The sequence below is a fragment of the Pelophylax lessonae genome (genome assembly GCF_965119305.1).
Source record: "Pelophylax lessonae genome assembly, chromosome: 6".
NCBI lineage: Eukaryota > Metazoa > Chordata > Amphibia > Anura > Ranidae > Pelophylax > Pelophylax lessonae.
In genome coordinates this window covers 65,527,293-65,671,471 of record NC_138773.1, presented here as the reverse complement: position 1 = coordinate 65,671,471, position 144,179 = coordinate 65,527,293, and the positions used below count along the sequence as shown (strand labels likewise).

The 144,179-nt window shown below is 44.6% G+C and overlaps 1 protein-coding gene across 2 annotated transcripts; it reads right to left on the bottom strand.

Moving 5' to 3' along the window:
- Positions 1–37,384: 37,384 nt before the first annotated feature.
- On the bottom strand, positions 37,385–112,978 carry LCMT1 (leucine carboxyl methyltransferase 1). 2 transcript variants are annotated; one of them, XM_082260975.1, is made up of 11 exons: positions 112,904–112,978; positions 108,817–108,908; positions 84,530–84,651; positions 83,440–83,516; positions 80,057–80,118; positions 73,676–73,778; positions 70,630–70,750; positions 63,626–63,727; positions 55,222–55,313; positions 40,094–40,191; positions 37,385–37,467 (listed from the first exon to the last, which is right to left on the bottom strand). In XM_082260975.1, the coding sequence occupies exons 1-11, from the start codon at positions 112,972–112,974 to the stop codon at positions 37,445–37,447; spliced, it is 963 nt and encodes a 320-aa protein (XP_082117101.1). In that variant the 5' UTR covers positions 112,975–112,978; the 3' UTR covers positions 37,385–37,444. The 2 variants fall into 2 exon arrangements, with proteins under 2 accessions (XP_082117101.1, XP_082117100.1); XM_082260974.1 differs by lacking the exons at positions 108,817–108,908; positions 112,904–112,978 and adding exons at positions 89,856–89,947; positions 92,940–93,066.
- Positions 112,979–144,179: the final 31,201 nt, after the last annotated feature.

Genomic DNA, 144,179 nt, shown 5'->3' with positions numbered 1-144,179 from the left:
TCGTAGTCTTCTATCTATGGTAATACTGAGTTGTATTAATGCATCCAGGGTTTTTGGCAGATCCGCTCGGGCGAGCTCGTCCTTAACGGCTTCTGATAGGCCAAGCCTAAATTGGGTTTTCAGAGATGCATCATTCCATTCTGAATCAAGGGTCCATCTCTTGAACTCTGCGACAAAGTCTTCCACAGGCCTCCTTCCTTGTTTCAAGGATCTTAACTGAAGATCAGCAGTACTCTGCCTATTGGGGTCATCATATAGGCTAGTGAGCTCTGCCAGGAACAAGGCATAGGAGTTGAGAAGCTGGTCGTTTTTCTCAAAAAGAGATTCTGCCCAGGCTCGAGGATCGCTTGATAGGTAAGAAATAATAGTACAAACCTTAATGTGATCAGTAAGGTAGGTACGAGGTTTTAGCAAAAAAAGTAACTCACATGTGTTTTTAAATTCGCGAAATTTTTTGCGATCGCCTGTAAATACCAAAGGGGGATTTATCTTGGGTTCAGGGGACTGAGCAGAGGTAAGTTGTGTCAGTCTAATTACCTGCTGCGACAGAGCCTGATTGTCTTCTTTTAATTCAGCAAGTGCGTGTATTAACGCAGATACTTGCTGTTATAATTGTGTCACCTGAGTGGCTATTTCTGCTGAATCCATTTTTTAGGTTCGTTCAATCTGTAACGCTCCTGCGTTTCTTATATGGTGTGGATTTTCAGCTGCAGAAATAGTTCCACGTCAGTTGTCATGTAAGAGATATGCTGAGATACCATTCCCAACCTCAATGACTCATCATGTGTGGAAGGTCTAATTTCAGCCAGTAAATACACACAATTAGCAAGCTGGTTCCTAGAGTGACTTTATATATGTGGTAACACAATGATGAAGGTTTGAGGGATAGGTTGAGTGGAGGTGGTAGGTGATAGACACTTGAAGGTGAGACAGTAGCAGATGGATGCAGGAAGGTTTAGCAATGTTGTATGATAGAAGATGATAGAATAGCAGGTGGACATACAAAAGAGATCAACCCAGTGCAGAAAAGTAGCAGTAGTCTCAAGAGCTAGCAATCTAGTTTATGCAGATGTGATAAACAGTCTCTACTATGCAGAGCTAGATAGTGTAAGCTTAGTATAAGTTTATAGAGAATTCCCCTGTGGGGTACTTAGCACTATTAGCGATACAGCCGAAGGGTGGTTCAGGAGAGGCGGATGATCCAGTAGCGGGATACAGGGATCAGCGCAGCGAGGTTCCGTCAGCGAAGTAAGCTTGCAAGCATGGAAGCTTCAAGCAAGGTTAGCATCCAGATAAGGGTGTTTGAACGAACACATGTGAGTGAGAGCCGACGCCTTAAATAGCCATCTAGTCCGGCGCTGAGTGATGACAGCTCCAGTCTTAAAGGTGTATGCGCACCTTTCCAAAAGTAAATGGTAGGGAGCATACACTTGTGGAAAGTGTAATTTAGGGTACCAAAGGTACCGGAATATTACACTTCTCTGCATGGGGATTTGGCGTGGTTGGCGGTACCGGCCCTGGCGGACCGCATGGCCGTTCGGAAGGCCTGCTATTGCTGGAGATTTGACTAGGAAGGCAGTCTACATGTCCGTGGCTTCTGACTGGTAGGTACTTATTATTATCACAGTAAGATTCCCATACTGCCACTGATTACAATCTTTTTAACATGTATACAATTAGATTGTTAGCTCCCAAACCAAGCCTCCTGGCTTTTTGCACATAAAATCACACTCAAAGTAGGGGGATCTGTGCCATGTTATAGGATAGAGGGGGACTCTACCTTACCATACAGAGAGGGGCCCGCGTTCACCACAAGACCCGTCAGGGGAAAAGGGGGAACATACTACTCACCATACCGGAACCAGGCGGGCACCAACTCCTGACAGTACCCCTCTCCACCGGGGCGGGAGGGCTGTCGACCAATACGGACGCCGTGACTCATGGTCCTTGGCGTTTCAGCAAGACGTTTAACTCGCGGGGTCAGTCCCCCAGTGGGACTATGTCGCGGCCGACCCAGCGCAGAGCTATGGCCTGCACGCGCTCGTAGGCTGAACTGGGGTGACCACCGGATCTCAACATCCAGCCCGTCGCCCAGTTCAGCTTTCTTGTTTGAAGATCTCACAGGAACACTGGAGAAAAAAGCTGTCTAAAAAATCTTTTTAAGAAAAAAATCTTGCCAGGACCGAAGATCCCAGCAAGGTATTTAGGTCCTTACTCCTGACTAGACAGAAAAAAACTGATTTGCTGTGGCGGAGAGAGAGAGGATATACCCTCGGGGACTGCCCCTGGGGTGTGGCCAGAGCATTTTTATTTCCTGTCTAGTCCTGCTCCTGTGGAGGCAACATAACCCGAAGGTGCTGTATCACCGAGGACTACGTCTGTCAATGAGCGATAGAGAAATCAAAGATTTTTTTTTTTTTTTTAATACAAATACTGCTGACCTAAAAGAAAAAAAAAAGACACTCCACCAAAATTACTGGAATCCCTTCTACCTCGATTCTGCTGAGCAGTCTCAACAGAAGTTGTATTGGAGGAAAGGCGTAAATCAGACGATATTGACCCCAGGAGGCCACCAGGACGTCTGCGGCGTCGGCTAGATGATCCAGAGACCATGACACGAACCTTTGCACCTTCCTGTTGAGATGAGAGGCCAACAGGTCCACATTGGGGGACCCCCACCAAAGGCACAGTTAATGAAACACCTCTAGGTAAAGAGACCATTCTCCTGGATCTAACGTCTACCGACTGAGACAGTCCGCTTGCCAATTCTCTACCCCCCGGAATGTGAAGAGCAGAGAGGGCTGGAACATATAGTTCTGCCCACCTCAAGATACCGGCCACATCCCGGGCCGCCAGAGCACTCCTTTTGTCCCCTTGATGATTGACATATGCCACAGCCGTAGCATTGCCTGATTGTATCCTCACAGGGTGTCCCTGCAGGCGATCCGTCCATCGAGACAGACAAAGCCTGATTGCCTGAATCTCCAGGATTTTGATTGGCAGACTGGACTCCTCTCGAGTCAAAACACCATGGACCAAGTACACTTCCAAGACACCTACCCACCCGGACAGACTGGCATCTGTGGTGATTACAGTCCCATACAGAGGAAGAAAGGATTTTCCCAGACGAAGCCCCGGGGTGAAGAGCCATCATAACAGAGACTCCTTCGAACCCCCGACTCAACAGGATCAAATTGCCCAGTGAAAGCAGATCCTTGTTCCATTTGGACAGACTCTCCCTTTGCAGAAGTCTGGTATGGAACTGAGCAAAGGTGATTGCTCCAAGGTGGAAACCATCAGGCCCAGCACTTGCATGTAAGTCCTGAGCGACGGTTGGACAACAGGAGCCGAACCGCATCCTGTAGCTTCAGAAGTTTCGCCTGAGGAAGAAATACCCAGGCCGACGCGGAGTCCAGAGTCAGACCCAAGTAGTCCAGGTTGGTGGATGGAGTCAACGCCGATTTCTGAAAATTTAGTGTCCATCCGAATTCCTGTAGAGTTTGCACAGTAGTTTCCAAGTCGGCTTCTAGAGCAGAGGAAGACTCTGCACGCAGAAGCAGATCGTCCAGGTAACCCAGTATCCAGGTACCCAGCGATCCCCTGCTGCCATAGCAAGGCCAAAACCTTTGTGAACACCCAAGCAGCTGAGGCGAGACCAAAAGGCAACGCCACAAATTGATAGTGCTCCTCGCCCACGACAAAACGAAGAAAACGCTGATGCCCGACACAGCATCCCTGAGATCGATAGAGGCCAGAAGATTCCCTTGATGAAGGAAAGCTACTACCGTGTGGATGGACTCCATCTGAAATTTCTGAACCCGCACAAAGTGGTTCAGAGCCTTGAGATCCAAGATTAGACCGATTTGAATAAAAACTTTGGAAACCTTCTGACTCTGGAACCGGCAAAATGACTCCTTCTGCTAATAGGGCCTGCACTGCCCCATAAAGGCCCTGTAGCCGATCGTGAGACAGGCGCAAGTTGGAAGAAAAGAACCTTGCCTGAAGCAAGGACTTGTGGACCCAGCTGTCCTGAATGAGCAAGGTCTACAGATCCGGAAAAAAGCAAAGACGTCCCCCCACCCCAGATGCGGGTGAGGGTGCCCCTTCAGCCTGGGGAAGGCTTGTCTGCGGAACCAGAAGTGCCCACTTTTGACTTACCTTTCCAGGGTCTCTTGGAGCCTCCTGCAAAGTTATGGGTGGATCTCGAACCCTTTTCCTGCATTCCAGACGAATGAAAGGGCCGCTTGAAAGCCGAGAATAAAGGACCACGTTTACAACGAGGTTCCTTGCCCTTAGCAACCTGCGGAAGTACCCAAATACACCCGTGCCCCCCAAAAGGTGCTAAGAGGGAGAGACAGGGGCAGGTGAGGGCAACCTACGCAGGGGGAACCCCACTGTGGAGATGGTGGAAAAAACATGAGGGAGAAGGAGGACACAGAAAGGGGCCTACCATCCCCAGGGAGGGCCGCGACCACCCCAACAATTTCGAAAGAAAGGAGGGGGGACACTACTCACCACACCACAGAACCAAGCGACTCTTTTTGTGACTGCTGTTGTGACCAGGGCTTATTCGACCTCGTGAGGTGTTTCACTTGCCGGCCAACCCCCATCCAGTCTATGTCGCGGCCAACCTAGTGCGGAGCTAATAGTTGGGTCGCGTTCGCAAACCAGACTGGGAAGACCATAAGAATCTAAGATATCCAGTGGGTCGCCCAGCCTGGCTGTTGATTGTAGTTCACACAGGAACAGGTTGATTGTAGTTCACACAGGAACAAAAATAATAAAGAAAAAGCAAAACATTCCATATAAAAAGGAAAGAATGCCAGGACGCAGATCCCTGCAGAGAGCCAGGTCCTTACTCCTGACTAGGCAGAAAAAACTGAAGTCCTATAGCAGATGGTATACCCTCTGGGACTGCCTCAGGGGCCTAATCAAAAAGGTTTCCGCCTAGTCCTACTCCTAAAGAGAGAGCAGCATAAGCCCAATGGTCTAGAAGACATGGAGCTGTGTCCATCAGTGAACGAAAGAAAAATATCAATTGTCACACACGGAATTCTATAGACATAGTCAGATAGCACATTTTATAGTCACTCTGAAATCTCCAAGCCCAACTCCTGAAAAACAAACCCACACCACAATCCCCTCTCCACCAATTGATTTGGACCAGTGCCCAAAGCAAAGTGCATAAAAACATGGATGAGCGAGTTTGGGGTGGAGGAACTTGACTGACCTCAACCCGATAGAAGATATAAATTAGAGCAGAGACTGTGAGCCAGGCCCTCTTGTCCAACATAATTGTATGAACTTACAAATTTGCTTCTGGAAGAATGGTCAAACATTCCCATAGACACACTCCTAAACCTTGTGGACAGCCTTTCCACAAGAGTTGAAGCTGTTATAGCTGCAAAGGGTAGGCCAACTCAATATTGAACCCTACTGACTAAGACTGGGATGCCATTAACATTCATGTGCATGTAAAGGCAGGTGTCCCAATATTTTTGGTAATATAGCGTATTCCATATTTGTTTTTGGGTTTACTGCTTTAAAATATGCACATTTTTTGGATGCCTTATAGACACTGGTCCAAATTCTGGGATGATAATTACAACCCTGTTACCACCATGTTATACACACCAGAATGAAACACAGCCAGAGGGAAAAAGTAAGTGGAATCACTGATAAACAGATTAGAGGTCAGAAATGGCAAATTCCGTAATTCATGTTTATCCCTTATTCCAGTATCTGAGGCAGCTTTACCAGATATCTGAGTAGAAAGAGCCAGCTAAATTGGTAAATAGTGCTCAAATCACTAAAAACCAATAGTGACAAGGGTACTTATCAATCTAGGGCAAAGGGTAATGATGATAATTTAAGGTCATTGGAGATTAAATGTTTTTACCCAGGCCTTCCTGGCATTTATAGGCGTATGTCTGAAAGGAGCTCTTTGTACTGGAACAGACTGGTAGTTGGTGAATTGACCTACATATTTAGCGTGTGACAAGTCATAATTTATGGATAACCTTCAGGCAACAATTCCAGACTTCCGTCCAACAAGCAACCAGCGCAAGGAGGGTTTAACAAACATGACCAACAGCTTCCGTACAGGAAAGCTTCAGATGAAGTGAGCTGATTGTTTATCTGCATGATACAACTTTGCCAAGTTTCCAGAGACGTCATCCTCTAGCGTGGTTTCTGTAAGCGCTATGTTCATTGATAAATGTCCAACTGGGCTTCTAATAGGAAATCACACAACCTAAGCAACAATTTAAAGTGACTCCCTTGATTTCTTGGAACTCTCCCAAAATACCCAGTGTTTCCACTAATGGTAATGGCATGACCTGCTCCCGTTAGGCTTAGTGGCCATTTGGCAGGCCTGAATACTGTCACATGAGGAGGAGGGCAATAACAGAGGAGTGCAGTGACCCTATAAGTGGGTCGAGGGTGGGCTTTAAAGAGGCTCCGTCACCTTGCCCTGAATCATCCACTGTTCTCTCATATTTTTCAGCCAAGCAATCACTACATAGGAAATATCACAACCAACCAAGGAGTATAACCTGTCCCAGGCAGCAGAAATTCACTCTGCCTTTTCCCAAATATAAAAATGATAAATAAACTAATGCAGAGATTAAGACCCTTTATTGGTACCCAAGAGGGACTGACGGTGGGTACTTGGGTGCATAGATGGCACCACCAGAGTTCACTGATGGCTGAACTAGAGATGTAAAATTTCCAGAAATGTTTAAGCCATGACAAAAAACACAATTTCTGAATAAATTAAAACTTTCAGAAAAAAAAAATTCACTGTGGAGTAGATTTACAAATTAAAAGTCATTTTGTTACACTTGGAAGGTGAAATACAGTGTATATGAAAATATTAAGTTTGAAATAAAATTACAGCTTATTCATTAAACAAACTAAACTTGCTTTTAAAATTGTATTTTTTATTACTATTGGAATAACAATGACTGTACACTGTATGTTAATAACATTTCACCTATACATAAAAACAGGTACCCCCCCCCCCCTTTCCCTCCTAATAATGAAAAAGCTTCCTGCCAATATGCATCTATAATTATGGACAATGCTGATCCAGAAGCATATATTGCTCTATGAAGAGCTAGATGAATGTTCTCCTGATTTTCAGGTGTCATTTTATCTATAAATAAAGGGATTGTGTATTTTTGGGAGGCCGTGGTTTGTAGTAACACTTCCTTACTTGAAGATTCTGCTGGAGAAGAAACACTGTGATGATCCAGAAGCAGCAGGGTGTTTCTGGGATGAGAACTCTGGGGGGGAAACTACGCAGACTTTCATTCTGGTCCTCATCATTTCAATACATACATTTTTTTTAAATGTCTTTAGGGTGCCTCTGGCATGCCAGAATGTGTTTTGTCATCCTTGTAGCATTTGGAAAATAATATTTTTTCTTACAATATTTGCAAATTTCAGCTTTTCTCTCAGCAGAAATCACTTTCAAAATGTTTCCAAACTCTAGATGTTGGTCTAACAATTTTACTGAGAGGAAGAAAACAAACATGAATTGACCAACCAGACTATAGGGAAACATTATGCTGTGATGGTGGAAAATATTATTAGGAATAATTTAAAGGTTATGAATATAAATAAACTTATCAGACAAATGTACCCTCTTACCTGTCAAGGCCTGAGAGAACAGAACCTATCATCTACTTTATTCCAACAATCATCCAACTGTAAGAGGTAAAAGATGGAGGCCACAAGCAAACTAAAGTGGAGCCTTTCCCCTGCAGTACCTCCAGTGGCAGATATGCATAATTCTCTTGTTTGAGGACTGCATTGAGAAGTAAAGTGTTACTTGATTTGTATTCCAGGATTTGCTTGTATTCAGCTGACAGAACTTGCAATAATTTAAGAATTTATATAAAGTCTCAGAAATCCTTTATTAGGGTCTTCATGTTATATAGTTTGAATACCATGTAATATATACTGTATATTATTTTTCATTGTAAAAAAACATTCCACACTTCTGTTTTGTTTTTTACAATTTTTCCGGAAATAAAAATGGCTTTAAAAACAACAGAAAAAAAAACGTTTTTTTCCCCAATTTTTTCATTTTTTTTCCAGGTCTTCCCATCTTTAGGCTAAACTGACCCTTCAATTCCCATAATTGTGCACACACAATTGACAGTGGGAGGATAAGCATTGTGGACTAATTAAGTTCTATCACACTGCAGAATGCCCTCATTATAGCATGTTTCAGGTACAGGGAGATGGAGAACGATGTGTTTAGGCATCTTATAGGAGAGGAGACCAGCAGGGTGATGCTCTTTCATAATACAACAAACAGGCTAGTAAAAAAACTTAATATACAATACATGCATTTCAAGTCAGTCTAAAAGTATTCAAATATTCCCAATTTTCTACTGAAGAAAGAAAATAAATTGTAAAAAAGGATCTACCCTGCATTAAAATACAGGGGCTGCCATTAGTGACCTACATTAAAAAATGATGTGTTTTTACAGCAATTTTGCTTTTTTTACTTCAGTCCTTTGTACTCACCAACATGTAACAAACATGTATCCAGTGCAGCGCATCCTTGTTCTGGGTCAGACCCAGGAATGTCTGAAGCCATGATATTGGCATGCAAGCCACTGAACTAGCATTTTCTGGAAAGACCAGCAATGTTACATATCCTTGATGTTTCTCTCAGCACAGCACAAAATCCCATTAGAATTGTAAACAAAGCAGTACCTAAATGGAAGATTCAGTATTACATAGTGACCAATCAGATGCCACCAATTATCACAACAGAGTGTAAAAACAATGCCTGTTGATTGGTTGGTATGGCTTTTTTTTTTATATTGGGTTTGTTAAAAATACTTGATAGATTAAAGTAGGCAACATTGGTTTGTCTTGGCTGCTGTTCTAGCATTAAGAAAAACCTGAAATTATTTGCTTCTCCAGGCTTCTTGTCATACGTACCTTGATTGGAGGCCAAGCTGGCGAAAGGGCTTTGCTTGCTCTGGTCTGAGCACCCCTAAATATGGTAACAGAGGAACAAGGCTCAAAGTAGCATGGGTGCTGGCAGCTGGGTAGCAGGTGGAGCCCCCCACCTGCAGGGTGGTACCCAGAAGAAGAACCTTGGGAACATGGTGTGAGGACTTGAGCAGGAGTACACTCAGAGACAGATGCAGGCAACTGCCAGGATCAGAGACGTAGTCAGGGTCAACCAGGGTCATACATGGTTGGGAAAGCATAGTTAAGTGGCAGGCCAAGGTCAGTACCAGGAAAGCAGGCAGAACATGGTCAGAGAAAAGCTGAGGTTGGTATCCAGAATTCACAGAGCAAGGTCAGGGACAAACTGTGTCAGCAACAGGAGATCAGTCAGCAAGAGCAGGAACATAAATCACAGGGGAGCTCAGGAACATCCAACAATAACCAGACATCAGAACTGCCTATACATAGGCAGTTTGGTACCATGACCAGGTTTGGGCATATGCAAGGGCTTGCGCCAATGCGCAGACGTGCATGTGGCTGCACACAGAAGTGAGTGCACGCCAGCTACTGCCAAAAGTCCTCCATCTGCACTATGGCGCATGTGCACTTCCAATTGGCTTCCTCCAAAACTCTTCCTGCTTGCCAGTAGGGCTGGTAAATATCACTTTTATTTACTTTGCTAGAGGGGTGGGGCTGTGTCAATATCTTAAACTAGTAAATATTAATCTGACTTTTAGATTTGTGTTTAGTTGTTCCATACGTTTATAATATATTTTAAATGAAAAAATCCATAGATTAGCCACTAGCGGCGGCTCTGTATTTTGCTAGAGCCTGTTGGACCATGTCCTAAATGCTTCTGCAGGGAGATCTCCCAGGCACAATTCTCAACTAAGCTCCTACTGTTACATTCTCAATAATATATCCAACAGAGAGAGTAAGAACCCTTCTTAAAGGCTACAGCATGTATGCATACCCAGTAACTCATAGCAGAGATCCTATCAATAGAATCCCTGAGATATATAGGAAATGGTCAGGTAGTTTAACTCTCCAGTCTCTACTGAAATTTCAGTTTTGGATTTACTTTTTAACCTTAATATAACCTGTAAATCTAAACTCATAACCCCAGTCCAATCCTTAGATAAAACTCTTAACCTGAACATAAACACTAACCTTCAATCTTATAAAAAATGTATACTGCATATCAGTGCTACTTAACCCTTTAACCCCACAGGGAACTTTGAAATAACTTTCAGGCCTAGAGGAACCCCTGCTAAAATGAATTAATGGGTGGTCAGTGGGAAGAATGCCCCGTACATTGGTGGCCACTTAGAGGAATGGCTGCCTTACAGTGGAGGTCACAATGCCACCCTTACAGCTAAAAAAGATCAGTAGTGTCATGCCATTGGATTTGCCAAGTGCACTGGCTCCAGAACGATGCAGGCACCACTAAATGAGAGGTCAATCAGCCACAGCTTTGGGAACCCGTAGGGTTGCATGGAAACCTGGTTGAGAATTTCTGCTGTATACCATAAATTATATATTATTTTTATTACTACGGCAATAAATTCCTTGAGTAATACAAACATTAAAGTGGTTGTTAAGCCACTTGCAGGACTTTGTATAATCATGTTTGTCTCCTAAGCTTGTGTGTTTCTGTCTCTGTGTTTTATAAAAAAAATGCTGTATATACCTGATTTCACTGGGCTACTCGGCGATCACGTGACTGGCTGGCTCTCTCTTCTCCCCATCTGACAGCTGCAGGGGGGCGGGGCCCGAGATTCCTCTGCTAATGTCACTCGGTAGGAGAGGAGGAGAGAGAGAGAGAGAGAGAGAGCGGCTGGTCACGTGATCGCCAAGCAGCATACTTAAATCAGGTATATACAGAATTTTTTTAATAAAACACAGAGACTGAAGCACAAAGGCTTGGGAGACAAACAGGATTATATAGCACAATAACAGTTACTTGAGCAGCAGGAGGGGTGGGCGGGCCGTGACACGGAGCTGACAGGCAGGGAGGGAAGTGGGGAGGAGGACACAGAAGAGCAGATAGCAGGGCTGCGGATGACACAGGCACATACACTGACCACGGTGTCAGGGTGCAGCAGCCATGGTACACCATGGTCAGTGTACAGAGCGGAGGGTAGAGACTGGCAGGATCAGCCAGGTTTTTTAGGTGATAGAATATACAAGAAGGATTCCCCTGGATATGGGACTGTAAATGCCACTGACCACTGTATTTTGTATAAAAATATCTTTATTCAAATTCAAAATTTGTAGACAGACAAAAAAACAAAAACATAAATCAATAACATTTACAGGGCATTAAAATATGCATGCATTTGACAGACCAAATACCGAACCAAATAGGGACGCTCAGGTGTACAAGGCGATCATGGAACCGGAAACGACCCTACGCGTTTCGGGCAAAAGAGCCCTTCCTCAGGGGTCACCCAAAGCTCCAGATAAAACACCTAGTATATCTAGAAAAGGAAGAAATGTTTTTAGTAAGATATAGAGTGATTTGTCCATATACACAAGAGTAGGCAATCATATATTATGTCTCATATTTTAATCTCATAGTATATACTTCATGCTAATGGACCTACCCTTAGCGTCTAACCCTATGGATTGGATTGGTCTGTCGGCTAAAAAATGGTATTGCTACCATCAGGAGGAATGTCCAGGTTCCCACAGGCCCGTTCAAGGGCTACGAAGTCCGTGAGAGCGTGAAAGGAATTGTAGCATCTGCCCAGAGGGACCAGCAGGGCACCACGATGACCGGTAAGAAAAGTGGCTCAATATGGACCACTTTTCTTAGTAGTCCATATTGAGCCACTTTTCTTACCGGTCATCGTGGTGCCCTGCTGGTCCCTCTGGGCAGATGCTACGAATTCCTTTCACGCTCTCACGGACTTCGTAGCCCTTGAACGGGCCTGTGGGAACCTGGGCATTCCTCCTGATGGTAGCAATACCATTTTTTAGCCGACAGACCAATCCAATCCATAGGGTTAGACGCTAAGGGTAGGTCCATTAGCATGAAGTATATACTATGAGATTAAAATATGAGACATAATATATGATTGCCTACTCTTGTGTATATGGACAAATCACTCTATATCTTACTAAAAACATTTCTTCCTTTTCTAGATATACTAGGTGTTTTATCTGGAGCTTTGGGTGACCCCTGAGGAAGGGCTCTTTTGCCCGAAACGCGTAGGGTCGTTTCCGGTTCCATGATCGCCTTGTACACCTGAGCGCCCCTATTTGGTTCGGTATTTGATCTGTCAAATGCATGCATATTTTAATGCCCTGTAAATGTTATTGATTTATGTTTTTGTTTTTTTGTCTGTCTACAAATTTTCAATTTGAATAAAGATATTTTTATACAAAATACAGTGGTCAGTGGCATTTACAGTCCCATATCCAGGGGAATCCTTCTTGTATATACTATAATAGGGATGATGGCCACTGACACTGGGCACTGAGTGAGATAATACCGTTTGTCTCTTTAGGTGATAGAAGGTGTCCAAATTACGCAGCACCAGCACTGTGCTGTATAACATACTTTAAGGGAACAGGATAATTTTTTTTTTTTTTAGGGTAATAAACGTTAACACATAAAACATGTCATGTTAGAACACTTTGGAGCCAGATTAATAACACCAAAACACCTGTGCCAAGATCTTCACCAAAATTGTAGGATCTACAAAGCAAGAACATATCAAATATGAAGACTGCATCTATATTCAAAAGTCGTTACAATGTCTTTAATTAAATTCTGTTTTATAACATGTCAAAACTAGACTTATAACGTGTATGTTATCAAACAAATTAAACTGTAAGGAAACTTCACACGGAGAATACATTAGATATTGGTATGTAGTATGTACAGCCCTAAACTGGTCTACAACTACATTAACTGCTGTTGTGTGAAAGAACATTGTGAACAGCAAAATATTTCCGAGGCTAAGCTCCCAGGAGTGAATAGGAATGATAGGCTTGAACTGTCTGCCCATTCATGTCCTTAAAAATACTTGGGGAGATGCTCAGTTACAATTAGTGATAATATAAAAAGATTTATCCTGCAGGATGTTGTACAGTTCCTTTTTAGTTATGAAGAAGTTAAAGGCCTACCTGTACAAAGGTTCTGCTCTTGTATGATAGAATTCTCTATAACGCCATAAAAGACACACACCGCGTTCACTTGATCATATATGGAGCTCCAGTATTGTACTGTGCTTTCTAAGTACACTCTAAGTGTGTAAAGATGCAGCCCAAGTATTGTGAGATCACAAGCTCATTTGAAGATAATCCTCTACACTGTAATTAACTAGACAGTTCAGCTCAGTGTCAAATGAGATACTTAAGTTGTTCGAATGATGTGCAATGCGCTCAAGGTATCTAAACATTGCTCAGCATATTATTTGAACCATGAAGGAGAAACGTGACCTATTCAATCGGCAGTGCAAAGTGCAGCCATAATCAGGAAAATACAGAACTTATGGTAGCCAGTCATTCTACGTTACCAACGTCAGATCTATGAAAGAAGATTTCTAATTGGTTGTTTTGAGTTACTACATCTTTTTGATTTACAGGATATGCAGATACAGAAGTTAACCAGGCAACTGTGGAAATTAAAAGCCTCTTGGCCATTGCAACATAACTTCAGAGCGTATACGCCAGTGACGTCACTGGCTGCATGTAAGGTAAATATCTCCTAAACGGTACATGTTTAGGAGATATTTACAGTACCTATAGGTAAGCCTTATCATAGGCTTACCTATAGGTACAACTTGCAGAGGAGGGTTTACTTCCTCTTTAAGTACCTGTATTTCATTGTTCTATTGTCTGTCTGCCTTAAGATCAACTTATTATGGGATGTATATGTGTATGTGGATTGGCTGCTACGGGGGAGGGGGGGATTGTCCCAAAGTGTATATCTCTTTGTGCCTGTTTCAATAAACATTCATTCTAGTTGACTCCCAGAACTATGTGTCGTCCAGTTACTGGGGGGATTTTGCCATGGATATTTTAGTACTTCCTCAGCTTCAAGGATTATACAGCGGAGTTACATAGGCTAGGTATTGGAGCTCTGTTACATGGTCTATCACATAAAATCCCAATAAAATGCATTTATGTTTTTGGTTGTAACATGACAAAATGTGGAAAATTTCAAGGGGTATATTTACTTTTTCAAGGCACTGTAAGCTTTGGCTTAAAGGAGAAGTTCACCTTTTTTTTTTTTTAAATACATGCACATTTAAATGTGCATTTATTATTTTTTTGTAGTAGGAGCCTGGAAAGCATTGAACAGGAGCGATAAGCAGATCGCGGATGCCCTGCACACTGTCAGTGTATCGGCTTAAGCCGATACTCCCTGACAGAAACACTTAATTGAAAATGACAAGCCGACAGCCACTATGGATGTCGGGGCTTATAGTTCATACAGACACAGGGAGCTGTGTGTCTAAATAAGGCAGCCGTGTGGCTGGAGCCCCGCATGGCCTCTCTTTTTCAAAAAGTGACAGCTAGTAGGGGGAACTTCTTCCGGTACTGCTGCAACGGGGAGGGGAGGGGAGGCAGCGGGCGGCAGCTGCAACAATGGGAAAATGTTATATGTTCCACCCTAAATTCGGGAGGAACATGTAACATGTTCCCAAAGGTGAACTTCTATTTTAAAAACCTGGAAGCTGATTTAAATAACCTTCACTGTGTTGGAAACCCCAAAAAAATGCAGAAAGCACAATATTGTTTTTTTTTTTTTTTTTCCAACACACCACACTGCATCACAATAACACAAAGCTGTGAAATGGCCCCAATATACAAATGCTAAGGTGGAGAATCAGAGTTGATGGAGTAGTGGTGGTAGAGTGTGTGTGGGTGGAGGGCGGGTGTGATAGTCAAAGAGAGAGTTGTACTGTAGATGACAGAGAAGGAAATAGGAACTAATGATGGGGGAGAGGGGGATGATGATAAAAGGGGAGGTGGGTTATAGATAGTAGGGAGTAGAATAGGAACTGATGATGGAGAAGTTAGGAAGAATGGTAAATGTTGGGGGGTTGTAGATGGTAAGGTGGGGAATGGGAGATGATGGTGGATGGTTGAGAGTATTGGTGAAAGTTGGGTGGTTTCGGATAGTAGAAAGGTAAATGGGAGCTGATGGTGAAGGGGTGTGGGGGTGGCTGGGAAAAGGGGTTTGTAGATGGTTGGGTGGAGAATGATAGCTAATAGTAGAATAGAAGGGTGATAGTTAAAGACAAAGGCTGTACATGGTAGGGAATAGGAGAATTAATGAGTGATGTTACATAGTTACATATAGTTACATAGTTAGTGAGGCTGAAAAAAGACACAAGTCCATCCAGTTCAACCTATGATGTGTGTGTGTGTTTGCTTTTAACCGTACATTGTATACCCCTGTATGTTGTGGTCTTTAAGGTGTCCATCCAATAGTTTTTTGAAACTATCAATGCTCCCCGCTGATACGACTGCTTGTGGAAGAGAATTTCACATCCTTACCGCTCTTACAGTGAAGAACCCCTTACGCACTTTAAGGTTAAACCGCCTTTCCTCAAGTTTTAGTGAGTGGCCACGTGTCTTATTGTATCTCCTTTCTCTGAATAGTTTGTTCCTTATGCTAGGGTCGCCAGTACAGTATTTGTACATTGATATCATATCCCCCCTCAATCGTCTCTTCTCCAGAGAGAATAGGTTCAGTGCTTGTAGACTTTCCTCATAGCTGATGTCCTCCATTCCCCTAATTATTTTTGTTGCCCTTCTCTGGACTTTCTCCAGTTCCAGCACATCCTTCCTGAGGACCGGTGCCCAGAACTGGACAGCATACTCCAGATGTGGCCGGACCAGAGTCTTGTAGAGTGGAAGAATAATCTCTTTATTTCTGGAGTGAATCCCCTTTTTTATACAACCCAGTATTCTGTTGGCTTTGCTTGCGGCGGCTTGGCATTGCATGCCACTGCCAAGCCTGTTGTCTACCAGTACCCCCAGGTCCCTTTCCATCCTAGACTCACCCAGAGGTTCCCCCCCTAGTGAGTAGCTTGCTTTCTGGTTTCTGGCCCCCAAGTGCATTACTTTACATTTTTCTACATTAAATCTCATCTGCCATGTAGTTGCCCACCCCGTTATTTTGTTCAGGTCTGCTTGCAAGATTTCCACATCCTGCATAGAAGATATTGGCATGCCTAATTTAGTATCATCTGCAAATACTGAGATTGTACTAGATATCCCCTCCTCTAGATCATTTATGAATAAATTAAACAGGATTGGTCCCAGGACAGAACCCTGGGGGACCCCACTTTCCACACCCACCCAATCCGAGTACTCCCCATTAATCACCACCCTCTGTACTCTCCCCTGGAGCCAGTTCTCTATCCAGGTACTCACCTTATGGTCCATACCTATCTTTCTTAGTTTGTACAGTAAGCGTTTGTGGGGAACGGTGTCAAAGGCCTTTGCAAAGTCCACATACACCACATCCACAGGCTTACCTTTATCTAAGTGGCAGCTCACTTCATCGTAGAAGGTTAATAGATTGGTTTGGCATGAACGATTTTTCATGAATCCATGCTGATTACTACTTATAATACCGTTTTCATTACTAAAGTCTTGTATGTGGTCCCTTATCATCCCCTCCAAAATTTTGCAGACTACTGATGTTAGGCTGACCGGCCTATAGTTACCCGGGATATATCTCGGCCCCTTTTTAAATATTGGTACCACGTTGGCTTTTTTCCAATCAGCTGGCACCATACCCGTCTGTAAACTATCCTTAAAGATCAAGAATAATGGTCTGGCAATCACCTGGCTGAGCTCATTAAGAACCCTTGGGTGCAAGCCATCCGCTCCCGGGGATTTATTTATGTTAAGTTTCTCTAGTTTAGCTCTAAGTCTATCCTCTGTTAGCCATGGCGGCACTTCCTGAGGTGTATTATTTAGTTCGGCCTTACAAGCGGGGTTCGTGTAGCCCCCCGATTCCTTTGTGAAGACTGAAGAAAAGAAATTATTTAACACTTCCGCCTTTTCTCTGTCCTCTGTGGCCATTTTTCCTTTATCATCTTTTATGGGGCCAATGTGCTCTGGCCTCGCTTTCCTACTGTTTATATACTTAAAGAACTTCTTGGGGTTCTTTTTACTCTCCTCCGCTATATGTCTCTCGTGTTCTATTTTAGCCGCCCTGATTTCGTCTTTACATTTCTTATTACACTCTTTGTAGTGCTTAAATGCTGCCAATGACCCCTCAGTCTTGTATTTTTTGAAGGCCTTTTCTTTAGCTCTAATATACATTTTTATGTTGGAGTTTAGCCACCCAGGGTTTAGTTTTGCTCTTTTAAATTTATTTCCCTGTGGAATGCACTGGCCCACCCCCTTGTTAAGTATGCTCTTGAAGCACTCCCATTTTTCCTCCATGTTCTTTGTTCCCAGGGTTCTATCCCATTTGATATTTTCTAGCAGCGAGCGCAGTTTAGGGAAATTGGCTCTTTTGAAATTCAGTGTCCTTATATTACCCTTGTGTTTCCTATTACTGTAATTAATACTGAAACCAATTGACCTATGGTCACTGTTCCCTAAGTTGTCCCGTATTTCTATATCCGTGAGCAGGTCTGTATTGTTGGTAATCAGTAGGTCAAGTACCGCATTGTTTCTTGTCGGTGCATTCACCATCTGACCCATGAAATTGTCCTGCAAAACATTTAGGAACTGCCGAGCCTTGGCTGAATGCGCGGTTCCTTCTGCTCAGTCTATATCAGGATAATTAAAGTCCCCCATTATAATGACATTTCCCATCCTTGCTGCCAATCCTATCTGTAACATGAGGTCCGCCTCACCCTCCTCCCTCTGGTTGGGGGGCCTATAGCATACGCCCAATATTACCTTCCCCACCGTGCCTTTCCTTTGAAGCTCTACCCATAGGGATTCTGCCTCGTCCATAGCTCCATTATTAATATCATCCCTCATATTTACCTGTATACTGTTCTTAATATACAAACATACCCCTCCCCCTTTTTTACCCTCTCTATCTCTGCGATAAAGGGAATACCCCTGAATGGTCGCCATCCAGTCATGAGAGCTGTCAAACCAAGTCTCAGTTATCCCCACAAAATCTAAGTCCTCCTCAAACATCAGCAGCTCCAGCTCTCCCATCTTGTTGGCCAGGCTTCTGGCATTGGTATACAAGCCTCGTAATTTTGATGTTTTTAGGCTGCTCTCTTGATTTTTCCCCGTACCCACCCTGGGTATAGGAGCTCCGAACACCCTACCGCTAATGCCCACATTTCTGCCCTCTGAATCTTGCTTTCCACTGGCTAATTCTACATCTGTACCCTCCCCCCCATTCCCTAGTTTAAAAGCCCCTCTAACTTTTTGGCCATCCTCGCACCCAGTACGGCTGCACCCACCCCATTTAGGTGCAATCCGTCCCTACCAAAGAGCCGGTGACCGACTGAGAAGTCGGCCCAGTTCTCCAGGAACCCGAAACCCTCCTTACTACACCAGCTCCTCAGCCACTCGTTAACTTCCCTAATCTCCCGCTGCCTCTCTGGTGTGGCTCGAGGTACAGGTAGTATTTCGGAAAAATACTACCTTGGAGGTCCTAGTCCTCAACTTAGCGCCTAAGTCCCTGAAATCGTTTAGGACTCTCCGTCTTCCTCTGCCTATGTCATTGGTACCCACGTGTACCATGACAGCTGGGTCTTCCCCAGCCCCACCCAATAATCTGTTCACCCGATCCGCGATGTGCCGAACTCGAGCGCCCGGCAAACAACACACTGTTCGGCGCACACGGTCTTTGTCACAGATTACACTATCTGTCCTTCTAATAATTGAGTCCCCTACCACCAGCACCTGTCTTTCCTTTCCCTTTCTCCCGGCCTCACTGGAGGAGTTTTTCCCCTGGCAGCTAGGGGCGTCGCTCTGCTCCAGCAATGCTGGTCCCTGACTGGTTTCCCCAACATCACACAACGGGGCGTATCTATTGGGGTGCTCCAGCCCAGGATCAGCCTCCTTGCCTTGTCCCCTTCTACCCCTCCTAACTGTCACCCCTCTACTCTGCTCTGATGCCTGCACCTCCAATACTCCGCCCACCTCTGTGCAGGCCCCTGTCTGCACCTGACTGGTACGATCCTGGCTCTCCTCCGGTATGGACATTCGTCTCAGTGTTGCCAGCTGCTTCCCTAGATTCAGGACCTGAGCTTCCAGGGAAGCAACGTGCTTACATTTTGCGCATTTGTATTCACCCTCAATCACATGTCCGAGGAACGCATACATATCACAAGATGTACACCGAGTCGCATCTCCACACCCGCCGGGCATTGTACCTACTATCTAATCTAATGGGGATTCAGCGATTTAAGTCTATCCTATGTGGCTATTTCCTGGCTTCCTAACGCTACCTTCTCACCCTCTGGTATTCCGCTCCACTCACTTGACACCGGTCAGTCACACAACACTCACAATCTCACAGTCCGGTCAGACGCACAACGCTGAGTTGCACAGCCCGGTCAGACGTACAACACTAAGTCGCACAGCCCGGTCAGACGCACAACACTCAGTCGCACAGCCCGGTCAGACGCACAACACTGAATCGCACAGCCCGGTCAGACGCACAACACTGAGTCGCACAGCCCGGTCAGACGCACAACACTGAGTCGCACAGCCCGGTCAAACGCACAACACTGAGTCGCACAGCCCGGTCAAACGCACAACACTGAGTCGCACAGCCCGGTCAGACGTACAACACTGAGTCGCACAGCCCAGTCAGACGCACAACACTGAGTCGCACAGCCCGGTCAGACGCACAACACTGAGTCTCACAGCCCGGTCAGACGCACAACACTGAGTCTCACAGCCCGGTCAGAGGGTTATAGATAATAGGCTGAGAAATAAGAGATGATAGTACTGAAGTGGACATGGTGGGAAGTGCTGGGGCAAGGTCATTTAAAGCCAAAGTGCACCTTGCTTAAGCTGTGAATTGCTTAAACAGTATAGGTTGTAGGTCCTGACCTCTTTGTGCCCCCCTCTTTCTGAAGCACCAAAGGCGGCCATCTCTTTTGCTTACCCCTAGGCCCAACCTTGGTATGGATGTCAGTAGGGTTGATGATGGAAGGTTGTACGTTGGAAGGGAGGGGAATAGAGGAAGTGTGTGGAGAGTGATGGTGAAATGGGGGTTTTCTATAGTAGGGTGAAGTGGTGGGCATACGTGAAAGAGGAAGGTCGTACATGGTAGGGAGGGGCATGGAAGCTGATGGTGGAGTAAGGGTAACCGTAAAAGGAGAAACTTGTACTTGGTAGGGAAGGGAATTGTAGCTGATAATTGGGAGTCACAAGAGCTGATTGGGGAATGAGATATTGCATTGGGATATAATCCTAGGACAGTGGAGACGTGTGTTGTAACCAGGGGCTGAAGGTTTATGAAAAGTAGACAAATCAGGTTTTTTTTTTGTCACAGGAGATGTAGAGGGCGGGGGGGGGGGGGGGGGGGGAATAAGCAGGACAGGGACTGAATATCAGAGGACAGTGGCCTTGCATTTTGGAAAGCAGATGAGAGGCAACTGGGGGAATCAGGCGAGTACAGTGGCACATGAGAGAAAGGAGAAGAAGCAGCTTTTGTGATGGAAAGGAGGTAGGTAGCAGACTATCAACTGGAAAGGACTGTAGATGGAGAACAAGACAAGAGTGCAAGGTGTGTCAAAGGATGGGGAAAAGGAAGGGGGAGAAAGAAGCTAGTGAGAGCAGATAACAGACAAACTGGGGAGGAGGAGGCAGTAGGATCAGATTTTGGATTTGAGGTCAAAGAATGCAAGCAGGTGACATAGACAAAAGGCACAGCCTGGGTGCACAGTCCTATCTAGTCCAGAACAGAACAGTTCATACTACTTTTCCATGTGTGTAATGTGGAGGTGCAGCTTTCCATACCACCAAGCACACATTGAAATGCAGGGGACAGTGCACAGCTCACACATTTTAAGTTATAATTGCAGCATTTAACTTAAAGGAATTTGTTGTGACTTGGACACTTTACCTCTTTGCTGCTCCAAATTTTTGTAACTGGAACAAATACAGAGATCTGTTGAGTGGGTACTTCAGAAAGTTCTACATTTCATAACAATCACTTTACATGGTTGTCTTAATAACTGCTGGGATAGAACATCAGCCACACATAGAGTGCCTTCAATGAGAAGGCCAACCTATTGCCTTGCAATGTTTGAAAAGCTATAAATCAATGTGAAGCAGGAAGCATAGACTGCATAGGTAATTGGCAAAAATGGCTCTTGACATGTATTCATGTAATTGCAAACTATAAATGGAAAGAAGGTTTTTTTTTTTTTTAAATATCAACCATGATGAGATTATTTACAACAAAGGATCTCTTTCACATTGAAGAGACAATCCATTCCTTTCAAATATACATTAAAACCAATGGCTGTGCACTCATTATGGTATCAAATCGCTCAGCTCATGCTTTAGTAAATGACATGTCAATCAGAGGGAGAGAAGCTTCACCGGGAGTAAAAACTGGTGGAGCTCTGTAGCAATACTACGCACGTTCTGGTGACAAAATGGCAGTCAGCAGGTCAAGCTTTTGCATTACATCAGCAGTCGGTAGGAGAAATACACAAATTGACTTCAATCTCACATGTGGGCTGAGTGCCTTCATGGAGAAGTAAAGGTGCCCATTTAGAAGCTAACTCATTCAAGCCGCTTCAAACGCTGCCCCTTTTCTGCTTGGGTAAGTGCTGCCAAAATGCCGCAAGGCAATTATGCGCCACTGGTCTGCAATTTGTCATTAATGTATTGTGTTTGGAAAGAGGGGCACTTTAGATGGTTGTGGGATGTATGATGCCAGCTTCTTCCTTCCAAGGTCACCGCTAAAATAAAGAGGACCTGCAGGGGGAGGACGTGCTGTGAGAACAATAAACACAGTTTAAGTGTGCGGCCAGAATTTGTCTTACAGGAGAAAAGGAGCATTACAACATCTAATATTGACTCAGGATTATATTTCACTCCCAAGAGCTTCTATGTGATTAGCAGATGCAGTCATGTTCTTCACAGGCAGATGTTCTATACAAGGAGCAAATATGAAAATGAAGTGTAAAATGTACATCTGAGAGCTATAGTCTAATCAAATAAGGCAATTTTGAACTTATATTGACTCAGTGAAAATGGAAATCGGCTCTATATTTGTTTCTGGCATTCAATCTTGCATACCCTGATGCCACACTAGCTAAATCCCTTGTCACAGTATCCTCACCATTTGAATGGGCCTTTTCGGAAACTGGGGGCCAGTGACCTTACGGCTTCAAGTGCTCTTGATAGTGATAGGGCATAATGTGGCCCTATCCTCTCATTTAGACATGTTGCAGTGCTGGGACAAGGTCACCTAGAGCCCAGGGCAAACATGTCAAACTGCGCCCTCCCCCAAGATGTATGAGCATTATGTGTCAGCAAACTCTCCCCACCCCCCCACAAAAAACAAAACAATCGAGCACTGTTCTGCATGCTTATCCTCTAAGTATAAATTCCTCCACCTCCCAATACAAATCTGCTTCCATTGCTGAAATCGCCCCCCCCCCCCCCCCAAAAAAAAAAACCCTCCTAGCACAAATCCTCTACCTTTCAAATCCCACAAATTTCCTCTACAAGTACACATCCTTCCCCCCCCCCCCACTCCAAATCCCCCTCCCAGCACAAATCCCCCTATCCCCCTCCTAGCACAAATCCTCCACCCCAAATTTCCCACTCTAAAGACATGCTGGTAGGTAATTGGCTCCTGTCTAAATTGGTTCTAGTATGTGTATGAATGAATGTGAGTTAAGGACCTTAGATTGCAAGCCCCTTGAGGGCAGGGACTAATGTAAATGTACAATGTACAGTATCTTACAAAAGTGAGTACACCCCTCACATTTTTGTAAATATTTTATTGTATATTTTCATGTGACAACGCTGAAGAAATAACACTTTGCTACGTAGTGAATGTACAGCTTGTATAACAGTGTACATTTGCTGTCCCCTCAAAATAACTCAACACACCACAGCCATTATAAACAGGCAAAAAATTTGGGGGAGCATACCCATGTATTTCCAAAGCTGCTGCAGCTATGAACCAAAAGACATGTATATTAAAAAAGAATAGCGCGCAAATGCAAAAGAAATTACTACCAAATCTGAAGAGAGTCCATAAATAAAAATGGGGGTTTGGTCCCACCATATGGCCATATCGTGCTCAAGCCCACTACTGCGTCAAAGTACCCCATTATCAGTGGGTCCTACACTATCCATGAAAAAGAGATGAATCCAGCCATTCTTACCCTTGGAGATAACACTCCTTGCTGGGGAAGATGTGCAAATGCACTACAGGGGACTCCTCCTATAGCCACTTGATGGTGGACACTGATTGAGTACAGGTGTGTGTGGGGGGTGGGGAGGGCTGCTCAACCTCGATAGTCTGGTCAGACCAAATACATAATAAACAGGAAAAAAAAAAAAATTGGGGGAGCATACCCATGTATTTCCAAAGCTGCTGCAGCTATGAACCAAAAGACATGTATATTAAAAAAGAATAGCGCGCAAATGCAAAAGAAATTACTACCAAATCTGAAGTGAGTCCATAAATAAAAATGGGGGTTTGGTCCCACCATATGGCCATATCGTGCTCAAGCCCACTACTGCGTCAAAGTACCCCATTATCAGTGGGTCCTACACTATCCATGAAAAAGAGATGAATCCAGCCATTCTTACCCTTGGAGATAACACTCCTTGCTGGGGAAGATGTGCAAATGCACTACAGGGGACTCCTCCTATATCCACTTGATGGTGGACACTGATTGAGTACAGGTGTGTGTGGGGGGTGGGGAGGGCTGCTCAACCTCGATAGTCTGGTCAGACCGAATACATAATAAACAGGCAAAAAATTTGGGGGAGCATACCCATGTATTTCCAAAGCTGCTGCAGCTATGAACCAAAAGACATGTATATTAAAAAAGAATAGCGCGCAAATGCAAAAGAAATTACTACCAAATCTGAAGAGAGTCCATAAATAAAAATGGGGGTTTGGTCCCACCATATGGCCATATCGTGCTCAAGCCCACTACTGCGTCAAAGTACCCCATTATCAGTGGGTCCTACACTATCCATGAAAAAGAGATGAATCCAGCCATTCTAACCCTTGGAGATAATACTCCTTGCTGGGAAGGATGTGCAAATGCACTACAGGGGACTCCTCCTTTTATATCTAAAGGGTTAGAATGGCTGGATTCATCTCTTTTTCATGGATAGTGTAGGACCCACTGATAATGGGGTACTTTGACGCAGTAGTGGGCTTGAGCACGATATGGCCATATGGTGGGACCAAACCCCCATTTTTATTTATGGACTCTCTTCAGATTTGGTAGTAATTTCTTTTGCATTTGCGCGCTATTCTTTTTTAATATACATGTCTTTTGGTTCATAGCTGCAGCAGCTTTGGAAATACATGGGTATGCTCCCCCAAATTTTTTGCCTGTTTATTATGTATTCGGTCTGACCAGACTATCGAGGTTGAGCAGCCCTCCCCACCCCCCACACACACCTGTACTCAATCAGTGTCCACCATCAAGTGGATATAGGAGGAGTCCCCTGTAGTGCATTTGCACATCTTCCCCAGCAAGGAGTGTTATCTCCAAGGGTAAGAATGGCTGGATTCATCTCTTTTTCATGGATAGTGTAGGACCCACTGATAATGGGGTACTTTGACGCAGTAGTGGGCTTGAGCACGATATGGCCATATGGTGGGACCAAACCCCCATTTTTATTTATGGACTCTCTTCAGATTTGGTAGTAATTTCTTTTGCATTTGCGCGCTATTCTTTTTTAATATACACCACAGCCATTAATGTCTAAACCGCCGGCAACAAAAGTGAGTACACCCCTAGGTGAAAACGTCCAAATTGGGCCCAAAGTGTCAAAGTTTTGTATGGCCACCATAATTTTCCAGCACTGCCTTAACCCTCTTGGGCATGGAGTTCACCAGAGCTTCACAGGTTGCCACTGGAGTCCTCTTTCACTCCTCCATGACGACATCACAGAGCTGGTGGATGTAAGAGACCTTGCGCTCCTCCACCTTCCATTTCAGGATGCCCCACAGATGCTCAATAGGGTTTAGATCTGGAGACATGATTGGCCAGTCCATCACCTTTACCTTCAGCTTCTTTAGCAAGGCAGTGTTCGTCTTGGAGGTGTTTAGGGTTATTATGTTGGAATACTGCCCTTTGTCCCAGTCTCCGAAGGGAGGGGATCATGCTCTGCTTCAGTATGTCAAGCATTCTTAGTTCCCTCAATGAACTGTAGCTCCCTAGTGGCGGTAGCACTCATGTAGCCCCAAGCCATGACACTCCCACCACTATGCTTGACTGTAGGCAAGACACACTTGTCTTTGTACTCCTCACCTGGTTGCCACCACACACGCTTGACACCATCTGAACCAAATACGTTTATCTTGGTCTCATCGGACCACAGGATATGGTTCCAGTAACCCATGTCCTTAGTCTGCTTGTCTTCAGCCAACTGTATGCGGGCTTTTTTGTGCATCATCTTTAGAAGAAAAACAGAAATAGAGGCGCCTCTTAGAACTTATATGGGTATGTGTAACACAGCTTTTCAGATGAAGTATCACCCAAGAGACATTCTGAGGTAAAGGGGCTGTATGTGCCCATGCTAGAGCTGCGATAAGGGAAACAGCCAGGACCGAGGGGTGGACCGCATGCTGGAATGCAGCATTCACCTCTGACTGCAACATATTTCAGGGCTTGAAAAAGGAGCATGCATTGTAGTATCCTCCCTACTGCGCTTGCTCTGAAATGCGTCACGGACTAGTGACAGCAGAGGTGAATTCTGCGTTCCACCCCTCGGTCCTGGCTGTTTCCTCATCACACACATCACCGGCCGGATTCAGCGTTACCAGTGGCAGACATGGCTCCATCATAGGCACATACAGCCCCTTTACCTCAGAACATCTCTTGGGTGATACTTCACCTGAAAAGCTTGTGTTACACATACCCATGTGAGTAGGATTCTTTTATTCTACATTAAATAATCTTACAGTCTACACTCAGAGGCGCCTCTCTTTCTGATTTTCTTTTACATGTTTTGGGAAGCTGCTTCTACTCCCCCCTCTGAAGGCTAGCCCTGAAATAGTGAACTTGTTCTTTTTTGGCTAAAGCCATATGGACATTTTTACATATGGACTGCCATAATATCAGACTTTGGCCCTATTTATGGACCTTTATGTATCAGTGCCAAAACAATTTATATTTTTTAATCATTATCTTTAGAAGAGGCTTCCTTCTGGGATGACAGCCATGCAGACCAATTTGATGCAGTGTACAGCTTATGGTCTGAGCACTGACAGGCTGACCCCCCGCCCCCCACCCCCCCCCCATCCCTTCAACTTCTGCAGCAATGCCGGAGGCACTCATACGTCTATTTCCCAAAGACAACCTCTGGATATGACGCTGAACACGTGCACTCAACTTCTTTGGTCAACCATGACAAGGTCTGTTCTGAGTGGAACCTGTCCTGTTAAACCACTGTATGATCTTGGCCACCATGTTGCAGCTCAGTTTCAGGGTCTTGGCAATCATCTTATAGCCTAGGCCACATACACTGACCCCCACTACACTGACCCCTACACTAATAGCTATACTGACCCCCCATACACTGACACCTACAGTGGGTACGGAAAGTATTCAGACCCCCCTTAAATTTTTCACTCTTTGTTATATTGCAGCCATTTGCTAAAATCATTTAGGTTCATTCTTCTTCCTCATGAATGTACACATAGCACCCCATACTGACAGAAAAACACAGAATTGTTGACATTGTTGCAGATTTATTAAAAAAGAAAAACTGAAATATCACATGGTCCTAAGTATTCAGACCCTTTGCTGTGACACTCATATATTTAACTCAGGTGCTTTCCATTTCTTCTGATCATCCTTGAGATGGTTCTACACCTTCATTTGAGTCCAGCTGTTTTGATTATACTGATTGGACTTGATTAGGAAAGCCACACACCTGTCTATATAAGACCTTCCAGATCACAATGCATGTCAGAGCAAATGAGAATCATGAGGTCAAAGGAACTGCCTGAAGAGCTCAGAGACAGAATTGTGGCAAGGCACAGATCTGGCCAAGGTTACAAAAAGATTTCTGCTGCACTTAAGGTTCCTAAGAGCACAGTGGCCTCCATAATCCTCAAATGGAAGACGTTTGGGACGACCAGAACCCTTCCTAGAGCTGGCCGTCCGACCAAACTGAGCTATCGGGGGAGAAGAGCCTTGGTGAGAGAGGTAAAGAAGAACCCAAAGATCACTGTGGCTGAGCTCCAGAGATGCAGTCAGGAGATGGGAGAAAGTTGTAGAAAGTCAACCATCACTGCAGCCCTCCACCAGTCGGGGCTTTATGGCAGAGTGGCCCGACGGAAGCCTCTCCTCAGTGTAAGACACATGAAAGCCCGCATGGAGTTTGCTAAAAACACCTGAAGGGCTCCAAGATGGTGAGAAATAAGATTCTCTGGTCTGATGAGACCAAAATAGAACTTTTTGGCCTTAATTCTAAGCGGTATGTGTGGAGAAAAACAGGCACTGCTCATCACCTGTCTAATACAGTCCCAACAGTGAAGCATGGTGGTGGCAGCATCATGCTGTGGGGGTGTTTTTCAGCTGCAGGGACAGGACGACTGGTTGCAATCGAGGGAAAGATGAATGCGGCCAAGTACAGGGATATCCTGGACAAAAACCTTCTCCGGAGTGCTCTGGACCTCAGACTGGGCCGAAGGTTTACCTTCCAACAAGACAATGACCCTAAGCACACAGCTAAAATAACGAAGGAGTGGCTTCACAACAACTCCGTGACTGTTCTTGAATGGCCCAGCCAGAGCCCTGACTTAAACCCAATTGAGCATCTCTGGAGAGACCTAAAAATGGCTGTCCACCAACGTTTACCATCCAACCTAACAGAACTGGAGAGGATCTGCAAGGAAAATTGCCGAGGATCCCCAAATCCAGGTGTGAAAGACTTGTTGCATCTTTCCCAAAAAGACTCCTGGCTGTATTAGATCAAAAGGGGGCTTCTACTAAATACTGAGCAAAGGGTCTGAATACTTAGGACCATGTGATATTTCAGTTTTTCTTTTTTAATAAATCTGCAACAATGTCAACAATTCTGTGTTTTTCTGTCAGTATGGGGTGCTATGTGTACATTCATGAGGAAGAAGAATGAACTTAAATGATTTTAGCAAATGGCTGCAATATAACAAAGAGTGAAAAATTTAAGGGGGTCTGAATACTTTCCGTACCCACTGTATGCCTGTATTTCTCAGCATTGAGGACACTATTTATCCTGACCAAATCTCCAACTCCATTTGCAGAAATGCAGCTCCAAACTTTCAAGTAACCTCCAACCATGCTTCATTGTTGTCTGCAGACACTCAATATTGAACAGCTCTCCAGCCCTTCACCAACAGACTGCCTTCTTCTACAGCCAAATTCTTAATATTTTAACTAATCAGTCCAGAATACAGGCTGCCCTTTTTCTGCATCCCAATTCCTGTTTTTCAGCACAGAGCCACGTAGCCTTGTTTCCACTCCGCTTCAACTTTTAGGCCACAACTCTTACATGAAGACCAGTTCTGCCCAGACTTCTCCAGACAGTAGATGTGTCTCACTGGTTTCTGCCAGCTCTGTGCTGATGGCACTGCTGGACATCATCTGGTGTGGAAGGAAAGCAAGCATGACGTGCCTTTCATCTGTTGCATTACGTTTCCTTGGCCAACCACTGCGTCTACAGTCCTCAATGTTGCCTGTTTCTTTGTGCTTCTTCAAAAGAGCTTGAACGCCACATCTTAAAATCTTTTCCTGGGAGAGACATTGCTGATGCAGTATAACTACCTTGCGTCTTGTTGCTGTGCCCAGTCTTGCCATGGTGTATAACCTGAGACATGAAACTGTCTTCTACAACCTCACCTGACTAGCAGAGTCTGGCTGTTCCTCACCCAGGTTTAAGCCTCCTACACAGCTTTTTCTGTTTCAATTATTGACTGCGTTTCGACCTACATATGAAATTGGTGAGCATTAGCACCTGCTAGGTGTAATTGGTCATACACTTTACTCTAATTCTACAAAATCTCTGACTTTGCGCAAGTGTACAAAATGTGCAAGTGTAAGACTTGATGCTGGTTTGAAGCCAAAGAGTAGTCACACCAAATATTGATTTGATTTAGATTTTTCTTCTGTTCGCCCACTTTGCATTTTGAAAATTGATAAAAATAAACAAACAATTAAAATAACGGAATTTTTGTAAAATCTTACCGTAAAATTCCTTTCTCTGAGTCCTCCGACAGTCGCCGCCCCTTCATAATCTTCACCAATGGGTAATTGACCTTTGCTCCGTAGGAGTAGCTAGGCAACAAGATTTGTTAATATCAAAGCTTTTAGCATATCACACCCCTAGGGGGTGGTCCCCTCAGTCAATACCTCCCTGCTTCCAGCATTCTCAACTCAGTTTGGTAGCATAGCAGTAGAGTACATAAACAAAGCCCAAAAGAGGGGCGGGGGCGGGGACTGTCGGAGGACTCAGAGAAAGGAATTTTACGGTAAGATTTTACAAAAATTCAGTTTTCTCTTACGTCCTCCGACAGTCGCCGCCCCTTCATAATCTTCACCAATGGGACGTCCCAGAGCAGTGTAGACATGAGGGGTGGGAAAAAAACGCAGCCGCGCATAAAGCAACGCAGTACCAACATCAGAGAAAGGAACCTTACCAAAGTAAGAGAACCAACCTGGCAACAGGAAAAACGTGCTCAACAGAAGCAACAACCCAGGAAGAACAAGTAACCCAGGGGTTAAAACACCCCAACAGCCAAGGGCCCAAAACAAGGGACCCTAAGGCACTGCCGCACTAAGAACTTTACGGCCAAAGGAAGCATCTGCCGATGCCTGAACATCCACTTTGTAAAATTTGGAGAAGGTGTGAACGGTAGACCAAGTCGCCGCCTTACACACCTGGGCCACAGAAGCCTGATGACGATAGGCCCAAGACATATTCAGAGATCTGGTAGAGTGCGCCTTCACAGGGAAAGGAGGAACCTTCCCCCTCAAAGCATAGGCTTGCACAATTGTCTGTCTGATCCATTTGGCGATGGTAGCAGCTGACGCCGCCATGCCCTTCCGAGGTCCGTCTGGAAGGACGAATAGGGAATCCGACTTGCGAAAAGACTTAGTCGATGACAGGTAAACCCTGATCGCCCGAACAACATCCAAGGCATGCAAAGCCACCTCCTTCGGATGCTTAGGCTTCGCGCAAAGCGAAGGCAAGACAATGTCCTCATTCAGGTGAAATTCCGAGATCCTCTTCGGAAGAAAGGAAGGGTTAGGTCGCAAGACCACCTTATCCAAGTGAATCACCAAGTAGGGAGAACTGCAGGACAAAGCCGCTAGCTCCGACACCCTACGAGCCGAAGTTATAGCCACCAAAAAGGCAACCTTTTTGGACAACAGAGACAACGAGATCTCCCTGATCTTTTCAAAAGGAGCATGTTGCAACACGGACAGAACAAGGTTCAAGTCCCATGGAGGCAAAGGCTCCCTCCTAGGTGGGGCCAAGCGTCGCACCCCCTGAACAAAAGTGCGAATCAACGAATTAGACGCCACTGGGCGCTGAAAAAGAACGGCCAGCGCAGAAATCTGACCCTTAAATCGTGGCCAGCGCCAAACGCTGGTCCACTCCAGTTTGGAGGAAAGCCAGCAGTCTCGACACCGAGTATGAGCGCGGAGAAAACCCCCTGGACTCACACCAAGCAAAGTACGCTTTCCAAGTACGGTAGTATATCTTACCGGAAGAAGCATTTTCTAGTCTTAATCAAAGTAGGGACGACCTCAGGGGAGAGACCCCTATCCCTCAGGACCTGGCTCTCAACAGCCATGCCGTCAAAGCCAGCGACTGTAAAGCAGGATGGAATATCGGTCCCTGCGACAGAAGGTCTTCCCGAAGCGGCAGACACCACGGAGCGTCGACTGCCAGATTTACGAGGTCTGCGTACCAAGACCGGCGAGGCCAGTCCGGTGCCACCAGAATCACCGTATGCGGTTCCGAGGTTAACCTGCGGAGGAACCTGGACAACAGTTGAATCGGAGGGAAGGCATACATCAGGCGATACTGATGCCAGGGCGCCACCAACGCGTCCGGGGCGTCCGCCCGCGGATCGCGCGTCCTTGCCACGAACCTTTCCACCTTGTCGTTCAGACGAGACGCGAACAGGTCCACATCCGGAAGACCCCACCTCGCGCACAACTCCTGGAAGACATCCGGGTGAAGGGACCACTCTCCCTGGTCCAGGGTCTGGCGACTCAGATAGTCCGCCTGCCAGTTCTCCACCCCCGGAATGTGCACAGCCGTTATCGCTGGAACGTGCGTCTCGGCCCACGACAGAATGCCGTTTACTTCCCGAGCCGCACGGGCACTCCTGGTGCCCCCTTGATGGTTGATGTAGGCCACCGCTGTGGCATTGTCCGTCTGAACCCGAACCGGACGGCCCTGAAGCCGTTCCGACCAATGCAGAAGGCAAAGTTTTATCGCTCGCAATTCCAGAATGTTGATCGGAAGGGAGGATTCCTCCTCCGACCAAGTTCCCTGGGCGGACAGAACGCCCAGAACACCACCCCAGCCCGACAGGCTGGCATCCGTGGTGATCACCGTCAACGACAAAGGACGAAAGGACTTGCCCCCCGATACCGCCGGGGACTGGAGCCACCACAAAAGACCCCTTCGGGTGTGGCGGCTCAAGGAAATACGCAGATCCAGAGATTGCGGACGCCCGTCCCACTTGGCCAGGATCTCCGCCTGAAGACCCCGCGTGTGAAACTGGGCGAAGGAAATCGACTCGAAAGCCGAGACCATCAATCCCAGACACCTCATACATGTCCGGAGGGACGAGCACTGAGTGTCCCTGAGGGACCTGACCTCGTCCTGAAGCGTCCGGAGCTTGTCTTCCGGCAGGAAGACCTTCGCTTGAGCAAAGTCCAGGATCATCCCCAGGTAGGGAAGACGAACCGACGGACACAACGTTGATTTTGGAAAATTTATCGTCCAACCGAACTCCTGCAGAGTCTGCATCGTGGTGGACAGGTCGTTCACCAGGCCCTGACTGGTCGCAGACCGAAGCAAGATATCGTCCAGATACCCCAAGACAGAGATGCCCTGGGCTCTCAATAAAGCCAGGACCGGCGCAAGCACCTTGGTGAAAACCCGCGGAGCCGAAGCAAGACCGAAGGGTAACGCCACGAATTGGTAATGATCCTCCACAATGGCGAATCGAAGGTACCTCTGGTGACCCTCGAAAATGGGGATGTGAAGGTATGCATCCTTCAAGTCGATGGAGGCCATGAGTTCCCCCGGAACCAGGGCAGCCACCACCGAGTGCAGGGATTCCATGCGGAACTTGCGAACCCGCACAAAGCGGTTCAGAGCTTTCAAGTCCAGAATCGGACGTATCTTGCCCTCCTTTCTGGGCACAGTGAACAGATTGGAGTAGAACCCCCGAAATCTGTCCCGATGAGGCACCGCAAACACCACTCCCTGGGCCCGCAGGTCCCGCACCGCCAGGTGCAGATCCTGCAAACGCTCCGGAGACAGCTGAAGATTTGAGGGGAAAAATCTGCTCGCCGGCCGAGAGAGAAACTCGATCTTGTATCCAGATCGAACGATTTCCTGAACCCACCTGTCCCGAATGCGGGCCAGCCAGGGTTGAAGAAAACCGAGCAAACGTCCCCCCACCCCAGAACCGGGTGAGGGCGCCCCTTCAGGCCGAATTGGTATGTTTGCGGATCGATCAGCCATTAACATCTGCACCTGAGAAGCCAAGTTCGCTACAACAGCAGCCAGATCAGCCCCCTCGGGGGATGCAGCAGCCCCTTGGCCCCCCACCAGGGTGGGAGGAAACTTGCAATCCTGAGAATCCATGCCCCAGTATCAACTGAAATAAAGGACTGCCCCTTTAAGACCGCGGCGAGCGCAGCCCACCGCACACTACTGGATGTACCGACCCCCGCAGGGATAAGGAGCACTGAGTAAGGAAATACAGGATAAGGAAGGCAAAAACCTGGAGAGACCACACAGCTGCTGCCACCGATCGCTGTTCCAGCGAAAAAGGAAGTGATGCAATGACTGACCGCCCTATATAGCCTATGAAGGCTTCACAAACATGGCCGCTCGGCTGAGGGAATTTAGGCAATAAGAAAATGGCGCCGACATGTGCTTGTATGAGCGATCGCCGCCAAAATGGCGGCGTTTGGCGCCAAAACACCGCGCTGTACCACACAGGGCCGGTCACCACAGTTTGCCGAAAAAAATGGCGGGCCGCATCAGCGGTCGCCGCACAGCATGTCTGAGCCCAGTCTGCCCCATACATAGCAGAGCGGGAAAGCCCCCCCCCGCAGCCCACAGAAGGGCAGCTATCACAGGAATCTGACAGGGAGCTCAGCACTTACACAGACATGCGGGTCACACAGTCACAGACTGACACCCAAACAGACAGGTCCCCACATAGAAAAACACTTACCATTCCGGATGGCGCGGGGAGCCTTCTCTAGCGACCAAACCGCTGTACTGAGGACAGGGAGTGTCCCAGCCAGGACGCAGTGGAACTGCGGTGCGAAACCGCAAATGGCGTCCGGTGAGGTAGCCACCTCACAGGCAGCATCCCTGCAGCGAACAGGGATGGGTCGTTCAATATGCCAGGGAAACCTGAGCTGAACGCTCGATGGCAGGCTGGGGAAACCCCTGGCTCTCAGCCCTGGGATCCAGGGTGGCCAGTCCGAGACCCAGCTCCGCATGATCATCTTCATCCGAAGAAAACTAAACTAATGCTGAGAAAAAAACAGCTAAGTAAAAGAAAGAGAAAAATACTTGAAATAAAATCAAAAAGAGGATAGAAGGCTGAGACTGAAAGCCCCAGCACAGGAACAGCCAGCTACTCCTAAGCTAGGAAATTGAAAACTGAGTTGAGAATGCTGGAAGCAGGGAGGTATTGACTGAGGGGACCACCCCCTAGGGGTGTGATATGCTAAAAGCTTTGATATTAACAAATCTTGTTGCCTAGCTACTCCTACGGAGCAAAGGTCAATTACCCATTGGTGAAGATTATGAAGGGGCGGCGACTGTCGGAGGACGTAAGAGAAATATATTTTTGAAAGCATTCTCAATTTACAGCATTTCTTGACACTTGCCTATAACTTTTGCACAGTACTGTATATACACATACACACACACACACACACACACACATACGCGCGCAAACACTCATTCCACCACACACAACTCTACAAAAGAGAATGTGCTTGCAAAATAGCCATTTACAGTAATATATAAATATTATATTAAAATTTACAAGTGATAATTTCCATAGACCAGATTAATGTCATATACCAAAAGTGACAAATTCTCCTAAAACAAGCAATCATTAACAGTGATAATAATAATTAACTTTAATAAGACAGATCACTAAGAATGGAGTTACACAGCCAATAAAAATAATGCAACAGATTCCATCTTTTCTCGTGAAACTTATAATTTGTGGATATCGGTGATACTTGCAATCATTTCTGAATTTTGTACCTACAAGTTACGGCATGAATAGACTTTCTGACATATTGGGAAATCTCTCCTGGCAGAGGCAATCAATCCTTAGCAGAAAGAGCTTGAGTCCAGGACTTATCCTTGTGGTTGTGCGATTTGCACTAAGACCAGCGGACCCCTCATGACTAATCAGTCTTTGTGATCTGGCCATCTGTGGACACACCAAGGGTGTGCATGCCAAGAACAAAAATGATTAATATAGCCATCACTACTAATGGACTGATAAGCTGTACTGGTTTTCTTTTTTTTTCTTTAGGCTTTTCCTCCTAATTTCCATTCCTGGTGACAGTAACACTTGTCTTGTCCTAGAGTGACAATGCTCACTCACTGTACTGCATCTGTGGAGGTGCAATATTGTCAGCCAAGAACAGGAAGTGTTAGGACTATAGAGCATCTACCCTATACCAAGGGGGGGGGGGGGGGGATGTTATGCGGTCTACAGACTTTAACTGGGCAGGGCAGATAACACTGCTTGGGATTTAAGAGCAGCACAAGAAGAGAGGAGTTCACTGGATTTCTGGAAGAATAATGGGTATGAGCTAGATGTACACATATGTGGCAGCAGCACAGTGGGGGGATATCCGCATACTATCACATATAGGTGTATAGTTGGTGCTGCTGAGTAAGCATACAAAGAAAAAAATGGGGAAAGCGCCTTTAAGTGTAATAGGTTAAAACTCCTTTATCAAAAAATATAAAAGGGGCCACTCACATTTGGGTAACCATAAAAAGCTCATTAATTCAGTGGCCATCTGCTGAACATCGCTGGAAGATCAGCGATGCCCTTAGTATAAACAGCAATGCTGAGAAGGGACACCGGCCACTCTCTTTGGGGTCGTGGGCTGCCACAAAGTCCGTGGCGCACAGAGCCACGTGAGCGTCATGACATCACCAGAAGGGGGATGTGCAACGCATTTCGGAGCATCGCCCTTCTGTTGACGTCATCACGCTCATGTCAGCGCTGCGTTCCAAGGACTTTCTAGCAGCACGTGACTCGGAAGAGAGTGGCCTGCGTCCCTCCCAATATTGTGGTTTATGCTAAGCCCATCTAGGATCTTCCAGTGATATACAGCGGATGGCTACCAGATTGATGAGCTTTTTATTGTTACCCAAATGTGAGTGGCCCATTTGTAGTTTTTAATAAAGGAAGTTTAACCTATTACACTTTGATGCCCTTTCCCTTTTTTTGTCTTTGCATGTCATTCTACAGAGTTAACTTTCTCTTTGGATAAGCTTGCCCTAAATGAATGGACTTTGTATTTGGACTTTTAAATGAACTATTTTTCATCTTTTATTTTTCGTGATTGATACATATACAAGAAGTCTACAGCCTTGTGTTTATTCTCCTTATACAGTACTCTCCTTTTTTTCCCCACTGAGTAAGCATGCTCATCAATTGTCCCAGCACTGTGACCAAGCTGTCACGGTTTACAATTAGGAACTAGTAGGACAATCTTCTAATTAAGTGACCAATGAAATCCAATCACAGCGATTACAGCAATTACATGATCGAGAACCTGCCTCTTGGCTTCTGGTGTTAAGAAACCTTCAAAGGGCCAAATGGAAACTGGCAGTAAGTGCTTAAGAGACCATTGCTAGGGTTTAAATACACTTTAAAGTGGTATTAAACCCAAAACGTAATAAATTTCAGGTTACCAATCATTACATGTGGTGGCTGCATTAGGTCTCTTTTTAGGATTTTTTTCCCTCGATTTTCACCTGGTGATCTTGCCAGTAACACCTCCTGTATTAAGAGTGCCCCCACTCTGGATCAATGAGTACAGCAACACCTTTGGACAGCAGCATTGTCAGTCTGTGGAGAAGGAAGTAATAAGCCAGCCATAGATGGTTAGAATCTAACCCTCTTCAGCGGGGATCAGCCAAAATCCAAACCATGTATGGGCAGACTGAACGTGCCCAAGCGTTTAACTTGGGTACAACCAGCCTGTTGGATTTTACATGCGATTATTGCTAGCGGTTATTATAGCCGCTAGCAGTAATCACTTTGTTCTCCTGGTGGGGATGGCTGACCACGACAACCACCCGCCGGGAGAAAACAATTGCTCCGTGGAAGGGATTCTTCCATCATCTCTGACTGTGTCGATAGGGGAATCGAGCATGGTTGCAGGAAAGAAAATCACTCCATCTATGGCCAGTTTTAGATGCACTAGTAGATTTAGATACACTAACGAATTGAAGCCAAATTCCAGATCGCACTGCAGTTACAGCTTTTGGTTTAATCCTGCTTTAAATCCACTGGCGTTCCTGAGAGGACATCCACAAACAGGTGCCATCAACAGGACAAGAGTATAGGTCTGAATTCATGGTTTCTTCTACTGAAAATGATAATGGTCACCCTTATATGTCACCTATGGGCTTCACAATACTTACAACTACATTTAAATAACGGAATTTAAATTTTGCTGTCACATCAGCTGTAATCTCCAGACAAAAAAATAAAAAGATTAGGAAGGAAGTAGTGCCAAACCTTGTACTGAATAATATTTGCTCATCATAATAAAAAGAAACAAACAAGCACGCTGTCAATGAAGTTTGAACTTTGGAGGCTGAGGGCATGCAAATTGATAAAGAACACCATTCCATGCTTATAGCCAGACTTCCACAGACATTTGGAAACCCTTACGGTTTACAAAGCCCTTAGCATCAGGAATAATGTTTTCGGTTAGGTCTAGTTAGGGGTATTGAAAGCCAAAATGTCTTGAGTTTGCCAAATTTGCCAATTTGAAGTCAGTGTGATAGGAATACCATGCCCGGGTCACTTTTCTGTATGTCAAAACATGATTTCTGACAGACCTGGAAAAACAAGAAAGAGGGATGACAGTTATCAGGAACAGGCATGAGAACCTTTTATATAAGTGGTCGTCCTTTTAATTTGGCAAGACAAAAACAAATCCCAGGTCCTAACATAGGAGCAAGGATAAATATGCAAGTTAAAGTGATTGTAGAGATTGCAAATAAAAAAACAAACTTGTTATATGTATTTGCTCTGTGCAATGGTTTTGCACAGAGCAGCCCCAATCCTCCTCTTTTTAGGTCCTGCTACAGAGGTTCTGGCTCCTCCCCCCGAGTGCCCTTAGTAGCAAGCCACTTGCTATGGAGGCACTCGAGCAGGCTTACTCCCAAGCAGCGCTCCTGTGAATTGATATTGTCCCTTCACACACAGAGCACAGCTCAGTCCTGCCCCCCCCCTCTCCCCTCATTGGCTCACTGGCTTTAATAGACAGCAGCAGGAATTAAGGGCTCCTTCTGCTGTTTGAGCCAATGAGGAAAGAGAAACCCAGGAGAGTTGCTGCTCTCATGCACATACCTGGATCAAGATGGGGTTCAGGTAAGTATAAGGGGGAAACTTCACCCAGAAGGTTTTTTACCTTCATGTGTAGAATGCATGAAAATAAAAAACCTTCTGCCTTTAGAACCACTTTTTAAAAGGTTTTCTGTACATAGAAATGGTTTCTCCTTAAACTGAATCAGAGCTCAAAAAGTGAAGATTGGATATGTAGTAGATGATACCTAAAAATTTTAATTGCACCTAAACAGTTCCCTTCCCAATCTTCCTGAACAATAATAGTGCACCTACTGATATGTGAGTGTGCCTAAGCACTCCAGTGCCTAAAGCCCCACAGTTGTAAATCTACAGTATGAGATTTAAAACTGTAGTGAGTCCGCTTTTTGAATTATACCTACAGGTAGGCCTATAATAAGGCTTACCTGTAGGTACAATAAATATCTTCTAAACATGCACCGTTTAGGAGATATTTACTTTAGTAGCAGCTAGTGATGGGACGGTGTCATCCATTCAGAGCCCTGTGCTGCAGCTGTGACTCCCATGCGCATGTGCGGGAGTGACGTCATCGTGGTTGGGCCATTCAAACAGCCAAACCTGGGAACCTGGAAGGAAGACTGGGTGAACATGGAAGCCCCCGTAGCAGTGACAGCGAGCTGCTGGAGGGCTTTGTTTTAAGGTAAGTCTGTCATAATGTGCTTGTATGAGGAGCATACTAGCACATTTTGCTGCAGGGCCCCAATTTCTTTTTTTTAAAGGCTTAGTTTTTTAGTTTTACCAAAAACCATAGAATATGAGGTCAAATCTAAACACGTTCAATTTGTATCCAATCAGGCAGACCCTTGCACTACATAGCTGAAGATAAATCTAAAGAAAATTGTACAAGAACATTGAATAATGTATGGGCAGCTCAAGTTCACCTTTTGGGAAAAAATAATAAAATGCACATGCAGTATTTATCCAGAAAAAAAAAATGCATTTATTATTTTTCCCCACGGGAGTCTTGAAAGCATTGCACCCTTGATCAGTAGATCACAGGTGCAATGCCAGGCTCCTGCAGACTCTCAGTATACCTCCTATACGGGCAGACAATAACTGACGAGTTGGAAGATCAATGATCTAGGAGAGCGCTCCCCAGCACCCTCGTAGTTCATTGAGATCTACAAGCCGCCTGCTGCAATGGGAGACGGCAGTTGTATTTCATGCATTCAAAGAACTCTGTATGAATGATGCGGCTGTGACCGCTAGAGCATGTTACACATTACATCCTAAATATGGGTGTAACATGCTCCCAAAGGTGACCTTATACTGCTGCCTCTGACTGCTAGTCTCGCTAGATGCTTGCTGTTCTCATTGCTGGGCGCTCTGACATAAGAAAGCAAAATGCTGTCTTTGTCTGTGTGTTGGCAACCATCTTGATAAAGGCAGGGATGAGACTCTCAGCACCCTGTAAGGCTCTTTCTGGATCTGTCATGCACATATATGTGCACTGAGCAGCTCAGTAGCCCTTTTGTCAAGAGGATTACATGCCCTCCCTTCCTTTGTTTTTCAATAAATGGAAGTGTTTTTAATGACTACTCTACGATAGTTTTGGGCTAGATTCTTTGTTTCTCCATCTTGAATCACCTACTAGCTTTTCAGCTATCTCAGATCTTTGCACCTAGGTTCCCAGCTCCGCCCACTGCTTTGACTACTGCTCTTGTAACTTGAATCTCTATAGCTTTATAAGTTGGTTGTATTTTTAGGGAAAAGCGGTACAAAAAAACTTCTTTAAAAGCGGTTCTTCAGTGACATGTGGAAAAACTATCTGAATGGTCCCGCAGCTTTCTGGGACCTGTGATGTGTACCAGAAGGCTGCATGGGAGGGGGGGGTGAACTTCTGCTCAAATCTGACCAGAAGTGGGAGTGGGTACCTGTCAAAATTAAGTATTCCCTCCCCCCCCCCCCCCTCAAAAAAAAAAAAAATTGTGCCAAACACAGAAGAGGAGGAGGAAGAGGAAGAGCGGAACTTCGCCTTTCGTCTCCATCTCTGAAGTAAGAAGACTCAATTGAGAGCGATCTTAAAACAAATGAAAAGTGGTCCACGATGTAGGCAGCAGTTCTTTTTTAAAATATGAGACGACAAAATGTCCTTACCCAAGTGTAATGAGTCTTTTGTACCCCAGCTAATACAGTAATGGAGTAGCAGCTGTTCCAGTAATTCCTTCTCATCTAAAAATTCCAGCTTCTCAATCCTGGGGGAAGGGAAACAAAATTATATTTTGCTCTTTTATTGCATCCATTTAGTGTCAACAAGCTGTGTACAGATTTACTGAGCACACGGACATCAATCCCTGCCGCTGATTACAGTCACATGTCCCCAGCACAAGTATACATCAGAGCATATAACCAAAGCAAATTAACATACCATTATAGGTTTAAATCAAGGGCAAAAGCTGGAGCCCCTAGAGAATATCAACATGCACACACCTGGGAAAAATATATTGGGGTTCATTTACTAAAGGCAAAATGACTGTGCACTAATTTTCCTTAGTAAAAGTGGTAAAGCTTCACTTTGTAAAGATTACCTAATCAAATGCAGGGGAAAAAAAAATATGGGATTTTTTACTTACCGTAAAATCCATTTCTCTGATGTTCATTGATGGACACAGCTTCTGGTATTAACATTGGGTATACTGCCCCCTACAGGAATAGGACACTAGGCAGAAAAAAAATTCTGGCTACACCCATGGGCAGTGCCAGGGGTTATACTCCCTCTCTCTGCTATAGCCACTCAGTTTTGGAACAAGCAGCGTCAGGAGAATAATAACTTCACAGAGGGGTGGGTGCTGTGTCCGTCAATGAACATCAGAGAAATGGATTTTACAGCAAGTCAAAAATCCCATTTTCTCTTTCGTTCATTGATGGTCACAGCTTCAGGTATTCTTAACCATTGGGACTTCCCAAAGCAGTGTTAAACATGAGGGTTGGGAAACAGCAAAAAATTCCCAAGGCTAAACATTACCCAACCAGGCAACAGGGGCTCAACCGAACAACTGGAGCCCACCTCAAAAAAAATACACCCTCAAAGAGAATCAGGTCCTCTTAAACAGCAGCCAGCAAAACCTTGCAGCCAAAGGAAGCATCCCCAGATGCCAACACATCCACTTTATAAGACTTTGTAAAAAAAGTGCACCGACGACCAGGTGGCTGCCTTGCAAACCTGCGTCACTGACACCTGATGACGGAAGGCCCAGGAGGCACTAAGCGCCATAGTAGAGTGCACCTTGACAGGGAAAGGAGGAATATGACCCCTTAACCACTTGCCGACCGCCGCACGACTATCTACGTGGGCGGTCAGCCCCTCACAGGCAAAGTGACGTAGGTCTACGTCGCTCGCCTGTGAGGGTTTAGGGAGCGAGCGCGCGCCGCCGGAGGCGCGCTCCCGCTCCCGCGTGGTCACGGACCCCCCCGCGCGTGTGACCGGCGGACCCGATCGCCGCCGGCCACTCTGCGATCGGCGGGGGAGAGGGAGAAAGTCAGGCAGCTTGTGTAAACAAGCTGCCTGTCATTCTCCTCTCTGTATGAGAGATGATCACATGGATCTACTATGTAGATCCATTGATCACTCTGCATACAGTTGAAGCCCCAGCCAATCACAGTTAGAAGCACGCCCCTAGGGACACACACAGCCCCTCCCTCTCAAATAAAGTTAACCCCTTCACTACCAGTGTATTTTTACAGTAACAGTGCATATATATAGCACTGATTACTGTAGAAATGTCACTGGTAACCCCAAAAGTGTCAAAAATGTCAGTCAAGGGTCCGATCTGTCCGCCGCATTGTCGCAGTACCGCAAAAAAAAAAAAATCGCAGATCGCCGCCATTACGCGTTAAAAAAAAAAAGAACAAAAATGACAAAAATCTTTCCCTTTGTTAGTAAACGCAATAACTTTTGCGCAAACCAATCAAAATACGCTTTTTGCGATTTTTTTTACCAAACATAGGTAGCATAAAACAAATTGGCCGAAAATATTAAAAAATTTTGATTTTTACATTTATTTTTGGGGGAATTTCATATAAAAAAAAGGGAAAAATATTGCTATTTTTGCAAAATTTACGCTCTTTTTTTGTTTATAGCGCGTGATCAAAAAAAAAAAAAAAAAAAAAAAAAAAAAAAAAAAAAAAAAAAAAATCGCACAGGTGATCAAATACCGCCAAAAGAAAGCTCTGTTTGTGGGAAAAAAAGGACGCCAAATTCGTTTAGGTACAGCGTCGCACGACCGCGCAATTGTCCGTTAAAGTCACGCAGTGCCGAATCGCAAAATACCCCCTGGTCAGGAAGGGGGTAAAATCTTCCGGGGCTTAAGTGGTTAAGGAATAGGCCTGAACTATCGCCTGTCTGAACCATCTAGAAATGGTCGCAGAGGAAGCGGACAACCCTTCATGAGGTCCAACATCCTGAAGAGAGGTACGCACCAGAGCTGTAGCCAAGGATCGTTGGAAGAAGACCACCAAGGCCGACACCTGGCCCTTGATAGTCCTCAAGGCCAACTTCTGTTCAATCCCCCGTTGAAGGAAGGTCAAGATCTGAGCCCCTGAAAAAGAGCGAGGAGGAACCCCAACCCATTCACACCACACAATGTACATCTTCTATGTACGATAGTAGATCTTCCAAGAAGTAGATTTCCTAGCTTTTAACAGTGTAAGTATCACTGATTTAGACAATCCCCTATCCTTCAGCACCTGGCTTTCAATAGCCAAGCCATCAAAACAAGCGACTGTAAAGCAGCCTGGAAGATTGGCCCTTGGGACAGCAATTCCTCCCTGAAAGGGAGTCTCTAAGGTGAGTCAGTGACCACCCTCACCAGGCCGGCGTACCAGGCCCGGCTAGGCCAGTCCAGGGCCACTAAAATTACCGGAATCCCTTTTGCCTTGATCCTGTAGAAGTATTGGCAGAAGCTTGAGAGGAGGGAAGGTGTAAATCAGATGATACTGACCCCACGGGGCCACCAGCGAGTCTGTTGTGTCTCCCCAAAGGATCCCCTGATCGAGCCACGAACTTATGTACTTTTCTGTTGAGCCGAGACGCCAACAGATCCACCTCGAGGGTGCCCCACCAGAGACACAACTGATGAAACACTTCCAGATGAAGAGACCATTCCCCCTGATCTAACGCCTGCCGACTGAGGTAATCCGCATGCCAATGTTCCACTCCGGGAAAGTTAACGACGGAGAGGCCTGGAACAAAATGTTCTGCTCACCTCAGAATGCCAGCTACCTCCAGAGCCGCCAGGACACTTCTTGTGCCCCCTTGGGGATTGACATAAGCTACGACTGTGGCATTGTCAGATTGAATGTGCACTGGACAACCTTGTAGACGATCCATCCAATATTCCAGGCACAGCCTGAGCGCTCATAAGTCAGGACATTAATCGGTAGTCTGGATTCTTATCGGTAGTCCAGACCCCGAGCAGAACTTCTGCCGAGGATGCCTCCCCCACCCCGACAGGCTGGCATCCGTGGTGACCACTGTCTAATACAAGGGTAGGAAGGATTTCGCCCTGCTGGAGCACCGGAGAATGAAGCCACCAAATCAAGAACTCGTACCCCGGCTCAGCTGGATTTGGTTGTCCAGAGACTGCGGATTCTTGTCCCATGTGATGAGAATCTCCCATTGCAGGGACTTCGTATGGAAATGCGCAAACTGGACTGCCTCAAAAGGTCGACACCATCAGGCCCAGCACCTGCATACAAGTTCGGAAGGACGACCATCTGCTGGTCAGCAGGAGACAAACTGCAACTTGCAGTGTCTGAAGTTTGTCCGGAGGAAGAAATACTCTGACTAAGGCCAAGTTCAGAGTCAGCCCCAGATAGTCTAGGTTCGTAGAAGGGACGAAGACCGACCTCCAAAGATTCACAATCCAGCCGAACTCCTTCAGCGTTTGTATGAGGATCTCCAGATTTTCCGCTAGCGCAGCAGAAGACTCTGCTCCCAGGGGAGATCGTATAAATAGCCCAAAAGCCGCAATCCCCCGTTGGCGCAACAATGCCAGTACCGGGGCCAACACTTTAGTGAAGACCCTGGGAGCGGAGACAAGACCAAATGGTAACGCCCCAAACTGATAATGTTCCTCTCCCACTGCAAAGCGGGGGAAGTGTTGGTGACCGACACATATTGGAATGTGAAGGTAGGTATCTTTGATGTGTATGGAGGTAAGAAAATTCCACTGATACAGTGACGCCACCACTGTGCGAATGGACTCCATCCTGAACTTCTGCACCTGCACAAAGCAGTTCAGCGCCTTAAGGTCCAGGATTGGATGCACCTTGCCCTCCTTCCTGGGGACTGTGAACAGGTTGAGTAAAACTCCTGAAAATTTTCCGCAATCGGAACCTGGGACAATCACCCCTTGAAGCAAGAGATCTTGCACAACCCTAAAGAAGGGCTGTAAGTGGACTGGGGACAGTCACACATTGGAAGCAAAGAACCTTTCCGAAGGGTGAGCACAAAACTCGATCTTGTACCTCGATCGTATGACTTTGTGGACCCACTTGTCTTGTACCAGGGAAGTCCATGGGTCCAGGAACCAGCGAAAATGTCCCCCCACTCCAGATATGGGCGAGGGCCGTATAAGGATAAGGATTTTGGGTTTTCACTAGCTGTAAGCCATAATCATCAAAATTAAAAGAAAGAAATGCTTGAAATATATCAATCCGTGTGTAACGCATCTATATAAAAAAAAAAATATGCGTTTCACTTTTTGAATTGAAACACTGAAATTAACTTTTGATATTCTAATTTTAGGAGATGCACCTGTAGATTGCTCCATCTACACTTACAGAATAACAACAGAATTGAGAGAGGACTCTCCCCAGCTGGCAACTGTAACCTTACAGCCAGCAACAGCAGCTGTCTGAATACCTGGACAGTGACTGCATCTGACAGTTTTCAATCAACGTTTCTTGAGCCAGGTGGTGCTAATAGGACCACCTATGGCTTGAATCTCAGCCGAGTAGCAGGAATGAGCCAAAATTTAAGGTGTGTATAGCTTTGTGTGTAAGGGTCCTTTCACACAAATGATCCGATCCAATCCGCCTGTCAGTTTTTAAGGAGGATCTGATCGGATCCTCCATGCATCCCTATGGGGCAGCGGATATCAGAGGAGACATCTCCAGTGACAACCGCTGCCATCCGACAGACGGTCCGCTCTCATCTGATTCCCCATAGAGAGCAGCGGGGCTCTGACCACCTCCTCTGTGTGCGGAGAGGGAGCTGTCACCTGCCTGCTCAGCGGGGATCAGTGTATCGACCCCCCGCTGAGCAGCACGGAGTCCACCAACGGAGCGGACCGTGTGAGAGGAACTTAAGGCTTAGTTCACCCTACACCCTAGCTACTGTCTATGCTAATCAGAGCTTACAACTATGCCTATCCTCTAGTAACATAAGGGCCCTTTCACACTGATGTTTTTCTGCGTTTTTCCCTTGCAAGTTGCAAGAAAAAGGTTTCCCTTTAAATCCTATGGGAATTTTCACACCACTGTGTTACCGATGCAGTGAGTTTTAAAAAGTTCTGCAGGCTGCATTTTTAGTGCAGTTTTGAAACCTGCACCAAAAACGTAGCTTCCCATTGAAATTAATGGAAATTGCAGTACAAACGTGGTAAAAAACGCACCACGGTTTTGCGGTTTTGAGTAACATGTCCATTTTTCACAGGTGCAGGCAACCCAAAAACCCACAGCAAATGCATCTGAAACACAGCAAAATCGTGGTAAAAACACATACGTTTTTTACCGTGATTTTGCTACAGAGCAGTGTAAAAGTACCCCAACTGTGAATCGCATCCGAATAACAGAAGTCCGACAGAAAAACTGCCACTGCTTTACATGGTTTGATCCCGTTTACCTACTGGGACTGAGCAACCGTTAGGATGAGCCTAGCAGTACAGGAGCGACACTGTCCTTTTCCTGAGGGCAGTGCATTGTGACTCTCTGGTCAGCACAAATGAGCCCAGTGGCAGCTACAAGAAAGGGAGCACAACCTGTACATGTTGTTCCCTCGGGCAAAAGACAGCCCTTCCTCCTTTAGTAAACCCTGGCCTAACTATTTCCTACCCTATCAAAAATGATTTTGCCTTTAGATATTCTTTACCCACATGACTGCTGCTTTGGACACAAATTTTATATAAATCAGGCCTATCAATTATTTCTACCCAGAAATGTTTACAACTTAGACGTCAATGGAGCTTTAAAGCACCTGAGGTTTTAACCCTTTCACTGCCAGGTCCATACGGCCCTAAAGAACTGCTTCCAGCTGGCCAGGTCCATATGCCGTACAGTCCTCACATTCCTCCTTGTATTATAAGCTCATGATCACTTCACGGACCATGAACTTATAGCAAAAACGTTCAGCAGACTCTGCTGAACAAAGTAATACCGGTTCTGATCATTCACTGATCAGAGCTATTCCCCCAAAAAGGTGCCCACCCCCCGCTGCTGCCACTCTGACATTTCTCCCCTAAATCACCCTAAAAGTACAGCCCTTCCCCACCTAACTAATCCATACAGCACCTCTCACTAACATACACCGCTCCCCCCCCCCCCCCAACTTGCAGCTTTCCTCCTCTGCCCTCCCACAGCCTTAATATGCTGCAGAGGGAAGAATGGAGGGAAGGGGATCATCTACATCCCCCCCCCCCACCAGCACTCTGACCCAAACATGTGTTTACCAGCCCCCTTCCTTTCCTAGGTGAACATAGTGAGTGATCGGTACCGATCACTCCTATGTTCAGCTGCCACGGTGGCATAGTAAATGTGTTTACTATGCTCCGGTTTATGAATGAATGGGAGCCTCTATGCAGAGACTACCACCCATTCATAGGTATTGCAGCTGAGCCTACTAAGAAAGGGACTGATCTCTCTTCAGTCCCTTTCTCTGTCAAGAAAAAAAAAAAAAAAATCCCTCCAAAAAAAGGAAGGACATTACAGGTCTGTGTAGACCCCTGATTTCTCTCCAAAGCTCCCCCCCCCCAAAAAAAAAAAAGTACAAAAATAAAAATGTATGGGTTTAGAAAAAAAAAAAAAAAAAAAATTGTAAAAAATAGAAAATCATCCTTTTACACAGGTGCCTCCATGGGATGGAATCCGCTTGCTCAGTGGGGGATCGCTCTGCTGATGACAGGTCCATATCCACACAGTCCCGCTCTCCTCTATGGGGAGACTGGGTGAAAACGGACCGACTGTATTTTCATCCGACCATATAAATATGACCACCATCCATCTGTTTTTTTTGCGGGCAGGATCAGACCGGAGATTGGCAGATGTCAGCAGACATGTTAACGCTTCTTCATAGGGGTGAATAGAGGGTCCGATCAGGTCAACCTGAAAAACTGACAGGCGGACCTGATCAGACAGCCCGTGTGAAAGAGCCCTAAGGATAGATTGGGACTTGCGTCTAAATCACCCTTGCCTCTGAAGCCCAAGGCTACGCTGTAGAGGCTACTGACAGACGGTGAGGAAGTGATGCAATTCCTCTTCAGCGACTGTTTTAACCCCATTTTTGCCAACAAATGTGCCGCAACTGCATGCATTGCCTGCAGTTGTGGGGCATTTGCAGAGCTTTCCTATTAATTTGAATGTGCAGCGTTCAGCAGGCGGCATTGCTACAAGTCAGGTTACTTTGCCACGGGCACAAAGCATTGCAGCCCCAGCATGTCAACACCCCCGTCCGCTGCCTATTGCAGCTTGAGGGGTGTGGTTGGTGGGTGGCAGAAAAGCAGCTCACTCAAGCATTTTTGCCACCCCTCCCCCAACCGTAAGTCTAAACAAAGCCTAAGGCCTTGATCACGTTGGGCATACTACCACAGGGTCATGTATAGATGCAGAGGGATGCACAGGTGTTCCATGCATCCCCATGCAGGCAGTGTCATTGTCAATTGGGACACAGTAGCTGCACAGGAATGCACAGGTGATCCCTGTGCAGGCAGTTCCATTCATGTCAATTGAGATGCAGCAGCTACAAGGATGCATCCACTGCTCCGAACTTGACATCCGTGTGGGTGTATGTTCCTGAATTCCCACTGTCTGCGTTTGGGGCCATGCACCTACACCAGCACAGATCTCAGATCTGCCCTTGTAGCTGCTGCATCCCAACTGACATGACTAGGTCTGCCTGCACAGGGATGCACAGTGAAGGTATACACGCCGCCAACTGTCCCTTTTTTCCAGGAACAGTCCCTGCAAATAGGAGCCTGTCCCAGGTAATTTATATTGTCCCTGGAAGCGCCTGTTAATCGGGCTGCCCATAAATGTTACGCAGAAGTAGTGCAGCTGAATGGGAGAATTATTCCAACTCTGCTAATTTGGCCTTAAGTTTGAAATTCCCTTTTTTTAATCTTCTGTAATTCTCTCTATATTGAGTAGACTCTATATTCCGTTAAGTAGGCAATATTAATTATGCAGAGTGGGCAGAGCTTCATGGAAGTGGGTTTGGTAATTGATAGCTGTGCTGCAAAGTGTCTCTGGAATTTTTTTTAAATGTTGGCAACTATGACACGGCCCTCCATGGGCTTACGCTTTAGCGCACCCCACTGATCGAGGCCTTAGTAGAAATTCAGCAGACATTACGCAAGTTATACTGTGTTTATGTGTGCAAACAGGGATTTTAGTGAGGGTTTTTTTGTGAAAATTTTGTTTTTTTCACCATTTTGCAAAAAGGCACAATTTAAAATTTACAAACATTTGTTATTTATTAACACAACACAGGTTAAGCTTTTATATTTAGTACGAATTTAGCAGGAATTTTGTAAAATTTGCAGCATTTTTAACAAAAATATTGTTTAGATAAACATTTGCACAAATAGCACGGGCTTTAAAAATCAGTAGCACCTTCCCTTTTATTTTACAGGTCATGTGCTTTCAGAAAATGATGGTTTGGAGGGGGTCTTTTACAAATTCCTAAAGCTGTAAGGGAAAAATTAGAACTTTCAGATTTTTAGAGAAATTTGGATATTTACACTTTTGCGTCGGTTCGATTTTCACCATTTTGCAAAAAGGCGCAATTTAAAAGTTATTTATTAACTAAATGCAGGTTAAGCTTTTATAATTAGTAGGAATTTTGTAAAATTTGCTAAAAATGATTTTAGTGTATATTTAGGAAAAATATTGGTTTTGATAAACATTTGTGCAAATATTGCGAGGCCTTAAAAATCAGTAGCACCTTCTTTTTATTCTACTAGTGGTGTGCTTTCAGAAAATTTATGGTTTGGGGGGTATTTTAAAAACTCTGAAAGCTGTAAGTGAAAAGAAAAAAAGCAAAGGAAAAATTGCAAAAATGATTTGGCCAGCTGAGTTTAAAAGCGGAGCGCAGGGCCTGGCAGCGAAAAGGTTAAATAAAACTAAACTAGAGAAACAGATGAGTACAGCATAGCCAGCTGCTCTATGTGACAATATCCACTGATCAGCCATAGCATTATGACTAGGGATGATCGAACGGTTCGGGTCCACCATCGGTTCGGCCCGAACATTGGGTGTTCGAGGTTCGGCCGAATTTAGAACTTTTTGCCCAAAAAGTTCGGAATTCGGCAACCAGAACCGCCCAAAATGCAATGCTTCAGGAAATGGGCTTTAAAAGCCCGTGATTGGACCAGAACCATTAGCAAAAGCCAATTGAGGGGGCAGGAGAATGCTAGGAATGTGATTGGAGTGACTAGGGGGTCCCTAGACCAATCATTAGTGAATACGCCCCCCAGTATATAAGATCGCCCCCGCCATATTCCCAGCATTGTTATACTGGACATGGAAGAGAGTGGAAGCAGTTCTGTTAATTTTACTTTAAAAAAGTGTCATTTAGCTATTTTTAGTGTGAGGAAAGGGATATCTAGTGTAGTTAGAGTGCTCCTTTACACTTAAGTTAGCTTCAAAAATTTAGTTTCTGTAGGGAAAGTGTTAAGTGTCAGGGGACCGTAGTGTAGTGTAGGGTTAACTGACAGTGACTGCTATGGCAGGGTGACAAAACCCTTCCATAGCAGGGTGACCGCTATAGAGAAATGATCATTTCTCTGCTTCGGGACAGGTATGTGGCTTCTCACCAGCAAGCATTTTTTAATGCTGCAGGGGCTGCCACTGCCAGTGCTTTTTTGAGGACATGTTTGATGTCAGACATGACATCTGAATATGTGTATAGGGGGTATATATAGACATATATGTCTGAATATATACCCCTAGACATATATAGGTGTGATAGTAGCAGAAATAAATGCTTGCGCTAATGAAATCATTTACAGTAATATATTTCTGCTACTATCACACCTATATATGTCTAGGGGTATATATTCAGACATATATGCCTATATATACCCCCTATACACATGTTCAGATGTTTTGCCTGCCTCAAAAGAACCCCAAAAAATGCCAAAAAAAACGCTAGCGTCAAAAAAAAAATGCCCAGGTGTGTTTTTGCTGGCATTTTTTGGGGGGTTTTGGAGGCAGGCAAAACATCAGAACTTGTGCACAGTACCACTATACACAAGTTCAGATGTTTTGCCTGACTGCAAAGAACCCAAAAAAATGCCTGCTATTAAACCGGCAAGGTGTTACAGCAGAGAAGCCATATTCCTGTGCTTAAAGTTTTCTAATACAAACGATCTTTTTTTTTATGGTTCTGGACATGCTACAGAGCTGAAACTTCACAGGTACACCTTTTAGACCCCCCAGACACAAAATCACACACAAAAAAGTTCTTAAAAATTGTCATTTTTGATAAAAAAGCCAATTATTGAAAAATTAAAAAAAAAAAAAGATTTTTTGATTTTTACTTTGGATTTAGTATCTGGGGGGTCTAAAAAGTGTACATGTGAAGTTTCAGCTCTGTAGCATGTCCAGAACCCCCCAAAAATTAGCATTTTCTTATAATTTTTATTAGAACAGGAATACGGCTTCTCTACGGCGCTTTTTCTTGCATTTATCGGGCATTTTTGGAGGCAGGCATGACTTTTTTTGGATTTAGTGTCTGGGGGGTCTAAAAAGTGTACCTGTGAAGTTTCAGCTCTGTAGCATGTCCAGAACCAGAAAAAAAGATAATTTTTCAGTAGAGCAGGGATGGTGGGACCCCTCTTTTACACTTATATGATCTTTTTTTGGGGTTCTGGACATGCTACAGAGCTGAAACTTCACAGGTACACCTTTTAGACCCCCCAGACACAAAATCACACAAAAAAAGTTCTTAAAAATTGTCATTTTTGATAAAAAAGCCAATTATTGAAAAATTAAAAAAAAAAAAAAAAAAAGAGATTTTTTGATTTTTACTTTGGATTTAGTATCTGGGGGGTCTAAAAAGTGTACATGTGAAGTTTCAGCTCTGTAGCATGTCCAGAACCATAAAAAAAAAAGATTGTTTGTATTAGAAAACTTTAAGCACAGGAATATGGCTTCTCTGCTGTAACACCTTGCCGGTTTAATAGCAGGCATTTTTTTGGGTTCTTTGCAGTCAGGAAAAACATCTGAACTTGTGTATAGTGGTACTGTGCACAAGTTCTGATGTTTTGCCTGCCTCCAAAATCCCCAAATAATGCCAGCAAAAACACACCTGGGCATTTTTTTTTTTGACGCTAGCGTTTTTTTTGGCATTTTTTGGGGTTCTTTTGAGGCAGGCAAAACATCTGAACATGTGTATAGGGTGTATATATAGGCATATATGTCTGAATATATACCCCTAGACATATATAGGTGTGATAGTAGCAGAAATATATTACTGTAAATGATTTCATTAGCGCAAGCATTTATTTCTGCTACTATCACACCTATATATGTCTAGGGGTATATATTCAGACATATATGTCTATATATCCCCCCTATACACATGTTCAGATGTTTTGCCTGCCTCAAAAGAACCCCAAAAAATGCCAAAAAAAAACGCTAGCGTCAAAAAAAAAAAATGCCCAGGTGTGTTTTTGCTGGCATTTTTTGGGGAATTTTGGAGGCAGGCAAAACATCAGAACTTGTGCACAGTACTACTATACACAAGTTCAGATGTTTTTCCTGACTGCAAAGAACCCAAAAAAATGCCTGCTATTAAACCGGCAAGGTGTTACAGCAGAGAAGCCATATTCCTGTGCTTAAAGTTTTCTAATACAAACGATCTTTTTTTTTCTGGTTCTGGACATGCTACAGACCTGAAACTTCACATGTTCACTTTTTAGACCCCCCAGATACTAAATCCAAAGTAAAAATCAAAAAATCTCTTTTTTTTTTTTTTTAATTTTTCAATAATTGGCTTTTTTATCAAAAATGACAATTTTTAAGAACTTTTTTTTGTGTGATTAATAGTTAATGGGGCATGACCCAGAACCCTAGGCACTTTTTAGGGGCATTTATTGGGTTTTAGGGCTTAAAAATGGTGTTTTTTGATTACAGAAGTTCGGGTCCCATTGATTTCAATGGGGTTCTGAAATCCGGGCCGAACTTTCGTGAAGTTCGGGTGTTCTGGTCGAACCGAACTTTTCAAAAGTTCGATCATCCCTAATTATGACCACCCACTATAACCGATTGAGGCATGGACTCCACTAGACCTCTGAAGGTATGCTGTGGTATCTGGCACCAAGCCATCAGTAGCAGATCCTTCAAGTCCTGTAAGTTGTGAGCTGGAGCCTCCATGGCTCGGACTAGTTTTTTTTAGCGCATCCCACAGATGCTCTATTGGATTGATATCTGGAGAATTTGAATGCCAAGTTAACACCTCAAACTCATGATTGTGTCCCTCAAACTGTTTTTTAATTTATCAGACCAGGCCACCTTCTTCTGTTGCTCTGGGGTCTAGTTCTGATGCTCACATGGGCATTGCAAGTGCTTTTTGGCTGTGGACACGGACATGTGGCATGGACACCCTGATTGGTCTGCGGCTACGCAGCCCCAAACACAACAAAGTGCGATGCACTACTATGTGTTCTGACATCTATCAGAATCCGCATGAAGTTTAAGCTACACTAGCCCTTCTATTAGATTAGACTGCACAGGCCAGCCTTCACTCCCCATGTGCATTGATAAACCTTGGCTGCTGATGAACCAGTTGCCGGTTTTCGTTCCTTGAACCACTTTTGGTCAGTCCTCACCACTGCAGACTAGGAACATCCCACAAGAGCTGCAGCTTTGGGGACACCAGTTTTGGAGATGCTCTGACCCAGTCGTCTAGCCATTACAATTTAGCTTTGTCAAAGTCGCTCAAATCCATTGATTCATTCAATGCCCATTTTTTTCTGCTTTCAACACATCAACTTGAAGGACAACATGTTCACTTGCTGCCTAATGTATCCTACCAACCTTAAGGTGCCATTGTCTTGAAATAATCAATGTTATTTGCTTTACCTGTCAGAGGTCATCAGGTTATGGCTGATTGGTATATGTGTACCATTCTGCCAGTCTTAGTTTAATGGCACCCAGCCATCAGCATTCTTCTATAGCTAATCTAAATAAACATCTTCCATATCCACAGTGCAATACTTTAGAGTTCACTGTCCCCATGCACCCCCAGACAGGGAGATAGTTTCCCACTATCGTTATGTTCATTAAGCTACATCACTAGCCTAGTCTCAAAATACCAACCTAATCGCTCTCTTCATTCCTCTCAAAATCTCCTGCTCTCTAGCTCCCTCGTCACCTCCTCCAATACTCGTCTCCAGGACTTTTCCAGAGCCTCTCCAATCCTATGGAACTTCTTACCCCAATCTGTCCGATTATCTCCTACTCTATTAGCTTTTAGACGATCCCGGAAAACCCTCCTCTTCAGAGAAGCCTATCCTACCCACACCTAACAACTACACCTCCATTTTCTCCATCAGCCAATCCCCCACAGTTATTGCCTTTTGTTTCACTTTACCCTCCCTTCTAGATTGTAAACTAACGAGCAGGGCCATCCATTTCCTCCTGTATTGAATTGTATTGTAACTGTATTGTCTTCCCTCATATTGTAAAGCGCTGCGCAAACTGTTGGTGCTATATAAATCCTGTATAATAATAAGTCAAAGGTAGGCATGCCAGGGGTTGTTAGCCATGGGTGCAATAGCTTGTCAAATCTCTTAGGTACACCTCTACGACTAGAGATATGTTCTTCCAAGTAAAGTCTATTGGTAATCTTGCTCTTCCATTCATCGAGTCTGAAAGGATTTGGAGACGTCCATCTCATAAGAATAAGCTTCCTGGTTTGGAACAGAGCTCTTCAAATTGCTTACGTTATAGGAGTTTTACAAGTAAAGCTTTTAGTATATTCAATGGCGTATTATCCATGGGTGCAGGGTGTTTACTGCACACAGGTCAGAGGGTGGGGGCCCACTGTGCTCTGACCCACCCTTCACCTATGGATGAGAAGTCCTTGGCTGACAGTCGGGACGATCGGTGAAGGCAGTTACAGGCACTGATCTCCCTGTTTAGCTTTCAATTAGGCACCTGACAGCTGCGGGAGGGAGAGGAGGAGAAGCTCCTCCTCTCCACTTCCCATTCTCTCATTCCTGTGGCTGTCCGCTGCTTAATTGAAGATATACAGTAAGATCAATGCCTGTAACTGCCTGCACCAATCAACCCGACTGTCCCCCCATGTGTTTTCCCGGCCCCCTTCCCCCCCCCCCCCTTAGTAAACTGACAGAATGGAGTGCGGAGAAAGGGGCCGGTAAACATATAATTTACCGACCGCTTCCTTTTCTGACCAGAGTCAGTAATAACTGACTCTGTCCATTCAAAACAGAACCATAAATTGAAACTGTAGTTACGATGCTCCTGTTTATGAATGAATAGGAGCCTCTGTCTCTGTTCATTTATCTTCAGTGCAGCGAAGGCTGCAGAGAAAGGGACTGGGGAATCTCTGTCCTCAGTCCTTTACTTGGTCTCAAAGGGGAGATTTCAGGAGACTATTTAGACCCTGGATATCTAACCAAAGCCCCCCAACAAGGCTGATAAAAAAAGAATTGCAATAAAGAATAATAAAAACAGTTTAAAAAAAAAAAAAAAGGGTGACTGCCCCTGAAGAAAAAAAATGAAACCATCCACTGGACAGTTGGATGGTGTCAGTAGTTTTTTGTTTTTACTATTGTATTTTCTATTTACTTTTACAAATTTTAGAGCAGCGAACTTCACTGAAGTGTACAGGTTCGGCTAGCTGCTTACAGGTGGTAGGAAACAGCTGCAGGAATCAGCAGATTTAATTCATGGCAGTTGCCGTGCAAATGTAGGAAGAGAGGCATTGAATAACTGTATGCATATTCAGACATGACACAGTTTAGATGTAGGAGGTTACATACCGTGCTACATCATTCTGAGGTAGACTGCTATATACTCGGATCATGTCCAAGGCATCTGCTGCTTCCCACCCATTAGACAAGAATCGATCAATCTGCAACAAATACATTCATATAAAAATGCTACTTTTTAAAGAGTTAAACAGAATTTCTACATTTTTATAAAATGTCGATATATACAAATGTGGAAACATACAATTTCAATTTAACATGGTCTTACTAGCAAATCTGATATTGTAAGACAGGACATAACCTACATGTCTTTATATATTATTTATAACCTATATTGTTACTTTATGCAGTTTTGATTTGTTAAATTTGTCCCTATTATTTGCATTAATGCAGTGGTCAACAAACTGTGGTCCATGGGCCTAATGTGGCCCTTTGGTTGTTTTTATGATGCTCCAACTGATATGAGGCATTCTTCCATCCGCTGACACCAATGAAGGGGCACTATTCCTCCCACTGACAACAACACAGTGGCACTATTCCTCCCTTTGACCCCACCGATGGGGCACGGTTCCTCCAACTGACCCCACCAATGGGGCACTGTTCCTCCAACTGACCCCCCCCCCCCGATGGGGCACTGTTCCTCCAACTGACCCCACCGATGGGGCACTGTTCCTCCAACTGACCCCACCGATGGGGCACTGTTCCTCCAACTGACCCCACCGATGGGGCACTGTTCCTCCAACTGACCCCACCGATGGGGCACTGTTCCTCCAACTGACCCCACCGATGGGGCACTGTTCCTCCAACTGACCCCACCTATAGGGCACTGTTCCTCCAACTGACCCCACCGATGGGGCACTGTCCCTCCAACTGACCCCACCGATGGGGCACTGTCCCTCCAACTGACCCCACCGATGGGGCACTGTCCCTCCAACTGACCCCACCGATGGGGCACTGTCCCTCCAACTGACCCCACCAATGGGGCACTGTTCCTCCAACTGACCCCACCGATGGGGCACTGTTCCTCCAACTGACCCCACCGATGGGGCACTGTTCCTCCAACTGACCCCACCGATGGGGCACTGTTCCTCCAACTGACCCCACCTATAGGGCACTGTTCCTCCAACTGACCCCACCGATGGGGCACTGTCCCTCCAACTGACCCCACCGATGGGGCACTGTCCCTCCAACTGACCCCACCGATGGGGCACTGTCCCTCCAACTGACCCCACCAATGGGGCACTGTCCCTCCAACTGACCCCACCGATGGGACACTGTTCCTCCAACTGACCCCACCGATGGGGCACTGTCTCTCCAACTGACACCACCGATGGGGCACTGTCTCTCCAACTGACACCACCGATGGGGCACTGTCCCTCCAACTGACACCACCGATGGGGCACTGTCCCTCCAACTGACACCACCGATGGGGCACTATTCTTCCCACTGACACCAACAATGAGGCACTGCTCCTCCAACTGACACCACCGATGGGGCACTGTCCCTCCAACTGACACCACCGATGGGGCACTATTCTTCCCACTGACACCAACAATGAGGCATTGCTCCTCCAACTGACACCAGAGGGGCACTATTCCTTCCACTGACCCCACCAATGGGACACTGCTCCTCCCACTAACACCAACGATGGAGCACTACTCCTCCAAATAACACCAATAATGGGGTGTTGCTCCTCCCACTGACAGGGCACTATTCCTCCTTCAGCTCGCTACAGGCGATATATATTTTCTTATACTCCCACTGACTACCAAACCTGAGACATGCTCTATTCCCACTTGCCACAGTCCGCCCGCCCCCCCCCCCCCCCCATAACCTGAAGGACAGTAAACTGGCCCTTTGTTTAGAAAATTAGAATGGAAACCCATATATAGCATTTACAGCTTGTACTGGCTTTTGAGTAAACTGTGTACCCAATAGGAAATCAAACACTCATTTTTAAAATACATCTGATACAAAAAGCATTATTATAATGGAAAAGCTGATTAAATCACCAACTACAATTAAATTATGTGACCTCTTTTTCTTGCGATGAAAAAGCAAATGATATCCATTCTAGCACTTGTCCGCTTGGAACCTATTCTGTGAGTCATAAGCAGTGTCGTAGATGCTCATTAGAAATCTGTCTCACTGTAGTGCCACTTGTGACAGACTCATGTACATGTTTGTAAAGTGAATATGAATAAAAAAAATATAGGATGTGACAATACTTCACCAGGCCCCAAATAATCCATTATAGAAGAGATCTTATTTAATTCCACTTTACTTACCACCAATATAGTGGTATCTCCTTTATGAATTTGTTGCAACAATAGTGACAGACAGGAAAAGTGTCACAAATGAGATCTACAAAAAACGTGTAGCACACATCAGTACCAACAACGAAAATGCCACACTTTGCCGAATTTGTGGCAAAGCTTGCGACTGCATACGCACTGCCAGAAATGCATCACCCATGCCTTATTAAATTGCCCCCTTTGTATGTGTCCATCCCTCTTCCAGCACATCATGAGGACCATACAGTGGGATACATTTTTATACTATCTCATTATTTTATTGATTCGGACCTACCAAAGCATGTTTTTTTGAGGAGCAGTGGTCAAACACAAATTCTTCTCTGAAACATGGAGACACAATCAAGGTTTTCTTTTCTGTATATATATTTTATTACAAGGAATTGGTATTTTCCTTAACCATTTCAATACTGGGCACTTTCACCTCCTTCCTGCTCAGGCCAATTTTCAAGCTTTTAGCGCTCTCACACTTGAATGACAATTGCATACACTGTACCCAAATGAAATTGTACCATGTTTTTCACACAAATAGAGCTTTCTTTTGGTATTTAATCACCACTGGGTTTTTTATTTTTTGCTAAACAAAAATTTAAAAAAAAAAAAAGAAAAAGTTTTTGTTTCGGTTAAACAATTTTTCAAATAACCTTTCTTCATAAATGTAAGCCAAAATGTGTTCTGCTACATTCATGTGGTGAAAATACCCAAATCAGTGTATAATATTTAGTCTGTAGGAAAGTTATAGAGTCCACATACTATGGTATATTTATCTGAAAATTGATGAATCCCGATGTACTGACACCCTATCTCACTTCTTTAGGCTCTAAAATGCCAGGACAGTACAAATATTCCCAAATGAGTTACTTTGGAAAGTAGACAGTCCAAGGTATTTAGTAAGAGTGCTGTCACATTTTGAATAACAATTACTCAGTTATGCAACACTGTACCCAAATTAGATTTTTATCATTGTTTTGAGAGAGATAGAGCTTCCTTTTGGTGGTATTTAATCATCACTGGGGTTTTTATTTTTTTGTTAACAGAAAAAGACCATACATTTTGTTTCTGTTAAATTTTTTTTGCAAGTAAGTAATTTTCCCTTCTTCTCTGATGTGTGCGGTTGAGGCTGCACCGATGGGCACTGAAGAGGCTGCACTGACAAGGCTGTACTGATAAATCAGGGCACTTAGTATAAATACTGTACACTCTGTGCCCCTCACAGATTGGCTCTCCTTTCCTCATACTCTGTCTCTGTGTGAGGAAAGGAGAGCCGTTAACCGGTAAGTCTGTTTAAATTGTGAGAGCTGTGATTGGACTGTAATTGGCTCTTTACACCGATCTGTGATCCGCTGTGTCTAAGGCACACAGCGGTCACAATGCATGCCCCAGGAGGTGCACACGTGGGAGGATGGCCTGGGATGTCCTCCTGGACCTGGAGAGCCACACTGTAGCCATATAACAGCTACAGTCCAGGCAGCAAGTGGTTAAAATAAACAACTGATTGATTTGTAACCAATTTAAACATCATATGTACTGTACTTAGTGGGGTTTCTCCCAGAAAAAAAAAAAGTAACATGACTATTGGGCTTGCATGTCAAACAAGATTCTACAGTAGTTGTCGCTTGTTCTATAGATCTCCTGTTCATGAATATTCATTCATGCTTGATTTCACAAAGCTGCTGCTATCTTATCTGCGCAAAAACAATAGAGTAAGTCAGAGAGGCTTTCTATCTGCTAATCGATACTCTCTGTACGCGACAAAATGAACCTCAGGATAAACTGAGGTCAGCTTCATCAACAGGGACAAGTCTGCAATTTGTTTAGTAAAAGATTAATGAGAAAACCAAGCCATGTATCCGAGGTTATGATGAGTGCACACTCATGGTACATACAGTGCCTTGAAAAAGTATTCATCCTCCTTGACATTTTCCATGTTACAACCAAAAATGTAAATGTATTTTTATTGGAATTTTCTGTGATAGACCAACACAAAGTGGAATATCATTGGGAAGTGGAACGAAAATGATAAATGGTTTAAAAATTTTCTACAAATAAATATCTGAAAAGTGTGGCGTGCATTTGTTTTCAACCCCCTTTACTCGGATACCCCTAACTAAAATTTAGTGGAACCAATTGCCTTCACAAGTCACCTAATTTGTAGATAAAGTCCACCTGTGTGTAATTTAATCTTAGTATCAATACAGCTGTTCTGTGAAGCCCTCTGAGGTGTGTTAGAGTACCTTAGTGAACAAACAGCATCATGAAGGCCAAATAACACACCAGACAGGTCAGGGATAAAATTGTGGATGAGTTAAAAGCAGGGTTAGGTTATAAAAAAACATCCCAAGCTTTAAACATCTCACGGAGCACTGTTCAATCCATCAACTAAAAATGGACAGAGTATGGCACAACTGCAAACCTACCAAGACATGGCCACCCACCTAAACTGACAGGCCGGGCAAGGAGAGCATTAATCAGAGAAGCAGCCAAGAGGCCCATGGTAACTCTGGAGGAGCAGCAGAGATCCACAGCTCAGGTGGGAGAATCTGTCCACAGGACAACTATTAGTTGTGCACTCCACAAATCTGGCCTTTATGGAAGAGTGGCAAGAAGAAAACCATTGTTGAAAGAAAGCCATAAGAAGTCCCGTTTGCAATTTGCAAGAAGCCATGTGGGGGACACAGCAAACATGTGGAAGAAGGTGCTCTGGTCAGACGAGACCAAAATTGAACGTTTTGGCCTAAAAGCAAAACGCTATGTGTGGCGGAAAACCAACACTACAAATCACCCTGAACACACCATCCCCACTGTGAAAAATGGTGGTGATGGCATCATCTTGTGGGGATTATTTTCTTCAACAGGGACAGGGAAGCTGGTCAGAGTGGATAGAAAGATGGATGGAGCCAAATACAGGGCAATCTTAGCAGAAAACCTTTTAGAGTCTGCAAAAAACTTGAGACTGGGGCAGAGCTTCATCTTCCGGCAGGACAACGACCCTAAACACACAGCCAGAGATACAATGGAATGGTTTAAATCCAAGCATATTAATTTGTTAGAATGGCCCAGTCAAAGTCTAGACCTAAATCCAATTGAGAATCTGTGCCAAGACTTGAACATTGCCATTCACAGATACTCTCTATCCAGTCTGACAGAGCTTGAGCTAATGTGCAAAGAAGAATGGGGAAAATTTTCACACTAGATGTGCAAAGCTGGTAGAGACATCCCCAAAAAGACTTGCAGCTGTAATTGCAGTAAAAGGTGGTTCTACAAAGTATTGACTCAGGGGGGCTGAATACAAATGCACGCCACACTTTTCAGATATTTGTAAAAAAAAAATAAAACCATTTATCATTTTCCTTCCACGTCAAAATTATGTGTCACATTGTGTTGGTCTATCACATAAAATCCCAATAAAATACAATTACATTTTTGGTCGTAACATGACAAAATGTGGAAAATTTAAAGGGCTATGAATACTTTGTCAAGGCACTGTACCTGTGTAGAATCTGGCAAGTCCATACCAACCTTTTACTGCTAGGCACTGCGCATCAGAAGACATCCCAATTGATTGAATTAAAGAGAACCTAATGAAGGTCAATTATTAAGTTGAATTTTCTAGTTTTTCAATAAACATTGTTCATCGACAAAACTAACACCTCGTTGGGGAGCCATCTATATTATATTTTGCAGTGCAAGGAGCAGTGATGGCATCACATCCTTTCAGAACAATCAGTAAACTGGTTCTTAATACACAAAGGTGTTCAATAGGGTGGTTGTCAAACAGTGCTGGATAGCACATGGAAATGCGAGTTCTTTTTATATTGCTTTTTAACAAAGTGTAAAATGCTATGAAAGCCTCTTCTCCTTAATTTTTGCTGATTTGCTATTGAAGTCAAGGGCAGCGTCCACACACAGCATGTATTCATCTACAACACAAGGTTTGACCATCTTCAAGATAAGTGGTCAAAATCATCTAGTGAGTGCTTATTCTTTAGGACAACATTTTGCTACTTTTTTTCCAACTTCCGCAGCCTTTAAAAGCATGCAAAGTCTTGAGACACCCCAGTCTAAAGTGTAAAAAATGTAAATGGTACTCATCAATGAGAAACCTGAGCCTAGGATGCTGCATACAACTGTCTTGATGAATTAACTTTACATAAGAGCCCTCCCTTAATGTGCGAGTTCCCCCTTACGACAGAGGTCCTACACATCACAACAGAGTCGCCCAATGACATCAGATGCCCCCCTATGGATGAGCCCCCTCCCCCATCACATCAGGGTACCCAATGACAGAGAACCCCTCCATCACATCAGAGTTCCTCATCACAGATCCTCTCATTTCTGGCGGAAGCCCATCCAGTCCAGGGTTAGCATCATGCGTTGCTAGCATAGCAACAAGAGACCCTGCGCACCCTGCCCTAGAGTTGTCATGATCCTGGTGGCTGACCTGCCAGCACCATGGAAACTCATGATGCTGATCGAGAACAACTTTGGTTGTGTGCTCAAAGCACGGGGAACCCCATACAGCATCTTTGAGGGCGGTGGATATCGGATTACAGGAGGAGATCAATTCCCCATTTTCAAATAGAAAAAAAGGATTTTGGATCTTTGCTCGTACCTGTATATTAATTATTATAATACAGGATTTATATAGTGCCAATAGCTTACACAGCGCTTTACAACAAAAACACAGACAGTACATTCACAATAAAATTCAATACAGGTGGAATCAGAGGGCTCTGCTAATTACAGCTTAAAATCCAAGAGGGAGGGTCAGAACCTTGAGATGAGGGTCTCCTGCCATGTTGTACAATATTCATTTGTTTGATGCTTTGAGATCCTTGATGAATATTTGTAACTCTCTATACCTTTAATAAACTTTATATTTCCAAAAGTGCAGCGCTATAAGTGAAAAGAACATTTTAAACTGAGAAATTTGTGAGAAAAAACGAATGAATAATCCACAAAGTAATAAGAGGGTAGTGTCCAAAATGATAGATAAAGTCCCAAAAAAGATGGTGCAAGTAGAGACGAATCCAAGTGCAAGATACTGTGAAGAACACTCCTTCCAGTGACACCAGGGAAAAGTGCAAGATGGGGACACCTCCGTGCACAAATATTACAAGCAGCTTACCAGAACTCCGTGGCTACTCAAATGAATGAGGTAGCCTCTCCCTTTATATATTTTTAATAAACTTTACCTTGATTACAAAAAAAATAAAAAATAATAATAAAAATTGTTCATACTCTGACTGTATTTTCCTGCTTACATATGTACCAACTTTACTAAGACCCAATGGGACAAAGTGGGCAAAAAGAAACCTTACAGGGGTTATAACCCTCCCTTAGGCCCCTTTCACACATGTATGACCTGAAAGTCACACGACTTGAAGCAATGACTGTGTAATCTTGAGGCGAATGGACATCAAGTCAGATCAAAAATCGGACCAAAGGGACTACTTTGAAGTCGTACAGATATGAATGGTACTCATTGGAAATCATGCGGTGCGACTTATGCGAATTTGCAGTCCCAAGTCACAGGACAAGTCGCACAAGTGTGAAAGGGGCCTTACTCTATCCAAAAAAAAAAAAAAAAAACATTTTTGCCTATAGTTCTACTTTAAGCTGATTGCATATGAGCACAAAGTGTGAAGTTCACATTTTTCTCACTTTTTGTATCACTGCACAAAGTACCATTTAATGAACTGATTTTGCAGAGTTATTCAGATGAAAGTGTTCACTTATTTTTATTTGTAGGGATTTTGGGCACAAGTAATAAAAAGTACAAATAAAGGTGCTTATCAAGCACTTTAATATAGAGTAGTTTAATACTAGTATGGAGACCTCTGAGGAGCAAAGGTGCTGGAATATTCAACCAGCTTCAATCAAAACTCAAACATCAAGTCTGGGTGGACTATGTGGTTGATTCACTAAAACTGGAGAGTGCACAACTTAGTGCAGTTCTGCATAGAAACCAATCAGCTTCCAAGTTTTAATGTCAAAGCATATTTGAACAAGCTGAAGTTAGAAGCTGATTGGCTACAATGCACAGTTGCCCCAGAGTTTGCACTTTCCAGTTTAAGTAAATCATCCCATATGTCCCTTTAAACATTGTGCAACAGAGAGAAGAGAAGCAGTGGGCTCTTTACCTGAGACTGGAGTGATCGGCAGGCCTCAACTCCCGCCAGGTTGCATTGTCTCCTCTGCAGATTCTCTACCATGATCTGTCCAAAGCGGTCTGCCATATTGACCTGGTCAGTAAAAGAACAGAGATTAACAGACATTTCTTATCACTGGCTGGCTCTTAAAATCATCAAATAAAACCTCAGTCTGTTTCTATCAAATGTTTGACATCTCATAAACCTTCCTGCCCATCCTGCCAGCTGAATCGGGTCCAGCAAGAATGGAGTTTATAGGAGGAGTAGGCAAATACAATATTTATAGAACTCCTAAATAAAATATTTCCGTTCTGTCAGCTCAGTTCATGTTTATCTTGGGCTCTAACAAAATCACTGTAGTTCTGCAGTGGTTGTGTATGTTGAAAGTGTGTTTGTCACCTATAGACAGTGAAGGCTGTTTTTATAATAAGTTTAATATTTCCAGGAATTCATTCCCATTTAGGCCCCTTTCACAAGATCGGACCGTTCAGGTTTGCTTGTCCGTTTTCAGGCGGACCAGATCCGGCCTCCCATTCTCCTCTATGTGGAGGCGGATGTCAGCGGACATGTGTCTACTGACACCCGTCTGGTGTCCGATCCAATAAGATCCACTGAAAACAGACGGATGGCGATACGTTCGCCATCCGCCCAGCAGGTGGGATTGGATAAAAACAGACATGCTGCCTGCAGAACAATGCAGCCAAATGCAGACTCCGCCTGGGTCCTAACATCCACTTGATAGAATCTAGTGAACATATGTACCGAAGACCAAGTAGCGGCCTTGCAAATCTGAGCCATAGAAGCTTGATGGCGAACTACCCAAGAGGCACCTACTCTTCTGGTAGAGTGTGCCTTTACCGGAAAAGATGGAACCTTTCCTTATAAACCAGGGGTGGGGAACCTGCGGCCCCCGAAGCCATCTGATCCGGGCCTGCCATTGGGCTGCCTCCAGAGGGGAAGGGGAGGGGGAGCGCCTCCTGATTACACACACAGCAGGTTTCTTTGCTTACCCGGCGCGGCCGCTGTCATACAAAGTCACGCCTCCTACCTATGATAGACAGCACAGTAGTGACGTCTATCATAGGAGTGGGTCCAGGAGGTGTGACTTCCTATGCATTGATCTGTGGGGGCACGCATCACTCTGCATTCATCTGTGGGGGCACGCATCACTCTGCATTCATCCGTGGGGGCACGCATCACTCTGCATTCATCCGTGGGGGCACGCATCACTCTGCATTCATCCGTGGGGGCACGCATCACTCTGCATTCATCCGTGGGGGCACGCATCACTCTGCATTCATCCGTGGGGGCACGCATCACTCTGCATTCATCCGTGGGGGCACGCATCACTCTGCATTCATCCGTGGGGGCACGCATCACTCTGCATTCATCCGTGGGGGCACGCATCACTCTGCATTGATCCGTGGGGGCACTCATCACTCTGCATTGATATGTGGGGGCACTCATCACTCTGCATTGATATGTGGGGGCACTCATCACTCTGCATTGATATGTGGGGGCACTCATCACTCTGCATTGATATGTGGGGGCACTCATCACTCTGCATTGATATGTGGGGGCACTCATCACTCTGCATTGATATGTGGGGGCACTCATCACTCTGCATTGATATGTGGGGGCACTCATCACTCTGCATTGATATGTGGGGGCACTCATCACTCTGCATTGATATGTGGGGGCACTCATCACTCTGCATTGATATGTGGGGGCACTCATCACTCTGCATTGATATGTGGGGGCACTCATCACTCTGCATTGATATGTGGGGGCACTCATCACTCTGCATTGATATGTGGGGGCACTCATCACTCTGCATTGATATGTGGGGGCACTCATCACTCTGCATTGATATGTGGGGGCACGCATCACTCTGCATTGATCTGTGGGGGCACGCATCACTCTGCATTGATCTGTGGGGGCACGCATCACTCTGCATTGATCTGTGGGGGCACGCATCACTCTGCATTGATCTGTGGGGGCACGCATCACTCTTCATTGATATGTGGGGGCACTCATCACTCTGCATTGATATGTGGGGGCACTCATCACTCTGCATTGATATGTGGGGGCACTCATCACTCTGCATTGATATGTGGGGGCACTCATCACTCTGCATTGATATGTGGGGGCACTCATCACTCCGCATTGATTGGGGTACTAATCACTCTGCATTAAGGGGGGCAAACCTGGAAAACCAGTTGCGAGTAGCAACATCATCAATACCAGCTAACATCACACACCTCACCAAAGAGAAGCAACTGCAGCCATCACATTAGGGGTGAGTTAATTAAATGTTTGACCAAATATAATAGGCACCCGAATGATTTTAAAAATACCCAAATGGCCCTCGGCAGAAAAAAAGGTTCCCCACCCCGGTTTTAAACCATACGCCTGGATAATAACCTGCCGAATCCATTGAGAAATTGAAGAATTAGATGCTGCCAGCACAAAAAAAAAAAAATAAGGTCGGTCTTACGAATCTGAGCTGACCTTTTCAAATAAATCTTGAATGCACGTACTACATCGAGAGATTGTAATAACCTTTCCTCTGCCGTTTGAGGATTTGGAAAGACGGAAGGCAGTATAAGGTCCTGATTCAAATGAAAAGCGGACACCACCTTGGGCAAAAAACCTGGGTGTGGACGTAGAATCACCCTATCTTGATGTAAAATCAAGAATGACTTTACAAGAAAGAGCCACTAATTCTGATACTCTTCTGGCTGAAGTTACTGCAACTAAAAAGGCCAACTTTCTGGTCAAAAGAACCAGAGGAACATGCCGCATGGGCTCAAAAGGCTGTTTCTGTAAAACTGCCAACACCAAATTTAGATCCCAAGGACACAATGCATACCAAAAACTCCTGGGCCATGCTGGAGCCACCAGGATTACTGATTTCCCCTCTACCTGTATCCTGCTTAGAAGATGCAGCAGCAGCTGAATGGACGAAAGGCGTAGATCAGGGAAAACTCCTCCCAAGGAATCACCAAGGCATCCACTCCTGACTGCGATTGGATCCCTGGTCCTGGACACAAATTTTTTCAACTTGTTGTTGAACCTGGACGCCATCAAATCTACACCTGGGACCCCCCCCCCCCCCAGTGTTGGAAGATCAATGCAAAGATCTCGGGGTGGAAGGACCCTTCCCCAGGAAATATCTGTTGACGACTGCCTGCCAGTTTTCTATTCCTGGAATGAAAACCGCCGAAAGGCATAGAACTAATTTTTAAGCCCAGGATAGGATGAGAACCACCTCCTTCAGGGCTGACTGACTCTTGGGCCTCCCTGATGGTTGATATAAGCCACAGCCGTGGCATTGTCAGATTGTACCCTGACAGGATAACCCCGAAGTCTGGGCATCCAGTACTTTAATGACCGCTAAACTGCTCAGATTTCCAGGAGATTAATGGGAAGGCTCCCTTCTACCCATGACTACTTTCCTTGGTCAGTGGCTTCCTTCAGAACCACTCCCCAGCCGGAGAGACTGGCATCTGTAGTCACTACCTTCCAGACTATTGGAAGAAAGGATTTTCCTCTTTCCAAATTCCTGGCCATCAACCACCAACTTACTCTGATGTACCAAGGGTACCAGAGACATACACCAATCTAAGGCTTGGATCTTTCTGCTCCAGGCTGTCAGAATGTTGCTTTGTAAAGGTCTGGCATGGAATTGAGCACAGGGAACTGCTTTGAATGAGGACACCATCTTCCCTAATAACCTCATACAAAGACGTACAGAAGGGTACTTTTTCCTTCTTACGGACCAAACCAGATCCTTCAGGTCTATGACATTTTTTGACGGCAAGAATACCTTTGCCTGTACTACAAGGAAACCCGGATTTTTCAGATGCTGGACCGGCTGTAATGCTGACTTTGCCAAGTTCAGAATCCAGCCCAGATATTCTAACAACTGAACTGTCACACATTCTGCCTTAGAGCCGAAGCTGATCGATCTATTAGTAATAGGTCGTCTAGATATCCTACCACTGCTATTCCTTGAGACCTTAGAGCCCCCAATACTGGGGCTAGGATCTTTTTTGAACACTCGTGGAGATGTGGCCAGCCCAAAGGGCAGAGCCACAAACTGAAAATTACGGTTTTCTACTGCAAAGCGTAAAAGCCTTTGATGGGCATGAAAGATAGGCACGCAAAGGTATGCATCCTTGATGTCTATGGATGCTAGAAATTCTCCTCCTTGCACAGAGGCCATGACAGAGCTAATTCGGAAAGTGCGAATGTTTATAAACTGGTTCAGAGCTTTGAGATCCAAAATAGGTCTCATGTCTCGGTTTGGCTTGGGGACTAAAAATAATCTTTCATCCTCCGGAACTTCTGTAATCACTCTGAGACCGTAAATGGTCCAGAGCCAGAAGGAGAGATCTTCTGTTTTAGAGGATCTGCAGGTATGTTTGACTTTACAAACCGAGGATGAGCAAACACCTGAAATTCTAGTTTGTACCCCTGCAAGATAGTGGAAATAACCCAGTTGTCCTGAATTATTTCTACCCAGATCTCCGATTCCCCATGAAAGATAAAGCCAGCAACTTTTTACACAGTGATTCCGCAGACCAGCTTTTTAGCCACAGGATTCTGAGCAAATGAACTGACAAAAGAGCAAATGATGACATTTGCTGTATGGAGTCTTTAAGAGCATTTACTGCAAAACACAAAGCTCGAGGTAGATCTGACAAGTCTTCCACAGACTCTCTTTGAGAAGGAACTATCCTGGAAACTCGTTTAATACGGTCTTTAAAAAACTGACAAACTCTTATAGCTGGCACTGCCGGTTGTATTGGAGACCCCGCAATAGCAAAGGAAGCTTTTAGCAAAGATTCCAACTTTTGATCAGATGGATCTTTAAAAACTTGGGCATTATTCACAGGACAAGTTAGGCTTTTCCTGTAGGTATACTCATTTTCCTATGAACTTTTCCTCCATAGGATACAAAAAAAAAACATTTGGGAGGAACAAAAATCCTATCAGGATGATCCCAATCAGCATACATTATCTGCTCCAAGAGCGGATTCAAGGGAAAAGCCTGAGGACTTTGAAAAGGGCACAATGAGCCCAAAGAGGAAAAAGACTTCAGACATTGCTAAGGGAGGTCATTTAAATCATTTTCTATTGGATTAAGAGACTGTATTAACAATCTTTGTGACTGAGAGACCGAGAATGACTCCTCAAATCCTGAACCCCCAGAAGTGAAAACCTCAGCTTGACCTTCTACAGAGTCATTTACAGCTACTTCTTCCACATCCTCTTCCCAATCCTAAACTAAAATGGGGGGGGGGCCCAGGTGAGGGGATCTATCACGTTTCCTCCTCCTTGTGATGCTGCAATCATGCCAGCAATTTTACCCTCAAGGCCGGCTAGCGCCGATGCCAAATCGTCCTTAGTGACGTAGGCTGAGACAGAAGCACTGGATGCGGCTACTTTGCCTGACAACCGTAATTGTTTCGATTGGCTAGACGCCTCTGGCCATTCAGGGGAGGTAAACACAGAGGAAGCACAACTGGGATCTTCTAATCCTAACGTTGGCACCATAGTGCCCCTTCCAGCTGTACCCCCACTCCTCTTTCGGGAGGACATTGCTCTAGGCAAGAAAACTTGAGGTACTAACTTTAGTGTACTCCAGGCTTGTGCCCAGCTATACAGCTTATCACACACAGCACTGTGTTATCCCAAAGTAACAGAAACGGTCTGTGCTTGTAAACATGCACCCACAATGACTCACGCACCCAGCTGCTGCTGCAGTGCTCTGCATCCCCTCCAGCCTTTGACAGAAGCTTGCGCGATGGGGACACTTCCTTAAAAGTCACGCCACTTGCACTGGTTACTGCGCATGTGCGACGTGCACGACCACATCCACATGCATGCAATCGCATCATGGCACGCCCCACACTTGTCTGTGCCTGTAAATGGTGAATATTTGTGGGCGCGCATACGATCCTTCGCCACAGAGACGCCATAGAGGGAGCTTCCTGACCTGGAGCCAGAGAGGGGACGAATGCGCGGGCGCTTGTGCGCCTAGGCGAAAACCTGCAAGCCAAACAACATGTGGAGACCTAAACATGGCACTTGGTTCTAGTTATTTTAAAAGGGACAGTGTATAAAATATTTTTTACAAATATTTTTAAAGTGGACTTTCCATTTCCGCCGCAGGATTCTGCTTAAAACAAGAACCCAAGCTTCACTCATCACGGGTTTTTGGCACTTGCCGACCATCAAGGACAGGGTCCCCTTGTTTTCAAGGGGCCACTCCCTTGGACCTGTAGAGCACCCTGCCGGAATGCCTTTGGGGTTGGTTTTTATCAAGGGTGTGGATCCCAGGGTCCAGTGCCTAAAAAAAAGGTCACATTACAGGCAAAGCCTGGTTTCTCCTTTACCGAGGCTTTTAGTCTTCCACTTTCGGATGGATCTAAATGCGAATCCCCTTCGATTCAAAGATCTTGATCGGGGTTTGTAGCATAATCTTCTTTATTCTTCTTTGGAAAAAACATGGAGAGCTTCTCCAATCCGTGACCATAAAACAAACTGAGGTACCTCCTGTATAGGAGGGGTTCTATAGCGGGGGACTTCCTGTCTTAAATGGTCGGCAGGGTCCATTCACCTATAGGTGGTGTATAACCCAGATAGTAATGAATATGGCTGCTCTGTGTCCCGTGATGTACGATAAAGAACGAGGGTTTGAGGGGTTTACTGCTGCCATAGACATGAAATCATAGACATGTCTTTTGGCCCATGTGTACAGCTGTCTGGTCCACAGAAGCCGGTCTCAATGTCAGAATACAATAGTACGGGGGGGGGGGGGGGGGAATCTGTGCACCAACATTGCTTGTGCTGGTATGACGATCTGTCATGTTTTTTTTTTTGCTCAGTCTGCTGGGTTCAACATACAAAAAAAAAAAAAAAAAAAACTGAGTGTGTGTACCCAGCTTAACAGATTGCAAAGTTGAGATGATCCTATGATTCTTTACCTGTTCATAGTTTACACACATGGCTGTGGGGAAGGTGTCAGCTGCCCATCTCAGGAGGTTGGCAGACTTCTCGGGGCTCATGTAAACCAGCACACACTCTGCCACAAGCAGCGTTGGTAGCCTGGAAATAAAGACAGAAAGATGATTTAAGGCAAAACTATCAACATGGCAAAAAGAACTTTCAGTTAAAGGGAGTGTGAAAAAGATGAATTGAGTTCATACAATTATATCTGTAAAAAGTTAGTAATCAACATGTTCGTCTTCTTCAGGGCTTGTGATGGCTATTCTCTGTGTGTGTCATAGTTTTTATGTGGCTAGTCTCTGTGAAAAGAATTTGAGGTGCATCAGCAAGACCTGAAGAACCCCAAAATGTGTTGGCTACCAACTTTTATTAAATCTAATTGTTGGAACCTGACTGATTCAACAATTCATCCATTAGGGCTCCATTTCTTCCTACACATTCACTCAAGTCTCTCAACAAAAAAGGGTAACTGGTCAAGCAGATTTATTTTTAAAGAGTAACTCCACTTTTGTTGATAAAAAAAAAAAACATCTGGGTGATCTATGTACATTACAAGGATTTATACAAACTTTGTTGCAAATTCCTATCTTTTGTGTCCATGTGAAGAATGAATCTGTATGGGAGTGGTTTTAGAATTATCAATCAGCTGCTGCACCTGCAGGACTCGAATGGGAAAAGCTGTATGATCTGCATCCCTTTAGGGAAAGATACGAGTTTCATACTTAGAACTTTAGTTCTGCTTTAACACCACCACCAAGCTACTAATTCCCTCTCTTGCTGCTGGCAGACCAAGTTATCTTACCATTGAGTGTCCACATCACCCCTCTCTCTCTCTCTCTCTCAATCCTTCCAATAGCTTATGTTCACCCAAAAAATAAAAATCCAAACAAAATACAGAGCCATTAACACCTGTGTACTGAGCTACATCACCCAAACTGTCCCCTTTGCTCCTCCCAAGACCTCCCGCTCTCCAGCCCCCTTGTCAGCTCCTCCCTTATGCAACTCCAGGACTTCTCCAGAGCCTTTCCCTTCTTATGAAACTCTGTACACCAATCGTCAGGTGGCATTTTGCTATAGGCCGGGAATGAAGTGGTTAAAAAGCAGGAGTAAACCCATCGATTTAACAGTTTAAAAAAAAAAACAGGAATGTCACTGTCACATTGGTTGGGCTCTCAACCATACAGTCAAACTATCCAATGGCTGGAGACACAACTGATCACACGTGCAGCATCATGGCAGCTGGAGATTAAACAGAGGCCAAGATGGCAGCTTACTTGGCTGAAAACGATAGGAGGGTTTACTTCCACTTTAACCTCAATAAAACTCTGTACCCATAGCGTATCTAAACAAATAGCAAATATGTAATGTATTGCAGTGTACTGGAATGTGGTGGCTTCGTTAATTTTCTTTTTTTTCAGGCTTTTTCCTTTGGTTTTCCCTGGTGATTCAGCCACTTACAAATTTCCAGTCCTAGGTTGCTCTTTTAATTTTGACTAAGAAACACCTCCCCCTCTCATCTTAAATACATAGAGGGGTGTGGCTTTGTAGCTCACAGAAGGTAGCTGGGAAAGTTGATAACTTTGTGTAAGACTTTAGTTCAGTTCACTTCACAGATCTAAGGACACTGGATTCCAGGCATGCTCCATACAGGTGCTTTTATATTCCTGCAGAACATGCACCTATCCTTAAAATAGAAAATAAATGCTGCCACTGCATCCTAGCTGCAAAATAATTTTTTGTTCCTGGGTGCAGGTATCCTTTAAGAAGAAAGTGGAAAATGAACAGAGTGATGGGGAACTAAAGGGAAGATGAGAATGTACAGCTAATGAAAGGAGCATTTAAGTGAACCTGTTGACTTGCATAGGCTAAGCACTGGTTCACAGAGATAGAAGAGAAGCGGAAATCTCGTTCAGCAATAAAAATCTTGTGTTTGATTTGTTTAAGTTCCCAGCTCTACCAGGGAAGCAGTTTATGTATTTCATGCCATTAGTGAAAGTTATGACTAAGGGCTAAGAGCGTTAAACGCATCGACTTAGCTGGTAGAGCTGTCTTAGTGTCTTTTTATTACTACAGCCAATAAAACATACAAGATTTTTATTGATAAACGGGAGTGTCACCACTTCTCTTCTATCTCTGTGACATTTGCGGCTGAGGACTGAGCTAGCACCCGGGATTTCAGCAGTATTAGGATTGTCCAACTGAAACAGTGTGCATCTACTAGAAGGCAGTGCTGTATTTTGGCCTAGGCCAACAAGGCCCAGGCCTAGGGCAGCACTTTGCAGGGGGGCAGCAAAAAAGCCACCCCCCTCCACCTGAGACTCTATTGGCCACTGGTTGCTAGGGCCGCCTCTCTCACCCCCCTCTCTCTCGCCTCCCCCTCTCTCTCTCTCACCCCCTCTCTCTTTCTCTAATCCCCCCTCTCTCTCATCCCCCCTCCCTCTCTCTCATCCCCCCTCTCTCGCTCTCTCTCACCCCCCCTCTCCCTCTCATCCCCCCCTCTCTCTCTCTCATCTCCCTCTCTCATCCCCCCTCTCTCTCTCACCCCCCACCTCTCTCACATCCCCCACCTCTCACATCCCCCCTCTCTCACATCCCCCCTCTCTCTCACTCCCATCTCTCTCTCTTACCCCCCTCTCATCCTCTCACTCTCTGATCCCCCCTCCCTCTCTCTTTCTCTCACCTCCCTCTCTCTCACCCCCCTCTTTTATCCCCCACTTCTCCCTCCCTCACCCACCCCCCCTCTCTCTCCCACCCCCCTCTCACCCCCCCTCTCGTGAGATCTCAGGGGTTCATGCTGGGACTTGTAGTCCTTCAATTTTGGAGGAAGTCACATCCGTTAAAAAAGGAGCGGGGCAAATTTACATGGGGGAGGGGGGGCGACCAATTTTAGTCTTGCCTAAGGCAGCACAAAACCAAAATACACCACTGTTCCTTCCCTATAGGAAACAGGATCACATTAGGATAACATTAAGGTACATGGTGTGTGTTAAATTCTAGGCTTTCCTTTTTAAATAGACACCTTACTGTGGGTCCATGCCAACTTTCTTTAGCTTCTCCTCCATGTCCTTCAGGTTTCTCAAATCTGCCCCCATGATGGAGTATCGCGAGGAGTCAAGGCTGTGAGCATCTATGGAAGAATCAAACAGAAGTATCTGTTGTAAAAGCTTTTGAAGAATGGCCACAGACTGGCATTAACCTCTTAGGCAGCTGATGGAGATCAGAAATCTATGACCCACAAGCCCTTTCAGTGTGCCATTGACAGACTATGGAAAATGATACACATACACGGGCTTGCCAACAACTGTTTCTCCACCAAGTACTAAGTCATGTTTTGCTTGGGGATCAAATACTTATTTTACTCACTGAACTGCAACTCAATTCATATCATTTGTATCATGTGTTTTTTCTGGATTTCTGGTTGATATTTTTTCTCTATAATTAAAAAATACACCTATGATAAAAATTATAGACCCTTCATTTCTTTGTAAGTGGGCAAACTTAAAAAATCTGCAATAATTTTTTTTCCCTCGGTACAAGTAATTTTTTTATATTTTATAAATTTGCAAAGATTTTAAACAAACTTCTTTCAGGTTGTCATTCTGGAGTATTGTTTGAAGAATTTTGAGGAAAATAATGAATTTAATCGATCTTGGATTAAGGCTGTAACATAAAATGTGGAAAAGGTGAAGTGCTGTGAATACTTTCCAGATGCACTGTATAAACTTGCAGCTATCAAACCTAGAAGCAGGAATCAATAGATTAGGGGCCGCATCATGGTACAGCGTATGTGCAAATGCATCCTTATTATCTCATGCTTTGCTCTCCACTGCAAACTTCAGAAGTAAAATAAACACAAAAAATCAGTTATGTGTTTTATTACCCTTCTGTATACGAATATTGGTGCAACATACTTCTAAAACCGGGAAAAATATATTCCCACCATACAGACAACAAACAGGCGCACGCAGTACACTCATTATAATGTGGCTTTTTGAACCTACAATCTTAGGGTAGAATGTGAAAAATGAAAGAGTTGAGCAAAGTGCATGGTCCCTGAAGCAATTTACACCTTTCCCCTTGATATGAGCATTTTACAATGGGCCAATTTAAGTTGATAAAATAAGTGGTGAAGTTTATGAGCGGTTGTAATCATAATCTGTTATACAGTGTTGTACATGGTTGGCCATCTATAAAAAAGGTAGAAAGTTTAGAGTGAAAGCAACACCGTGTCTCGGCTTAATGAAAACTGAATATGGAAGCTTTTAAAACACGGTAAAATGTGTCAATCATCAGATCTAATTCTAAAATCCTGGATCTAAAATCCAGACAATTTTTTTTTTCTGCAATAGCCACAGGTGAAATAAGTTACCTCTAAGGCATGCTGGGTAAATAGATTAGATAGATTTAGATAGATTTAGATTAGGTCCAGGAAGCTGCAGTGGTTTGCTGCAGCTGGAGGGCATATGTGCACCATCCAGCCCCGCTGACTGCAGCCTATGAAACTGTATGAGAGTTTGACAGCTGCTGGAAGGTGCACTTAGCAGGACTTCCATTTAGGGCAGTATGAGCCCAGGTACAAATGCATGGAGTGCAGATTCCATGATCTCCGGGCATCTGTCCCTGGGCGCATACTGCCCTAAAAACATACATACCTCTGTCCAACTGCAGCAGCTGTCAGAACCTTAGAGTTCAATAGGCTGCCAGCAGCGGGCTGGATGGGGCGCCCATGCCCTGCAGCCACAGTGAATTGCTGGAGCCTCACATGCTAGGGCTAAACGCCCAGCGTGCATGAGGCCAAATACTGACTATCCTATGCCTGGGTGGCTGCCGATTACTGTATATACATATTATATATCTTAGTTTCATTAATCTTGCTTACTACAGGCAGCGTTCCTCTTCAAGAGCAGAGATCTGCAGGTCTAGTAAAGTGAAGGATTCTATCATTCACTCCCTTTCCGCTCTCTGTGCATTCACAAAGAGCTTTGCATTCTTTTTAGAGAACACAAGGCATTCTATGAATAGAAGATGGGGCACAAATGACAGGATCTCCCCTTGCATTCTGTGAAAATAATGCAATCCTTTTTGTGAATGGACGAGAAGAGAGGAAAGGGGGAGTGACCAACACCCACACTGTACCAGATTCTGAAACTCAGCTGTGGCACCAGAACAAGAGCCTTGACTGTAATATCAAGGTAAAAATGATTTACAATAATCAGCAGCCAGCCAGGCATGAGATAGTGAGCATTAAAGGTCATTTATTTCACTTGGGGTTATTGCAAAATAAAACAAAAAAAAGTTTTTCCCCTGGAGTTCCTCTTTAAATGCAGACACACTAAATAATGTGTATGTGCAAAACTTTCACTGTATTTATTACCTCTCACAGTGACCACACTACACCCTCCGAAAATGCCTCTAGCTGCTTTTCTCTCCAGAAGGACAGAGCCATCTTTGTTCAGGCATCATCAAGGATCATCATATACTTTCAGGACTGAGATACTGGCTCGGCAAAAATAGAGTCATGGCAATCCTGGTGCCTGTGAAGTTACAGGCTTGATTTCCAAATGTCTGTTGAAGATCAGCCCCTGCTGCAGCTTCTCTCTTTGTGACTTGCTAAGAAGTTGCACTGTACAGTCTGTATGGAGAGGAAACTGCAAAAATGTTTTCCTCCTGTCTCCAGCAGACTGATGACATCTCAGCATAAGAAAAGTTACTGAACTGGAGCTAAAAGACTGATTTTATTGATAAAACATGGAGGATACACTTTCTGCATTCTGTGATAGGTCACATATTTATTCATACTGTCAGATATTTATTCATGCTGACAGGTCACTGGTGGGGCATTATTCACTGTTCCAATCCACACCTCAGAAATTGCTTCAAACTTCAGGTCATCACCCTTAAGCTTTGGCACAGTATTAGGACACAGTATGCAGAATTCATTCTTCTGTCAGTCTGGCACAATCAGGCTAAGAGAGGGATTGCAGCAGCATAAGCCAAATCGGGCATTACTGCAAAGTGAGTGCCTCCATACCAACATGTTTCAGGTACTGCAGTGTTTAGGCAGAAAAGCAAGGACCCCTACCAGTGTGGCATTCTTCATTGACAGTGTTGTGAGCAGAACTACAAAAATTCTAACAGTAAAAAGTTTGCATATCTGTACTTTAGCTTAGTATTTAGCTGCCTAACTAGACTTAGATACAACAACATAAACCAAACTTGTTCTTAGCCCATTCAGGAGAAAGCAACAGCTGTGCTTTAATCTCTCTTCCCAGCATGTACTTACCTTTTTCTCCAGGATCCATTGTGGGCCAGGAGGCAAAACACAAACTTTGGGTATGAAGGAGCATGTAACCCACATCATGTGACAGCAGTGGGCCAATCAGCACTACAACACGAGCAGTCTACAGCCCAAACAAAGCTACAATTCCAACTAACTTGTAGCTTACACAGGGTTCTGCTTTCACTGCTGCTGGCAATACAGAAGGAGCAAAAGAAGAAAGCATGTGCTGCCTGGGAAGGGGGCATTAAAAGTGAACTTGTTTTGATTTGCATTTCACTGACAATCAAAATACACTAAAGCTGGAGAGTGCAAAATTATGCTCACTTCTGCATAGAAACCAATCAGCTTCCAGGTTTTCTTGTCAAAGTCTAATTAAAGCGGAGTTCCACCCTAAAAACTATCTTTGCACCGTCCGCTAGCTTAGATGAACCTGAAAAAGAATTGGATAATTAAAAATTGTTTCACTTACCTTGTTTTTAATGAAAATATACTTACCTTCCTTCCTCTTCCTCCCTCTGCGGCCGCGGCCCACGACATCACTTCCTCCTTGCATTGACTCCTGGGAGATGAGCGTCATCGATTCCAGGAGTCAATGCGCCTGCACCCGAGTCACTCGTCACTTCCGATGCAGGTGCGTCATTCCCTACTGAACAGCTTCTGGGCATGCACCGGAAGTGACGAGCAGGGCATTCTGGGACTCCAACGTCACCGAAGAGGACACGCCCCGGCTTCAGCTGCACACACCTGAGATGGCAGCGCTGAACAAGACATTTTCAAGGTAAGTATTTCTTCTTACAGGTAAGTGAAACAGGACAGTTCAGAGGCTATCGTTGCTTAAATTCACTAGCCCTGACTGTCCCGCGGGTATTTTTAGCTTAAAAACTCTGCTTTAAACAAGCTCAGGTTGGAAGCTGACTGGCTACCTTGCACAGCTGCGCCAGACTGAGTGCACCAGTTTTAGTAAATCTACCCCACTGTAACAAACAATACAGTGACTATACAATGAGATGGAAAGTGGAATTAATGGACTGCAAAACTCACCACGGGATGAAGTCTGCAAGGTCCCTCACTAGCACTAGCCGTTTTGGTTCGCCGATAGGGAATGAAATAGAGTTGACCATAGATGTTTTTTTTTTTTTTTTTGCTAGCTGACCAGTTTTTTTTTTGGTTTTCTCATTCACACAGTCAGGGTAGATAGAGATTGCCTCCAGTGTGCTATTGTATTCTGGCAGTAGGGCACCTACACTGTGCCAAAGGTACCAATAATGGCCGACAATAAAATTGAAATTTATATAAATTCATATTAAAAAGTCAGACAAAAATACAATGATATATAAAAATATATGCATTTTTTTTAAAAACTGTAATTATCAGGGTTTCAGCCAAGTCTAGCCTGAATTTTCGATTTCAGTACCAACATTTTCACCACCTCTAGAAAATATTGTACTCACTATGCCCTGACAGACTTGATGGTTATCGTCTCTTCTTTCCTCATGCATAGACAGTGTGTGAGGAAAGGGGAGCCAATAACCAGCAAGTCTGTTTACATCTGTGTGAGCTGTGACTGGACACAGCTAATCATATGTTAAAGGGTCGTTGTGATTGGCCCTTTACTCTGATCTGTGATGAGCTGTGTCCAAGGCACACAGCAATCACAAACACTTCCTTAGGTGTGCCCCAGGGGATGTCCAGGAATGCCCTCCCAAATCAGGCCAACATATTCCATGCAGGACGTGGTAACCTTTACAAGCAGACCCGAACAAAATAATGGGGTGGGCAACTACATGGCAGATGAGGTTTAATGTTGAAAAATGTAAGGTGATGCACTTGGGTGTCAGAAATACGAACGCAAGTTACTCGCTGGGGGGGGGGGGGGGGGACCTCTGGGTGAATCCAAGATGGAAAAGGACCTTGGGGTCCTAGTGGACAACAGGCTTGGAAGTGGCATGCAATGCCAAGCCACTGCAAGCAAAGCCAACAGAATGTTGGCATTTATAAAAAAAAAAAAAAAAAATTCTCCCACTTTGATTATTCTCCCACTTTACAAGACTCTGGTCCAGCCACATTTTGAATATGCCGTCTAGTTCTGGGCACCGGTCCTCAGAAAGGATGTACCAGAACTGGAGAGAGTACAGGGGAGGGCAACATGATAATCAGGGGTATGGAGGACATCAGCTATGAGGAAAGACTACAAGCACTGAACTTATTCTCTCTGGGGAAGAGACGCTTGAGAGGGGATAGGATATCAATGTACAAATACTGTACTGGTGACCATAGCATAAGGAACACACTTTTCAGAGTAAGGGAATTCAATAAGACACGTGGCCACTCACTAAAACTAGAAGAAAAACGGTTTCATCTTAAACTACGTAAGGGGTTCTTTACTGTCAGAGCAGTAAGGATGTGGAATTCTCTTCCACAAGCAGTGGTAACAGGGAGCATTGATAGTTTTTTAAACTATTAGATGGACACCTTAAAGACTACAACATAAAGGGGTATACAATGTACAGTTAGCAGCAAACACACACACACACACACACACACATTATGGGATAAAGTGGATGGACTGATGTCTTTTTTCAACCTCACTAACTAAGTAACTGGAGAGCAGCACTGTAGCCATATATCTGCTTTGGCGCGGTAGGGAACTGATTAAAGTAAAGTTGTCATGAAAAAAGTATGGGGGCTTCCATTGCTTACTTACCTCTGAAAATGCTAGTTACCTGGCTTCTATGCTGCCCCACTGTGATTTAGAATGTATTAATGTCAGACATCTTTTTCCAATGAAGAAAAAAAGTATCCAAGAGGTGCTGAGACTTTGATGTGAGTTTGTACAAAGTAGTGAGAGCTTTCTGTCCGAGGTTAAGCTGTTCACAACACACAAAGTTACCACCAGGGGGTACCCCAGCAGGTGCCCAGAAAAAAAAAAACATGCACTAATAGATGAAGCACCAGACCAAAGAATAAAGCTCTATTTTGAGTCAATTCTAAGCTCTTAACTGAAGCACCGATGAAGAGGGGGGATGGTTTATTTTGACCCCCAAAAAGCGTTGGTTGTTTTTTAGTATATACTTATAAATTCATTTGGACTCTGGAAACCAATATATATTCAATAATGTACTCACCTATCAGCAGGGAGTCCCCATTGTGGGTTTCCATTATTGGCTTGGACAGAGGTGGTTTTGACCTGTTAAAACAAAGATAACATTAAAATCAGTCAGAATTGCCAGTTGATGAGGCCCTGATTGGACATTTTGTGTTAGCAGAGAAAAATGATATTGAAATAACATGTGTCTTTACTGAAGTCTGTTTGCGGGGGTGTAAATCCTACAGGCCAGTATGTAGCAAAAAAAAAAAAAAAAAAAAAATCACTTCAACTCCAAAGTTAGAACTCCGGCAATGTGCACATGTCTATATAGGCAAGAAGGAACTCATTGCTTTGTGGTTCATTGGTGGAAGGCCTTCAAGGATAACTAGTATTCTCATACACAGCGGATAATGTTGATGTTCAAGTAAAGGTTTAGGTTAGGTTTAAAGGTCAGGTGAAGGGGTATCTTCAGAGTACAGTTAAATTGCTGGGGGAGGGCAGATCAGTATTTCACAGCAGCACTAGAAGAGGGTCAGCTTTTCAAATCAATCAGAGCTTTATTGGTTGCATAGTTTTGTTAGTTTACCATAGAAAACAAGAAGAATCAGCACAGGGATGACCCCCATCAATAAACTGCTGCCAATTTACTGTGCAATCACAGGCTGGGACCAGGCTTGATTACTTAACAGCAGTGTATTCTACAGAAAACGTCAAAGACCTGGCTGTGCTGTCTGCACAGGTAACGGATTCACAAGACTGGCTAAACAGAATTACAAATACTTTCACAAGTAAAACATTACAGTACATATTTCATCTGTGCATTTGGCTTTTTGCTTTGAATTCCACCATAGCATTAAGTTGAGGTTTAAGCCGGCCATACATGGAACGAAATCCGGCTAATTCAGCAGGGACCAGCCGAATTTCAATCCATGTATGGGCAGGATGATTGTACCCAAATCAATCGACTTGAGCACAAGCAGCCTGTTGGATTTTTCAATGTGCAATTCACAATCAAATAAATAAATCACCGGGACCGGATGGCTTGTACCCGAGGGTTCTTAAAAAGCTCAGCCAGGTGATTGCCAGACCATTATTCTTGATCTTTAAGGATAGTTTACAGACGGGTATGGTGCCAGCTGATTGGAAAAAAAGCCAACGTGATACCAATATTTAAAAAAGGGCTGAGATATATCCCGGGTAACTATAGGCCGGTCAGCCTAACATCAGTAGTCTGCAAGATTTTGGAGGGGATGTTAAGGGACCACATACAAGACTTTAGTAATGAAAACGGTATTATTAGTAGTAATCAGCACGGATTCATGAAAAATCGTTCTTGCCAAACCAATATATTAACCTTCTACGATGAAGTGAGCTGCCATCTAGATAAAGGTAAGCCTGTGGATGTGGTGTATCTGGACTTTGCAAAGGCCTTTGACACCGTTCCCCACAAACGCTTACTGTACAAACTAAGGAAGGTAGGTATGGACCATAGGGTGAGTACCTGGATAGAGAACTAGCTCCAGGGGAGAGTCCAGAGGGTGGTGATTAATGGGGAGTACTCGGATTGGGCGGGTGTGGAAAGTGGGGTCCCCCAGGATTCTGTCCTGGGACCAATCCGGTTTAATTTATTCATAAATGATCTAGAGGAGGGGATATCTAGTACAATCTCGGTATTTGCGGATGATACTAAACTAAGCATGCCAATATCTTCTATGAAGGATGTGGAAACATTACAAGTGGATCTGAACATAATAATGGGGGGGGGGGGGGGGCAACTACATGGCAGATGAGGTTTAATGTTGAAAAATGTAAAGTAATGCACTTGGGTGTCAGAAACATGAAAGCAAGCTACTCACTGGGGGGGGAAACCTCTGGGTGAGTCTAGGATGGAAAAAGGACCGGGGGTACTGGTAGACAACAGGCTTGGCAGTGGCATGCAATGCCAAGCAGCTGCAAGCAAAGCCAACAGAATACTGGGATGTATAAAAAAGAGGATTCACTCCAGAAATAAAGAGGTTATTCTCCCTCTCTACAAAACTCTGGTCCGGCCACATCTGGAGTATTTTGTCCAGTTCTGGGCACCGGTCCTCAGGAAGGATATGCTGGAATTGGAGAGAGTCCAGAGAAGGGCAACAAAAATAATTAGGGGAATGGAGGACATCAGCTATGAGGAAAGACTACAAGCACTGAACTTATTCTCTCTGGAGAAGAGACGATTGAGGGGGGATATGATATCAATGTACAAATACTGTACTGGCGACCCTAGCATAAGGAACAAACTTTTCAGAGAAAGGGAATACAATAAGACACGTGGCCACTCACTAAAACTAGAGGAAAAAACGTTTTAACCTTAAAATACGTAAGGGGTTCTTCACTGTCAGAGCAGTAAGGATGTGGAATTCTCTTTCACAAGCAGTCGTATCAGCAGGGAGCATCAATAGTTTCAAAAAACTATTAGATGGGCACCTTAAAGACCACAACATACAGAGGTATACAATGTACGGTTAACAGCAAACACAAGCACCTCACAAACTATGTAACTATGTAACTGCTAATGGCTGTATTGTATTCTACTGGCCGGGAAAGCTCCCTGGACCCCTCCCCCGGCAGAGCACAATAGCGCTGCAGAAGGCATTCCCCCATCGACAATGACTGTATTGATGGGAGAATCAAGGAATTTTCTTACCTCCCACCTGGATTGGATGTTTTAGGCTATCGGAGTGCCTTGTCTCTGTACACTGTGTAGCATACAGCTGATAGGGCAAGTTTAAGGGCTAGATCCATCAGGTCTGCTCCTCTTGTGACTGACATAGATACTTAGTCAATAGCAGCCAACAACAATTCACCCTCTGTCAATCGCACAATGAAGAACTAATTTCCCTGAATCCCCATCAGACATCCACCCAGCTACAAAACTGCTAGGAGATGCGCTTTCTGGGTAACAGATGTTGCTGTTTATATGGATACTCCGGCCTGAAAGCTCCACTGCATGACAAATATCAGTGGTTGCCCTAAATTCATGTACCCATTTCTAAAAAAGGTACATGAATTTGGCCCAGCACCAATATTTCTCGTGTGTAGGCATAACAGAATTCTGGAGCCTGTCGTAGACACTCTTTATGAATTACCCAGGACTGTCTTTTTCAGTCTTTCTATCCCCAGCCTCACCATACCTTACACAGACATCATTGTCAATGTGATACAAAGAGTAGCAAATTGACAGGAAAAGCAGAGAAAAGTGGCACAAGGCACAACTAGCCTAGGGGTGAAGGAAGCGGAAGCTCAGCTGATTGCATTATACCCAAAATTTGATTTTATTAAAATATATACATATATTAAACGTATATACTGTACATTTTAGTAAAAGTATTACAACACCTTTCATTCCCATTACAGAGGTAAACAGTAAAACCCACTTACTTTATGTTGTAGAGCTTTCGTGCAACTATTGTGGGAAAATCCACTTCAAAATATTTCTTGGGCAGGAGATTTTCATCCTAGAATGATAGTAAAACAATCAGTTGTTTACTCCAGATAGATAGTCATTTTTTTAATAGAATTTCAGCCACTGAAAAACTCCAAAGCAGTTTAAAGAATATGGAACAGTCTGACAATTATTTTTCTGCTTATCAAGTCTAACGAAACCTGAAGCAGATATGAGACAAAAGGGTTGCTGCTCCATTGGACTGCAGCAAAATGACTTCATTGTATCATGGCAAGAGGAGTTCATGTTTTCGCACTGCTTGCAGATCTTTTCTAAAGAGCAGAGCAAAACCCTTTAGCTGTCAGCGATGTAATAACTACATTGGGAGTATATTTATTATGTGCTAATCACGGTAATAATGGCTGCTGATCCATACCATGGCCAGTTTACCTGCCTCCCTTATCTAGCTGTCTCTTCCTCCTCACTTCGCGTAAATAATAGAATCTACTCTGTTATATGCAGCTATGTTGCACAGTGTCTTTGTTTTATAAAAATTATGCAGCTTAAAACCTTATCGCAAAGCGCCGCTGTGAGGTCACGTGACCGCCCGCCGCTCTCCTCCCAGCTGACGTCAGTGGGGAATCTAAGCCCCTCCTGCTGTAGTCCTCAGATTGGGGAAGGAGAGACATCACGTGACCACACAGTGGTGCTCTGAAATAAGGTATTAAGCTGCATAATTTTTATGAAACAAAAGACACTGTGCAACATAGCTGCATATAACAGAGGGGATTCTAGTAATTACACTAAGTGATTTTACAACCACTTTAAGTACTTTCTTCATCACTGACCTGCAATAAGTATGCAGATTAGCAGTTTTGGTTTTAATCTGACTTGGCTGCTGCTTGCCTGTCCCAGGGCAGGGACACTGAAAATGAGGTCAGGGATGGGAGAGCCCCATATTTTTTCTATTACAAATACACAACAGCAGAAATGGGTAAAGACTTTTGAGTCAGACTCTAGTGAAGCTTAGGACTGTCTGTTTGGTGCAGCTAGACTTTTAAAGGTTGGATACACGTGAGAACTTACCTTTAATCTCCAGAAAGTTGTGTCCAGCCCAGCCCCAAGGTTAATGACTTGGCAATTGCATTCAGTCCTCCTCAGAAAGGCACTGAGTAGTTGAAAGACCCCCTGTACTCGGGCATAGTATCCTAAGAAACAGCAAAAGCAACAGAAATAAAAATCACTAAAGATTCATTCAGATGCTTACAGTTCACCTTCACAAGCATACTGAGAACTACAGAACAGGAACTGTAGTGCCACCTAGTGATAAAACTGGATATTTGTCTTACTGTAAAATCTTTTTTTTTTTATGTTAATTGATGGACACAGCTCCACATCTTCTTGACCCTTGGGTTTATGCTGCTCTCCATAGGAGTAGGACACTAGGTGGAAAAAAGTTTGACTACGCCATAGGGCAGTCCCAGGGGTTATACTCCCACTTCCTGCTCTACCTCTTCAGTTTTGTAACAAGCAGTGTCAGAAGAACAGAAACCCCGACTCATTAGAGGGGCGGGTGTTGTGTCCGTCAACGAACATCAGAGAAAAGGATTTTACGGTAAGACAAAAATCCCATTTTCTTTTATTCATTGACAGACAGAGCTCCATATCTTCTTGACCCTTAGGATGTCCCAAAGTAGTGTCAATATAAGGGGTGCAAACTAGGGCTTCCACGACTACAAAAAATCGTCGACGTGCGTGAAAAGCGTCGACGCGTCACGTCACACGCCCCCTGGCCGGCCACCGCGCCGCTTGAAACATTGCCGGCCGGGTGAAATTCCCCCACCGGGCTCCGTCCACACCGATGTCGGAGACAAGAGGTGAGCGCTGACCGTCTCCAGCACCCCTGTACTGCCACAGCTTCTGCCGCAACACATTCGCCATCCTCCCCGATCACCCAGCTATTTAGAGATGTCACATGTGCGGCGCTACACCGGCTTGTAATGGCCTGTACTAGGTGGGAGGGCTTACTGGGGGGTCTGTACTGGGAGGGGGGGCTTACTAAGTGGTCTGTACAGTACAGACCACTTAGTAAGCCCCCCTCCCAGTACAGACCCCCCAGTAAGCCCTCCCACCTAGTACAGACCCCTTAGTTAGCCCCCCCCTCCCAGTACAGACCCCCCAGTAAGCCCTCCCACCTAGTACAGTCTGTACTAGGTGGGAGGGCTTACTGAGGGGTCTGCACTGGGAGGGGGGGCTTACTAAGGGGTTTGTACTAGGTTGGAGGGCTTACTGAGGGGTCTGTACTAGTGTACTGGGAGGGGGGCTTACTAAGTGGTCTGTACAGTACAGACCACTTAGTAAGCCCCCCTTCCAGTACAGACCCCTCAGTAAGCCCTCCCACCTAGTACATACTGTACTAGGTGGGAGGGCTTACTGAGGGGTTTGCACTGGGAGGGGGGGGGCTTACTAAGTGGTCTGTACTAGGTGGGAGGGCTTACTGAGTGGTCTGTACTAGGTGGAAGGGCTTACTGAGGGGTCTGCACTGGGAGGGGGGCTTACTAAGTGGTCTGTACTAGGTGGGAGGGCTTACTGTGGGGTCTGTACTGGGAGGGGGCTTACTGAGGGGTCTGTATTAATTACAGGATTAATTAGCTAATCAAAAAAACACTAAATTAAGCAAAAAAAAATAAAATAAAAATAATCGTTAGATTAGTCGACTAATCGTAAAAATAATCGATAGATTAGTCGACAGACAAATTAATCGTTAGTTGCAGCCCTAGTGGGAACACAGCAATAAATCTACTTCCAAAGGCTAAACGTAGTTAACCAGGTAAAACAGGAGCTCAACCAGGAAACAACCGGAGCTCACCTGACAAAAAAAAAACACCGTCAAAGAGGGCTAATCTCCAACATCGGCCTGCAAAACCTTGCGGCCAAAGGCGGCATCCACAGATGCCAACATATCCACCTTATAAAATTTTGTGAAAGTGTGCACGAACAACCAGATGGCCGCCTTGCAAACAAAAAAAGGGGGAGAGGTACAGCTGTAAAGTACAGACTTTGGAAAGTAGGCAATAAGTTAACCGCGGAGCATAATGTATGAAAATGTATTGAAAATGATTAAAACTATATGGAATATGTTCCATTAGTGAATTTTCTACACCTTCCAGAAATCAACAAAAAACAACCCATACAGATAACAATATTAAAATCAAAACTGGTTAGTAATCCAGTGTATAGGAGCCAATAGCTATGAGGGATCCAGCAAAGTATATGAGTTCAGTCATGTAATCAATGCACTGGTTTCAAATTAAAGAGCTGAAAGCCATCATTAATTAAGGATGTAGGTCCCCTATGAATAACTAAATAACACTGAATAAAACAATTGTTTAACTATAATAACTGGATGCAACAATGAGCCACATAATATTATGTTCCCTGTGAATAAATCACTAATTTGGGGTGGTTATACTAGTTACACTCTAATGTGGAAAACTCTGATGACTTTAGCAGAAATCAAAAAGTTCCAGTGAGGGTACTGTAAATTGTCCATTCAATCGAGTTAAATAGATATCCAGATGAAAGCAGCGACAGTTCTAGTGAAATTGACGACTATTGCTGTAAAAACAAAAAATGCACAGCTGCTGTAGCTTTCCTCATATGACGTTTGCCCATTGGGATAGAGTATCATAATGCAGATAACTTTCCATTACAGTTAAACATTCATAAGTATGCTGGTTTTCAAATAATGTATTTAGGTAGATAGAAGCAATTCAACAAATCAGGCAGACATAGCCCCAGCCCTATTTCGGACACTTTTTGTTTACAAGTTAAAACCAGTATTTTTTCCTAGAAAACTACATAGAACCCCCAAACATTATATATATTTTTTTAGCAAAGACTCTGGAGAATAAAATGTCGGTCATAACAAAATTTTTTGTCACGCGCTATTTGCGCAGTGGTCTTTAAAACGCCATTTTTTTGGAAAAAATGTGAAAAAAAAAAAAATCACATTTCACTGCATTTAAAAAATACTAAACAGTAAAGTTAGCCCATTTTTTTGTATATTGTGAAAGATGATGTCACGCCGAGTAAATAGATACCCAACATGTTACAGTTTAAAATTGCGACCACCCCCCCCCCCCGTGGGATGGCGACAAACTACGGTCAATAGAGATCTCAATCTGCGACGCTTTAAATTTATTTAATGGTTACCAGTTTAGAGTTAGAGTGTAGCTCTTTTTTTAAATTATTGCCCACGCTCTGGCGATTGCGGCGATACCTCACATGTGTGGTTTGAACAGCGATTTCATTCGCGGCTCGACTTGCGTATACGTTTTTTTTTTTTTGTGCGCCAGCCAACGGTGACGGGGGCGGCTAAATTTTTTTTTTTTCCTATTTATTTTTTCTTTTTTTTAACTTTATTACAGGTTTTTAAAAAAAAAAAAAAATCTGATCACTTTTATTGCTGTCACAAGCAATGTAAACATCCCTTGTGACACCAATATGTAGTGACAGGTACACTTTATGGAGGGATCGAGGGTCTAAAAGACCCTAGACCCCTCCACTACACTTCCCTGTATGCAAAACGCCGAAAACGGCATTTATGCATACAGCCGTTTTTCAAATCTGCTGCCTTTTGCAGCACAGTAACCCGGACGTGACGTCATGGACGCCGCCTCCGGGTTACGTCATCAGAAACCCGATCAATGCAGTTTCCGGCATTCATCGGGACTCCATCCAGCCGGCAGACGTGCCGGCTGGGTGCTCGGGGCTCCCGGTGGGACGGGAGCCCCGAGCAAAGCCACGGAAGGCGGAGGGAGGGGGGGGGGGGGACGTCCCCTCCCGCTCACCTGGGTAACGATCAAGCGGCTCCCGAGCCGCATCGGTCGTTACCGACGGAAAGCCGACCGTCGGCTTCAAACCACGGTACCGGGATGATGTCTCTAGCTAGAGACATCAACCCGGTATAAGCCCGCAAAGTTACCCGACGTACCGATACGTCAGTATGCGGTAAGTGGTTAACAAGTTAGTAATGCAAGGCCATCTTGCAAACCTGCACCACTGATGCCAGATGACCGAAGGCCCAAGAGGCACTAAGCGCGCTCCTAGAATGCGCCTTAACAGGGAAAGGAGGATCCTGACCCTTAATACAATAGGCCAGCACCACCATCTGCCTGATCCATCTGGAAAGCAGATGCGCCCAGCCCCTTACCGGGTCCATTCAAAAGGACAAACAGGGAATCCCCCCCCCCCGTTCGGGAGCATGTGGTAAAGCCAGCATCTACCTCACCCGGGGGGGGGGGGGGGGGATGGTTGCTCGGTAACATATCAAAAAGTAGTAACTTTTCAACAATTCCCCCCTGTGGCCAGTCCAATAACATAGCTAGGGGGGAAAGAGCTGACTCATAATGGCTGCTTGCCAGTTTCCCAAAACAAGCATCAGCAAGAGAAAGGCAGAGGGAAAGCGGGTGTTCCAGTCATCGATCCCTCTACCTTCTTCTTGTGAAAGTGTTTAGAGCCAAGGAAAGCTATCCTATCAGACCAGCCACAGGAAATGGGGTGGGGGGAGCCCAGTCTGACCTCATACCTACACTTAGGAACATGGCACACAGTACTACTACAACTATCCATAGGGACAAAATAGCAAAAACATGTTTTTTTTTTTTATCAATACTTCATCTAAAAGGCTGATCTTCACCTTTCAATAAATTTTAAATAGCTAATTTGGACTAAACTGGTCAAAACAAACTATTCACTTCACGAAAAGATGCAGCGGCTGTGTGCACTGTATAAACTGTATGTGGCTTCATCTATATACAGTATATAGTGCTGTTTCTGGCAGTGGAATGTGAACTTCCTGCCCCACTTCCAGAAAAAAATGTATTTAGCCTGAGTGCTGCTCGGCCATTCAAAAGCAGCTTTATATTCTATGAATGATTGGCTGAGTCAGATTGTCTCTCTCTCTCTGCCTCCACCAATCAGAGAAAGTTTTGTATTTATTCAGAAAACACAAAGCTCCCTGTGAATAGCTGAGTAGCGCTCAACCCAACTCGATTTTGTTCCAGGAGTGGGATGGGAAATCCCCACCCCACTGACAGAACACAGAGCTGTATACTGTATGGAACTGAGGCTACATACAGTGTACAGAGTTCACAGCCGCTGCATCTGTTACTGAAGGTTCATTTGGACCAGCTTAGTCCAAAGAAAACTAATTTAAACTTCACTAAAAGCTGGAGTTCAGGGTTAAGGCAAAAGGGGAGATTTTCTAAAACTGGCGTACACAGAATCTGGTGTACAGCTTTACCAGATTCTGTGTGCACCAGTTTTAGTAAATCTCCCCTAGTGCATGATAAAACAGATACATCAGACACAAAATCAGCTTCTTTTTGTTCTGTTCCCATTGACTTGCCTCTGTTGATCTCAGGCGCCTTGCGTTCTCTGGCCTGCCTGACGAAATACTGAATGTAGGGATCTTTCCAATACCCAACACTCACTGCAAACCTGCATAGATAGAAAAACAAATGTAAAGGGTGAGTTCATCTTTGTGGCTTTACAATGAATCTGTTCAGCAATGAAACCTACAATAGATCCCAATCAGCATGTGTAAAGTCATTTTTATTAAAAACTGGCTTACCCCCTTATTCAGATATAATGCTTATCATAGTTGTATTTTATGATTTGTCCACCGTATCTGACACTGCAGTTCAGTGCCCAGTGATCAAACTACATGTCCCACAATGTTGTGACAGCATGCCCAGATGGGGGGGGGGGGGGGGGGAGTGTGCAGGAAGTTCTGCTCATGTCACTGCAGCCAAGATATGAGTCAAAGTATTTGACAGAAAGATAAATGAGGAGCGTATAAGGAACCACTGCACATATGGATGAGCGAAACAGCAGCTCCACACTTGTTCTTGGGATCATAAAAGTGGCCTAAAGAGCATAGGGTGCACTCACATAGGGGGGAAGAGAGAGTGCGCTCACATAGGGGGGGGGAGGAGAGGGTGCAATCACATAGGGGGGGAAGAGAGGGTGCGCTCACATGGGGGGAAGAAAAGGGTGCGCTCACATGGGGGGGAGGAGAGGGTGCGCTCACATAGGGGGGGAGGAGAGGGTGCGCTCTCATAGGGGGGGGAGGAGAGGGTGCGCTCTCATAGGGGGGAGGAGAGGGTGCGCTCACATAGGGGGGGGAGGAGAGGGTGCGCTCACATAGGGGGGGAGGAGAGGGTGCGCTCACATAGGGGGGGAGGAGAGGGTGCGCTCACATAGGGGGGGGGGAGGAGAGGGTGCGCTCACATGGGGGGGGGGGGGGGGAGAGGGTGCGCCCACATAGGGGGGGGGGGGAGAGGGTGTGCCCACATAGGGGGGGGGGGAGAGGGTGTGCCCACATAGGGGGGGAGGAGAGGGTGCGCCCACATGGGGGGGGGGGGAGGGTGCGCTCACATAGGCGGGAAGAGAGGGTGCGCTCACATAGGCGGGAAGAGAGGGTGCGCTCACATAGGCGGGAAGAGAGGGTGCGCTCACATAGGGGGAGGAGAGAGGGTGCGCTCACATAGGGGGAGGAGAGAGGGTGCGCTCACATAGGGGGAGGAGAGAGGGTGCGCTCACATAGGGGGAGGAGAGAGGGTGCGCTCACATAGGGGGAGGAGAGAGGGTGCGCTCACATAGGGGGAGGAGAGAGGGTGCGCTCACATAGGGGGAGGAGAGAGGGTGTGCGTTATATGCTGGTAGTTGATGGGCCAGTCATGTGACTTGATGACATCACTTCTCTGAGCTGCTAAACATACCATCCCCCTCTGGCTTCTATCCAGTATGGCAATAATGACAATGAGCGCTAACTTTTCAAAACCTGGTTGGCCTACAACAGGGTTTCCCAAACTTCATTCTTCAAGTACCCTTAACAGGCCATGCTTTGGGAATTTTCCTTAGATAAAATACACTATATTGTCAAAAGTATTGGGACACCTGCCGTTACACGCACATGAACTTTAATGGCATCCCAGTCTTAGTCCATAGGGTTTAATATTGAGTTGGCCCACCATTTGTAGCTATAACAGCTTCAACTCTTCTGGGAAGGCTGTCTACAAGGTTTAGGAGTTTATCTATGGGAATGTTTGACCATTCTTCCAGAAGCGCATTTGTGAGGTCAGGTACTGATGTGGAGGAGAAGGCCTGGCTAGCAGTCTCCGCTCTAATTCATCCCAAAGGTGTTCTATTGGGTTGAGGTCAGGACTCTGTGCAGGCCAGTCAAGTTCCTCCACCCCAAACTCGCTGATCCATGTCTTTATGGACCTTAAGCGGTACATAGCTTCCTAAAAATATCACAACCCCCACCTCAGTACTCCTCTTAGGAACCCTCAGCCCTGATGAAAGCAGTGGGCTGGCTCTTGGGAGGAGTTATGCAAATATAAAAAAACCTTGATTGGAGGGTGTTAGTCTGGAGGGGTGGGCGTTCCTAGGTGGGATATATTTGCATATAAACCCCCCTAAGTAACACCCACATGTGATGCTCTGCCTCCATAACTGAAATCAAACAAATGAAAGGGGGCGGGGCAAAGACAGTCAGGCCGGGGAGAGTTGGAGCTAGATAATGCCTGGACATCCGCCAGCCAGGAAATAAAGCAGGCTCTATATAACTTCCAATACACATTGTAACAAGCTCACAGACCCATTTCAGTCCAGGAGAGGAGCCGTACAACTGTGCAGCACTGAAGGGAAGGCTGGAGGTTTGGCTTTAAAGTGGTTGTTGATGTTTAATTTAAAAAAAAAAAAAAAAAAAAACTTGCCTGCTCTGTGTAATAGTTTTGCACAGAGCAGCCCCAATCCTCCTCTTCTTGAGTCCCCCAGCAGCACTCTAGGCCCCCTCTTCATCAGGTGTCACCACAGAAAGCCGCTTTCCCTGGGTGCACTTTTGAGTGCCCGCTCCCGAGTCCCGCTGCGCCCATTGACACAGAAGGCGGGACTCGGCCCCGCCCCGTGTCACAGCTTTTGATTGACAGAAGCAGAAGCCAATGGCTGCTGCTGCTCTCAATCTGTCCAATGAGAAGTCAGCCACTGTGCTTGTGCACATCGCTGGATCGGGTTCAGGTAAGGAAAAGGGGGGGGGGTGCAGCACAGAAGGGTTTAAGGCTTTACAAGCATTTTAAACGACCCCGCCGCTGAAGGCCTCATACATAGTGCAACGGGTGCAGGAAACCGAGCACCATAGTTGTTTCGTCCTCCGTTGCCCCCACACTGCTGTCCCTTCCTGCCATTGAAATGAATGGGCCACTGCAAGGTAATGTGGTGCCCACTGATACAGTATATCTATGGATGTGTCAGGTGGTGGCCTGCCAACCAATCAGGATTAATCAATTTAAATGCATTTGCCAAGTGCCCCCTTTGTGGGGCCTGTGTGTGTATAAAGCCTTGCTTGTCAGTAAAGTTGTGGAAAACATTTCTATATATAAATAGGAGGTGTTCCTGTATGTGAGCTGCTTCTGCGGTCCCTCCTCACCTCTTACATATAGAGGCGTCATCACAGGTGCCCCTCACAGCCTCATCCGCGGTGTCACTATCCCCGGACATGTCTACTCAGCTGCAGGTGTTCTACCGAACACCCCCAACGACGTCACTTCCGGTCGCAGATCCCGACGAGCTGGAAATACTGCGCATGCACGCAGGTAAGTTTATACAGAAGGTCAGCGCGCAGACCTATCTATCCCAGTGTCTGAGTTGTGGGTAGCGGCTAGTTCCTGTGTAACCTGCTCAGTAGGAGGACACTGGTGATGTCGGCAGACCACGTGACTGTTTGGTCACATGATACAGAGAAATACAGGAAGTGGATAGAAAATGATCACAGCCCATGTGGAGAGACAGGTATATTCGCGTTTATTTATGCTTGAGCTTCTGGAATCTCTGCCAAGGAATAGGACTAGTTCTAGCTGTATAGGGAGGGGAGGTTGTCTCATATATATATATATATATATATATATATATATATATATATATATATAGGGGATGTCTCTAGCTGTATATTGGATGGGGGGGAATGTCTCTAGCTGTATAATGGGTGGGGGGGGATGTCTCTAGCTGTATATTGGATTGGGGGAGGGGGGAATGTCTCTAGCTGTATATTCAGTTTTGGTATTTCCTCCAGTAGGGAGACACCGCCAGGAACCAGCAGCTGTTTGGCCAGGGGGCTGGGGCTGTGTTTCCGGAGGAGAGCTAAGGCTCTCAATGGCGGCTGAGAACTAGGAAGGGACCAAGTTACCTTGGCCATCTTTTGTCACCCCTGCTCCTCTCAGGGGAGATCCTGGCTGTGGGGGGGGGGCTGCTCTCCATGCTTGGGGAGAGCAGGACAGAAGTGCAGAAGGCCTCCCACACTTACGGCCAGCTTGGAGCTGCCGGGCTGGATGACGGGCAACATCATTTCCGGTAGAGGCGGTGTTCCGTGAAAAAACCATACCCGTGAGAAAACCATACCCTCGTCACTTCCGGTGCACCTACGGAGGGTATGGATTTCTCACGCTAGTTAAACTTGCGGCGCTTACATTAAAACAGCTCCTCTGCAACATAAATCATCTCCGCTCTTCCCCTGTCACTTCCCTCATCTCCGGTAATAAATATAAAAGCGGATCACGGAGCCGAGATCGCCGTCATTTACATCTCATACACCCGCCGCCGCTTTTATTTTTATTACCGGAGATGAGGGAAGTTGCAGCGATAGCACAGGAGATGATTGATGTTGCAGCCAAAGTGTTTTAATGTACCCGCCGCAAGTATAACATTACACACAGTGCCGTGATAATTTCATGCCCACCGAGCATGCGCACTTGTCAAATTCTTTCCTGTTCAATTGCGTATCCGGGGCTCTGAGCATGCGCACTGCTGCGCTGCTCAGCTGTTTCAGACCGGAAGTGACGAGGGTATGGTTTCTTCACGGGGTATGGTTTTTTAACGTTACAGGGGCACTTCCACACACAGCCGCGGCTTCCGATTCCGTCCGCAGCATTGAAAGCGGGCCGGACAATCGGCTGGTGCGTGTCAAAAGCTGGGGGACAGCTACAGACACTTGGCGGTCACCACTTCAGAGATATGTCGGAGGCACAGGCCTCAGGAACTGCTCCCACTGAAGCCAGCACCAGCCAGCTTAAGGTAAGGAACCCTGGGGTGAGTGCCCTTACTTCTCCCATTTGCTCCATGGTGCTATTCCCCCTTAGTGGTCTAAAAGGGGGGATGAAGGGAGGATTTGTTCTTTCCAGAGCCCTGAAAAGGAGGTTTCCCTTTTCCAAAGAGGATGCGTCAGTGTGGACCAAGTCACCAAAACTAGTCGAGTTCCTATCCCTGTAAAGTGCCATTCTTAGCTGGAGGGATTAAGGTCCTTTGGCTGGGAACTAGATTTCTCACTGTGAGCTGGCTAGTTCCTATTCTTTAACAGGACCTGACCACTATGGAGAAAAAGGTCCTTTTGCAGGATAGGAACTATCTCTCTCACTGTGAACCATCTAGTTCCTATCCCTGTAAAGAACCATACTTGGCTGGAGGCATAAAGGTCCTTTTTGGCTGGATGGGAACTAGCTCTCAGTGGGAGTTGGATAGCTCCTATCCCTATACAGGACCCGACCACTAGGGGGCTAATGAGTCTAGTTTAGCTGGATAGAAAATAGCTCACTTGCACTGAGCAAGCTATTTCCTACCCTGAGAAAGTACAGGGTCCTTCTACTGGATAGGAACTAGTCACAACCCTGGGTTGTAGTTTTTGGCAGAACAACTGGCTCTATTGCGCATGCTCGCGGGCAGCCCTAGGCGTGGAGCTTTCATCAGAACCCCCCTGTATATAACAGTGTGTAGAGGAGGAGGATGGATTGTAGGCAGAGACATGTTTCTGTAGAGAAACACTGTGTGCTTCCCGATGGGGTTCCGGGTGTACAGCAGGTAAATACACTGTCCCCCCCCCCCCCCCCCCATGAATGGACGACTACATGGCCCTGCATCCCCTGTCACCCCCCCCCCCCTTCCTTTATGTCCAAGCCATCCCTGTCTTTCCCTTTATGGAGGACTACATGTCTTAGCATCCCCATTATGGAGGACTACGTGTCTTAGCATCCCCATTATGGAGGACTACGTGTCTTAGCATCCCCATTATGGAGGACTACGTGTCTTAGCATCCCCATTATGGAGGACTACGTGTCCCAGCATCCCCATTATGGAGGACTACGTGTCCCAGCATCCCCATTATGGAGGACTACGTGTCCCAGCATCCCCATTATGGAGGACTACGTGTCCCAGCATCCCCATTATGGAGGACTACGTGTCCCAGCATCCTCTTTTACGGAGGGCTACAAGTCCCGTCATCCCCTGTCATCCGGTGATTTCTCTATATGGTGGACTAGAAGTCCCTAGAACCCCCAAAGGTGATATTTTGGTGACTGCCCCTTATCTCTCTTCTCTCTCAGGTCTGTCAGTAATGCGGAAGGTTCTCTTTGGGTTCTGACCAATCAGCATTGGGAATCTCCAGTCCCTGGGGTACTATGGAGGCTCTCCAGAAGACCAGCACAGCATTGAGCACCGTTCTCTGGCAGATAGAAGTACAGAAATGTATTCATGTAATGCAACTGATTTGCTACAACCCCTCTGTGTTTCTTTTCAGCTCTGTGCAGTACTCGCCTCTCGGGAGGTTCTTCCCCCCACCTCGCGCCGGCTCCTCCACACCTCATCTGATGTACATGACTCAAACAAAGCATGCATAGGCCGCTCAGGCAGAGCAACTTACCTGAGGACCCACCCAGTGCTACTGGTCCAGCCTGATGGGTCCACCATCCACTACAAGGAGCCGTTAAGACTGCTGACTGCAAGGAATATGTGACTAATGTATCTTCTCTGTACAGCACTGTGGTATATGTCAGAGCTAAATAAATGTATAATAATAGTGTGACTGTAGAGAGAGAGATTATAATGGGCACAGCAGGTGTACAGACCCAAGAACTCAGTACAGGGATGGTAGGAACCCCTCCTAATGGGGACAGCAGGTGTACAGACCCAGGAACTCAGTACAGGGATGGTAGGAACCCCTCCTAATGGGGACAGCAGGTGTACAGGGATGGTAGGAACCCCTCCTAATGGGGACAGCAGGTGTACAGACCCAAGAACTCAGTACAGGGATGGTAGGAACCCCTCCTAATGGGGACAGCAGGTGTACAGACCCGGGAACTCAGCACACGGATGGTCAGAATCCCCTGTAAAGGGCACAGCAGGTGTACAGACCTGGGAACGCAGCACAAGGATGGTCAGAATCCCCCATAATGGGCACAGCAGGTGTACAGACCCAGGAAGTCAGCACAGGGATGGTGGGAACCCCTCATAATGGGTACTGCAGGTGTACAGACCTATAAAATTAAGTTGGAGAGTCCATTCTTGCACAAACCGTTCTCTATGGGGTGACATCTTTCATTATATGATTGGTAATGAGTTCCTGTGGTGTATCTTACTCCAGACTTCACCACCCTGTCTGAAGATGAGCAGAAGGCGCGGCAGCGTCTCCGGCACCAGTCCAAGATGGTGAAGGAGATCTATGCTGACATCAGCTTAGATGGGTACAGGGAATTCTGCCAGAAGAAATAAATCCCACAGAGAGCTGTGATTGTATATACTGTATAATGTTCAGGTCACAAGTAGAACTAATAAAGATTTTTATATTGAAAATATTTATTTTGTTTTTGTAATAAGATAATTTCATGTTCAAGGAGTCTACTTAATAAGCTGGATTCACACCATATTCCATGCATTGAGTTGCCCTGCATTGTCATCTGTTCTTTCAAAGCATTGCATTAAATGTGAAGGTTTTTTTTTTTTTTCACAACAGGAGCCAAAATACATCCCTTTTTTTTCAAAATCAGTCACAGCCTGAGTAGTAAAGCCTGTCCCCTGCCAAAATGCTGTAGAAATAACTTTGCTCTCTGTGTGGAAGCAGTAGTATTGATGCAGATGTGCAATACACCGCCTACTACATCTCTGCATTCATTAAAGCTCCTGGTCCCTACTGATTGGAGAGCTTTGGCTCAGAAAGTGGTATGGAAAAAAAATGTTAAAGATGCGCTGAATAAAAGGTGGATTGCTGCACATGCATACCACAGGCCTCTCCATACCTTCTGCTGACCGGCATCACTCCTAGCTACTTCCTACCCCCAGCTGACAGACATTATTCCAGAAGCCTCTTTCACACAGATATTCCGATCTGGTCCGCTGTTCTTCAGGTGGACCCGATTGGAACCTACATTTTTCTCTATGGAGCGGCAGGTGTAAACAGATATGTGTCTGTTTACACCCGCCAATATCCCATCCAATCCTATAAAAACAGACTGATGGGGATCCAGTTACACTTTCACAACAGCATTGCCACTTAACAAAGCCCTTGGTTTTGTATTCAAATATATTTGTCATTTGTCTTAGCCGGTCTGATGATTTACAAACCCCTGCCACAATACACAACCAGGGAGGTGACACCATTACTTCCTGATACAAATTTGCAACTTCATTTGTGATTGGCCCACTCATTTAACTATGAAAGGTCATCGTCACACTGCTGAAAATACTTGTTGGCAGCTTCTTGACTCTCTGACTTTGAGAAACTATCACAACCAGTGAATTGGGTAAGTGCCAGGCAAACTAGCATTTTTATATGAAGGACAATAGCTGTCCCTGTCATAATCAAAATATATGGAGTGGCGCTGAATCTGTTTCGATGTGTAACCAAAATAGGGTGCTCAAATATACATATAACAATTGAATTGCTGCCCCTGTGTCCCTGGCATGTCGGGTTTAATTCTTGTGCCTCGCACTGGAGTTTTTAGCTTATCTCTCTATAACTTGATGTTGTATAAAGAAAAATAGATCAAATGTAGGTGAAGGTGCTAAATCCAATTCCTCTTTTTTATTGCAGATGTGCACGGTTTATAGGGATACGCCGGCCTCAGCGCTCCTCCGCATGACAAATATCAGTGGTTACAAATATAAGAATGTATTCAGCGCACGATCTAAACTAGGGATAGACCGATTATCGGCAAGGCCAATATGCACTTTCCCCGATATATCGGTATCGGCCCCAGAACTGGCCAATATTTTTGTGACGTCATTCTGTCTTCTTAGGCCGCCTCCCTCACCTTGGACAGCCTCGTCTGGAGTCTGGACTAGTCTCGCAGGAGTGTATCACAGCCATACACCCACCCACAGCAGCCCGGTGCCAGCCACCCACATCCACAGGCCCTGTACCAGCCAGCCAGCCACAGGCACTATACCAGCGAGCCAGCCACCCACATGCCCTGTACCAGCCAGCCCGCCACCCACAGGCCCTGTGCCAGCCACCCATCCACCACAGGTTGCCAGCAAGCCAGCCACCCACCACAGGTTGCCAGCCAGCCACCCACCACAGGGTGCCAGCAAGCCAGCCATTAGGCATTAAACACAAATTAACATGTTCAGTACCAGATTTGTGTCAAAAATTGTCTTTATTTTTCAAAACTTTAAATGTACAAAATATCGGCCGATACCGATACGTTGTGACCAAAATATCGGTATCGGCCCTGAAAAAAACATATCGGTCTATCCCTAATCTAAACACACCTAAAAAGTATAATAAAGCTGCTGAACACTGTAGGCTAAACCAAAAACCTCAAAATAATCAACAAGAAAAAGTAGTGCAGCGCATGGAAAAGGTAACTAAATAATGAACTATGCATATAATTAGGAAGCCATAATAAATAAAGTCCATAAATCATGAAAGGGCTGGTGATCAAAGAGGGAAGCCTTGTGTGAATACAGATGAATACAAACTCCATGCAGTGGTGCTCCGTGAAGTTATAGCCCATCCACCAAGAAACATACTGCCTCTCACCTCCACTAATCGACCACTAGGGGTCACCAAGCCAATAGACTATCCACAGGTAGATCCGGTCCCGACATGGGAATTCCTGAATAGCTTCTATGGATCATTAGATGTCATATAAATAAAAAGAACGATCTAATGCTCTCTGTATGATTACGTGATTTTATTTATAGCGATAAAACATAAATACTCACAGACGTAGCACTGACACAGTGCAAAATGTAAGCAGCATGCAGATCATGTGTAGAGCGTGGTGGCTGCGGTTAACGTCATAACTCCTCCCCCCCGTAGGTGTTATGTCCGTAGGCGGGACTTCATCAGCGGGGGTTGGAGTTCCATCAAAAGCCCGCTCATTAAATATGCAGTCATCTAGCGACAAGACGCCAGAATGTGTAACCAGGAAGAAATATCAGTGCTTGCCCTAAATTCATGTACTCATTTCCAAAAGGTACGTGAAATTGGCCCAGCATCAATATTTGTGGTGTGGAGGCATGACAGAATTCTGGAACCTGTCTTAGACACCCTTTATGAATTACCCAGGACTGTCTTTTTCAGTCTTTCTATCCGCAGCCTCACCATACCTTACACAGATATCATTGTCAATGTGATACAAAGAGTAGCAAGTTGACAGGAATAGGAGAGAAAAGTGGCACAAGACACAGCTAACCTAGGGGTGAAGGAAGTGGAAGCCCAGCTGATTGCATTATACCCACAATGTGCATAGGCGTGCGCACAGGGTGTGCCAGGTGTGCCTGGGCACACCCTAATCACCCTGTGTGGCGCAGATTCCCCCTTTTTAAACCCCTGATATTCCAGGAAAGCCCCTTAACGACTCCTACAATTTTTATAAAAAATAAAAATAATAAAATTGTAAAACATAAAAAAAATAAAAACTACTGACACCATCCACTGCCCTGTGACCACTCTCTGCCCTACTGACAGCGTCCACTGCTCTACTGACACCATCAGTATATATACACATGTATGTGTTTGAGTTTTGAGGTGCACACCGTAATGCAATAGGCTGTGCACACCTATGACAATGTGATTTTATTAATATATAAAATAAACTAATCCCTCCGTACATATATACATTTTAGTAAAAGTATCACAATGCCTTTCAATCCCATTACAGAGGTAAACAGTAAAACCCACTTTATGTTGTGGAGCTTTCGGGTGATTCTAGTAATTACACTAAGTCAATTTACAACCACTTTAAGTACTTCCTTCGTCACTGACCTGCAATAAGTATGCAGATTAGCAGTTCTGGTTTTCCTCTGACTTGGCTGCTGCCTGCCTGTTCCAGGGCAGGGTCACTGAAAATGAGGTCAGGGATGGGAGCCTCAAATTTCCCTATTACAAATACACAACAGCAGAAATGGGGAAAGAATTTTACGTCAGATTCTAGTGAAGCTTTAAGGCCCGTACACACGATAAGAAAATCTGTAGGGAAAATTCGTCCGACGACCGATCTGCCGATTTTCGGATTGTTAGTATGGTGCTTTCGACAGTCGACTCCGACTTTTCGGCTGACAAATTCCTGATGTGCAGGCAATATAATTTTTGTCGTCTGTCAAAACAATGTCCGATTTTCGTCTCATTAGTACAGATTTAGACGGAAACATTTTTTAAGAGCAAGACTAGGCATGCTCAGAGACGAAATAACACATACAAATCAATCCAGCACATGACATCACTTCTGAAGTAGAATTCTGTCGAACGGGAAAATTCGTATGAAAATAACCTCTTCACTTTCCACCTCGTTCAATAATCTGATCGTGTGTACGGGGCTTAAGACTGTCTCTGTTTGGTGCAGCTAGCTTTTAAAGGTTGGATACATGTAAGAACTTTAGGGCTGCAACTAATGATTATTTTTATAATCGATTAATTGGCCAATTATTGTTTCGATTAATCGGATAATAACCTTTAAAAAAGTGTGGTGTATAATTTAGTTAATATGTAAAGTTTAAAAAAAAAGGCAATTTATTCTTAAATATCTTTATGCAGTGGTAAATATAAATAACCAGATATATGGTTAAGGAGCAAAATCTCTAATCCACTCTGAGAATAACAGACAGAAGAGATATACTGTATATACTATTAGAGGTTGAATCTGGTAAATATCGGCAGACTCAGAGATCACATTTTTTATTTAAAGAAAAAAAAAATTAAAGACTGTTTAGCCGATTTTTCAGACAGAAGTGTAATATATTATGTATGACAGACTCCCTTGTCATAGGCAGGTGGCTTGATAAAAGCTACCTGAGGCTTGCGGTCACTTATGCTGGCCATACAAAAACAAGGTCTTCCTTAAAAAATTTTTTTCATTTTAACCACTTTACCACCGGAGGATTTTGCTGTCTTACGTCCAGGCCACTTTTTGCGATTCGGCACTGTGCCCATTTAAATGACAATTGCGCGGTCGTGCGACGCCGTACCCAAACGAAATTTACGTCCTTTCTTTCCCACAAACAGAGCTTTCTTTTGGTGGTATTTGATCACCTGTGTGATTTTTACTTTTTGCGCTATAAACAAAAAAATAGCGTTTATTTTGAAAAAATAACAATCTTTTTAACATTTTTTTATATGAAATTCCTCCCCAAAAATATGTAAAAATCAAATTTTTTTTTAATTTTTGGCCAATTTGTTTTATGCTACCTATGTTTGGTAAAAAAAATCACAATAAGCGTATTTTGATTGGTTTGCACAAAAGTTATTGCGTTTACTAACTAAGGGAAAGATTTCTGTCATTTTTGGTGTTTTTTTTTTTAACGCGTAATGGTGGCGATCTGCGATTTTTTTTTTGCGGGACTGCGACATTGCGGCGGACAGATCGGACCCTTGACTGACATTTTTGACACTTTTGGGGTTACCAGTGACATTACTGCAGTAATCAGTGCTATATATATGCACTGTTACTGTAAAAAATGACACTGGCAGGGAAGGGGTTAATTTTATTGGAGAGGGAGGGGTTAATGTATGCCTGGTGCTTACTGACGTGTGGGGGGGGAGGTGACTGAGTGAGTGAGGGACAGATCGGATGTTCAGCTATGCTGAACACTCCAATCTGTCACTCCCTGTCACTGAGGAGATCCGCCCGCTCTGTTTACACAGGCGGGCGGATCTCCAAACTAGATTCCCCGACGATCGGGGAAGAGCGGCGACTCCCGCTGTGAATGAAAACAGCGGGAGCGCGCCTCGTGCGCCGCCTACAGGGGGAAGAGTCCAGCGACGTAGGTCTACATTGCTGGACGATAACGAGCCACTGTGCCGCAGTAGAGGCACAGTGAGCGGTCGGCAAGTGGTTAAGAACGTTCGTTCGATTTTCTAATCGTTAGTGGGGTCAAATCGACCTTCATTTTTGATCACAGTGAGGGGGGAAATTGGAAGGATGCACAAAGATTTTTCGTATGAATATTCTTGTCTGAAAATCTATACCTGTATGACCAGCATAAGGCTCGGTTCACACCTATGCAATTTGCTTTTGATCTGTTTCTGCAGTGCTTTTTGCGGTTTTGCACACACAATTTGCATTTTTTATGTTTTTTTTTTTTTTTTGCCAATTTGTTGTTGGCCAGATTAAAAAACGCAAATCGTGGCAAAAATGCACTACATGCTTTTTTGCAGCTTTTCATTTGAAGTCTATTGAACCAAAAAAGCACTGTTTTGGGTTGAAAAAAGCCATTGACCCTTTCCAAATATGCAGTGGCTAAAAAAAGCATAGATGTGAAGGTGTCCTAAAGGAAACCATGGTAAATGAACTGTAGTGCATTTCTGCAAAAAGCAGGCCTAGGACGTTTAGTAGCAGCAGCGTGCAGCATGCTTTTTTTCGTATCACCTGTCATAATGGGGTTTAAAAAAAATAAATAAAATTAGCCCTTTTTAGTAAAAAAAAAAAAAAAAAAGAGCAGATAATCACTACTATAAGGGGTTCATTTATACTGTGAAACAGTGAAAGTAATAATATAAATTACCGCACTTATATCATATAAATAATAAATACACCCAGAAGTAGGATATATGGGCTTTTTAACTAGGAGTCAGACAACAAGCCATATAAAGGGTGGAAGGTAGATATAAATCTTTTATATTAAAGTAGTACTAAAAGCTGAGACTTTTTTTTTCATGGATATGATCATTTTAAATATAATGCACAATACTGGTAAACGTTTACTTTAAATGTAATTGTAATGCCTTCAATTACCTCCAGAAAGTTGCGTCCAGCCCAGCCCCAAGGTTAATGACTTGGCAATTACATTCAGTCCTCTTCAGAAAGGCACTGAGTAGTTAAAAGACCCCCTGTAGTTGGGCACAGTATTCTAAGGCTCCTTTCACACGCTCCGTTGTCCGGTGCGGACCGTTCTCTGCTCAGCGGATATCGGTCTGCCGATCCCCGCTGAGCAGGTGGATGACAGCTCCGTCTCCGCTCTGTGTGCGGAGAGGGAGAAGTCAGAGCCCCGCTGCTCTCTATGGGGAATCGGATAAGAGCGGACCGCCTGTCCGCTCTCATCCGATCCCCTGGACGGATGGAAAATAGGGTTTCCATCCGTCCGGATCTCACGGACAGGATCGGATGCGAATGGCAGCGGGTGTCAGCGGACATGTCTCTGCTGACATCCGCTGCCCCATAGGGATGCATGGAGGATCCGATCAGATTCACCTAAAAAACTGACAGGCGGATCTGATCGGATCGTTTGTGTAAAAGGAGCCAAAGAAACAGCAAAAGCATCAGAAATAAAATCAATAAAGATTCATTCAGATGCTTACAGTTCACCTTCACAAGCATACTGAGAACTACAGAACAGGAACTGTAGTGCCACCTAGTGATAAAACTGGATATTTATGTGAAAACAGTGCAGAGCTACCTGTTACTAAGACCTTGATTAGGATAAACTTCAGTCAAAATGGAAGGTTAAACCTAGAGATGGGTACAAGGAGCACTGATGCCCTGATCAGTTCTTTTTTTCTCTATAGATGCCCCCCCCTGCTCAGTCCATTAGTGTTCCATGAAGCCACAGCTGTAGCACATTCGGTCACTGTAGTCATTTTATCAATAGCCTGGTGACATGGGGATCCCTGCAGGAGAAGAATTAAAAAAAAAAAAACACAATATAATCTCCTTGCTGTGCCTTACGGGTATATATATATATATATATATATATATATATATATATATATATATATATATATATACATACAAAAAAAGCAACAAATCTCACAACCACAATTCAGCTTCAATGCTCATTTTAAAGCCTTAATTGAATTGGTCATACAGGATGTTGCAAGAGGGGAATGTGCGCAGCACAGGCTAGCAACCTAGTGAGGTGTCCTCTGCCTTCTGAGAATCCAGAGAGCACCTAGATGCTTTGGATACATGTGTGTGTATATATATATATATATATTAGGGATGCACCGAAATTATCGGCCGAAAATGAGCCTATCCCATTTCGGCCGATAATGGGTTAAAAATACCGAAATTAATGGCCGCCGTCAGAAAGGAGGAGGGCGCAGCGCAGGTTTGAAAAGTCCCGCCTCTGGCCGGCCGCCTGCCTCTCAATGATGTCCCTACTACTACGATCTGCATATGAATGAAGTGACAGACCGGGCGGGAGGGCGGGCGAGCGGCCGCTAATAGCTGTAACTATGTGAGCCTTCACTTCACTTCCCTGTCAGCGGGACTGTGTGTATGAATGAACTGACCTGACACCGGGCGGGAGGGCGGGCGAGCAGCCGCTAATAACTATAACTATCTAAGCGCTTCACTTCCCTGTCATGCGGGGTTATCTCCTCTGACAGGGAAGTGAAGCGCTTACATAGTTACAGCTATTAGCGGCCGCTCGCCCGCCCGCCCTCCCGCCCGGTGTGTCAGTTCCTTCATACACAGATCGTAGTAGTAGTGACATCACCGGGAGGCGGGCCGCCGGCCAGAGGCGCGTCTTTTGAATGAAGGACACCAGAGGAGCACTCAGCAGAGTGAGAGTAAGGAGATTGAATCGTTGGGATGGGGAGGGACGCTGAGGCAGAGAGGGGGGGGGAGGTAGTACTGCCAAGGGGGACGCTGAGGCGGTGGGGGGGGGTGGGGAAGCTGAGGCAGCTTACCAATGGTATTAGTATTATGCAGCATGAGGGGGTTAATGTATTGCCACTGCTGGTCACTGATGCATTAGTGACCGACAAGTGGCAGTTAATTAACCCCTTTGTGCTGCATTAGTGCAACCAGTATCAGTGCAACCAGTGTTAATTAACACTGATACTGGTTGCACTAATGCAGCACAAAGGGGTTAATTAACTGCCACTTGTCGGTCACTAATGCATCAGTGACCAGCAGTGGCAATACATTAACCCCCTCATGCTGCATAATACAAATACCATTGGTAATTAAATGAACCTCTTGCCAACCCATCACAGTACATATACTGTGACAGGGTGGCAGAGACAGGTGTACATCACTACCTGTTTTTGGTGTATGCCCCCTGTTCTATCTATTTTAAAAAAAATTAGGGGGAAAAGTCATTTTCGGTTTCGGTTTTCGGCCAAGGGCATCCTGCATTTTCGGTTTCGGCCCAGAATTTTCATTTCGGTGCATCCCTAATATATATATATATATATATATATATATATATATATGTGCCTCTGTGTGTCTGACAAAAAATTATTTTACCTTCATCTCCATTCTCTGGATGCTGGCACAAAGAATGCAGATGAAGGTAAAATAAGTATAAACTGTGTGAGGGTTCCCAACTACTTAAAACTTGAGTTGTAAACTGCTGCCCCTTTAAATGTGATAAACACATGCATGAATAGGTGAAAAGGTAAAGAAGGGCGCTGTTTAAATATTACCTAGAAATATGATATACTTTAATTAAAAAGTTTGCAATAATCAGAGTAATAAAACTCAATCTACAAAAGTGTGCGGCAAAAATATTCAACATAAGTGACGTTAATAGAAACTCAAAAGAAGTCCACATACATATATTTCAACACTTTTGAGTTTCTAATATTAACGTCACTTATGTTGAATATTTTTGATGCACACTTTTTTAGATTGAGTTTTATTACTCTGATTATTGCAAACTTTTTAATTATATCACGTATCTAGGTAATATTTAAACAGCGCCCTTCTTTACCTTTTCACCTAAGGTAAAATAAGTGACATTTCTAACTTTAGCACAGCTGCAGTGTTTGCTGGACAGCAGGTAACTGACTGGCTTCACTTATTTCCAGGATTAGTAAATCAGGTTTATACAGACATTCGATGTCCAAATTATGAAAAAAATATTTATTGTATTATCACCCCACTGGTGTCTTCATTGCCTCCCGGCCTTCATTCTCCGGATTTATCAGCAAACAAACTCTCTGGCCATTTATGGAGAGCATGTAACAAATCTGTTCACAGTCCCCTGTTGTGTCATTCATTTTTTTTATCTCACTAAAGCTTCAGTTGCTCAGTAACATATCACAAAGTGGTAACTTTTAAACAATGAAGGAGCCAATAAACAAAAAAACAATTATACATGGATGAGTATTGCCAGCTACCTTGCCACTTTTTATCTTCAAAACTGAGCCTCACCATAATCCCTCCCCTACCTCTGTCGATAAAAGGATAATTACATTTTCATGTCAATGGAAATATAAACACTTAAATAAAGCGGTTGTATACCCTAAAACAAGAAAAAAAAAACCCTGCAAGACAATGGCATAATGTGCTAGTACGCATCGAATACTAGCACATTAAGAAATACTTACCTTAGAACGAAGCCCCCGCAGCAGCATCCTTGCTGAGGGGGATGACACAGAAAATGGGGTGGGGGGCGCCCAGTCTGACCTCATAGCTACACTTAGGAAGCACCTAGCAACATGTCTACTACTACTACTCATAGGGGACAAAATAGCAAAAACACGTTTTTATCAATCCTTCATCTTTAAAGCTGATTTTCAGCTTTCAATGGTCAGAGACAGGGCGAGCTTCCCAAGGAGAGGCTCACGGTATTTCCACACAGGACCGGGGGTTTTTCTTTTTCATGTTTCCTGAGCATTTGCTTAAAAGTGAAGGGAGCCGTGGATAATCCGACCCCTCTATAATAAGTGGATGATTCCTATGACCAGGTTTGTGATCATCAGCTTTCTTTTGGGGGCTCAATAAAAGACATAGTGGTGGAGCAATACGAGACATGCGTGCATTCAAACTGGACACCTTATTCTGATTAAGTGGGTAACTAAAAATGATCGTTTTTTAGACAACTCTTTAGGAATCGCCTGAGGAAGCGACTAAGCGAAACGCGTCGCGATTCCATATCTACCACAAGTGAACCCTACATTTTATATTAATAATAATATTTTCATCATGATTTATCATCACCCATTATGTATTTATATGAATCGCCTTGGTTTCAGAGGCATTGGGGTTCCAGTGGTGTAGGAGTTTGTCCTACGATTGTGCATGTATTTACTATGTTTTATTAAACACATGTCTACTGTTGTATCTTTGTATGTCTGTGTTAATTAAAATGAAATTTTTTATCAAATGATTGTTACATTTCTTCCCACTGAGATCAGCAATTGCTAGTTGCCTACAAAGTCCCAATAGATTTGAGGGGTTGAGAGACCCCACTAACTTGTGGGGTTCTCTCATTTTCCCCTCCCCCCCACTTTTTCTCGTGCATAGTAGGGATGTGGCAATAGCATGCTTTAGAGTGTGTGTGTCTCACTCATTCTTTATTTCAATGAAGTTCAAATAGTTCATTTGGACCAAACTAGTCGAAACAAACTATTCATTCATCAAGATGCAGCGGCTGTGTGCACTGTATAAACTGTATGTGGCTTCATCTATATACAGTATATAGTGCTGTGTTCTGGCAGTGGGATGTGAACTTCCTGCCCCACTTCCAGAAAAAAATGAGTGCTGCTCGGCCATTCAAAAGCAGCTTTGCATTCTATGAATGACTGGCTGAGTCAGAGATTGTGACATCATCTGCATGCCTCAGCCAATCAGAGAAAGGTTTGTATTCATTCAGAAAACACAAAGCTCCCTTTGAATAGCTGAGTAGCGCTCAACCCGACTCAATTTTGTTCCAGGAGCGGGACGGTAAATCCCCATCCCACTGACAGAACACAGAGCTGTATACTGTATGGAACTGAGGCTAGATACAGTGTACAGAGTTCACAGCCGCTGCATCTGTTACTGAAGGTAATAGTTCATTTGGACCAGCTTAGTCCAAACAAAACTATTTAAACTTCACTAAAAGCTGGAGTTTAGCGTCAAGACAAAGGTAGAGATTTGCTAAAACTGGTGTACACAGAATCTGGTGCAGCTCTGCATTGTAACCAATCAGCTTCTAACTTCACCTCGTTCAACTTCGCTATGAAAATACAGTAGAAGCTGATTGGTTATTATGCACAGCTTTACCAGATTCTGTGTACACCAGTTTTAGTAAATCTCCCCTAGTGCATGATAAAACAGATAAATCAGACACAAAATTGGCTTCTTTTTAATCTGTTCCCGTAGACTTGCCTCTGTTGATCTCAGGCGCCTTGCGCTCTCTGGCCTGCCTGACGAAATACTGAATGTAGGGATCTTTCCAATACCCAACACTCACTGTTGCGCTCACATTGGGGGAGGAGAGGGAGCGCTCACATTGGGGGAGGAGAGGGTGCGCTCACATTGGGGGAGGAGAGGGTGCGCTCACATAGGGGGAGTAGAGGGTGCGCTCACATAGGGGGAGGAGAGGGTGCACTCACATAGGGGGAGGAGAGGGTGCGCTCACACAGGGGGAGGAGAGGGTGCGCTCACACAGGGGGAGGAGTGGTTGCGCTCACATTGGGGGAGGAGAGGGTGCGCTCACATTGGGGGAGGAGAGGGTGCGCTCACACAGGGGGAGGAGAGGGTGCGCTTACATAGGGGGAGGAGAGGATGCGCTCACACAGGGGGAGGAGAGGGTGCGCTCACACAGGGGGAGTAGAGGGTGCGCTCACATAGGGGGAGGAGAGGGTGGGCTCACATAATGGGAGGAGAGGGTGCGCTCACGTAGGGGGAGGAGAGGGTGCGCTCACGTAGGGGGAGGAAAGGGTGCGCTCTCATAGGGGGAGGATAGGATGCGATCACACAGGGGGAGGAGAGGGTACGCTCACATAGGGGGAGGAGAGGGTGCGCTCACACAGGGGGAGGAGAGGGTGCGCTCACACAGGGGGAGGAGAGGGTGCGCTCACATAGGGGGAGGAGAAGATGCGCTCACACAGGGGGAGGAAAGGGTATGCTCACATAGGGGGAGGAGAGGGTGCGCTCACATAGGGGGAGGAGAGGGTGCGCTCACATGGGGGAGGAGAGGGTGTGCTCACATGGGGGAGGAGAGGGTGCGCTCACATAGGGGGAGGAGAAGATGCGCTCACACAGGGGGAGGAAAGGGTATGCTCACATAGGGGGAGGAGAGGGTGCGCTCACATAGGGGGAGGAGAGGGTGCGCTCACATGGGGGAGGAGAGGGTGTGCTCACATAGGGGTAGGAGAGGGTGCGCTCACATAGGGGGAGGAGAAGATACGCTCACACAGGGGGAGGAAAGGGTACGCTAACATAGGGGGAGGAGAGGGTGCGGTCACATGAGGGAGGAGAGGGTGCGCTCACATGGGGGAGGAGAGGGTGCGCTCACATGGGGGGAGGAGACGATGCGCTCACACAGGGGGAGGAGAAGATGCGCTCACACAGGGGGAGGAAAGGGTATGCTCACATAGGGGGAGGAGAAGATGCGCTCACACAGGGGGAGGAAAGGGTATGCTCACATAGGGGGAGAAGAGGGTGCGGTCACATGAGGGAGGAGAGGGTGCGCTCACATAGGGGGAGGAGAGGGTGCGGTCACATGAGGGAGGAGAGGGTGCGCTCACATGGGGGAGGAGAGGGTGCGCTCACATAGGGGGAGGAGAAGATGCGCTCACACAGGGGGAGGAAAGGGTATGCTCACATAGGGGGAGGAGAGGGTGCGCTCACATAGGGGGAGGAGAGGGTGCGCTCACATAGGGGGAGGAGAGGGTGCGATCACACAGGGGGAGGAGAGGATACACTCACATAGGGGGAGGAAAGGGTGCGCTCACATGGGGGAGGAGAGGGTGCGCTCGCATAGGGGGAGGAGAAGATACGCTCACACAGGGGGAGGAAAGGGTACGCTAACATAGGGGGAGGAGAGGGTGCGGTCACATGAGGGAGGAGAGGGTGCGCTCACATGGGGGAGGAGAGGGTGCGCTCACATGGGGGGAGGAGACGATGCGCTCACATAGGGGGAGGAGAGGGTGCGCTCACATAGGGGGAGGAGAAGATGCGCTCACACAGGGGGAGGAAAGGGTATGCTCACATAGGGGAAGGAGAGGGTGCGCTCACATAGGGGGAGGAGAGGGTGCGATCATACAGGGGGAGGAGAGGATACACTCACATAGGGGGAGGAAAGGGTGCGCTCACATGGGGGAGGAGAGGGTGCGCTCGCATAGGGGGAGGAGAAGATACGCTCACACAGGGGGAGGAAAGGGTACGCTAACATAGGGGGAGGAGAGGGTGCGGTCACATGAGGGAGGAGAGGGTGCGCTCACATGGGGGAGGAGAGGGTGCGCTCACATGGGGGGAGGAGACGATGCGCTCACATAGGGGGAGGAGAGGGTGCGCTCACATAGGGGGAGGAGAGGGTGCCTGGCGACTGCTGGCAGTCGATGGCCCAGTCATGTGACTTGATAACATAATTTCTCTGAGATGCTAAACATACCATCCCCCCTCTGGCTGCAATGCAGTATGGCTCCAATCACAATGAGCGCAATATTTCCAAAACCTGGTTGGCCTTCAACAGCGTTTCCCAACTTCATTCTTCAAGTACCCCTTTGGGTATTTCCCTTAGATAAAACACACTATATTTTTAAAAGTATTGGGACACCTGACTTTACACCCTCATGAACTTTAACGGCATCCCAGTCTTAGTCCATAGGGTTAAATTTTGAGTTTGCCTACACTTTGCAGCTATAACAGCTTCAACTCTTCTGGGAAGGCTGTCCGCAAGGTTTAGGAGTGTCTATGGGAATGTTTGACCTTTCTTCCAGAATTGCATTTGTGAGGTCAGGCACTGATGTTGGACGAGAAGGCCTGCTCTCCAGGTATGTAGTGTGAGGGAAGCTGAATCTCTCTGCACTGCACAATCATTTCTAACCCTCTGGGGCTCCTAGACTGCTGTGTAATCTTTATTATAAAGGTGAACCACCCCTGTAAAATGCAGGTAGGTGCTCATAGGACGCATGGATGTGAAGTGCATTTAGCAAACATCTTTTCTATACCATGCAGGCGGGATCATCATGGGGGGGCTGGCAGGGTGCTGTACATAAAATATCACATCCCCCCCCCCCGCCTCAGTACTCCTCTTAGGAACCCTCAGCCCTGATGAAAGCAGTGGGCTGGCTCTTGGGAGGAGTTCTGCAAATATAAAGACTCTTGATTGGAGGGTGTCAGTCTGGAGGGGTGGGCGTTCCTAGGTGGGATATATTTGCATACAAACCCCCCCTAGGTAACACCCACATGTGAGGCTCTGCATCCATAACTGACATCAAATGAATAAAAGGGGGCGGGCAAAAGACAGTCAGGCTGAGGAGGAAAGGGCTAGATATTGCTGGATGTCCGCCATCCAGGAAATAAAGCAGGCTCTATATAACTTCCAATACACATTGTAACAAGCTCACAGACCCATTTCAGTCCAGGAGAGGAGCCGTACAACTGTGCAGCACTGAAGGGAAGGCTGGAGGTTTAGCTTTATAGTCTTTGTAAATGTTTGATTAAAAAAAAAAACACAAACATGTCATACTTGCCTGCTCTGTGTAATAGTTTTGCACAGAGCAGCCCCAATCCTCCTCTTCTGGGGTCCCCCACCAGAGCTCCAGGCCCCCCTCTTTATTGGGTGTCCCCATGGAAAGCTGCTTTCCCTGGGTGCACTTATATGTGCTCGCTCCCGAGTCCCTCTGCGTACAATGACACAGATGGCAGGACTCGGCCCCGCCCTGTCACCAGTTTTGATTGACGGCAGTGGGAGCCAATGCCTCCTGCTGCTATTAATCTGTCCAATGAGGAGAGAGACAGCGGCGGGAGTCACTGCGCTCGTGCACATTGCTGGATCGGATCGGGTTCAGGTAATTAAAAGGGGGGTTCTGGGGGGGGAGGTGCAGCACAGAAGGGTTTAAGGTTTTACAAGCACTTTAAATGACCCCTTAGCTGCTTGGCCCTAAAAAAGGGCACCTGAAGGCCTCATACATAGGGCGGCGGGTGCAGGAATTAATCCGGCGCCATAGTTGTTTTGTCCTCCATTGCCCCACACTGCTGTCCCTTCCTGCCATTGTAATGAATAGGCCAGTGTAAGGTAATGTGGTGCCCACTGAATGGCAGTATATCTATGGATGTGTCAGGTGGTGGCCTGCCAACCAATCAGGTTTAATCAATTTAAATGCTTTTGCCAAGTGCCCCCTTTGTGGGGCCTGTGTGTGTGTAAAGCCTTGCTTGTCAGTAAAGTTGTGGTAATTTGAAAACATTTCTATATATAAATAGGAGGTGTTCCTGTATGTGAGCTGCTCCTGCCGTCCCTCCTCACCTCTTACATATAGAGGCGTCATCACAGGTGCCCCTCACAGCCTCATCCGTGGTGTCACAATCCCCGGACATGTCTACTCAGCCACCGCCTCTCACCACAACACTCCGCACCTTGGTGATCTTCTACAGCCTCACACGCCATTGGCAGGCTGATTTCCATAGCGAGCGCTCCCATTGGTCTCGTCTTCCACCACACCCGTGTTCACCTCATGTCATGCAATGATATTGGATATGCAGCCTAGAGGGCAGTGATGGCGGCAGCCATATTTAGTGAGGGAAAGCAAAAATGCAGTCACATTCTGTGGAGCTGTTAGTTAAGTAATAATAAACGTTAAAAAAAAAAAAAAAAAGGACACCAATTGATATTAATAAAGAGAAGAAAACTCGCACAATGTCAGGTGGTGTACTGCTCACTGCACTAACATGACACTACTTACTGTCCTGCTAGTTTATACTGCCCTGCACCGTTTCCATATATTGTCCTTATAAAATAAAAACTGTCACTTCATCTCCGGAAGGTTCTCCCCCTTCCTGACCACGCCATTTTATGTGATACGCCACTGCGTTGTTTTAACCACTTAAGGACCAGGCCTATTTCTGACACTTGTTTACAAGTTATTATCAGTATTCTTTGCTTGAAAATGACCTAGAACCCCCAAACATTATATATATATTTTTGGCAAAGACTCTGGAGAATAAAATGGCGGTCATTGCAATATTTCTTGTCATGCGGTATTTGCGCAGCAGTCTTTCAAACACATATATTTTGGAAAAAATACATTTCACTGCATTTAAAAAAAATGAACAGTAAACTTAGCCCAATTTTTCTCTTTAATGTGAAAGATAATGTTACGCCGAGTAAATAGATACCCAACATATCATGCTTCAAATTTGCGCACGCTCGTGGAATGGCGACAAACATTGGTACCTAAAAATCTCCATAGGCGATGCTTTAAAAATTCTTACAGGTTTAGAGGTACAGAGGAGTTCTAGGGCTAGAATTATTTCTCTCGCTCGAATGATAGCGGCGATACCTCACATGTGGTTAGAACACCATTTACATATGTGGGCGTGACTTGTGTATGCATTCGCTTCTGTGCGCGAGCTTGGAGGGACGGGGCGCTTTAAATTTTGTTTTTCTCTTATTTTACCTCTTTAATGTACAGAAAGCAGAAACACAAATCTCTGTCTTCCTTACTAGCAGAATGGCGATCTGCCTTGTTTACATAGGAAGACTGACGTTCTGCCCCTCTTGGAACGATCGCCGGGTTTCTGATGGTCATCAGGTCCACCGGACCCACTGATTGGCTCCCGCTGTTTTCAATCACAGCAGGAGCGGGGCTCCAGCAGCACGCATGCGTCCCAGAACTGAAGAAAAAAATCACGTACAGGTATGTGATTTCGCACATAAGGGCCGCCCTGCTGCAGTATATGTAGGTGGGGCGGTCCTTAAGCAGTTAATTAAAACAAAAAAAATCTTCTGCTACCATAATAGATCTGTATACTGAGAGTACAGCCAGAATTCACAAAGCTAACAAACCAGGACAGGGTCCCTTTACCCCCTTAAGGAAAAGGCCTATTTCTGACAATTGTTTACAAGTTTTAAAATCAGTATTTTTTGCTAGAAAATTACTTAGAACCCCCCAAACATTTTATATATATATATATATATATATATATATATATGTGTATATATATTTTTTAAGTAGAGACCCTAAAGAATAAAATGGAGATCATTGCAATACTTTATCACACTGTATTTGCCCAACGGTCTTAAAAGCGCAATTTTTTTGAAAAAAAAAAAATACACTTTTTTTAATTAAAAAATAAGAAAACAGTAAAGTTAGCCCAATTTTTTTCTATAAAGTGAAAGATAATATTACGCCGAGTAAATTGATACCTAACATGTCATGCTTTCAAATTGCGCATGTTTGTGGAATGGTGACAAACTTTGGAATCTAAAACTCTCCAATGGCGACGTTTTAAAATTTTTTACAGGTTACCAGTTTAGAGTTAGGGAGGAGGTCCAGTACCAGAATATTGCTCTCACTCTAATGATCGCGGCGATACCTCACATGTGTGGTTTGAACACCGTTTACATATGCGGGGGGGCAACTTGTGTATGCGTTCTCTTCTGCACGCAAGCTCGGAGGGGCAGGGCGCTTTATAATTTTTTTTTTTTTACTTTTTATTTTTACACTGTCCCTTTAAAAAAGAAGTTCTGATCACTTTTATTCCTACTCCAAGGAATGTAAGCATCCCTTGTAATAGAAATAAGCAGGACAGGTCCTCTTTAATGTGAGATCTGGGGTCATAAAGACCTCAGATCTAACATTTACACTTAAAAGCAGTATAAACAAAAAAGTCTTTTTTTTTTTTTCCAAAAAAAAATTGGTCCTTTAAAGACAATGGGTGGAAGTGATGTTTGACGTCGCTCTGGTCCTCCAAGGGCATCGAGTAAACCGGGAAGCGGCGGGAGGGGGGTGGGCACCTCTCCTGCGTCCCATAAAAGTGATCCTGTGGTGAATCCGCAGCTGGGACCACCTTTATGTTAATGCAGACTGCCTGCTGTGTAAAAAAACACCAGGGCTATGGCAGTTATCTGCTGCCTAAACGCCGGTATTTAACAGCAAAGTAGCGACGTAAATACACGGCAGGCGATCCGGAAGTGGTTAAGAAAAAAATGTCAGTTATTTTTTTCTGAGTATAAGAAGAATTTAAAAAAAAAGTGTATTGCATCTGTATACTGAGTTTACAGCCAGAATTAAAAAAGCTAACAGAGAAAAAACATCAGTTTTTTCCTTGCTGAGTACCAGGAGATAAAAAAAAACAAAAAAAAACCGAACTTCTACTAGCGTATTGGATCTGTATACTGAGTGTACAGGCAGAACTCACAAAGCTCACAAACAAGGACAGGGTCCCTTTAAGAAAAAAAAAAGTCAGTTATTTTTTGCTGAGTCATGGCTGGGCGGAGCCATGGCTGGGAGGAGCCATGGCTGGGAGGAGCCATGGCTGGGAGGAGCCTATATAAGGAGGCGGCGGGAAAGATCCTGGCAGAAACAGAGCGCTCACTGTACCTGTACAGACCTGTTTCTACTCTGGCGGTTGTTATTGCGATTCCATTCTAGCAATTTCCTTCACATTGATTTCTTTGCGATTTCATTGTGACACCCTCAGAGCGTTCATTATTCTACATAATGAAGTTATTTCAGCGCAAACGACCTGTTTATCATATAAACACCAATGATATACAGACACATATGGAAGGGGAGATCATTGAACAGCTGGCAGATCCCCCAACCAAGATGCCCACAAAACTGAAGAGTTTTCGGGCTTTCCTACGCGGCTGCATTAGAGCGGCTGCTGGATGTTTTTACGGATTTGGACCGAATCATACAGAAGACTCTATGGGTAAGTATTGTGGATATTTATAGATACATGGCGGCTGAAACCCTTTCATGGTATCCTTTGTTCTCATGTATGACGGGTCACATTCAGGCAGAATTCACAAAGCTAACAAACCAAGACAGGGTCCCTTTGAGAAAAAATGTCAGTTATTTTTTACTGAGCACAAGGAGATTAAAAAAAAAATGCTGTTATTGTATAGGATCTGTATACGGAGTGTACAGGCAGAATTTACAAAGCTAACAAACCAGGACAGGTTCATTTATAACAAAATGTCAGTTATTTTTTGCTGAGTACAAGGAGATTTAAAAAAAAAAAAATGCTGTTATTGTATAAGATCTGTATACGAATTGTACAGGCAGAATTTACAAAGCTAACAAACCAGGACAGGTTCATTTATAACAAAATGTCAGTTATTTTTTGCTGAGTACAAGAAAATTAAAAAAAAAAAAAAAAAAATCCATTCTCTAAGTGTATTGCATCTGTATACTGAGTGTACAGCCAGAATTAAAAAAAGCCAACAAAGAAAAAACATCAGTTTTTTTCTTGCTGATTACCAGGAGATTAAAAAAAAACGAACTTCTGCTAGCGTATTGGATCTGTATACTGAGTGTACCGGCAGAACTCACAAAGCTCACAAACAAGGACAGGGTCCCTTTAAGAAAAAAAAAAAGTCAGTTATTTTTAGCTGAGTCATGGCTGGGAGGAGCCTGGGAGGGAGGAGCCTATATAAGGCAGTGGCGGGAAGGATCCTGGCAGAAACAGAGCGCTCACTGTACCTGTACAGACCTGTTTCTACTCTGGCGGTTGTGTTATTGCGATTCTATTCTAGCAATTTCATTCACATTGATTTCTTTGTGATTTCATTGTGACATCCTCAGAGCGTTCATTATTCTACATAATGAAGTTATTTCAGCGCAAACAACCTGTTTATCATATGAACACCAATGATAAACAAACACATATGGAAGGGGAGATCATTGAACAGCTGGCAGATCCCCCAACCAAGATGCCCACAAAACTGAAGAGTTTTCGGGCTTTCCTACGCGGCTGCATTAGAGCGGCTGCTGGATGTTTTTACGGATTTGGACCAAATCATACAGAAGACTCTATGGGTAAGTATTGTGGATATTTATAGATACATGGTGGCTGAAACCCTTTCATGGTATCCTTTGTTCTCATGTATGGCGAGTCACATTCAGGCAGAATTCACAAAGCTAACAAACCAAGACAGGGTCCCTTTGAGAAAAAATGTCAGTTATTTTTTACTGAGTACAAGGAGATTTAAAAAAAAAAATGCTTTTATTGTATAAGATCTGTATACGGAGTGTACAGGCAGAACTTACAAAGCTAACAAACCAGGACAGGTTCCTTTATAACAAAATGTCAGTTATTTTTTGCTGAGTACAAGGAGATTTAAAAAAAAAAAATCAATTCTCTAAGTGTATTGCATCTGTATACTGAGTGTACAGCCAGAATTAAAAAAAGCCAACAAAGAAAAAACATCAGTTTTTTTCTTGCTGAGTACCAGGAGATTAAAAAAAAAACAGAAAAAAAAAACGAACTTCTGGTAGCGTATTGGATCTGTATACTGAGTGTACAGGCAGAACTCACAAAGCTCACAAACAAGGACAGGGTCCCTTTAAAAAAAAAAAAAGTCAGTTATTTTTTGCTGAGTCGTGGCTGGGCGGAGCCATGGCTGGGAGCAGCCTATATAAGGCAGCGGCGGGAAGGATCCTGGCAGAAACAGAGCGCTCACTGTACCTGTACAGACCTGTTTCTACTCTGGCGGTTGTGTTATTGCGATTCTATTCTAGCAATTTCATTCACATTGATTTCTTTGCGATTTCATTGTGACATCCTCAGAGCGTTCATTATTCTACATAATGAAGTTATTTCAGCGCAAACGAGTTGTTAATCATATGAACACCAATGATAAACAGACACATGTGGAAGGGGAGATCATTGAACAGCTGGCAGATCCCCCAACCAAGATGCCCACAAAACTGAAGAGTTTTCGGGCTTTCCTACGCGGCTGCATTAGAGCGGCTGCTGGATGTTTTTACGGATTTGGACCGAATCAGACAGAAGACTCTTTGGGTAAGTATTGTGAATATTTATAGATACATGGTGACTGAAACCCTTTCATGGTATCCTTTGTTCTCATGTATGACGAGTCACATTCAGGCAGAATTCACAAAGCTAACAAACCAAGACAGGGTCCCTTTGAGAAAAAATGTCAGTTATTTTTTACTGAGTACAAGGAGATTTAAAAAAAAAAAATGCTGTTATTGTATAAGATCTGTATACGGAGTGTACAGGCAGCATTTACAAAGCTAACAAACCAGGACAGGTTCCTTTATAACAAAATGTCAGTTATTTTATAACAAAATGTCAGTTATTTTATAACAAAATGTCAGTTATTTTTTGCTGAGTACAAGGAGATTTAAAAAAAGAAAACGTTCTTTAACTGTATTGGATCTGTATACTGAGTGTACAAAAAGACAGAAAACAATCAGCGCAGACAGATGAACCTAAAGACTAAAACTGCAAGCTGGACACCAAAGATAAATGACTCTTATCTCATACAGAACCATTAATATATATAGTGCAGCGCAATCAGCAGATCATTTTATGAGGGAATAGTCCATAATAAAAGCCAGAAGTCCCAGAACAGTCCATATGGTGCAGGAAAAATGGAAACCGATCGATCCCCTTTCCCCTGTGATTACACCGCGCTCACCTGAAATATAAAAATCAGCGCTTTCCCTGAAAGGGTTAAACACCAGAGGCCGATTCCTCACACCCACCGCTTTATACAGGGAACTGGTTAAATCCGGACTGATTCCACTCACCGATAATCACAACATGAAATAAAATGGCAATCTAAGTGCTCTCCGTTTTGAACTGTTTATTTAAAACATAAAAGACAGGAGCGCACTTCCATAGAGAAAAGCAGATGATAACAGAACAGCTCTCTCCGGTAACACTGCCCTCTGGTGACGGGAGACGCAGTGCCGCTGCGACAATCACAGCTTCCGACTACAGCTGATCAGAGGATGAGTGAGGAGCGGCTCCACCTCCTGTACATGTATCGTCCAATGAGGGAATTCATCAGCGGGGGTGGGAAGTCTCGCCGTCACCCTCTTCCTTGAATAGCATCAAGTGTCAGTCTATGGCTGGGACACAATAGGCCTCACACTGCCATCTACTGGTGAATTTAAAAATGGCAGCAAATGAGAAAATGCTTTTCTAACACAGATAACCAAACCTACTACAGATTCAATTAACCTCCCTGGCGGTATGATTGTTTCCGGTTTTAGGTGTTGAAAGCGGTACCATTATTTTGCATGTAATTCTTAAGGACGAGCAGCCCAAACCAACTATTTACATGTGATTTTTTTTTTACTGTGCATTCTTCTTTATAATATCTCGGGTATGATAAAGTTTGAAACAGAAAATCATAAATTATAATATAATAATTAACTACAAAAAAGTTAAAGTATATATATATACACACACACACACACACATACATACACACATGTGTGCGTATATATATATATATATATATATATATACACACACATACATACACACATAAAAAAATCATACAAAATACATACAAAATCATAAATTATAATATAACAATTAACTATAAAAAAGTTAAAGTATATATATATACACACACACACACACATATATATAAATATATATATAGTACAGTAACACTGCAGGCAAGGGCACTGGGGGGCAAACTAATGTCAATTTGTTTTATTTAGTAATGTAATCCAATAGGATTACAATATATCAGTGTGTTTGTGTGTTTTACTTTTCAAATTTGCCGCTGGTTCCACCCCCTGCGACGTGACGCTCGCAGGGAACGGAAGCCGGGGCACAGAGCATCCGGCGGAAGATCAGGCCGCCGTATGCTGCAGGAACACATCGCGGGATCAAGGTAAGTAGCCCCTCTTCCAGGATCCAGCGATGCTCCCTGGCGGGTATCCCGAGTGTGGCTCGGGGTTACGGCTAATGGCACTGAAATTCCACCCCGAGCCACACTCAGGAATACCGCTAAGGAGGTTAACATAATCACCCACCGCCATCACTACTGATCCTACACCCACAAAAAGAGAGAAACATAAAATACATATAATAAATTCATAAAAACAAAGAAAATAAAACCATAAAATATTAAACCCCTCAAGATTATCTGTCAGTGATGAAGCAGTTGAGGTCGAACTCCACATTCAACCCTAACAGGGAAAACACCACTGTTTCAAAAATCCAAAATGATTTGCACTGACTAAGCCGTCTGATAAAATTACCTCCTCTCCAGTGCTTCTTAACACGTTCAATGGCCCAGAATTTTAGTTCTCTGGGATCTCTATTATGATGGATACGGAAGTGCTTGGACATACTATGTGTGACTTTTCCTTTCTTAATGTTACCGATATGTTCAGCAACTCTCACATGTTGGGCTCTCGACACCCTGCCTACATATTGGAAGCTGCGGTTGCATTTCAACTTATATACCACACCTTCCGTATTGCATCTAATGAGGTCCCTGATGTTATATTGTTTCCCTGTGCTATAAGCGATAAATTCCTTACGTTTTTTTGAACAGTTCCATTGGCGAAGATAGGGTACCACTTGTCATGTGATTTGGACCTGTCAAATCACATGACAAGTCGCACCAAAGTGAACCGGGGCTGAGGGCTCTTTCACATGAGTAGCCAAGGGGGCGGCTGAGCTGTGGTTTTACCGCACCCTGGCTATACACCCAAATCCTAACAATTTTTAACTCAGGCTGTACCATCTGTCAAATTCACCCATTGACTTCAATGCCTGACCCTGCAATGTAAAATTGCCATTAAGCAAAAAAGCAAAAAAAAAAACTGAAAAACAGGCACCAGGAGGCAGTGGTAGCACCTCCTAAATACCTGTCAGCTGCTGCTGTACCACCCTCTGAAAGGAAATCCTCCAGATCGCTACCGCAAATGTGAAAAAAACCTAAACGCAGACACACATCATCCATTTCACACTCACCACTACCCAGAACACCACTTCCCATGTTACCCCCTCCAACTTATATCACTGACCAACCATTTCCCAACCCACAGATACCATTCACCAGCCAATTCCCACCCCCCAGCATACATACATACCACAGGCCTCTCCATACCTTCTGCTGACAGGCATCACTCCTAGCTACTTCCTACCCCCAGCTGACAGACATTATTCTATAGGCTCCTTTCACACGGACGTTCCGATCTGCTCCGCTGTTTTTCACATGGACCCAATATGAACCTCCATTCTTCTCTATGGAGCGGCGGGTGTAAACGGTTGGGGATCCAGTCACACTTTCTGAGCAGCATTGCCAGTTAACAAAGCCCTTGCATTTGTATTCAAATATATTTGTCATTTATGTTAGCCGGTCTGATGATTCACAAACCCCTGCCACAATGCACAACCAAGGAGGTGACACCATTACTTCCTGATGCAACTTTGAAATTTCCTTTGTGATTGGCCCACTCATTTAACAATGAAAGGTCATCGTCACACTGCTGAAAATACTTGTTGGCGGCTTCTTGACTCTCTGACTTTGAGAAACTATCACAATCAGTGGATTGGGATAAGTGCCAGGCAAACCAGCGTTTTATTAGGAAGGATAACAATAGCTGCCCCTGTGATGGTCAAAATATATGGAGTAGCGCTGAATCTGTTTCAATGTGTAACCAAAATAGGGTGCTCAAATATACATATAGAAATGAATATACATATAGCAATGGAATAGCTGCCCCTATGTCCCTGTCGTGTCGGGTTTATTTCTTGTCCCTGGCACTGGCGTTTTCAACTTATCTCTCTATAATTTGATGTTGTATAAATAAAAATAGATCAAATGAAGGTTAAGGTGCTAAATCCAATTCCTCTTTTTTATTGCAGATATGTACGGAATTTACCACAGACCCAGCTCACACGGCAGGCTTGCCGCAGTGATCGAGACTGAGTGTAAACTCCCCATCGAGACTTCACCCACATGTGATGTTCACATTGAGCATTCACCAGAAAGTGGGATTGGGATATCAGCTACAAGTGATATTCCCATTGAGATTTTACAATGTGACATTGAGATTGAGACTTCACCAAAAAGTGACATTGAGATTGAGACTTCACCAAAACGTGACATTGAGATTGAGACACCCCTCAGCACTGGGGGGATTGTCCCAATCACATTGGATGGCTTCAGATTCCATCGCTTCCTCGGAGCCGGTAGTTTTGGAAAGGTAAGTGATCAGATCTTTTCCCTGATTTAAAATGTTCAGATAGAGTGGAGGAGGATTATAACCCCTGTCGGGTTTTATCACTGTCTGGGGCTCCGTTGGAGAAATTTTCCCTCACTTCCTGTCCTGCTGATGATGATTTCACCAGATAGGAAGAAATTGTGAATCTGAAATAAGGATACAGACAGAAATCCCCTCCCCCTTCTCCACTGCAGAAAAGTATTTTGATTTCTGTGTATGTGGCTGCTGCAGACCTGGGCTTACACTTTAGTCCCGGTTCACACTATAGCGATGACAGACATCGCATATGATTCGGAGCGCACTGCTCTGAAAATCACATGAGATGTCTGTGCGATGTGAATTCAGCCATACAGATTGTATGGATGAATTTGCATTGGATTCAGACACAACACCCACAGGACCCTTTTTTTGGGTCCGCAGCAGAATCGGATCGCATGGTGGTTCACACCAATGCGATCCGATTCATGTCCGAACTGACAGTTCGCACTGCGATATGCGAACTGATCTGGGGGTGTCGTTAACTTTGTATTGACACCCCCAGCAATTCACATATGGCAGTGGGAACTGACAGCAATTTAAATGTGATGCGGGAACCCGTAATGGATTCGCGGGGTTCACGCATCGCATATGTGTGAACCGGCACTAAAAGCCCAATTCATATTTTTATTTAACTCTAACTCTAAACACATTCAAGGTGCATAAAAAAAAAAAAAAGGTTTTACAGTTACTTTTTTATAAAGCAGCTAAAGCCAAAGTAGAAAAGCCTGTCCTCTGCTAACATGCTGCAGAGTGGGCTATTTGCTCTCTGTTGGGAAGCAGTGATCTCTCTACAGTGGTTTACCACGCCCCCTGATAGGTCCAGGCTAGAGTTCTCCAATCAGCAAAGCTCATGTTCCATACCGGGGAAGGGTGGGTGGTGCACCCATAGATAAAATATAAAACCACTTAAGCCCCGGAGGATTTGGCTGCTCAAAGACCAGGCCCTATTTTGTGATTCGGCACTGCGTGACTTTAACCACTTCAATACAGGGAACTTTCACCCCCTTCCTGCCCAGGCCAATTTTCAGCTTTTAGCACTGTTGCATTTTGAATGACAATTGTGCGGTCATGCAACACTGTACCTAAACCAAATTTATGTAATTTTTTCCCCCACAAATAGAGCTTTCTTTTGGTGGTATTTGATCACCGCAAGGTTTTTTCTTTTTTGCTAAACAAATAAAAAAAAAAAAAAATCGAAAAGTTTGAAAAAAAAAAAAGTTTTTTTGTTTATGTTATACAATTTTGTAAATAGATATGTTTTTTCTCCACTGATGAGCACTGATGAGGCTGCACTGACTGGCACTGATGAGGAGGAACTGATGGGGTGGCACTAATATGCGGCACTGATAGTCAGCACTGATATGCAGCATTGGTGGGCACTGATAGACGGCACTGCTGGGCACTGATAGGCGGCATTGATGGGCACTGATAGGTGGCACTGATGGGCATGGATAGGCGGCACTGATGGGCACTAATGGGCACTGATAGGTGGCACTGATGGGCACTGATAGGCAGCACTGATTGGCACTGATAGCCGGCACTGATCGGCAGTAATGGGCACTGATAGGCGGCACTGATGGGCAATAATGGGCACTGGTGGGCAGCAGTGATAGATGGCAATGATGGGCACTGGTGGGCAGCATTAATGGGAAGGGCACTGGCGGGCAGCACTGATGGGGAGGGCACTGGCGGGCTCCCTGAGCCCTGATTGCCATCCCTGGTGGCCATGGGTGGGCATCCCTGGGGTCATGGGTGGGCATCCCTGGTGGTTCTAGTGGCACCCCCCCCCCGAGGGTCTGCACTGGTAATCAATGATCTGATTACCAGTGCAGACCCCCCCCCCCTGTCAGGAGAGCCGTAGATCGTAGGCACGATCTAAGGAAAGCCAATCAATGGCTCTTCCTGTGTACTATGTGACCAGCTGTGATTGGACACAGCTGGTCACATGGTAAAGAGCCTACGTCAGTAGGCTCTTTACCGAGATCAGAGATGCGGTGAGTCAGAGTGACACGCCGCATCACCGATCGCCGCTCTGCGCGCCCCCGCCGTCATATGACGTCCGGTCAGGATAATGCAACCACTTTCCCGCCGTCAATCGCCTATAGGGCGGGCGGGAAGTGGTTAACCGACAATTGCGTGGTCGTGCGACGCTGTACCCAAATGAAATTGATGTCCTTTTTTTCCCACAAACAGAGCTTTCTTTTGGTATTATTTGATCCCCCGTGCGATTTTTTGCGCTATAAACAAAAAAAGATCAACAATTTTGACAAAATAACAATATTTTTCACAATTTTTTACATGAAATTCTCAAATTAAAATGTAAAAATCTATTTTTTTTAGCATTTTAAGGCAATTTGTTTTCTGCTACATAGTTTTAGTAAAAAAAATCGCAATAAGCATATTTTGATTGGTTTGCGCAAAAGTTATTGCGTTTACTAACTACGGTAAAGATTTATGTAATTTTTATTGTTTTTTTAACTAGTAATGGCGACGATCTGCGTTTTTTTTTTTTGCGGGACTGAGACATTGTGGCAGACAGATCGGACCCCTGACTGACATTTTTGACACTTTTGGGGGTACCGGTGACATTACTACAGTAATCAGTGCTATAAATATGCCCTGTTACTGTAAAAATGACACTGGCAGGGAAGGGGTTAACTTTATTGTTGATCAAGGGGTTAAGTGTGTCCCTGGGGGCGTGATTCTAACTGTTAGGGGGCGTGGCTAGTGAATTAGTCACAGAGACATACGATCACATAGCAGGATCACATAGCCTCTGTCATTACTTCAGGGAGAATTATAGACGGCTGTATTTACAACAGCCGTCTGTCTTTCTCCCTCTCCTGTGGGAGATTGAGAGTGGCCAGCGGACATCGGAGCCGCCGGTCACACGCGCTGGCTAGGCAGGGAACGAGCGGGGGCGGGAGCATGCCGCCGACATCGTGCGCTCGCCCACGAGCCTGTAGTACTACGTCACTTTGCCCAGGAGAAGCTGACTGCCGCAGTAAATAGTCGTGCGGCAGTCGGCAAGTGATTAAACAATGTGAATGAACTTCTGTAATTGTCAACTATAATTCTCTCTCCTTCTGTCTACTCCAGGTGGTTTTGGCATCACACACCTCCACCGATGAACTGCTGGCTCTCAAAATCATGACCAAGGAGAAATATTACGTCAATGAGATCCTCAATGAGAGCCGAATTCTGCAGGAAGTTCATACCAGCCAATTCTGCATCAATGTATATGGTGCCTTCCAGACAGAGGTAAGTGACTCTACCTTATTTTGTGGGAGAGGTCGGTGTGAAATAGTTAGCCTCTCAAAATACTGCTACTGGACACCTACCTTTCTCACAACCTACCCAAGATTGCAGAGGGATTCCATAGAAACTAATTTTAACTTTGATATTTCTTTCTTCTGTGCAGGATAATGTATTCTTCGCCATGGAATACCTGAGCGGTGGAGACCTGATGGGATTCTTATTGGAAAGAGCACCACTAGATATCGCAACAACAAGGTAAGACAATGGATACCATAATAGCAGGGATGGAGGTAGAACATGGTACTCTGGAAAGATCACATTAAAGTGTAGGCTTGTCCTAGATATGAAATAGATAAGATAATGGGGTACCATGATAACAGGAATGAAGGTAGAACATAGTACTAGAGATAGATCAAATCAACCTGTAGGCTTTTCCTAGATATGAGATAAGTAAGACAATAGGGTACCATGATAATAGGGATGGAGGTAGAACATAGTACTTTACATAGATCACATTAAAGTGTAGGCTTGTCCTAGATATGAGATCGCAGAAAGAAGGTAGAAGATAGGTCTAACAGGTCCTTGCATAACATCATTTTTGTTTAAGTTAGTTTGTAAATGTAAAACATTTTTTGGATTTTGGATGGAGCGGGGAAGCTTTTTTGTATTGCTTCGTGTTTTGGCCTTACATAAGCTGGCCATAGATGGATTACAATTCAGCCAGTTGAGCAGGGAACAGCTGAATTGTAATCCATCTTTGGGCAGGCTGGTTGTACTGAAGTTGAATGACTCCTGTACAACCAGCCTGTCGGGTTTTTTTCATGCTATAGTCACCGGCAGGGATCATTGTATTCTGACTGCTGGGAAACCTCCCGCTGTCAAAATACAGAAGCTCCACAGAAGGAATTCATCAATACTGACTGTGCTGATGAGGGAATTGGGCAATTTTTTTTTCCTACAAAATTGTTTAATGTATGGCCGGCTATACAAGTTAAAAGAAACTGTACAATCACATTCAATCATATTTGGACATTTTTACCATCACAAAAAACAATTTGTGAGAATTTACCACGTGTATTTCCTACAAATTTATCAGTGATTTTAAATATTCATATAAACCACTTCTGTGTAGTGTGATAATTTCTGCTGTTACTGGCAGAATTTCAACATGATTTGGTTATAGTACGCATACATGACTATTACTGATAATTGAAGCGTTAGGGTCAATTTTTTGTTATTTTTTGGCTTAGATTACCATACATAATGCTTACCATCAATCTTTTCTGTCTCCCTATCAGATTCCTCACTGCAGAGATCATTTGTGGCCTGCAGTTCCTTCATGGCCGTGGGATTGTACACCGCGATCTCAAACCAGATAACATTCTGATGGATAGCGTTGGACACGTGAGAATCGGCGACTTTGGCTTATCAGCAATAGGTGTGAGCCCTATTTACAAGGCTCTTTATGACTCGGTCGGCACTCCAAGGTACAGGGCACCAGAGGTAAGTATTGATTGGATCGTTTTGGTTTTTCTTTCTTTTTATCAGTAAAATAATCACTAACCACTTGCCGACCAGCTGCTGCAGTTATACGACGGCAGGTCAGCAGGTTTCCATGTATGACCGTAAGGTGGTCTGCGGGAGCCATCGTGGGCGCCCACACGCCAGTGGGGAAGCCGATCCATGGGGCCAGGGGCCACTATTGCCACCGGGCACCCGTAATCACTCCCCATAAAGAGAGAACAGCGGTCTGCTCTTGTAAACACAGCAGACCTTTGTTCTCTCTGGTATCAATGCAGAGCTCCTCTGTTCCTCCTATTTAGGAACACAGGTCTCTGTATTGATTTTATTAACCCATCTACCCCCACAGGTAGAAAACACCCACTAGGCTCACACTTAACCCTTTGATTGCCCCTCGGTTAACCCCTTCCCTGCCAGTGTCATTATTACAGTAACAATGCATATTTTTTGCACCGATTACTGTAGTAATGCCACTGGTCCCTCCAAAAGTGTAAAAAATGTCAGTTAGGGGTCTGATCTGTCCTCCGCAGTGTCACAGTCCCGCTAAAAATCGCTGATCACGGCCATTACTAGTAAAAAAATAAAATAAAATAAATAAAAATTACAAAAATCTTTTCTCTAGTTTGTAGACGCGATAACCTTTGCGCAATACAATCAAAATACGTTTATTGGGATTTTTTAGCAAAAATTTGTAACAGAATACAAGTTGGCCTAAAATTATGAAAAATTCTATTTTTACATTTTTTTGGGAATGTTATATAACAGAATGTGAAAAATATAATTTTTTTTCAGAATTGTCGCTCTTTTTTGTTTATAGCGCATAAAAAATAATCGTGCAGAAGAAATCTCTATTTGTGGGAAAAAAAGGACATCAATTTTATTTGGGTACAGCGGCACATGACCGCGCAATTTTCCATTAAAAATATACCGCAGTGCCGAATCGCAAAAATGGCCTGGTTATTAACCACTTTAGCCCCGAAAGATTTGGCTGCTGAAAGACCAGGCCCTATTTTGCGATTCGGCACTGCCTGATTTAACGGACAATTGCGCGATCGTGCGACGCTGTACCCAAACGAAATTGACGACCTTTTTTTCCCACAAACAGAGCTTTCTTTTGGTGGTATTTGATCACCTGTGCAATTTTTATTTTTTGCGCTATAAACAAAAAATGAGCGACAATTTTGAAAAAATATTATTTTTCACATTTTTTATATGAAATTCTCAAAAAAAAAGAAATTCTCAGAAAAAAAACAAAAATCTAAATTTTTTAACATTTTAGGCCAATTTGTTTTCTGCTACATATTTTTGGTAAAAAGAAAATCGCAATAAGCTTATGTTGATTGGTTTGCACAAAAGTTATTGCGTTTACTAACTACGGGAAAGATTTATGTAATTTTTATTGTTTTTTTTTTTAACTAGTAATGGCGGCGATCTGCTTTTTTTTTTGCGGGACTGCGACATTGCGGCGGACAGATGGGACCCCTGACTGACATTTTTGACACTTTTGGGAGTACCAGTGACATTACTACAGTAATCAGTGCTAGAAATATGCACTGTTACTGTAAAAATGACACTGGCAGGGAAGGGGTTAACTTTTCTGGTGATCAAGGGGTTAAGTGTGACCCTAGGGGCGTGATTCTAACTGTGGGGGGCGTGGCCTGTGATGTAATCACAAGAGACATGCGATCCTACATAGCAGGAACGCATAGCCTCTGTGATTACTTTAGTGAGAATGACAGACGGCTGTGTTTACATCAGCCATCTGTCCTTCACCCACTGCAGAGGAAGATCGAGAGTGGCCGGCAGGCATCGGAGCCGCCAGGCACACGTGCTGGCTCCCCAGCCAACGAGCAGGGTCGGGAGCGCGCCTCCGGCGGCACGCAATGGCCCCCTAGCTCCTTCCAGGCTAGCGCCGTACATGTATGGCACTTTACCTGGGAGCACCAGACTGCCGCTGTACAACTGCGGCGGGCGGTCGGCAAGCAGTTAAGGGGGAAAATCTTCCGGTCCAGAAGTGGTTAATGACCGTTCTATTCTTTTTGATATTTCCACAGATCTATTTGGAGCTGCCATATGGATATCCCGCTGACTATTTCTCCCTGGGAGTTATAGTCTATATGATGGCGACTGGAAATTACCCATTTATGGGCTTAGACAAGAACATGCTTGCATGCTCCATCCTCAACAATCGTCCACATTTCCCTGAAGATTTTGATATGGATCTCAAGAACCTCATAGGCAATATAGTAAGTAAACGTCATCTGTAGCCAGCAAAAAAATGGCTATTTCATTATTATTTTAAAAACAGAATTACAGAGTTATTGTCTATTTACCATTAATAACCTATTTTTTTTTTGTTGTTGTTACAGCTCCTATGCGAATGGCAAGCTATGAGAGCAATGCTTTGTGAAAATCTGCGAAGCCACCCATTCTTTATGACCATAGACTGGGTGGAACTGGAGGCTGGGGAAGTTAGCCCGCCATTTACTATGAAGATGGTAAGTATAGGAACCACATATGGGTCCTTATCAGTGCACTGTCCAATGTTCTGCATTTTATATTCTCCCAGCACCTGAGTGTGCATAACCATTTCAAATAGAAGGGCCATCATTGTACATATTCCAATACTAATGTTTCTTCTCTTCACAGTGCCCACCAATTGACCTAACGACCGAGATGGAAATGGAGGGAATAATTTCTCCTCCCAAAGAAGAAAATGAGCCTGAACTTACAGAAGAAGATCAGGAGCTTTATTGTGGGTTCTCTTTCACCAACAGCAAGTGGGGGGAAGTACAAAGGCCACAGGTGTCATCAGTTTCCCCTGCAGAGGAACCCCTGATCATCAAAAGCCAACAATGAAAAGACAGTTAAGGTAGGTTTTTAGCTTACTGAATTTTGTACACTTGATTCATATACATATATACCTAGAATAATCCTAGAAGTAGCACCTTTGTTAGCATCTGTTTGCAGTAGGATATTATGTCTCTAGGAGCCGACTTTTGTCCCTTCATAAAATCATATTTTGAGAACAGTGTACCAGTTTATCGTAACATATTCTTACCGTTCATCAACATCCACACAGATTTGTAAATGGCAGCTTTGTAAACATTTCTACCTTTCTCTCTTCTCTTTAACAGATCTGCATTAGAGGATCACTTTGTCAAATCCTCACTGGAGCGTCCTCTACATCTTTACTTTACTGAAGGAGTCTCATCAGCACCTGTCTCCAAGAGAGCAATGCCACGAATCTGCATTAGAGGATCTCTTTGTCAAATCATCACTGGAGCATCCTCTACATCTTTACTTTACTGAAGGAGTTTCATCACCGCCTGTCTCCAAGAGAGCAATGCCACAGATATGCATTAGAGGATCTCTTTGTCAAATCATCACTGGAGCATCCTCTACATCTTTACTTTACTGAAGGAGTCTCATAAGCACCTGTCTCCAAGAGAGCAATGCCACAAGCTCTCTTCTAACAGGATTGTCATAATTTATTTTCTGCAGGTGTGCGTTGGACCGGCTATAAGGGGAGGTTGGAGGCCGGTAGACCGTTTTTCCCCGCAGGTGTGTGTTGGACCAGCTATAAGGGGAGGATGGAGGCTGGTAGACTTTTCTTTACCCACAGGTGTGTGTTGGACCGGCTATAAGGGGAGGTTGGAGGCCGGTAGACCTTTTTTTCCCACAGGTGTGTGTTGGACCGGCTATAAGGGGAGGTTGGAGGCCGGTAGACCTTTTTTTCCCGCAGGTGTGTGTTGGACCGGCTATAAGGGGAGGTTGGAGGCCGGTAGACCTTTTTTTCCCGTAGGTGTGTGTTGGACCGGCTATAAGGGGAGGTTGGAGGCCGGTAGACTTTTCTTTCCCATAGGTGTGTGTTGGACCGGCTATAAGGGGAGGTTGGAGGCCGGTAGACTTTTCTTTCCCATTGGTGTGTGTTGGACCGGCTATAAGGGGAGGTTGGAGGCCGGTGGACCTTTTTTCCCCACAGATGTGTGTTGGATCAGCTATAAGGGGAGGTTGGAGGCCAGTTTTTATTTATTTTTTGGCTATCTGGCACTAGATGTGTGTGGAACCAGCAAAAAAAGTTGGGAGCGCTATGTGGCTTTACATGCGATTGCAAATATATGAAACCAAAACCTCTGTTTTTTTAACAAATGTTTAAAAATAGTTTAGACTTTCAGTTTATTTGTAGCTTAGTCACAATTTAGAAACAATGTTAGAGTAGAGTTAGGGACCACACTTTGCAGAGGGGCCTTGACGTGGCAGTGCGGCTTCACATATATTTGAAAATTTGCACAACGTTAACCTAACACAAATTTTGGAAACAGTTTAGACTTTTTCCTTATTTTGCTGGCTAGCTGGTAAGTATGCTGGAGGATTTTATGTATTGGATTGTTCTGTAAACTGCCCTGCCCATATCCACCTTACTTTAAAGGATAAGTCCAGGCAAAACCTAACGCTAAACCTGCTCTGTGCCACATTCTAACCCTAAACTATCTAACCCTGTAAAGCAAAAATCACTGTACTTGCCTATTCTGCACCCCATCCGGTCCGGTCTCCAGCGACGGAAGCTGTGTGCAGGAGAGGATTGACAACGGCTGTGAAATTAATGGTAAGTGACGTCACCCAAAGACTTACTTTGGGGCTTCCGTTGTCGAGTACCTTCTCCTGCACCCGCCTCCACGCTGAAACCGCCGCTGACAGTTCAGCCTGGGACCGGACCGACTTGGTTGCAGTTGCAGAATAGGTAAGTAAATTGATATTTGCTTTACAGGGTTAGATAGATTAGGTTTAGAATGTGGCACAGAGAGCAGGTTTAGAGTTAGTTAGGTTTTGCCTGGACTTATCCTTTAAGCACCCAATCACACTTTTGTGCTTTACTGCAACGTAGGCTGACACAAGTTACATGCGTTAGCGTGTTGCAGTGCCCTCCATTGTCATTGGTACCCCAACACACTTCTGCCACATATGCATTGTGGCATACCACATTGCACATCCATTGTGCTGTGCTGAGTCAGAAGAAATGGTGCGTGTCTAATTTTTTGTCTATTCTGGTGTGTTGACAGCCCATTCAATTCAATACAATGCACCAGAACAAGCAGTTCCAAATCCAGTCTTGTAGCTAGTAATAAATTGTTCAGAGGTGCAACAGAAGACATTCATTCACAGTGACTGGAGTGACAGGAGAGTGAAAAGGAAGATAAGTTGACAGGTTGTTTTGCCCTACATGGTGAAGTCACAGAAAAACACTAAAGAAGATTGTATGGGATTTTTAATTTTTTCCCATTTAAACTTACCTAGGTGGATGCAGCATCTGTCCCCCAGCACCTTCACAATTAGAAACGAGCGATCAAACACCACTGATCGCTCGGTTCTGACAGCTCCCCAAGCAGAGAGCTGCTGACTGTCAGTCAGCAGCACTCTGCTCTGCCCTCTCCTCGCTCATTGGAGGGCTGGGCTGTGAAGAGGCAGGGAGCGGCTGGCTCAGGCTCTCAGCGGCATCGCTAAGAGGCTGACCTGGGTGTCAGTCCAGGCACCTGGCATTCCATGCATTAAGATGAAAAGCCTTCTCTGTGCAGCAGCCCCCCCCCCAATACTTGCCTGAGCCCCACCTCGATCCAGTGATGTTGCACGAGAACTTTGGCTGCCCAACGACAACTTCGGCTGCCCAACAACATTTTCGGCTTCTGTGTCTCAGCCAATCCCTCCTGATTGGCTGAGACACAGCAGCCGGTGCAATTGGCTCCCACTGCTGTCTATCAAAGTCAGTGAGCATATGAGGAGAGAAAGGAGGCGGAGTTGAGCCATGGCTCCATGTCTGAATGGGCACACAGAGCTGCGGCTGGGCTTGGGTGCCGCCATAGCAAACTGGTTGCTGTGGGGGGGACTCGGAAAGAGGGAGGGGCCAGGAGCACTGGTGAGAAACCCAAGAAAAGGAGGCTCTGGGCTGCTCTGTGCAAAACCACTGCATTGAGCAGGTAAGTATGACATGTTTGTTATTTAATAAAAAAAAAAAAAAACAAGACTTTAACCACTTAAAGACCAGTCGCTGCAGATGTACTGCGGCAGGCTGGCTCTCCTGTGCAAACCAACGTATGGGTACGTCAGCTCGCAGGAACGGGTCTCATGCGTGCGTGCACGCCGCTGCCGGTACGATCGCCTGCCCGCTCTCTAGCCCTGCAGTGAAGCAACGGGTCCAGCGGCCACGATGGCCACCGAGAACCCGGCGATCGCTGCAGGGACTGACAGAAGGTGGTGTGCCGTTGTATAAACAGGGCTCCTGTGTTCCTGTTATTTCCATCCACCAAGTCTGGCCCCCACACAGTTAGAATCACCCGCTAGGTACACATTTAACCCTTTGATCGCCCCTGGTGTTAACCCCTTCCCTGCCAGTGTCATTATTGTAACAGTGCATATTTTTAGCACTGATTACTGTAGTAATGTCACTGGTCCCCCCAAAAGTGTCAAAAATGTCAGTTAGGGGCCGATCTGTCCACCGCAATGTTGCTGCCATTACTAGTAAAAATAAATAAATAAAAATAAAAATGACATAAATCATTCCCCTAGTTTGTAGATGCGCAAACCAATAAAAAATACACTTATTGGGATTTTTTTTTTTTACAAAAAATAGGTGGCAAAATACACATTAGTCAAAAATGATGAAAAAATTAGATTTTTAATTTTTGTTTATTGCGAATGTTATATAGCAGAAAGTGAAAAATAATTTTTTTTTTTTTTTCAAAATCATCGCTCTTTTTTTGTTAATAGCGCATAATCAAAAAAACGCAGATGTGATCAAATACCACCAAAAGAAAGTCATTTGTGGGGAAAAAAAGGACGTCAAATTTATTTTGGTACAGCGTCGCACGACCGCGCAGTTATCAGTTGAAGTAACGCTGTGCCGAATCGCAAAAAATGGCCTGGTCATTAAGGGGGCAAATCCTTCCAGTCCAGAAGTGGTTAATATCTCTTTAAGGGTACGTTCACATTGGAGGTGGGTTTGAAATCATGCGTGTTCAGCTGAACTCGCACGATTTCAAACCTGCTTTTAATTGTGAGTTTGATGGGTGATTTCAAAAAAGACATCTGCGCAGTGGTGTCTATTGAAATTGCCCCGAAGTCGCCAAAAGTAGTGCAAGAACTACTTTTGGAAACCGATTCAAACTGATTCGGACGATTCAAACTGATTCGGACGGTGCCATTGCTGGAAATAGGCTACGATTTGACATGTCAAATCACCCCGATATGAACGGGAGCTAATACTTCAATGCAGGCCCGAATGCAAGTGCATAGGAAAACAATATTGTTATATTCACCCTTTTCACACCACAATGCTGTGTTGAGGTGGGTTGTGATTCGATGCATAAAAATGTAGCATGCATGCAGTTTTTACACAGAACAACTCATTGCACGGCTTGTTACTGCACCACTGAATGTCACGTCGTGCTAGACATAAATAAAGTGTCATTTTTTGTCCCTTCAATAAAGTTAAAAAAGTAAACATTGCGATGCATTGTAACAACACATCACACCATCCCTAGGCTTTGTATTATTTTTTGTACTGTCTGCATTGGAGCAGACGTTTCCATCTGTAAGGCTGTCCTCTCTCCTGCCTGAGCTCACCTCTGATGACAGAAACTCATATAACAAAGTTTCTGTCACAATTACAAGAAATAAATTTACAGCCTTTGTTTTTTTTGTTTCAAAAAACTTTATTGGGTTTTATTACAGCATGGTTTATACAATGAACAGGTATGTGACCAAAATATGGTCAAAGAGAGTCAAAATGATACAAACAAATGCAAACAAAAATAACCAAAAACATTAGTTAGCCGGCTCGCAGGCCTGGTGAACCATATGAAAACAAATATCAGGCCCTGAAAGAAAATCGCATGTGCGATGTGGTGTTTGTAGAATGCAGGGTGATATTCTAGGAGCACCCATCCCCACGAGGGGGAGTGAGGCCTGACAAAGGAGTACATCTAGGCTTAGTTACAACATCAGGGGAAACAAGTGTAGCAGTACTCCCATGGAAGCTGCTGAGTGTGGGTTCCCCTGGGTTACCATTAGCAACAGTAGGACATTTATGCATATTTCCATGTGTGATTACCTCAGACAAGAACCAGTCCAGTTTCTTTGGTTTTTAGGGTTTATTGAGAACTTGGGTAGGAGAAGGGATGAGCGGGATACTCCAACAACTGAACTATGCACGAAATAGGCAGGGACTATATAGAATTGCTGATTGACGCTGGTTAGCGCTGACTGATGCTGATTAACGCTCTATGGTCACGACTATGCCACGACTATGCCGCTTACTTTAGCTTCATCTTTGACTGTGAAAAGTCCTTTAAGCCCCCTAAGGTACTCTTTCCTGAGGTAGCTGACTTGTACTGTTGAGACACTTCAGGGCCCTTCCTGGCGCCCTCTTTATTCCCTATTTTTCAGGGTTTCACAACTTGGCACCCCTTTTACTGCAACATCTTGGGTTAGCTGGCCCTCTGATCCCCTTGACCTCTCTGGAGTGGTCCCCTCTCTTAGGGAGACCCCTGGGCAGATCTTGAGTACTCAGAACACTGGTTTTTCCAGAAGAATCCTGCACCACAGCTCCACTTGGTCAGCACACAATGGATCCTCCAAAGCATAGCTCATCCCCTGGTCCCTAGGCCGACTGCTTGGACCACCTTCCTCTGCAACGGGAGGAGAGACATTCGTCACCCTCCTCCTGGGACCCAGCTTCCCGCCCAAAGACACCCTGTCAAATGCTCCCCTCCTATTTATGTCCCAGGATGCATTGCAGGAATGCCCTACAACTGGAACTGACATACAACAGAGTGTGTCACTGACTGGGTTTCCTCCACTGTACAATGAGCTCCCTACTTGGCTGCAGGGGGGGACACTCCCTCAGACCCAGTGAATCACACTTGGAAACGTGACAGGTTTAAATAACAGATCAGACCCTCCTGATAAGCAGAACAGGGCCATAACTATGCTTTACCTACCACCTACCTAGGAGGGTGCTACACAAGCTAACCAACATCAGGCGATTTACAAGCTGTAGGTCTGATAGGGCCTGGTAAGTATATGGGACCCCAGGAGAAAAACAAATGACTCTGTAGTGATGGATCCCATGAACATAGTAATAAGAAGTTAGAATTTAGACGAGTCTAGTACGGCTCGTCCCTCTGGCATCTAAGGTAACAAAACAGGTATTAATTGAGCAGGCAGCCAGGTGCCCGCTCTTGCCAAGTCAGTGGTGCGTGTATCATCACTTCGAGGTCAGTTTAGGGAGTGCCCGTGAAGATGTGGTGGGGAGGAGTGCAATTAGAAGGGTAAGTGAGAGTAAGATACTAAAACCCGAGAGTGTTGGAGGTCCGGGGTAGGACAGATCAAGGCAGGGGGAGGGGCATTGCCTCCATCATACCCTGACCTTATGACCTGCACACAACCCATTACCCCCCAGATTACTCAGGGTGCAAGGTAGAGGATATAGAATGCAGCGGCTGGTCAATAGGGGGCGCAGGCTAGTCACTGTGTAAAATCAGGATAAAAAAAAAAGTGTACCTTTAATATGGCAGCGGGGCGCTGGACACATTGCTGGCTATGGGAGGGGTGGGGGCTTTGGCATCATGTGACTCTTTACTTGTAAGGTGATTGGCGGCCTTTTAGAGTGTCCTCTGGGGGCACAGCGATGCGCCCCGAACACTCCCACTCTCCGTCTGCCGTCTTGTGATTGGTCCAGCCTGGCAGCATAGCACCAGGCTGGACCGTGAAATGCTGCATCCAAGTAGTGTGTAGCCCGCAGGTCGGTTCACATTCAGCAGATAGTGGGGCTTGACAGCTGCTCGATCCCGCCCACCCCCGACATCCCCCCGAGGTTTGACAGCTGGTCTTTCTCCCTGCAAGCAGTTACATTACATGACAGTGTCACACACACTAAGCTCCCTCATTGGCTCCCTCTTGCAAGCCTCACTATCTGCTGAATGTGAAACTCCCCCTCTCCCCTGTTAGTGTCCATAATTGGTGCCTATCAGTGCCACCTATCAGTTCCCAGTAGTGCCACCTATCAGTGTCCAGTAGTGCCCACCAGTGCTACCTCATCAGTGCCCATCAGTACCACCTATCAGTGCCCACCAGTGCCACCTCATCAGTGCCCATCAGTACAACCTATCAGTGCCCAGAAGTGCTGCCTCATCAGTGCCCATCAGTACCACCTATCAGTGCCCACCAGTGCCGTCTCATCAGTGCCCATCAATACCACCTATCAGTGCCCACCAGTGCCACCTCATCAGTGCCCATCAGTACCACCTATCAGTGCCCACCAGTGCCCCCTCATCAGTTCCCATCAGTACCACCTATCAGTGCCCATCAGTACCACCTAACAGTGCCCACCAGTGCCACCTCATCAGTGCCCATCAGTACCACCTATCAGTGGCCACCAGTGCCGCCTATCAGTGCCCACCAGTGCCGCCTCATCAGTGCCCATCAGTGACACCTCAATGTAATAAGAATTTTCCTCAAAAGTTCCAAGGAAATATAACAGTGTAAACCAGGGATTCCCAAACTACAGCCCTGCAGCTGTTGCAGAACTACACATCCCATGAAGCATGGTAAAACGCTGATATTCACATGTATGACTAGGCATGATGGGAATTGTAGTTCCTGAACAACTGGAGGGCCGTAGTTTGAGAATCCCTGGTGTAAACCATTCAAGACATCTAGATTACTTTGGGCAGAGGGGGTATAGCTCAGTGGTAGAGCATTCGACTGCAGATCGAGAGGTCCCTGGTTCAAATCCAGGTGCCCCCTGGAATACCCTAGCCCCGTATCCAAATGGAGAAGAGCAAAAAAATTACAAAAACAAATATTTCAAGGGAGACATGATAGAGCATTTAACTGCAAATACACATCCTGCTTTGAGTTGAAACAATATGTACACAGGGAAGTTCTCTGGTCACATTTGGCCAGAGGGGGTATAGCTCAGTGGTAGAGCATTTGACTGCAAATCAAGAGGTCCCTGGTTCAAATCCAGGTGCCCCCTGGAATACCCTAGCCCCGTATCCAAATGTAGAAGAGCAAAAAAATTACAAAAACAAATATTTCAAGGGAGACATGATGGAGCATTTAAAGCGGAGTTCCGGGCACAGAAATTTTTTTCAAATAACATACCCCCGGGACAGTCAGGGCTAGTACATTCCATAATGGCTAGCCTCTGATATGTCCCGGTTCGCACTTACCTGCAAGAAGAAATACTTACTTATAAAATTTCTTCTACAGCGTTGCCATCTCTGTTGTGGGCAGCTGAAGCCAGCGCGATCCTCTTCTGCGTCCTCTTCCACGTCTTCTTCTCCCAGAATGCGCCTTCACCGGCCCCTCTCGTCACTTCCGGCGCGGCGCCGCATTCCTACACAGCTTCTGGGCATGCCCAGAAGCTGTTTAGCAGGGAATGCGGCGTCGCACAGGAAATGACGAGCGGGGCCGGTGCCGTCGCATTGATTCCTGGGAGCGATGACGTTCAGCTCCCAGGAATCATTGCAAACCGGAAGTGATGGCGCGGGCCGCGGCCACAGAGGGAGGAAGTGGAGAATAGGTGAGTATTTCTTTCTACAATTACAAGGTAAGTAAAAAAAAAACTAATCCTAACTATCCAATTCCTTTTCAGGTGAAGAAGAGGAAACGGATGGGCATAAAATCGATTAGGTCGATTTTGTGCCCGGACCTCCGCTTTAACTGCAAATACACATCCTGCTTTGAGTTGAAACAATATGTACACAGGGAAGCCTCTGGTCACATTTAAAAGAAAAATCAAAGCCTGTGTATTTAGTGAGAATGGTGATCACTGACTGATTGCATTTCATTTGAAAAATATGCACCTGGAGGTGGGTAGTAGGTATGTGAGTGCTTCCAACCAGCCCCTGTAGCAGCTACCCCCTTTCTGATGTCCATATAGAGGAGTGTGACTACGAGATATTCAGTATCCAGAGGAGATATCCCCTTAAGTCTACAGGTTGACAAGTGATACCTAAAACGCTCTTGAGAGTGTTAATGGAGGTGAGCGGCCATTACACCTATTTGTTTGGAATTTCAGCTCACTAAAGAGTCGCACTGGGAATCACCGGAATTATTTGATTTTTTTCACCTGTTATGAACTTGAATTTTTTCTATTTGCACTGATTTTCATCTGGACTGGGACTTTTGATTCGTGATTGATTATTCATCAGAGTTATCTCAGTGCATGATTCACTTTATGATATTATTATTCACCACGTCACTTTTTTGATTTTGATATTTTGTCTTGCTGAAGAGCTGACAGTGGTTTGCCCTTCAGAGGGCTTTTTTTCATTTTCTTCACATTTTCTTCATATTTACCCTTATTTGCCGATTAAGTTTTATTTAGGCTATTATTATCACTTGTGCCACTGATTCAGTGATTTTTCCACTCTTTTACGAAGAGCGACAACAGTTCACTCTTCATAGGGCACTTTAGTTAATTTTATTTTTTGACCAGATTTCTTTGGATAATATTATTATTTTTCAACACTTTCTTCACGTCTATGTAGGACACTGTTTGTGTTCATCCAGCGATTATAATCATTACTATTTTAACACTTTTTGAGGACATCCACACTTATTATTTGAAGAATTTTTCATCTTCTTTTTTTTGCAATTATTACTGTTATCTTCATCTCTTTCTCACCCTTGATTTTGGGTTCACGGATTGTAGATATTTACACGCATCACTGCACTTTATATTTATTTCTATATATTTATCTATTATCACTTTGGCACCTTTTAGCACTTCATAGATTATACATTTTATTATCAAGAGATTTTTATGCATTATTAAGTGATTATTTTTATATTGATGGTTCACCAAGTTTAGAGTACCTGCGCTGATTTTACTGCTTTTACTATTGTTTTACTGTATGTGGTGACACTACATTATTGGCTGTAGGTCTCTGGTGCTTCATTCTTCTATTATTACCTCCTCCTAGTTATCTGTCTCCTTTTCTCTTTTGGTAGCGCACAGGTTCACTTTTACTTGTATGGAATTTGATAGACCCCCACCCCAGCAACAATAGACCCCCTCCAGCAACAATAGACCCTCCTGCAGCAATAGACCCCCCACAACAAAATACCACCCTAGCAACAATAGACCCCCATCAGCAACAACAGATCTCCCAGTAGCTAGCATCAATAGACCCTCCAGCAGCCAGCAACAATAAACCTCTCCCAGCAACAATTTACCCCCTAAAAAAATAAGACCCCCCACCAGCCACAATAGACATACCTGGCAACAGTAGACCCCTACACAAAGATAGATCCCCACCAGCGACAATAGATCCCCCAGCAGCCAGCATCGATAGACCTTCAGGCACACCCCAGCACTCCTTGCTATAAAATACATTCAGTGCTAGAGGTGCTGGAACTGCGTTCCCCCGCGTTCCCGCTGAAAAAAAGCCCTGAATTTAAGTGCAAAAACTTTTTAGTTGGAAGGTTCACACCAGTAGAGAACTTTAGAATTTTTCTTTTTTTAGATTGTTACACTTAATTTTATATGTTTTAGTTACTATTATAATGTAAATGATTGCACTTGAAGTTAATTTTCCATCACCCATACTAAGTCCTGTCTTTATGTACCTTGCTTTTTGCACTGGTGCGTAGTCATGTTGGAACAGGAAGGGGCCATCCCCAAACTCTTCCCACAAAGTTGGGAGCATGAAACTGTCCAAAATGTCTTGGTATGCTGATGCCCTAAGAGTTCCCTTCACTGGAACTAAGGGGCCAAGCCCAAGCCCTGAAAAACAACCCGACACTATAATCCCCCCTCCACTAAATGATTTGGACCAGTGCACAAAGCTAGGTCCATAAAGGCATGGATGAGCGAGTTTGTGCAGGCCAGTCAAGTTCCTCCACCTTAGAGTCCTGACCTCAACCCGATAGAACCCCTTTGAGATGAATTAGAGCGAAGACTGACCTCACTAATACGCTTCTGCAAGAATGGTGAAACATTCCCATAGACACACTCCTAAACCTTGTGGACAGCCTTCCCAGAAGAGTTGATGCTGGTGTAGCTGCAAAGGGTGGGCCAAATTAATATTGAACCCTATGGACTAAGACTGGGATGCCATTAAAGTTCATGTGTGTGTAAAGGCAGGTGTCCCAATACTTTTGACAATATTGTGTGTATGTATATATATATATATATATATATACACAGTGCATTGCAAAAGTATTTGGCCCCTTGAACTTTTTGACCTTTTGCCACATTTCAGGCTTCAAACATAAAGATATAAAACTGTAATTTTTTTTTTTGAAGAATCAACAACAAGTGGGACACAATCATGAAGTGGAACAAAATTTATTGGATATTTCAAACTTTTTTAACCCCCCTGGCGGTGGATTTTTTAGTCCAGGATCGGTATCCCTGAGTCACGCTCGGGGTAGATGTGCAGAGAGCACAGCGGAGTGTCTTACCTTATCCTGGCAAACCAGCGATGAGCTCTCATTGCTGTGACCGCCAGCCGAGATCCCCGCCGCTCGTCTGTCGGTAGGAGGACTTCCTAGTTCCGTTCCCTGCAGCAGCAATGCTGCATGGGAGCAGAACTAGGGAGGGAAATTCAAAAAAAAAAAAAAAACGTTGCACAAAACACAAACACATAACACATTTTATATTATATATATATATATGCATATATATATATATATATATATATATGCATATATATATATACACATATATATATATATATATACATCGGTATATATATATATATATATATATATAATATATATATATATATGCATATATATATATATATATATATATACCGGTATATATATATGCATATATGTATATATATATATATATATATATGCACACACACACACATATATATATATATATATATATATATATATATATATATATATATATATAAAATTATATTATTGATTCAATTATAATTCATGCGTTATATATTATATATATATATATATATATATATATATATATATATATATATATGTGTGTGTGTGTATATATATATATATATATATATATAATGCATGAATTATAATCTAATCAATAATATAATTTTATTATATATATTATATATTAAATAATACAATTATATTATTGATTCGATTATAATTCATGCGTTTGTGTTTCAAATTTATCACATCTGGGATGTCTACTAGACTCTTGTTTTGGTCAGGTTTAAGTCAGTAATTACTTAATTATAAATAAGAATTGTAGGCCTATAATACATAACGCCAAATTTCCATGAAAAAAATTGTACCGCTTTTGGTATGTAATTCCTGACATAATCATACCGCCAGGGAGGTTAACAAATAAAAAACTGAAAAATTGGGCGTGCAAAATTATTCAGCCCCTTTACTTTCAGTGCAGCAAACTCTCTCCAGAAGTTCAGTGAGGATCTCTGAATGATCCAATGTTGACCTAAATGACAAATGATGATAAATAGAATCCACCTGTGTGTAATCAAGTCTCTGTATAAATGCACGTGCACTGTGATAGTCTCAGAGGTCCGTTTAAAGCGCAGAGAGCATCATGAAGAACAAGGAACACACCAGGCAGGTCCAAAATACTGTTGTGGAGAAGTTTAAAGCCGGATTTGGATACAAAAATATTTCCCAAGCTTTAATCATCCCAAGTAGTGTTGAGCGAACACGGACTGTATTATTCGTGTTCGTACCGAATAATTGGATTTTTTTTACCCGAACACGGACACGGACACTTTACTGTATGTTCGGGTAAAAATCCGTGTTCGGTCGTTTTATTTCCGGGTTTTGCATGCTTTGGCGCTCTTTTCATGGCGGGCTTTCAACAGCCAATCAACAATCGTTTAACTGGTGTGCCTTAAGCCATCCCAGCCATGCCTGCAAATGTCTTAGTAGCTGTGATTGGCCGTCTGAAGCATGTGACCAAGTCTTTATAAGTTCGAGGCAGCCGCCGCAGCAGCGTCATTCTGCTGCTTAGCTAAGGGACAGAGCACACATCAATGTGCTGGCTGCTGATTAGGGAAAGATAGGCAGGAAAAAACCATTTGTGTCCGGATAGAATTGAGGGACAGGTCGGAGTGTTTAGGCAGGGCGAGTTGTAGGCATTTTAGGGATAGAGTCTGCTGAATTATAGGGTCAGTGTCTTCTACAAACTACAATCGATATTGCTGTGTGGGGGGTGGGGTGAATCTGCACTCAATCCTGATCTACGATCTCTTCTCAATCCTGTTAGGGACAGAGTCTGCTGAATTTTAGGGAAACTGTGTTCTACAAACTACAATCGATATTGCTGTGTGGTGTGGGATTGGAGATAGGCAGGTGTCAGTGATCCACATCCATTTTTCTGTGTGTGAGCTGCAGTGAACACAATCTTTTTGGGCTGCAGTGAACACAATCTTTTTGGGCTGCAGTGAACACAATCTTTTTGGGCTGCAGTGAACACAATCTTTTTGGGGTGCAGTGAACAAAATCTTTTTGGGGTGCAGTGAACACAATCCTTTTTGGTGTGCAGTGAACACAATCTTTGTGGGGTGCAGTGAACAAAATCCTTTGTGGGGTGCAGTGAACACAATCTTTTTGGGGTGCAGTGAACAAAATCCTTTTTGGGGTGCAGTGAACAACATCCTTTTTGGGGTGCAGTGAACACAATCTTTTTGGGGTGCAGTGAACAAAATCCTTTGTGGGGTGCAGTGAACACAATCTTTTTGGGGTGCAGTGAACACAATCTTT

Bases quoted from the DNA above. Each gene is read 5' to 3' on its own strand.
- LCMT1 (XM_082260975.1), bottom strand. From the start codon at position 112,974: ATGTCCGGGGATTGTGACACCACGGATGAGGCTGTGAGGGGCACCTGT. The intron at 80,119-83,439 runs GTAAGTGGGTTT...TTGTTTTAACAG, and splicing joins CGAAAGCTCTACAACATAAA to GTCAAAACCACCTCTGTCCA. The intron at 70,751-73,675 runs GTAAGGTGTCTA...CTTTATTTCCAG, and splicing joins AAAGTTGGCATGGACCCACA to GCTACCAACGCTGCTTGTGG.